Here is a 137,530-nt window from a genome sequence, read left to right as displayed (position 1 = left end):
CCTCCAAAAATTTTTAGAGGGGTGAATTCTCTCATACTCATTTCACAAGGCCAGCCTTATTATCTTGATAACAAAGCTGAATAAGGGCACTGCAAGAAAAGGAAACTATAGACTTATATCCGTGAAGAATATGGATATAGAGATTCTCAACAGGGGACGAACAATAGCACATTAAAGGATCATACACCATAATCAAGTGGGATTTATCCCTGGGATGAAGGATGGTTCAAAATATGTAAATCGAGAAATGTGATAAAAACACATTAATAGTAAAGGGTAGAATTACATGAGTATCTCCACACATGCAAAAAAAAAGCATTTGACAAAATTCAACATACTTTTATGTTAAAGTCTCCACAAATTTGGTATAGAAGGAATTTAAGTCAGCATAATACAGGGCATATGGGACAATCGCAGGTAACATCATAGTGGTGAAAGGCTGAGAGCTTTCCTGTTTTTTTTTTTTTTTTAAAGAAATTTTTATTTTGTTTTGATGGCTCAGCATGTGGGATCTGTTTCCCAACCAGGGATAGAACCTGCACCCTTCCGCCAACAGGGGACAAGCAGAGTCATAACCACTGGACTGCCAGGGAAGTCCCTCTTTTTAAGATCAGAAACAAGGGACTCATCCGCTGCCGCCTCCTTCTCCTGTTGTTGTCAATCTTTCCCAGAATCAGGGTCTTTCCTAATGAGTCAGCTCTTTGTATCAGATGGCCAGAGTATTGGAGCTTCAGCTTCAGCATCAGAGGGTGAGATGGTTGGAATAGCATCACTGACTCTATGGACATGAATTTGAGCAAACTGCAGGAGACAGTGAAGGACAGAAGAGCCTGGCGTGCTGCAGTCCGTGAGGATGCAAAGAGTCGGACACGACTTAGCGACATGATCCAGCAATCTCACTTCTGGGCAATAATCTAAAGGACATGAAATCACTATCTCAAACAGCTATATGCCCCCTTCAAGTTCACTGCAGCAGCATTCAAAATATCTAAGACAAAAAACAACCTAAGTATGGGTGAATAGAGGAAATGTAGTATATAATGAAGTGTATGAATATCATCATAAAAATGAGGAAATCCTGCCATTTATGACAGCATGAACTTACATTGAGGGTATCATGCTAAAGAAAAGTAAGCCAGACAGACGGACAAGTACTGTATGATCTCACTTATATGTGGAATCTAAAAAAATCAAACTCATAGAAACAAAGAGTGTATTGGTGGTTGGCAGAGGCTAGGGAGTGGGGGAAATGGGGAGATTTTGATCAAAATATAGAAACACATAGTTACAAGATGAATGCATCTGGGGTGTGTAATGTGCAGCACGCGGACTAGTTAACAATACTGTACTGCGTACCTGCAAGTTGCTAGGAGAGCAAATCATACATGTTCTCACCACATACACGTAACTAGGTGACCTGATGGGTGTGTTAGGCAACCTTATTGTGGTCATCATCTCACAGTATATACCTAAACACAGAGCAAACTATCACATCAAACACCTCAAACTTACTCAATATCATGTCATTTATCTCAATAAAACTCCACAAAATGATTTGCTAAACTTGAAAAAAACTTTGACCAAGAGGGATTTGAGGCTGCTTCAGTATTCAAGTCATTAATGTAATGTACTACATTAACAGAATGAGTAAAAATATCACACATGATCATCTCCATAGTCACATACACACCAAGCATTTGCTGAAATCCAACAACCTTTCATGATAAAAACACCCAACAAAACAGGAATAGAAGGGAACTTTCTCAACCTGATAAATGCAACTGCCCCTGCCCCGGCCCAGTTAACATCATACATACCCTGCGGTCAAAGACTGGATGCTTCTCTCCTAAGAGCAGAACAAGTCAAAGATACCTTGCTCTGCTACTTCTTAAAAATTTTATTTTGGGGGCTACACCATGTGGCATTTAGGATCATAGTTCCTGACCAGGGATTGGACCCAAGCTCCTTACGTTGGCAGACTGGAGTTTTAACCACTGGACCACCAGGGAAGTCCCTGCTCTGCTACTTCTATTTGATGTTGTGTTGGGAGGTTCTGGCCTGGGAATTAGGTGAGAAGAAATAAAAGGCATCCAGACTGAAAAGGAAGAAGTACAACTAACTCTATTCCCAGAGGTCCAGGACCTCATGTACAGAAAATCCTAATAAATCCTCCAAAAGGCCGTTATAACTAATCAGGTTGCAGGAAACAAAGTCAAGGTCAATGAAAATTCCCAGAGTCACCCTCTATCCCTGCTCTTTCTAGGAACTCACATCCCAGCCATCAGGGGGTGGTCTCCCTGCTTCCTTCCTTGTCCTTCCTACCACCTACTCTTCACCCAGCAACCAGAACGACCCCTCTAAGGGGTCAGTTACATCCTTCCCCCCCATGTTCAAAGTCCTTCCATGGACTCCCCAGGTGGCCCTAGTAGTAAAGAACATGGCTACCAATGCAGGAAACCTAAGAGACGGTCAAGCCCAGGGTCAAGAAGATCCCCTGGAGGAGGGCATGGCAACCCACTCGAGTCTTCTTGCCTGGAGAATCCTATGCAGAGAGGAGCCTGGCGGGCTACAGTCCATGGGGTTGCAGAGTGGGACACGACTGAGCACGCTTGGCTTCCCATCCCAGAGAACCGGGTCAAGGTTCTTCCCGTGCAGGGTCTGCACCACCCCTCCCCCACACCTCTTTCCTACCAGTGTCCCTGGATCCTGGGTTCAAACCTCCCCTTTTCTTTCATACCTGGCACTCCCGTCTCAGGCTCTCTGCACCTGCTGTCCCCCTGCCCAGACCCCAGCTGCCTCGGTACGCTCCTGCTTGCCCTTCAGTTCCTGCAGGTCTTTGCTCAAATGTCCCCTTGCAGCTTCCCTCGCCTGCCCACCCCCAGATCCGTCTACCCTTTCACCTCCTCCGTCCTATACATGCAGGCACCCTCTTTCAGCTCCCTGGGGGCTGAGAGTGGCAGGAATTTGTGTTTTGTCCCCTGCTGTGAGCCAGAGTGCGGCTTCTGCCTGCACAGGACTGTTTGTGGCTGGGCCCTGGAGCCTGAGTCACTTGACAACCTGGGTCTTCTCTGGCTTAGGACGCTGGGTGAAGTGGAGGCTGGGAGCCGTGGTCATCTTCCTCCTGGGGCCCCTTACTCATAGGAAACTGTCTCTTTTCTGCTGTCCTCCAGGCCTCGGGCTCCGGAAGGCTGGTGTCTGGCAGAGAAACCAGCAGCCCTTTCTTAGGGCTTTCTGAAGTGTTAGGTGGGGAGGTCCTCAGGTGAGCATCACACACACAGGGGGTCTGGCCATGTTATTAGCCCAACACAGGCCCTGTGGTGGTGACTTCGTCCGGACGGAGCCAGCCCCTTTTGGAAGACGTGCCTGAGGCCCGTCCCCAAGGACACACTCGTGGGTGAGAACCGTGCAGTTTGTCTCAGGTGTCCGGACGCCCACCCTCCCCGGACCGGGCTCTGGATTCCATGGCTAGTGCCCACGCGGGGCGCTCCAAGGCACGGATGGTCCCAGCAGGCTCCAGGAGCTGCAGAGGGAGGGGGTTTCCCTGGCTGCCAGGGCCGCGGGGTGGGGTTGGGGGGGGGGCGTGTATTCCAGAGGCGGCTCTCTCGGCTTGGGGTCCCCGGGCTCCCAGCACCCTGAGGTAGGAGGCGCCCTCAGGCTCTTTGGGTTACTTGACTGGGGGGTGGTTCTCTGGGTATCGAGGTCCGCTATGGGGGGAAGGCGGCTCCCAGTGCTGCGATCCCAGAGTGTGGGGTGGGGGGGGTAACCGCGGGGCTGCTCTCGGGCGCGGGGCCGCAGGCGCCGAGCGCTTCCCCAGGTCGCCGTTGGCCTCCACAGGAGCTCCGCCCGTGGGGCGGCGGCTGGGGTCCAGCGGTCCGGACGACCCAGCGCTGGGGAAAGGGGAGTCGCAGCCCAGACAAAGAGATGCTGAGGGACCCGCCGGGGCCTGTCCGCTAGCGCGCCCCGGGTGCGCGACCCCGCGCCCGCGCCCGCGAGAAAGGGCGGGGCCTCGGCGCGGCACCCACTGCGCCTGCGCAAAGGGGCGGGGCGAACGCGGGCAACCGCCGGCTGCGCCTGCGCAAAGGGGCGGGGAGCGCGCGGGCCGGCGGCCGCGCCCACTGCGCCTGCGCCGGCCTCGGCGGGGTGTGTGTGTCTGGTGTGCGCGCGCTCCCGCCGGTGGGCCGCCTCCTCAGCCGCCGCCACCGCCGCCCCCGGGTCCGCGCACGCGCCCCCCGCCCCGGCCCGAGGCCTCGGCCCGCGCCCCCCGCTCCCCGCCCCGGCCCCGCGGGCCCCGGCTCGGCCGCGCAGCATGCAGCAGCAGCACCCGCGGCGGCGGCGGCGGCGGCGGCTCTGAGGTGAGGCGGCGCGGGCGCGGGCCGGGGCGGCGAGCTGGGGGGCGCGGGGCGCGCGGGCGGCCGGTGACCGGCGGCCCCACGCGGGTCCCGGGCGCGGCGAGGGGCGCGGCGCCTTTGTCCCGCGCGGCCCGTCGCGGCCCGCTCTGCAGCGGCCCTTTTGTGTGCAGATGGTGGACGCGGGCGGCTGCCCGGCCGGGGAGGGCTGGAGGAGGATGGAGGCCGCGCCCGACGGCGCCGTGGACATCGTGCCGCTGGACCGCTACGACCCGGCGCGGGCCAAGATCGCCGCCAACCTGCAGTGGATCTGCGCCAAGGCCTACGGCCGAGGTGGGCCGGGCGCGGGGGAGGGGCCAGGCCGGCCTTTGTGCGGTGTCCCTGCGCGCGGGGTTGGGGGGCGCCGGTCCCGCAGGTGCGGCGATGGTCAGCGCGCCCCTGCACCCCGCGGCCGAACGCTGTTCTGTGCGGGCGGGAGTCCCGGGCCGAAACCCTTGTGACCCCTGCCCTTCTCCAGTCTGTCCGAATCCGCGGTGTGGGATACCCTAACGAGCATTCCTTTCGGATGGATCGGGCTTCATTCGAGTTGCTCCCTTTGGTTAATTCCAGTTTTGAAGAACTGGGTAACCTTGTTACTGGTTAGGCCTTAAATATGCTTAGTGGATTTAAGACGCTCCTATTCTTCCAGCTCTCGCGGTTTTACAGGCCCGAGTGATTCTCCTGATTATTGCTTGGCTCCGAGGGCTTTCTTTGATTAATTTCAGGTGCTTTGTTTCAGGTGCAAAATCGAGAGGGAGTTGTGTGTCATCTTTCTTTTCATTTGAAGCATTTGTTTGAAAATTGCCTTTGTTCTGGGGAACGGTTCTTGTTTGTGGAGTGAGACAGAAAAGGAGAGAGACTCTTTTCAAAAAAAGAAAGAAAAAAAAAAAAAACGTCTGGTTGACCGGTTTTGAAAACTTGCTGAACGGGGCGGTTCCCGGTGACAGGATCTCACCAGTTGGAGTGGCCTGTGCTGTGGATGGAGTCGATCAAGAGCACAGACACACCCTGCAAGTCCTGGGGATTAAAGGCAGGGCCTCCTTTTAAGTTGGTTTATATCTACAGAGAGAGCTTCTCTCCCCCCCCCCCCCCCCCTTATTTTGTAGTTTTCAGTGTTACAGTTTTTTTTATACTTCCCAAGTTTTATTCTGTTTCTGTGTAGTACGATGGGGAAACAGTGATTTTGGGGAAAATACGGAATTGGTAAAAAGCATGTATGAAGTTTTGGGGACTTCTCTGGCAGTCCAGTGGTTAAGACCCTGGACCTGTAACGTAGGCAGCACAAGTTCAGTTCCTGGTTGGGGAACTAAGATCTTGCATGCTTTGGAGCAGCCAGGGGGGGAAAAAGCCTGTATGAAGTTTTAGAGTACAGGGTAAGGATTGAGTCATCCTAGAGCGGCTACTCAGGTGTCCAGCGGTCAGTTTAAGGAAAAGGACGTGGCTGTTGAACTTTGCGGGGCAGTGTGTCCCCAGTCTGTGGCCTCCCCTTACACCTGCCTCTTGTCTTGGGTTGACTGCTGGTTTGCTTTTTTTTATGTGTACCGCATATTTTTACGTCACTGAACTCTTCTGGTTTAGTTCTGCGTGTTTTTGCGCCTGTCACAGCGACCGCTCTACCCGCATCAGGTTCTTGGACTCCTCCTCGGGTCCTCCGTGGCCGCCGCCTCGCTTTTCCAGTGCTGTGGAGTATCTCACAGGAAGCCTGTTCACTGTTGCCGGTCCTGGCTGGCCGGCCTCCAGTTCTGTGCTTTGGCACAGCGCGTTCTCCGGCATGGCTCTTGGGGCGCGTGTGCAGCGTCACTGCTGTGTGTATTTTTAAGATTTTTGCATGTGGAGGTGGCTAAGGTTTTGGGACTGAATGCTGTACAGGCACGAATGCTTCTAAAAAGCCCTCTCGTTGTTTGCTCTCCAATTTCTTAAGCTTAGTGAATGCATTTTTATCCTGTTGCATTTAGCTTTGGCATCCAGCGTGGGATTTGTCAGCTCTCTGGCAATAAATATGCATCTCTCTCACTGTCAGGATTGGATTAGTCTGGTTTTATTTCCAGGACCAAATCACCCTTTATTACTTGTTGGTGCTTCAGGTAATTAATTCAAGAGCCGATATGAAAACTGGTTCTAAAATTCTGAGATGACTGGGGGTGTGTATTTATAGAGCAGAGCATGAGCCGGGGCTGAAGGAGACTAGAGGCCATCTGAGATTCTGAGGCTGGGCTGCATGTTGCCCGTCCGCTGCCTTGGTGCATTCATCAAACACTAGATTTCGGGAGGTGTGCTTTCCATTCATTTTTGCAAAATGAGGATGCTTTTCCGGTCTGTACCTTGCCTTGGGGGGTCACAGCCTGGTGGGAGGCTTTCCCTGTGACTCAGCGTGGGGTCTTGTGTTTCAGGAGATAGTGTGAGGTGGGAATTTTGGTAGAGGACCGTATAGATCTTTCCCCCCAAACTCTCTTCTTCGTCCAAGGGCCTGTTCTCTGTTTCATCTTCTGGACACCTCTATGTGCCTCTCTAGCTTGGTTTTCAGTTAATTAGAAGTGATGGTGTCAGTATGCATGCTTTACTTGTCAGTCAGCTTTTGAGGGGGATGATGGTGAAAGTGACTTACATCTTTGCTTGTTACACAATTGTTCATTGAGTAGCTACACTGTTTGCATGGGAACTGAAAGCATGTGAACTCTCCAGGATGATGTGCTCTGAGGCCACCCTGTTGCGTGCATGCCTTTTGGGACTCGGGTCTCCCTGGGGCCCACCGTCTGCCATTGGCAGTAGTGGGGAGGCTCAGGCGAGCTCACCCTTGGCCAGGCCTGGAGGTGGCATGTGGTTGTGCAGAAAGGCCTCCTCCAGTTTTCCTCATCTGTGACACAGCTGAGAACTGTGGGCTGGCTTGTGCTTTTATTTTTAGATTCTTCTCTTTTTTGGGGGTGTAACTCTTGTTTCATTGACAGTGTCTTAATGATTTCTTCAGAAATAACGTATTGGACATGTTGAAAGGTATTCACCTAAAAGAGTCATTAGAGTAGAACCTGCTTAGCTGGAATGCTTTTGTGATGTCCTTTTGGGTGAAAGTCTTAGTTGGTCAAATTTAAAGGGGTGACTTGACGTTTATTTTACAGTACAGGGTGCGGGACTGGAGCTACTGCATTCCTGGCTTTTGATTTCGGGCCATGACCTTAGGAACCTTAAAGGTATTCAGGCCTGAGTCTCAGGGACAGTGGGGGAGTAACAGCTTCTGTTAGCACCTGAGGACGGTATTGAGAAAGTAACCCATGGAAAGCACTCGGCTCTTTGTAGGTGTGTTGCTGTGTGACCGAGGAGCCCTGGAAACCAAGTTGCAGCTCGCTATGAACAGAGCTGCCCTGAAGCAGGCGGCCCGGACCTAGAGGCCGCCAGGGTACCTCTTCCCTTTCTGTTGGCAGCTGGGGGGATTGGAGGGGCCGCCAGGCTCTCCAGAGCCCGCTGCTGGCGAGGGGCTGGCACTCCGGTCCCTCAGCACAGTCTCTTCGTTGACTGCTGACTTGGAAACCACGCTGTGGGATGGGAGACTGGGGCAGCCTTGAGCAGGGTCTTTGGAGCCGGACCGCTGGTTGAGTCGCGCCCCCAGGCCAGCTCGGTGCTTGATGTTAGGAGCCAAGCCCCTCCTTGTGTGCTCCGGGGGCCACCGCGTTCCCTTGTTGTCCCACATCTGGCTGAGAGGGAGCACGTGGTCAGCACTCCTCCAGGCCCCAGAGCTGTGGATGGAGTGGCTGCTGTGCCCGTCCCGGGGCCGGCCCTCATTCATGAGCATGTCGGCAGGTTTTTTGTTGTTGTTGACAAGTTTTTTTGATATGATGATTTGTTCAGATGATTGGTTTTTGAGTTTTTCAGAAATATTTTTTTAATGTATTTAGAAAACCAGAGGATAATTATTTTCCAGTGTTGTTCGTTTCTGCTGCACAACAACATGAATCAGCTGTATGTGCATATATATCCCTTCCCTCCTGAGGCTCCCTCCCTAGGTTTTGTATTTCCATAGTCTTTTGTTTTTAGCGTGGGATTTGGGTGCTGCTGAGATGGGAGGTGACAGGGCAGCCTCGGTGTGTCTCCTCAGTGGTACTAAGGACTAGGGGTCAGGGCGCTGGCTGACAGTGTGACCTGGCCTCCCCTTGGCCTGGGCGTGCTGAGAACTGCCCACGTCTGAGGTCAGAGTGGTTGTGGTGGTCCCATTCAGCGCCGTGTCCACAGGACAGGGTCTGTGCTCATGTGTTTGTCAGGTTGCTTAAAGAGTTGGAAATGCCTTAGAAGCAGGTGGGGTAGGAAGACATCTGTCTTGGTGGCTCTATGTGGCTGAATTTTTATTTCTAAAGATACAACTCTTTGTACATGTTCTCTTTCCTATCCTGATGCCACAAATTAAATACTAACCAAAGAATGTAAATCTGTCTTTAAATTCAGACTGTCCCCATCTTTTGAATCAAAAGCGTTGGCCACTGTTGTGCTTTAGACTGTTAAGTTTGTGTAAGTGTTCTTACAAAGAGCCCTGGTATTTCTTTCTATTCCATTTATCCTCCTAATTGCTCACAGGTGTCCAAGCTGATTTTCTGGTGGCTGTATCACTGTTGTATGTACCAGTCTCCTTTTTCACTTCCTACATTGAAAAATTCAGATGGCCGTCACTTTTCATCTAATGTAAAGGTGATCAGGATGGAGCCAGTATCATGTTCATTTAATCAGTAACAATCTCATAGCTATCACGGGCACGGTTGTGTTTTGCACTGTAGGAAGTACAAGGGGAGGAGTTATGTGATGTTCTTTCCTTATTTGCTGAAAATTCACATGAACTGTTGACATATACAAAGGAAAATGAAGTAATGCATGATGAAAAATGGCAGCATGTCCTTAGTTCAGGACCTGTCTCAAGGCAGAAGATGGAATTGTCAGATGTTCCCACGGGACCCGAGTGCCTGGGCTGCTGGGCGCCGTGGTCCCTGTGGGGGGGCTTCGTGGGGAGGTGGGCTTTGAAGGATGGCGGATATTTGGGTAGCTCCCCCGCCCCAGGAGTAGAGGGGAGGGCATCTGGTAGGTTCTGTGCAGAGGAGGAAGTGTTCGTAGGCCTGAGTCGATTAACCTTATTGTGACAAGAGGATTTGTGGACCGAAATAGTAGGTGATTAGTGTGGAAAATAGTGTGGGCCAGACTGTTCGTGGGGTTCCCAGCTGGCTAGGGATTTCTTTCCTGATGGGTGCCAGGGAAGGTCTTTGCGTAGGGGTGATGGGTTGAGAGCTAGCCTGGCAAGATTCTTCTGACAGGTTGGAGCGGGTAGGGGCTGTACCAGTGCAATGTCCAGGAGCCCTGTCTTAGGCCGTTCAGGCTGCTATAACAAGACATAGACCAGGTGGCTTAAGAACAACAATTTTTTCTCACAGTTCGGGAGGGTGGAAGTTCCTAATCAAGGTGCCGGTAGACTGGGTGTCTGGTGAGAGCCTGCTTCCTGGTTCGTAGACACCGTCTTCTCGCTGTGCCCTCGTGGCAGAGGGGTGAGGGAGCCTCACTGGATGGGCTCACACCCCACTCGTGGGGCTCCACCCTCATGACTTAATTGCCTCCCCAAAGCCCCGTCTCCTAACACCTTCGCCTTGCGGCGGTCAGGTTTCGTTACATGAGTTTTGGGGGACACGTATGTAAAGCCCACAGCAGAGCTGATGTCGCTTTGACTTGAAGTGCCAAGGTCTTGGCCAGTTTGTTTGCAGTGGGAATTAGGTAGGTTGAGCCAACAGATACTGAGAGGGCGGAGTCCCTGAGACCGGCTGGGTGATGAGGTGGGGGGCGGGAAGTGGGCAGACAATAGGCAGGGTCAGCTGGGTGGCCGCGGGAGCCTGCAGGACCCTTCAGGGGTGTTTATAGTCTTCACTGCCTAGAACCTCCCTGCCTTCATGGCTTTGTCGTCACATAGAGATGATCTTTGAGTTTATTTCTCTTTCTGATTTCTCTCTTGTGCCCTCACCTTGCCCTCTCTCTGACTGTTCATGCTAGCTGGTTCACTTAAGTCCCTCAGTCGCTATCCTCCAGGTACTTCAGACTCAGGCAAAATTAAACTTGAATCAGTTCAGCTGAGCCTTATGTTGTGACCTGTGGGTCCTTGGCATGCTTCTCACGGCTCACAGAGTGCCAGCCACGGGCCTCGCACACACATACCTGTAATGTGAGGCCAGGAGACGAGTGCCTGAGAGGAGCTGGTGCCCTGGCAGAAGCCGGAAGGGAGGGCGAGCAGCTCCCCTGAGGGAATCTGGAATGTTCCATTCAAGAAAGTGAAGCTGAGTGTGTGGCTCAGGTGGGTGAGAACCAGGATACAAACCAGGACTGGGCAGGGGGCGACGCCGCCTCTCCCGGGCTGAGGGACAGGCTGGGGTTCTGGTTGGGCTGGAATATGAGTTTAGCGCTTGTAAGATGAATGTGGGTTGGAGAGACCGCCTAGGGCCAGATCTTGGAATGCCTGACATAGCCGATAGTGGTTTTTTGTTCTTGTATGTGAGTCGGGGAACCATTGAAGCTTTCTTAGGAGGGAAGAGATATATATCAAACCTTAGTTTTTTAGAGAAATCTCTGTGGGGTGGGTTCCGGTTGAGTATACAGTGAAGAATCGTATCTTGGACCTTTGAGAAAACCAATTTCACATCCAGTGAAATGCACCCATTTGTGAGAGTATATAGTCTGATGAGTTTAAATGAATGTATTCACCCCATGCACAGGGCCACACGCAAGGTAAGCCATTCTCATCCCCTCGGGGTTCCTGTGAGCCCCTGCAGGCAGTGCTTTCCCAGCGGTCCCTGAATCTCGTTTCGTGTGCCTCGGGTCATACTGGAGGCGTTCTCGCCCGCCTTCCTTTACTCTCATAACGTTGCAGAGACTCGTCCGCGCGTGGATACCTTTCTGGCTCAGTGCTGCTGCTCGTCTTCATTGTTTGGCTCCCCGCATTTTGCTTATCAGTCACTTGTTGATGGACAGACACTTGGATTGCCTCCGGGTCTGTCCATCACGGACAAAGCTGCTGTGAAACGTTCATGAGTGTGCGCGAGTGTGGGGGCATGCGTCTCCGTTTGTCTTGGTGAACACCTGGGCGTGGAGTGCCTGGGTTATGTACGTGTGTGTAGCTGCTCGGCTGCGTCCCGCAGTGGCTGTGTCATCTTCCGTTCCCACCAGCGAGGCGTGGCGCGAGAGCTACAGCTGCTCTGTAGCCAACACGTGGCGCCGTGAGCCTTTCTGCTGGCTGGGTGGTGACTCCTCACTGCGCTTTAGGTGTGCATTTCCCTGCTGACTCATGATGATGAGTTGTCTTTTTTTTTTTTTTTAAGTGTGTTTATTGGTTAGTTGAATCTTTTTTCTGTGGAGATGCCTTTTCTGATCTTTGGCAAATTTTTTTTAAAAATTAAAGTTTTATCTTGAGAAAAGTGTATAGTAACTTGTAGTTGTAAGAGATCATACAGAGAGGTCCTGGTCACCTTTTACCAGATTTCCCCAGTGGTAACTTCTTACAAAACCATAATAAAATGTCACAGCTGGGATAGTGAGGTTGTGTACTTAGATGTTGAACATTGTGTTCCCACAAGGACCTCTTCTGTTACTGTTTCCCTTTTATTGCCATATCTACCTCCCTTCCTCACTGCTTGCTTGAGATTTGTTTTGCCCTATTTTTTTTTTTTCCTAATTTCTTGAGGTAAGGACTCAGACTGTTGATTTGAGATCTGTCCACTTTTCTAGCGTAAGCATTTAGTGCTTTGAATTTTCCACACAGTATTGCCTTAGGTGCATCCCACGTATGTTGATATGCTATGTTTTCATTCAGTTCTATGTATTTCTCTTTATTTCCTTTGATACTGCCTATTTGATTCATGAATTATTTAGAAGTGTGATTTCCAGTTGTTGAAATTTTCCTGTTCTGTGTTTTTGTTGCTATTTCTAGTCTGATTCCGTGTAGTAAGATAGCATACTCTGTGATTGCCATTCTTTTAAACTTGTTAAGATTTGTTTTATGGCCCAGGCCAAAGAATTGATGCTTTTGAACTGTGGTGTTGGAGAAGATTCTTGAGAGTCCCTTGGACTGAAAGGAGATCCAACCAGTCCATCTTAAAGAAAGTCAGTCCTGGGTGTTGCAAAGAGTTGGACACGACTGAGCAACTGAACTGAACTGAACTGATGGATTGCTTGACTGTTTTTTAGGATTCCGTCTTGATGTACTCTGTCTTGCATTTTGGGGTGCATCTGCATAGCTGCCTTAGTGGTTTCTCTGGGTATTACAGTGTGCATATGTGACCTCCCACAGTTGACAGGTATCATCTCACCGTTTTGAATGAGGCGTGGAAGCGTTTTCTCCATTTAGGTTCCTTTGCTCTCCCCACTTTTAAAAGTATTTAAAAGGTATCGTTGTCTTGAGCACCTAAAGGTGTGGATTTTGTCTCATCAGATGTAATTTAGAAAACTCACGAGGAGAAGGGTAGTCTATTGTATTTACTCATATTACCTGTTTCTTACATAATTTTTTCTTCCTGGTTCTCCAAGGTTCATTTATTTTAAATCATTTTCTTTCTATTTGGAGAATTTCCTTTAGCCAGTCTTTTAAGGTTTGCTAGAGGCATTTTTTCTGCCCCCTGAGTTTCTCTTGTCTGAGGGTGTCTTTACTTCTCCTGCAGTTCCTTGGGGGCAGTCTTGCCAGGCACGGATGTTCCTTTCCTCAAGCGTGTGTAAGGCCTGCTGCTTCCCCCGCCTCCGTGGCTCGGAGGAGAAACACTGCTCATTGAGTTGCGTTCTCTTTCTTTCCAGCTGCTCCAGAATATTTTGTCTTGAGTTTTCATAAGTCCGATTATGCAGTGTCTTGGTGTGGATATCTTTGGGTTTATTCTATTTGGAGTTCATTCAGTTTCTTGAAATCCGTGAGTTTATATTGTTTGCCATGTTTGGGAAGTTTTCAGCTATTGTTTCCTTACATACTGTGTCAGCCTGCTCACATTCTTTTCTGAGACTCCAGAGATGCAAATACTGGATCTCTTGTTATTCTTCCACAGGTCCCTGAGACTACTCATTTTGTTTTTCCTGTGTATTTTCTCTGTGACCCTATGCTCTGTTATCCAGTTAAACTGTTGACGCTGTTTGTGCTGTTCTTAGTCACCCAGTCGTGTCTGACTCTCTGTGACCCCGTGGCCCGCAGCCCGCCAGGCTCCTCTGTCCATGGGGATTCTTCAGGCAAGAATACTGGAGTGGGTTGCCATGCCCTCGTCCAGGTCGATCCTGACCCAGGGATCGAACCCAGGTCTCCCGCATTGCAGGCAGATTCTTTAACATCTGAGCCACCAGGGAAGCCCTGAGACTATTTAGTGAGTTTTAAAATTTGTTACTCTATTTTTCAGTTCCTTGTCTGGTTCTGTTTATAACTCCTATGTTGGAATTTTTTTCAATTTTCGTTTGTTTCAGGAGAACTTGTGGTTGCTCCTCGTCCTGTTTTTTCAGATGGTTGTTGTACGGTCCTTGGTCAGACAGCTCCAGCATCAGACTCACCTTGGTCTGGTGTCAGTGGGTTCTCCTTTCTCACTGAAGTCTTGATTTTCTTGGTTCTGGGTTTGATAGGCGATCTTTGGTCGTTTCCTGGTCATCTTGGCTGTTACGTCAGGGACTCTAGGTGCTATTGGTTTTTCTTTTATCGCAGTGGGCAGTCTCCCTGCTCAGGCCCAGCACGCAGGTCCCGGCCTGCCGTGTGGACTGTGGTCCCAGTGCCGGTTTATCTCCAGAGCCTTTCTGGCACCGTTCGTGGTGCGTCTGGGGTTCCCACTGCACCTGCTGATGCTGCTTTCGGAGGCGGAGGGCGGCGCCTGGGGCTGATTGCCTGATGCCTCTGGGCGAGGTGGGCTTCTCTCCCCAAGGATGAGGAGTGTCCAAGCCAGGTGCGTGTTGTGGCAGGCTACCCCACACCTCTGAGAGTGTTTCCCCGGCTGCTTGTTGTCGTGGGGGCCCACCGCTGGGCTCCCCTTGTGCAGGCTGACGAGGGGGTGTCTCCGGCCGGGTGGGGAGGGAGAGGCGCTTCCAGGTTGGGTGCCTGGTGGCGGTGGGTGTTCAGGCTGCCTGTCCGTGGGGCTCCCTTCCTACCCCTTGCTGGTTCTGCCAGGATGGCCTGGCCAGTAGGTGGGACTCCCCTGGCCTCCCCTGTGCTGCAAGGACGAGCCTGCTTGACTCGCCTTCTGTTTCCAGGCTGGGGGTCGGGGAGCCCCAGGCCTGGGTTGCCTTCGCTGGGTGGGAGGTGGTAAGACACGCCGTTGCTTGCCCGTCCAGTCTGGGGGTCATCGTCCACCTTCCCCAGCTCTCTGTGGGTTCTCCTTGGGGTGGGCAGCAAGGTTTGTGGTTGTGCCCAGCGGAGAGCAGCAGGGAGAGGCTGGTCCATGCCGTCTTGTCCCGGCCAGAGGGCCCCTTCTGGTCGCTTTACAAGATTCTCCTCCGTCTTGGGATTTTACCTGTATTACAGGGAAGTTCTTTGGTCTGTAGATTGCTGCTGCTTTGTTTAAGTCCTGCTGGGGGAGGCGTGGATTTTACAGGTGTTGGGAAATTCTCGCCCACTGCTGCTGAAGTCCTGTCTCTGCCCTTTGCTCTCTCCCCTCTCTTCCTGGGGCGCCGGCAGTGCTTCTCACTAGCCTTCTCTGCGGTCCTTTCTCTCCTCTGCGTATGAGGTGCTGTTCAGCCGTCCAGGGTGTCCGTTCAGTCACTGTATATTTCTGTTCTGGAATTTCTTCTTGGTTCTTTTCCTAATCTGCCAAGTTCTTTTCTCTCTCTCTCTAAAAATAATTTCCATTTTTCTGCCAGAATTCTTAATTCTGTCCTGTTTCCTTTCCTTAAGTGTAGCCGTCGGAGGTCTGGCTGATGCCTCCACTCAGGTCCCCCGGGCCCGATACTTCTTTGGCTTTCAGCAGTTTGATTAGGAAGTGTGTGGGCCTGGTTTTCTTCAAGTTGGTTCTGTTTGGGTTTGCTGGGCTTCCTGAGCCCGTAAATTGGTGTGTTATCAGACGTGGGGAGGTTCCGGGCACCATTTACTCAAATGTTTTTCCTGCCCCAGGCTCCCCTCGGTGGCAGCGGTCACTGGGTCTCTGCTTTTCAGTCCATCGTCTTTCTCTCTGCTCTGCAGATGGATTATTTCTGTGGATCTGTCTTCAGGTTCACTGATTGTTTTCTCTGTTTTGTTTGTATTTTTTAAATTTAACTTAATTTTTGATTTATTTTTATACAATTTTTAGAGGTTACTTTCCATTTATAGTTATTACAAAACATTGCCACATTCCCTGGGTTGTACAGGATGTCCTTGAGCCTGCTTTGTACCCAGTGTATTTTTGTTTGTAACCCCGCTCCCCCGCCTTTATGCTGCCCGCCCCCACCCTCCCACTGGTCGCCACTGGTTTCTTCTCCGTATCTGTGAGTGTGCTTCTGCTTTGTTCATCTTTTGAATCTGTCATTGAACTTCCTGTTGGTAACTAGATTTTGCAGTTCTGAAGGTTTGTTTTTTTTCTTTTTAAAGCTTTTAAAATGTGTTTGTACCTTTGTTCATGGCTGTGCTGGGTCTCTGTTGCTGTGCTCGGGTTTTCTCTCGCTACGGCGAGTGGGGGCTCCTCTTGGTTGCGGTGTGGGCTCTGGAGCACGTGGGCTTTTGTGCTTGTGACACATGGGTGCAGTTGCCCCACAGCGTGTGCTGTCTTCCTAGACCAGGGATCCAGCTCTCATCCCCTGCATTGGCGGGTGGATTCTTAACCACAGGCCCCCAGGGAAATCCTGAAGGTGGTTTTTTTAAAATAAGTTTTATTTCTCTGTTAGTGACTTCTGTTCTCTCCATCTGTTTCAGGAGGGCTTCATGGAGCCTTGTCATTATAGATGCTCTGAAGTCTTTGGTGATTCTCTCATCTGGGTCATCTCAGAGTCGGTGTCTGTTTCCCCCTGAGAATTGGTCACATTTTCCTGTCTTTTTATGTTGAGTAAATATGGATTGGGTCCTGGACAGTTTGAATAATGTGAGGCTGTTTTCTGGGTCCCGCTAAAATCCTCTGGAGGATGTTGGTGTTTCTGGGGGTTGCAGTAAACCCCATTAGGTTCCACAACAGACATCTGTTTGCTGTCTGTAGGCCGTGGGTTCCAAGGTCATTTCGGTTCTTCGGGTCTGTCCTGCTCGCACTTCACACAGGAGGGGCTTATCCGTGAACGAGGGTCCCCTTTGAGGCTCCCTCCTGTCCTGGGTTCTCCGCTCCTGCTGGCTTCCCCTCGGCTGGCAGGCCAGGGCCTCACTCCTGAACTGCCTGCGCCTGCAGGCAGGGAGCTGGTTCTGTCCCTGGGCCTTGTTTGGTGGGGCAGGGAGGGGCACTGGGTGCTGCCCCCGCTTTCTTTCTCTCCCGTCCGATGTCTCCAGTGAAGGGTGGGGCGCACGGGGGTCCAGAATGAGAAGACCTCTGAGTGCTTGTTGCCACAACCAGCGTGAAGAAGTGAGTGAGTTCTCGGTGGAGACTGTCAGCCACCTCCGGAGTCTCTGATGTAGCGATTCTCAGCGGAACAAATGCTGGTGCTGGCAGGGCATTCTGATCTGCTTGGTCTGGGGCGGGGCTGGACTCCGCGGTGTGTTTCAAGGCTCTCTGTCCTGCTGCGTCATGGGGGCCCGTAGCCTGCGTTTTCCTCCGCCTGGGTGGGCACCTCCTGGGGGTCTCGGCCCCCGCATGCTCCAGGTCTTCACTGCCCTACCCCAGGCTAGCGGGGCAGCCTCGGTTGACAGGACAGGCAGAGCGTGGCGCACGGCACCAGGAAGGCACTTCCTTGACTGTCTTTTTAGCCTGGTTGATAACAGGATTGATAACCTAAACTTGTGTGAATTTTGTGGAGCTCCAGGCTCTCAGCGCCGTGACTTACGCACGTGTTATGATTTAATCCTCACCCGACCCTAGGAGATCAGCCTTCATAGTGTCTGTGATTTGCACTCAAGGTGAGGTTCTGACTGGCCGTGAGCGGTGCGCCCAGCCAAGGCCAGGCCGCCATGCTCGGGTCCTGCTTTAGGCCCACACGTGGTCCAGCTTACACGAGGCCTTGAGCTCTGATCCTCCTTCTGCGTTGAGTGTGGCCCTGTGTTAACTACAGACTTGTCCAAATCTTCTCATTCTCTGTGGCCTTTCCTGCGGCCACTCCGGAGTCCTGAGCCTGGATCGCTGTGGTGTGGCAGCCCTGGCTCCCGACACTCCTGGTGAATGAAGGCTGTCCCTGCAGACCTCACCTTGCAGACGGCCGTCCCCACACCTGTGTCCCCAGCTCGGCGTCCTCAGGCCACCGTCCCACCAACAGCTCCAGGAGGCGGGAAGCGGCTGCGAGTGGCCGGTGCGGCTGCATTTGGGTGTAACGCCCACATGCGGGGGTCTCCTGTCGCTGCAGATGACATCCCCGAGGACCTCAGGGACCCCTTCTACATTGACCAGTACGAGCAGGAGCACATCAAGCCTCCGGTCATCAAGCTCCTGCTGTCCAGCGAACTGTACTGCCGCGTGTGCAGCCTCATCCTCAAAGGGGACCAGGTGGCCGCCCTGCAGGGACACCAGTCCGTCATCCAGGCTCTGTCCCGGAAAGGGATTTATGTGATGGAGAGTGACGACACCCCCGTGACGGAGCCCGACCTCAGCCATGCGCCCATCAAGATGGTGAGTGGCCTGGGCGGTGGGGGGCGGCCGCTGTGCCCTGCAGCGCGGCGGAGTTGCCCCGAAACTTCAGGCCTGAGACCACCTTCTCTCGACGGGATGTGGCTGGGCTGGAACAGGGTGGGGGCTGCTTTCCTGGCCTGTCCCCGGGGCAGCGCTGCCCCACCCGACCGTGGGAAACCGAGTTGCGTTTAGAGGTGGCGATATGGAGTTGCTGGGCCCACTCAGAGAGTGTTTCACATGTATCTTCTAAGAATTTTCTTGCCAAAATAAAGAAATAGACGCGCCTCTCCTCCCCTGAGCGTCCCCCTCCCCATCCTTCTCCACAGCCGTTCACCAGTCTGGCGTTTCCAGGCCAGGCTGCTCCAGGTCGAACCCACCTCCTGGCGCTTCCCACGTGCTTTAGCTCAGGCCATTCTCGGGTGTTCTGCATCTTCTGGTTTTTGGCCTGGCTGGGTGTGTCTTGGGTTGGGAGGATGTTCCCGGTTCCGGGAAGAAAGGGCTTCAAGGCCTGAGTTCAGCATGCGGACCCCTGAATGCCCGGGGCTGGCAGTAGTCACGCGGCCTCGGGCCTGTCTTGTGCCTTCTCCCATGGCTGAGCTCTCATGGAGTCCTTGGAGAGGAGGATGGGGGGCCAAGCTGAGGTGACCCCGAGGAGGGCTCCCGTGTGGGTGTGGGGAGGATTTCCACCTGACCCTGGGCTGCGGGGCAGGGGAGGGTGACCGACTGCTGCCTCTGCCCCCAGAGCGCCCACATGGCGATGGTGGACGCCCTCATGATGGCCTACACCGTGGAGATGATCAGCATTGAGAAGGTGGTGGCCAGCGTCAAGCGCTTCTCCACCTTCAGCGCCTCCAAAGAGCTCCCGTACGACCTTGAGGATGCCATGGTCTTCTGGGTCAACAAGGTGAGCCTGGGGGGCCCTGCCGAGGCGGGCGAGGCCTGAAGCTCCAGGGGTGCCCTGTGGGTGTAGGTCCCTTCTCCCCGAGAGCATCACCTTCCTGTGTGTCCCGCTGAAATGCGGCCCAGCCGGAGGCCCAGGAGACGGTCCGCTGTGGTTTGGACAGACGGGCTCCTCCTGCGTGTACAGACGGAAGGATGAGGGGGCTGTGAAGGGGCCATGTCGCACGGCCCTGCTTCATAAATTCTTGTTGTTTTTATCACAGGCACCCAGTGTGCATCCATGGAGATCTCAGTTTTAGAAGGCGTTTTGATTAAGAGAAAAGGGTGTCTTCTTGAATGCTGTTTTCTCCTTTGTCATTTAGAAGCTCACAGTGTGACCATCTGTAAGGTCCATGTGAAGAATGTTCTTTCTCTGTGGGGTGTGATGATGGTTCCCTTGGAGCCTGGGGTTATTAAGCCCCTCCCTGCAGAGAGGTGCTGCCTGCGGGGCTCTGCGCTCAGAGAGCAGAGGGGCCGAAGCCCAGCAGCCCGCTCGGGGCTGTGCTGTGTGCCGGAGCTCATGCATTCCTCACTGCACAGCTCGCACACGCGTCCTCTGCATGTAAGGGCTTTATCCGGGGTCAGCCGAGGAGCAGGGCAGAGACAGGCGGGGCCCGCGTGTCTCGGGGATGACGTTCTGCCAGGACGTCTGCTGAGACGGTCAGCCTGCTCCTGGTTCCTCCCCGTGCAGGGCCGGGCCTTGGGGGTCAGGGACGCCCAGTGAGGTGGGGGCTCTCCTCGGGCTCGCGGTGGACCTCTGGGCGTGGTCGGGACTCGCCGCCTGGCCAGTGCCTGTGAGATCGTCTTGTGGCGGAAGCAGCTGCCCTTACACGCCCGCTGGCTTCGCATGGGGGTGCGGGTGGGAAGCACCCCGCGGGAATCTGGAGGGCAGAGTGGGGCCTGGCTAGGGTGCGGGACGAGGGTCCTGGTGTCTACGCTCTGCCCATCCGTGGTGGTGTCAGTCTTTCTGTTCAGCCGTGAGTGGCTGTGTTATCTTACAGTGTTAGTTGGCATTTCCCTAACGACTAAAGGTGTTTCTGTGTATTTTGTTAGGTGTCCGTTCAGATAATTGGCCCAGGTTTAATGAGGTGGTTTGTCTTAATCAGTTTTGAGAGTATTTTATGTATATAAAGATCTAGGGATCTAACACTTTCTTCGGTGTATTTTCTTGTGTTTTTATTGTTTCAGCATCAGAATAATGGCCGGTGTCAAAAATATGAGTTGGGAAGTGTTCCCTCCTTTATCTTGTGAAACAATTTTTGTACGATTAGTATTATTTTGTCATGAAGTCTTTGATGGATTCACTGCTGAACCCATCTGGGCTTGGAGTTTTCTTAGTGGGAAGATTTTAATTATGAATTTAACTTCTTCAGTGTACATGTAAGGTATTTAGGATTTCTGTTTAATTTCATGTCAGTTTTGGCAACTTGTGACTTTCAAGGAATTTGTCAATTTTCTCTAAATTTTAACTTTATCATCACGTTCATATTTCTTTGTTGTCCTTTCGTGTATGTATGATCCATAGTGATGTCCCCTCTTGTTTCCCGCTCTTAGTAATGTCTGTCTGTTTTTCTTCCTTTTGTTGGTCTAGTTTATCAATTTTATTAATGTCCTAAAAAACCTGCTTTTGGTTTTTATTGATTTCTCCAATTATTTTCTATGTAACGTCTCTTCTTGCTTTTATTATTTTTTCTGTTTATTTTGAATTTAATTTTCTCTCCTTTCTAGATAAAGTAGAAGATTAGTTCTTTTACACTGTTGTTCATTTTAATATAAACATTTGGAGGACTTATTAACTAATAAGTCCTCTTTAAGTAGTACTTTAGCTGCACAGTGCACATCTTTATTACATGCTGTGGTCTTCTTCCTTCTCTTTAAGATATTTTGTTTCACTGGTGGATCCTTGTTCCATCAGTGGGTTGTCTGGAAGCTTATAGTTTAGTTCCCATGTTTGGTGGGGTGGTTCTGGGTATTTTTCAGAGCGCTGGTTTCTCGTTCCGGTGTGGTCGAGACCACGCTGTGTGGCTGCAGTCCTTCAAGGCTTATTGAGGCTTGTTCTGTGTCCACTGTGTGGTCTTGCCAGGTGTTCCCCATGCTCTCTGCTGTTCGCTCAGCGCGCTGCACGTGTCAGTTCAGGTTGCTGTGGGTGGGGTGCATCTTCGGGGGCTTCATGCCCCGTCAGGCAGTGACCGGAGAAGAGAGTTGGAATCTCCAGGCATGATTCTGTTTCGCCTTTTGTTCATGTCCGTCCTTGCTTTATGTGTTTATCACATGTTGTTACATTTGTGCACTTAGGATTTTTCTGTCCTTTTATGGTTGCAAAGAGTCCGTTTGTCACAGGTGACAGTCCTTGCCTCCAGCCTTCTCGCGACCAGCGCATGTCTTCCCTTCCTCATATTTTATTTTTTAATTATTTATTTGTTTTCGGTTGCGCTAGGTCTTCACTGCTGCACGTGGGCTTTCCCTAATTGAGGCGAGTGGGGGCTTCTCCTGTTGCAGACCATGGGCTCTAGGGTCCCCGGGCTTCAGTAGTTGTGACTTGAGGGCCTAGTTGCCCCTTGGCACTTGGAATCTTCCCTTACCAGAGATTGAGCCCATGTCCTCTGCGTTGGCAAGCAGATTCTTCACCACTGGATCTCCAGGGATTCCCCTTCCTGTTATGTTTAATTTCTCCTTGTCTTTCTGTTTAAAGTGGGTTTCTTACGGATCTCTTCTAAGCAATTGGAGTTTTAGACGAACTGCATTTAACCCAATGCTGGAGATGTCTGGGTTTGCATTTCATCTCAGCCACTGCTGAGTCTGTGTGCCACATGACTCCAGAAATCCGTGCGTGGTGACTCTGAAAGTCCGCACGCCACAACTGGTGAATCCATGTGCCCTGATGAAAGATCCCACATGACGTAACTAAGACCCCTGATGTAGGCAAATAAATAAGTATTAAAAAAGAGTTTATTCCCTGTCCTTGATTTGATTTGCATGAGTTCACGTATCTGTGTTCTTGTTTGACGATGAGACATTCAGTTCTGCGGCATCTCATCTGACTGTGGCTTCGGCCACGCGCCTTGTTCAGTGTTTTTCTCCATGGCATTGTTTTGTAATTTGCAGTTTTGATCTTAACTTTGAGGTAATAATTCCAGAAGAAGGTATTTTTATTTCTGAGCGGCTGTAGTAAGTGCTCCTGGTGTCCGGTGGTTGCTGGTGGTATCGTGGTGGGAATGTGTGGGCCCCTGTTGGGTGTCCGGGGTGGGTCTCAGCCAGGCCATGTTGTCAGCGGGGTTTGGTGATGGTGGCGGTGACCCCGTGCTGCCTGAGCCCCCAGGGTGCTCTGCGATGAGGCGGGGAGCAGCGCACAGGCACCAGGGCGCGCCAGGCCCTTCCTCCTTCTCTGTGTCAAGGGTCACGGGGTCAGAGTCACAGGTCACGGCATCTGTGTCACCTGCATCTGAGAGAGTTCACACAGCCGAGGTGGGGTCTGGGTCGTGGAGGAGGGACATACACCCCAGTGTTGGAAATCAGTCTCAATTGCCTTCCTAATGCATTTGATTTCTTCCGCTTTAGGTAAATCTTAAAATGAGAGAGATAACAGAGAAAGAAGTTAAGTTAAAGCAGCAGTTATTGGAAAGTCCAGCTCATCAGAAGGTAAAGGGCAGATCTCACTTCTCGGGAATGCTCTGTGGCTGTAGCTCCCGACTGTAGAGGATTGTGTCTGTGTGGGCTCCCTGCTTGTCCTTCCGTTTCACTCGCCAGGCAGGGGGTGGGTGCCCTGGGGCCCTGCCCTGGCGGCAGGGGCTCGCAGCCCGTTGTCCTTTCTTCCAGGCAGGGGTGGTCTAGTATTGAACTTGAACTTGGGAGGGTGGGGGAGCAGAGGGAGGGCGTAAGGGTCACCGAGGGTGCAGGGTCACCCGAGGGGAGTCCGCACAGGAGGGGATGTTCCTGGCAGCCAGAAGTCCCCTCGGGGCCCTCGTGGGCCATGCGTCCAGTGTGTTCAGGAGGGTAAGGGTCCTGTGTCCAGTGAAACGACACACCTCCATCCTGTTTGTCCCTGTTTTGGGGGGTGGGGTGGCCACGTGCGTGTGTGACTGAGTCCACGTTCCTCTGCGTGTGCACACCATGGCTGGCCGGGGCTGCAGGTCAAGGGAGCCTCCACTCGCTCCCTCCTGGGCCCCGGGGGTGCTGTCCGCAGGTCCCTCAGCCCAGCCAGGCCGCCGTGAGCCCCCTCAGACAGGTGCAGGCGGCTTGCCGAGGCCCTCTCTGAGTGGGCTTGGCGCGTATCCTCTGGGGGGCCCGGCCCGCTCGCCCCCAGAGGCTAGTGTCGCGGGGGTGCCTGTGGTCCCCTGGGTCCCCTGCTAGTGCAGAGCGCCCCGGGCCATGTGCGTTGGGCACAGCTCGCCTCGCGGAGGCGGCACACCTCCCGTGTGAGCGTGGCGTGTGGAGTGTGTCTCGTCCGTCCTCAGCGGACCTGCCTGCTGACTCCTCTCCTGCCTTCCTTCCCTCGCCTCCTGAGCAGTCTCCCTCCAAGTGGTACTGGAAGTTAGTGCCCGTAAGTGGACCCTGTGCGCAGACGGCCGTCCGCCGCCATCACCTGCTTCCATTTCAAGTCGCTCGTGACTGTGTCTCTGTTTGCGTGTCCTCCCTGGTGGTCTGCTGCACTTCCTGCGGGGCAGGGCTGGCCCAGTTCTGGGCAGGGTGGACCGGGACGGGCCCTCTCCGCTCCAGGGAGGCCTGCTATAGCCACCACCCAGAGCGCGTTGTGCCCGCTTTTTTAGGTGAACTTGACAGACAGCTTCATGTTTCTCCTTTGAAGAGGTAGTTTCATGCTTTCTGTGATGAACTTCAGGGTCAGCGACAGGATCCATTCCCTTATAGATTCTGGCAGGAATGGCCCGTGGCATGATTTGCCGAGTGACCCTTGGATTTGTTCTTCCTGGTGGCATGGTTCACCAGTGACTGTTCTGGAAATGGACCTGTTTTGTTACACCGTTTCCCACGGACAAATACTTGGTGCTCCAAGTGGTGCCCTTTGAAATGAAGTTCTGCAGAACAAATCTTTTTGAAGCTTCCTTATTTTTGCCTGTCCCTTTAGTTTAATTGTTTGGATCAAATGGTCCTTAGGATTCGACTATAAAGGCGATACGATAGATATAAACTGTCAGTGGGATCTGCATGAACAATGACAGAGTCCACTTTGTGGCTGATGGATAATTTTGCTTCTTTGAAATGTAATAATCACAAAGAAGGGAAAGGCCAAATTTTTTTTTTTGAGTGTTTGCATATCTCTTAACTTGCTGGAAACCAAAGGCCAGAGAGCGACCTGTGAAAGCAGATCCGAGGCGTAGTGAGGACAGTGAGGCATGGAGGTCCTCCGGAAGGAGGGTGTCAGACGAGACAAGGGCCTCACTGGGAGACATGGCCAGGAGCAGAGCCCTCGGGGTCTTCTCCCAGGTGGTCGGTCCCCTCGGCTGCCCGAGCGAGTGGGCCCGGGGCTGGGAGTGGGGCCCCCTCGAGGGGCGGTGCCGGCTCCCGGACCCAAGGGGTCAGCGCCTTCCCCAACGCAGACGCACACCATCCGTCCTGGGCGAGAAACCATCCGCTTTCCTGCATGCTGTGCTCTGCCGTGTGCTGTGTGTCTGTGTGTGTGTGTGCGCGTGTGGAGGCTGGTCGGGCGCATGCCTTGGGCTGCACGCGGGAGCCCCTGGGCCTGGCCCTGGGCGGGAGCCTGCACCAGGCCGAGAAACAAGTTAAAAGTCCCCGTGGAGACTGGTGGGAGTGGTGTGCATCGCACGGGCCCAGGTGGGGCATCTTCGGTGCACATGCCGCTGCTGACTGCCTGGTGTTGGCACTCCGGGGTTGCTGCTGGGGGTTTCCTTTGGGTTGATTGACTCTCCCATGTGGCTCCGGAAATCAGCACGGGCCTTGTTCCTCGAGCCGGCACTGTGCTCTCCGGTATACCCTGGGGAAAGCGTGGCCGCAAAAATGCCAGGCTTACCTACACCACAGGACGTGGTCACCCGGCGGCCTGTGTGTCCACGCTCTGAGTGAGGCCCAGGTACAGGGCGGCCCCTGCAGGCGGGGGAGGCTCCGCCCTGAGCACTTGTTTCCTGTCCATAAACACAGCGGCACAGAAACTTTGGAAGAAATGCCTTTTTTTATAGCACTTCACGTGCCTTCAGATTCCCCACGTGCCCGTGCGCTTATCTGAGGGGCTGGAGGATGGATCAGACGACTTTTTGTCTAAGCTGGTTTTGGAAGTTTCCCAAACTCCATGTGCATGCTGCCTTGTGTTTTTCATAATGCCGAGGTGTGTGCTGCTGGTTCTGAGAAAGACCAGTAATGTGGGTCTTCCCGGCGTAGGGCATTCACCACATAACTTGTTTCTCATCCGTGGACCGTGTGCAGCCCCTGGCAACGTAGACGTGTGTCCTGCCTCCTTCCTGGGGTGCCTGGCCCTCAGAGTGAGACGGCCCTGGCGTCCTGAGCAGCTCACCGCGGTCGCCCGCTGTGGCCAAGAAGCACAGTTCCCTGGGTCTGGACGCATGTTCCAGGCAGAGGGTATAACCCAGACCGCGAGGCTTTCCCGCGTGGCTGCTGTTGTTCTGGCCGTGGTCCGGCCAGCTGCCATGGATGCTGGCTGAGCGCCGGCGCCGCGCGGTGACCAGGTCCTCTCTCTCCCGCAGGTGCGCTACCGCCGAGAGCACCTGTCCGCACGGCAGCCGCCCCACTTCCCGCTGCTGGAGGACCTGATGCGGGATGGCAGCCACGGGGCGGCGCTCCTGGCCGTGGTCCACTACTACTGCCCAGAGCAGATGAAGCTGGACGGTGAGTGTGGCCTGCGCCTCTCGAGGGGACCCAGGGGGCTGGAGGGTGTGCAGATCTCTGGTGTAGATGATGAAGCAGGCGGGGGTAGCCCTGAGTCCTTGGCGCCCACTGGGGCAGCGCGTGGATGTGTAGATCTGGCGACAGCATGCCTGGGCTTGGCCTGCGTTGTACCTGGTTGGGGGGCGGGGGGTGGGACATATATGGTAGCGTGTTCCCTATCAGTGACCGGACTGACGTCTTGGGACGGCTAAGAGCCGATCAGCCGCACTCCAGTCGAGGTAAAGCGTCCTGAATGTGGTTTGGGAAAACAAGTGCAGAATCTAGCCTGTGGACACACCGGCCGGGGCGGGGGGGGGGGGCGGGGGGTGCCTGCAGGCCTGCCGTTGGCGGCGTCACTGGGCCGTGGGGAACGGCATAAGTGATGCCCCGAGCGGCACCGGCAGGAACGGGGTGCTGATGTGGGTTTGCCTTGAGCCCTCCTCTCTGATGTGGGGCGGGGCAGGGGCGTGAATTCCACAGATGCCCTGACCGCAGGCTGCACAGGGTGTGTCTGCCAGGCTCGTGGCTGGCAAAGGGCTGACTGTGGTCCCGCCCCGATCCAGGTGCAGATGTGCTGGGCTTGGTAGTTTCTAAAACACACAGGTGACTTTGAAATAGAGGGGGAGTCTCAGGTTCCGGGAGGGATCTCTGTCTTTAGTGAAAATCTCGGAATTGGCACCTGATTGCCCTGGGCCTCTAGGCCTCTGTGCTTGTGTGGCCCAGGCCGCCTGCCATGGGAGCTGTGACCAGTGCCCTGGGAGGACTGGGGAGCACCCCCTGCCAGCAGGACAAAACCAGGAGGCCTGTCGGATGCCCAGGCCCGGGACTGAGGGGGATCTTTCAGGGGGAAGTGGGCCCCCAGGCTGCATCCTGGGTGGGGAGGAGGCAGGTGTGCAGTGAGTTCACATGAGTTGGAGTCAGGACTCAGGAGACTTGTGGGTGTCACTTGGAGTGCTGCAGTGCAGGAGTGCGGCCACCGGCGGACCCCCGCCCCCACCCCCGCAGGAAGGCAGCAGGCCGCAGGCTGGTGGGCACAGCAGACAGACTTGTGCAGACGGACATCTGATGAAGCGCACAGTGTTCGCCATGAAGACTTCGGGGGAGAGACTGGAGTGGCACGCTCATGTGCGCGGGGGTCTCCCTGGCCCTCGGCACCTCCTGCAGCTGCCTCGTAGGAGTTCTGCCTCGCTGGTTCAGTAGTTCTGACTTTGGTTTTGTCCAGCCTGCTTCTCACCTCTCCACTGGGCTCTGGAGACACAAAGAGGTACTAGGAACGGAGAGTCTGTGGTGCGGATGAATCAAGCCCGTAGGAGGAGAGAGTCGAGGCTCACTGTGCCTGTAGCAGAACTTAAGAATGGGGTTTTAAAAGCGACACAGGGTGAGATGACCGGAGGCACACTTGTGACCTAACTTGTAAGACCGAGTGATGACGCAGATGGGGCCAGGAGGCTGGAGGGGACTCGAGCACACGGGCGCAGGCCGGGCCCAGGGCACCAGCTCACAGGGAACCTGCCCTCTTAGATGAGAATGGAATAAGGTGTTTACAAGTCCGGGCTTAAGGCCACAGGAGAAACCACGACAGATTTCGTCACAACACGGTAAAACGGGAAATCAGTAACAGAAACGTGCAGTGTCTTTCTCCAGACTGGAAATCTTGAATGTGTGGAAACCAAAGAACTTACTCTAAAACATTTCATGATCTAACTTGGAGTCACAGCGGGATTTCCTAGTGGGGGCTCACCGAGGGCAGGTGTCTTCATCCGTTCAGCTCACTAACACACCCCATTGGTGTCTGGGACAAACTGGTAGGTATTTGTGGGATAAATGAGTGACATACGTGCCTGAATGCATGGGCCGTGGCTCAGATGGCTTAAAGGGAGACTTGTTGCCTCAGCTCCAGTCCTTTGGCCACCTGATGTGAAGAGCTGATTCATTGGAAAAGACCCTGATGCTGGGAAAGATTGAGGGCAGGACGAGAAGGGGACGACAGAGGATGAGGTGGTTGGATGGCATCAGTGACTCGACGGACATGAGTCTGAGTAAACTCTGGGAGTTGATGATGAACAGGGAGGCCTGGCATGCTGCAGTCCATGGGGTTGCCAAGAGTCGGACACAATTGAGCGACTGAACTGTCGCCTCAGTGCATGTCCTGCAGAGCAAGGGGTTTAAAAATCAGTATGCCAGGTTGATCTAGTGCATTTGATAATAATAGAGAAATAAACCCAAAAAAGCTGAGGGAAAGAGAATGAAGAGTAGTAGCCTTCTGTCTCTGCTGGTCAGGAATCATTGAGCGTGGGGAGGAGCCAGGCTGAGCTGCAGGTTCCGCCCTGGGGGCCGTGCCCCCTGGTGTGGGAGGCTGAGCGAGAGCCCGGGGAGCCCCCGGGACTGACGCCCCCAGCACCAGGGGCAGGGCGTGAGAGGAGGGGTCCGGGCCTTCCCTCCCAGTGGGAGTCAGGGCCCAGTGTCGCCAGCCGCACTGCCTGGGGTGCTGTGTCCGGGACACGCCGCTGTCCCTGGGTGCCGGCCTTTCGCCTTTGACGCCGTTGCTCTTTGCTTTACGACTGACGGGTGACTGGGCTGCATGGACATCGGGCTCCTGGTCACGCTTTTAACCCCAGCGCGGTCGTCGGCTGGGAATTCCTGGCGAGCCGGCGTTGCAGTGCCGGGGGCCAGTCTCCTGTGTCGGGAGGGCTTCGTGGATTCTTGCTTCATTCGGCACACTGACCCATTCAGTATACTGTCGCTTTGATTGTCCCAGACTTCTCTGTTTCCCTTTGCCTCAGCTGAGCACGGGGAGCTGGGCAGAGGGGTGCAGGCCGATGCTCTATGGGAACCTGGCGCCTGGCGTGGCCCACAGCCTGTCGGGTTGGGGGGGTGGCCAGCACAGACTGGGGACGCACCCCCTGTGAGGGGTGAATGCAGTGGGACCCCACCCCACATGTGCCAGACACCATGCCTTGGACGGAAGACACAAGGGTAGAAAAGCAAAATTGAAAAACTTGGGTAATAAAATAGGAAAATATTGTTATAACATTGGTACTGGGATGGATTATTTAAATTACAGAATATCACAAGTAATAGAGAAGATTCCTACATTTAACTGTGTAAAATTTACTGTGGTGACAGAGGAACATCATAAAACTGAGTGATTAAAATATGTCCACAAAAAAATATTTGAAATAAATATAAATTGACAAGGGGTTGCCACACTGTTGTTTCTTAACCAGCATACACAAAGAATTCTGACAAATCATTAGGATTTGAAGAATCCGAGGGGAAGTAAGAGCAGGCTTTTTGAAGAAGAGGTGGTCCAGGCGAGCACACGGCCCAGTGCAGGGAGGGGCCAGAAGCCTCGAGCAGGCTGGGGTGTGGACAGGCCAGGGCCAGGTGTGAACAGCGTAGCTTGTGACCCCTTCTGGAAGGGTTCCCGATGAAGAAAGCATGCAAGTTTGGTTTTTCATAATAGCAGAAATTGTGGAATCCTAAGTGAATGTGAAGGATGCTCTCTCGTATCCGACTCTTTGCGACCCCATGAACTATACACAGTCTGTGGAATTCTCCAGGCCAGAATACTGGAGTGGGTAGCCTTTCCCTTCTCCAGGGGATCTTCCCAACCCAGGGATCGAACCCAGGTCTCCCGTGTTGCAGGCGGATTCTTTACCAGCTGAGCCACAAGGGAAACCCTGAATCCTCTATAGCCACTGGGAAATTGTGGAAACCTCTTAAAGAGATGGGAATACCATCGTGGGAAAAGACCCTGATAGTAGGAAAGATTGAAGACAAAAGAAGGAGGCGGTGGTAGAGGATGAGATGGTTAGATAGCATCACCGACCTAATGGACATGAGTTTGCGCAAACTCCAGGAGGTGGTGGAGAATTAGAGGAGCCTGGCAGGCCACAGTCCATGGGGTTGAAAAGAGTTGGACATGACTTAGTGGCTGAACAACAACAAGTACAGCTGTTGAAATGAATGACAAAATCTGCTCACATCCGCATAGAACTTTTGAGACATAATTCTGGGTCTGGGGGAAATAATAGGCTGCCACCTGCTAGGCATGGCTTGTCGTCGTGAGTGCTGTCTGTCTGCATTCAGCCAGGTTGCAGTGCACTGTGTCCATGATTCATCGGGCAGGCCTCACGTGATGCAGACGCTGCATGCGACAGGTCCCAGGGCTTAGAGGGTGCTGCCTTGGGGAAAGGTGGGTCCGCACTGGGTGCTTACTGAGAGAAAGTAAGATCTGAATAAGAGAGCGGACAATGTTAACATTTGTTCACTTGGTGGAGGGTAGCTGGGAGTCTGATATTTATATCTGTAATGTTACACAATCTGAGTTTTAGAGTAAACGGAACATTTCTTAGCAATATAATTGTGCACACTACTCAATGAAAGTTTTCTCTTGAGAATTCGCAGTGCTAGGGCATTGCCACGTAGGACAGAGTTCGAACATAAATCCCATTTGTGCATGAGACTTTACTACATCTTTGGAAATGACTTCTTAGGAGTAAAGTTACTTTAAAGTAAGTTTCTCAATCCTGTCTGTGTATTTGTTCACAGGCAGATTAAAGTTGTCAGTACCGCCACCTCTAGTTGAGCCTTGGGTGGTATCTGGGTGTTCCGGTTGCTCCGGGGGGTGGGCCCACGCCCCTCAGGAGTCTGTTCAGTGGCCCAGCAGGGGCGTCCGTGCTGGGATTTTCTGGCTGGTGGTCTGGCGTCCTGCGGAGCAGCATGCAATGGAAGAGTGGTCCTGCTCTGGGTGCAGGCAGCCAGCAGACAGAGACCGTGCTCTGCGGGGCTCCTGACTGCTGTGATTAGCAGTGTCCCGTACGTTTTCTCAGGACAAGGCTGACGTCTCCCGTTTTATGCTCCCCTCTCCCACCCATGGAGATGGTGTCATTGGAAGGACTTGGGGGAGAAGCTTGGTTAAATATGCACAGGTCTTTATAAACTGAAAGGAGATTGTCACAGTTCATGCTGGAAACCCTGTGTTAAGAGTTCAAGTCATTTCTGTATACTTTTTAGATATTAACAGTTAAAATTCAGGTCCTGGAGATTTTTCCTATCTTTTTCTATGTGTTTTCTTTCTATATTTAGCATTACTGATAACCACTTGTGATGTTTAATAATGCTTTTTATGTTTTTAAATGTCACCTCTATCTTCATTTAAAATTTTTTTCAATTGAAAGTTGTGTCTATATATGCTCACACGGATCTGTGTGCATGCACATCATAAAACAGCATATCTTTATAATAAATTGTAGTTTCCTTTTTATCTGTTAGATATATGCTTGAAGGAGGTGACGTCGATGGCTGACAGTTTGTATAACATTCGGCTTCTGAGAGAATTCTCCAATGAATATCTTAACAAATGCTTTTATCTCACCCTAGAAGATATGCTGTATGCTCCTTTAGTGTTGAAGGTAATACTCAGTTATCAAAAGCACATTTTTAAAACCAGGTGGAAATAAGCTATGTACTGTGTCCTTGATTTCTTTGGTTTTTTCTTGTAGCCAAATGTTATGGTTTTTATTGCCGAGCTCTTCTGGTGGTTTGAGAGCGTCAAGCCAGAGTTTGTGCAGCCCAGGGATGTTCAGGACCTGAAGGATGGTGAGTGGCGAACCTCCGGAAGTGAGTGCTCGGGTGTGCTCTCAGGCTCCCGCCTTTATGCAGCAGTGGGGTGTAACCAGGGCTTTCTCTCGGGAGTGCCAGGGAGCTCAACAGACTGTGCGCAGTCTGCTTCCAAAGTCGAGGTCTGGCCACCAGGACTGTCATTGTTGGACCCGTGTTCTGTGAGCAGGTTCAGGCTGGGCCTGACCTCCACCCTAAGCCCATGGGGGCTTGAAGTGCAGTGGCCACCGGAGGCGCTCGGTCACAGGCTGAGCCCCGCTGACCAGCTGCCTCCTGAGGGTTTGGCCGCAGGGTGTCCTGATTGGCTCTGTCCACGGGCCTAGGGAGGAGGCTGCGTGTTAGGGGTCCGTGCACCCTTCCCACACCAGTGCTTGCTGGCCTAGTCTGGCTTGGGTTTTTTGATTTTAGTACTTATTTGGGTAAAATATTTGTTTTATTCATTACAGAATATGCCTAATGACCTTGAAACCATTTTTTTTTTTTTTTGAGAAGTTTGGTTTCATGTAAGAGTTTTGTTTTTAGTACTTATAAAAATGGATTTTTTTTAAAAAAGATTCTTCTTGCTAGTGTTGTAAATAGCGGTAAATAACAAGACTATTCCTATAAAATTGTTTCTGCAGCTAAATCAGTGTCACACCCCAAAAGCAGCCGGCCCCCAGTTCCCATCTCCAACGCCACCAAGCGCAGCTTCCTGGGCGGCCCCGCGGCAGCGAGCCCAGCTGACCCGCAGCCCCCCGCCCCGCCACACCACCTGCAGCTCGGGGAGCCCGAGGCCCTGTAAGTCCGCCCCCCGCCCACTCCTGCCCATATGCTGTTCCCAGTGGGGTCACCTTTCCTCTGGGCGATGGGAAGCTGCAGGGAGTCAGTAGCGAGGACCTCCTCTGTGGGTGCCGCGCCCTGCCCAGGTGAGCAGGGTAGCCGCAACGCGAACTTGAATTTGCTGTGAAAACTTGAAGCCTCTTGTCTTACAGGCCATGACCAGAAGTCAGTGTGTCTCCGAACTGCAGTCTGGATATTTATCTGAGTTTGAGTTCTTGATGTTCTTGGTACTTTTGGGGTTCATGTTTACAGTGATCAGTTTTCCCAGGGAGTCGGTGAATCTTTTGCAGCTCCGTATGAATTCATGCTAGTCTGTTCTTGAACTTGAAGATCAGCAGCTGGTGATTTTTCTCTCCCATCCCCTCTGTTTAGGGGGAAGGGAGCCTCTGCTTTTAGCCCATCACACCCTTTACTGCCACTGAGACAGAAGCAGCAGAAGACGGTGCAGGGAGAGGACCCCCCAGGTAAGAAGCCCCGGCCCCGCCGCCTGCCGCCTGCTGCCCCGCCCCCGCCGCCCGCTGCCCCGCCGCCCGCTGCCCCGCCTCCCTCCGCCTGCCGCCCCCATCCCTCTCCATGGGGGTCATTAAACCATGGTTTCAAAGTAAGCTGATTCAACATGTTGTAGTGCTGTTGGTTAAGACTGGCAGAATGCTGTTTGCTTTTTATTGGTGTACCTTAGAATTTATAGTCTTTACAGTGACCATATTAAACCTAACGAATTACATAAAGCATGGCATCACATCATGTCAGAAACTTACACTTTGACATTCACTGGTTCTTTTAATTGACATTGACATCATTTATTGATAAAGTGAAAGTGAAAATCACTTAGTCCTGTCCAACTCTTTGTGACCCCATGGACTATATATAGTCCATGGAATTCTCCAGGCCAGAATACTGGAGTGGGTAACCGTTCCCTTCTCCAGGGGATCTTCCCAACCCAGGGATGGAACCCAGATCTCCCGCGTTGCAGTCGGATTCTTTACCAGCTGAGCCACCAGGGAAGCCCAAGAATACGGGAGTGGGTAGCCTATCCCTTCTCCAGCAGATCTTCCCAACCCAGGAATTGAACTGGGGTCTCCTGCATTGCAGGCAGATTCTTTCCCAGCTGAGCCACCAGGGAATCCCATTATTTATTGATATTGCCATGTAATTGACATTGTCATGATTTTGTGACCCAGACTGAGTTATACATTACCTATTATCGAAACTGGAAAATTGTATTGGGATTATTTGCTTTCCTAAGCAGTTTTGGTGTGCTGAGTTATAATGCATTTCCTTGAGAAGTGGTTATTATAATGAAGGAATTTCAAGTGATATAAAACTGGTTACTTAAAGCTGAGCTCATCACTGTCTTCTCCAAACCACAGACCAGCGACACCGATCCAGCTCCTTAACCCGAGCCGACAGTCAGCCCCGGGGAGCAGCCATAGCATGGACAGAGAAAAAGAGCAGGTGACCTGTCCATGTTTCAAACAGGTTTCTGCGGGAAATGTTGGTTAGTCTAACAGAGCGGTGCCCCAGGTGTGGTCCAGGGACCTCAGAATATGTCTGTAGCGATGCTGCTGCTTCCCCCATTCAGAGGCCCTGGGCGGTGTGGGGTCACAGCAGCTTGACTCGGTCAGATCCGAGAATCCAGCCGGGGACACAACTGAGGCTGCTCCTTATACTCTGCCCTGGCTTGTTTTAGAAAACATGGCCACAGCTCATGTAATGGATTTCTTACTGGCATTTTTAATCATTTTCAAAATGTCTCAGTGCAGATTCCTGGGGTGATACCTATGGACTCGTATTGACGAATCTGTGAGAGCTTGTTGGGATCCTCAGCGTGGTTATGGGGGGCTGGGCCAGAGTGTCTGAGGGTTGCTGAGCTGAAAGACCCCTGGTTTTCCTTTGCTCAGGAGAGAGTTGTTTCCGCGTCCTGAGTGTAAGAGTAGGATTCTCTCGTGACTCGTGTTCTCGTCACTCATGAGCCTCTCGCGGAGCCATGACATGTCCGATGGCCTCTCTCCCCACGTTGCAGGCCTGCGTCTCAGCCGGCGCCCTTCGCCCTCCACCACACTGCGAGCTGTGAGGACCCCGGCGGTGGTGACAGCGTCAGCCTGGCCCGCTCCATCAGCAAGGACAGCCTGGCCTCCAGCGTCATTCACCTGACACCACAAAACCAGCCCCAGCCCGCAGCCCTCAGGGCCGACGGGAGGAGCCTCCTGAGCAACGTTGACATCGAGGACGAAGACGAGGAGCTCCTGGCCATCGTGAGGACGGACGTGGCTCGCCCGGGCGGTGACCCTGGCCTGACGGCCGGTGCCAGGTCTCCCCAGAGGCTAGCGGACGCCTTTGAAAGTAAGCCCGACAGCTTCTTCCTGGAGCCGTTGATGCCGGCCGTGCTCAGGCCAGCCAAGGAGAAGCAGGTGGTCACCAAGGAGGACGAATGTGGAGAGGGGCGGCCCCGGGCCTTCACGTCCAGGAGGTCTGGCGATGGCCACCAGCCTCTGGGACGAAAGAAGGTGCCCAGTAGTCACGTCGCTCGGGACTTGAACAGGACTTTCACCCCCATCGCCTGTTCAGAGATTTCTGCAGGCTTTGACGCCGTGCCCGCTGAGGTGGGGCCCCAGGTGGCGGGGGACTCGCATGGCGGTCCTCTGGCTGGCAGCGGTTTTGACCCGTCATCTCAGGGACAGTCCGCCGACGGCTTCTTCCTTCACGTAGGCAGAGCCGACAAGGACGCGGAGGGCAGGCTCTACATGAGCTGCGCACGGAGCCCCGGCGCCCTCGGCCCAGACACCTGGGCTGTCTTGCGGCAGGACTCTGACTCGGACGTTGCAGACCTGGACGAGGCCGAGCAGGACTTTGCTGGCGAGGACCACCCCGCAGCGAGGGCCGGGTACGGCGGGGAGGAGGAGTCCGCGAAGCTGCAGGAGGACCTGAAGGTGAAGGAGCACGAGGACAAGGATGACGCCAGTGGCCGCTCCAGCCCATGCCTGAGCACTGTCTCCCAGATCAGCAGCGTGTCCATGGCCAGCGGTAGCGTGAAGATGACCAGCTTTGCCGAGAGGAAGCTCCAGCGGCTCAACAGCTGTGAGACCAAGTCGAGCACGAGCAGCTCCCAGAAGACCACGCCTGACGCCTCGGAGAGCGGCCCGGCCCCGCTGACCACGTGGAAACAAAAGCGGGAGCAGAGCCCGAGCCGGCCAGGCGGGGACCACGCCAGCCTGCTGGCCTCCGAGCTGGTGCAGCTGCACATGCAGCTGGAGGAGAAGCGCAGGGCCATCGAGGCGCAGAAGAAGAAGGTGGAGGCGCTGTCGGCGCGACAGCGGCTGCAGCTGGGCAAGGCGGCGTTCCTGCACGTGGTTAAGAAGGGCCGGGCCGATGCTGCCCCACAGCCACTGAAAGCGGGGCCCCTCGCGGGGGAGCATGCCCAGCACAACGGGGATGACTTCCTCGGCAAGGAGGAAGGCCGGGGAGCACTGTTGGGGTCTCCGGACGTGGACGGCGAGGGCTTGGCCCTCGTCCAGCCACATAAAACCCGGGACCCAACCGGCCTCACCGAGCTGGAGCGTGGCAAAGCGCTGTCAGCGGTGCTCCTGGAGGACGCTGAGGGCATGGACGTGGGCGAGTGCGACCTGTCCATTGAGAAGCTGAACGAGACCATCAGCACGCTGCAGCAGGCCATCCTCAGGATCTCTCAGCAGCAGGAGCAGCTGCTGCTTAAGTCCCCCACCGTGCCCTCACCTGGGCCCCGCAATGGCTCCCAGGACCCCAAGGCCAAGGCGGCCATCCACTTTGGGGAGCCGCCCTCTCCGACGGCCCTGACCAGTCACCGCAAGCCCCCTCGCCTCGGTCAGGGCCGGAACGCCCGGTCGGGGAGACCGGCTGAGCTGAAGGTGCCGAAGGAGCGGCAGCAGGGTTCCTCCCGGAGCAAGACTCCCACCCCTGGCCTCGAGACCGCCCCACACTTGCGGTCGTTCCCTCCCCGGACACCCCCTGAGCCGGGCTGGGACGGGCTTGGTGAGCCCGGGAGCGAGCCTGCGGAGAAGTGTGTCTTCGACAGCTACCGACTGCATGACGAGAGCAACCAGCGGATGCTCGCCCTGTCGTCCTCCCGAGACGCCAGCGTCCTTCCCGAGCAGGGGGGCTTCAGGGAGGGGCTGGAAGGCAGCGTGAAGGAGGCGGCGCTCAGCACGCTGACCGCGCCCGGGAAAGAGAACCTGCCGCTGGATGAGCCCCCGCGCAGCAAGGCCAGCCTCATCGAGGTGGACCTTTCTGACCTGAAGGCCCCCAACGAGGATGGGGAGACGGAAGGCCGGGACAGCTCCGTGGACCTCGGCAGCGAGGGGGACCAGAAGCCGGGGGTCGGCTTCTTCTTCAAGGTAAAGGTTGGCGGCATCCACGCCCCGTGGCGGGCGGGCCGTCACCCACCTGGTCTTGCGGAGCCGCTGCTGCAGAGGCTACGGTTGTGGGGGGGGGGGGCAGCGGAACGCGTGCGGCGGCCTGGCTGCCCAGCGTTCCCAGAGCAGCTGGCCACGCCCCAGCAGAGCTGAAGCAGGAGCTGTGTGTGGTTCTCGTGTGTCTCAGGGTGCTTTTCTCGTGACGGTTTTCGAACCAGGTAAGAAGGAAAGGTGCTCTTAGTTCGAAGGCTCCACAGAGCAGGTGGTATTTGGCCTTCGTGCTGAGGTTGGCTTCTCCCTGCTGCGGTCTGGGCAGGCGGAGAAGCTTCAGGAAACAGTTTGGAGCTTTTTCTTCAGGAGGAGAGGGCAGTGAGCTGTGAGACTTCTCCCTGTCTTGAGAGCATCTCCTTCTGTCCTGGCCCCCGGGGGCAGCTGACACCCATGGAGTGGTGAGGGCCGTCCTGTCACGAGATGCCGGCCCCTGCTTGGCGTTCATGTGCTTCAGTTGTAAACACACTTTAGCTCCTGTTGTGGAAACGTGTGTGTGGCTTTTCAGGCAAACAGAGTCTGTGTCGGTACACTGAATGCTTTTTGAACGGCACGGCTTGTTTCCCAGTTGTATTTTGGCGTGTCTAAAGGTGTGCTCCTTCTTCAGTTAAAAAGAGTAAGGGAGCGTCTGGACTGTACATTTCCTGTCCTCAGTGCATTAAGCTTGGGGCCAGGGTTGACGGTGCCAGGGGTCCCCTGAGGGTCGGTCCCAGCTGCTCATAGGTGACTGCAGGCGTACCATCTGTAGGTTCAGGGTGGGGCTGGGGCGTGACTGTGCCGGGGGTCCCGCGAGGGTCCGTCCGGCTGCTTATAGGTGACGTCTGTTTTGCAGGACGAGCAGAAGGCGGACGACGAGCTCGCCAAGAAGCGGGCGGCCTTCCTCCTGAAGCAGCAGCGCAAGGCCGAGGAGGCCCGCGTGCGGAGGCAGCAGCTGGAGGCAGAGGTCGAGCTCAAGAGAGACGAGGCGCGGTAGGTGACCAAGGCGCCTGCCCGCTGGGTCTGTCACACCCCCCCCCCACCCCCCGATGCTGGGCGCTGGCGTGAGCAGGACGCCCTGGCTGGTCCTTCCCACAGGCGTAAAGCGGAGGAAGACCGAATCCGCAAGGAGGAGGAGAAGGCGCGGCGGGAGCTGATCAAGCAGGAGTACCTGCGGCGGAAGCAGCAGCAGATCCTGGAGGAGCAGGGCCTGGGCAAGCCCAAGGCCAGGCCCAGGAAGCCGCGGCCCAAGTCCGTCCACCGGGAGGAGCCGGGCAGCGACCCAGGTCCTAAGAGCGCCTCCCCCCGTAAGCAGGGCCAGGGGTGGTGTGCAGGCCCTGCCCCCTCCGCTCCCCGCCACCCCTCCGGCTGTCTGCTCTCACTTCTCTTCTCCAAAGTTGGGGCCGAGCGCTGGCGTCCCCAGGTGCTGAGAGATGGCGGGCTGGCCCTTCCCACCCCCGCACAGACGGCTGGTGTGGGGGACGCGTGTCTCACGGAAGCGCGTCTCGTCTTGTCTCCAGCAGCTGATAACCTGAGCCGGGCCCAGTCGGGCTCCAGCCTGTCCTTGGCCTCCGCAGCGACCACAGAGCCTGAGAGTGTGCATTCGGGGGGCACGCCTTCACAGCGGTGAGCAGGCGGGGTGCCACGGGGGGTGCTGTGCAGTGTGGGCGGTGGGCCATCCGGCTGGCCCTGGGGCAGCTCAGAGCTGTGGCAGTGCTGTCACAGGAGCTAATCCCTGTCGCCCAGGCTCACCCACTGCTGAGACGGTCCTGTGTTTGTCTTTCTGTGTTCTCTCAGCCCTGGACAGGTGTTCGTTTCTGACCTTCTAAGAGTGGGTTGACGGTACCCTCTTTATCCTTAAACCCTTGAGAGCGCATGTCCTCTGAGCAGGGGTGTTGCCTCTCACCACCATGGTCATAGACCCGCACTGCCATTGGGTCCGCAGCCCACGCTCACCATGGCCGGTCATCAGTGTCCTTCCGTGAGCCCAGTCCAGTGCGGGACGCGGTCTCGCTGAGCCCATTTGCCCACTCCCCCTGGATGGGCCCTCGCCCTCCTGTGTCTTCCCGGGGCTAGACGCTCTGCCCGGTACGGGCCAGGTGCTTTGCTGCCCGCCCCTCAGCAGGTTTCCCCTGATCCGGCCAGTCAGTGTGTTTTTGGCAGGAGCGCCCCGGAGAGGGGCTTGTGCATTTTTCAGGGCAGCCTGTCGTGTCTGTCACCTTGACATGGGTTAAGGTGCTGTTCCTGCGGGCCTGGTGTTTCCCTTTGTGATTAAGGAGTGAATCAGGAGGAGGTGGTGCTGGGGAGCCTGTCTATGGCCCTGACCACCCACAGGCCTCAGCAGCCCCCGCAGATCTCTGTCCACGCTGCCTCCACACTGGCCTCCTGGCAGGCAGGTCCGCAGCTGTCCTGCCTGGCCACACCTCCGGGGGCGTCTTGACACCTCCCAGGGACCCTGGCCTCCGGTTAGAACTGCTCAGGCGGTCAGTTACCAGGGCTGAATTCAGGTTTTGCCCACACCTGCCTCCTTGCATGAGTGTGTCCTGCTCAGTGGAGGTGGCCTGAGGGCTGCGGCTGAGGCCGCTGGGGAGCCGAGAGGCCTGAGACCCCCTGGGACTTGGACTCTGCCCGCCAGGCCCTTCCTCCCCCAGGTCCATCCCTTGCTGGCAGTGGCACTGATGTCTGGGCCCTGCTCACCGGGCTCTCACAGCAGTGGGGCTGCGTGATGCCCTGCTCCCCGGCGCCGCCTGAAGGTGGCCCTCCCCTGCCCAGGTCCCTCGCTGCCCCGGGGGTGGGTTCGTGTCCTGTTGCCATGTTCTCCTGGGGCAGACTGGCCATGCTCCCCGCTGCTGCCTCCAGCCTCCTGCTGTGGCCGACAGCCCATCCTGTGGTGGTGGTGCAGCCTGGCCCGGTTCGGGCTGGGGTCCCACCAGCCTGTGCCTGTCGCGGGCGAGAGGAGAGGTGGTGTGCCTGCCACCCTCCCACCCCCGCCCCCTCCCCCCTCCCCAGCAGAGTCGAGTCCCTGGAAGCCTTGCCCATGCTGAGCCGCAACCCCAGCCGGAGCACCGACAGAGACTGGGAGACAGCGTCGGCCGCGTCCTCACTCGCCTCCGTGGCTGAGTACACAGGTGACAGCCTTGCGTTCTGGGGCACGGCGCCCAGCCGTGTCCTGCGGGGACGGCCTGGTGCGGGAGGGGCGTGCCTTTGCCTTGCACCCGTTCATGGCTCACTGTGTGTCCTGGGCACGTGGGAACCACAGGCTTTTAAAAGAAAGTTAAATTCCAGCCTTTGTGTTTTTTGTGTATCAGAGAAACCGAAATTAGAAAGGGAGTGAGTTATCACTTATTTTTAACTTTTCCTTAGTTTATTCAGAATCTTTAACTTAGAGTTCTCTCATAGATTTGAACTGGCTGTTACGCTTGTGTTTTCAGAAAGTTATGAACACTCCTAATTCAGCCTGCCTGCTGCTTGGTTTAATGAGATTGTTGCTTTTCGCGTGTGCACACGTGTGTGTGTGTGTGTGTGCGCGCGTGTGTGTGCACACGTGTGTGTGCACGCACGTGCCACAAATACTTACTTTGCACATCTTGGCCTGCTTCTCGTAGGTCCCAAGCTGTTTAAGGAGCCCAGCAGCAAATCCAACAAGCCAATCATTCACAACGCTATATCCCATTGCTGTCTAGCAGGAAAAGTGAACGAACCTCACAAAAATTCAATATTGGAGGCGAGTATCAAAGTTTCACACCTAAGTTTTCACGTAGAGGAAGGGTATTTATGAATGAAGGTTTTCCCTAGACGGGAGAATCCTGTGGCTGACAGAAGAGGCCGCTGTCTCACATGCGTGTGGTCAGGTGTGGGGCACACAGTCCTGTCTGCTCACGCCTCCAGGCATGCCCTGGCCCTCACTTTCAGCACGGCTCCACGAAAGAGCAGAACTCAGACCCGCAGGACGGAGGCTGCACTGGGGTCGGGCGGGGGCCTGGGGCAGGTGCCCTGGCAGGGAGCGGGAGGCGGCTGGGGCTTCTTGCAGGGACGCAGCAGACTTGGCATGGCGCTGAGCGGGGGTCTTCGAGCGTCACAGACCGTGTCGGGGTGGACAGGAGGGAGCCCGGCTCTGCACGGGGGCTGCTGGAGGAGCGGCAGTTTGGGGCGAGGCTGGCGTCTGTGTCCTGTTGCTGCTTCCCCGCCAGGGCCGCAGGCCTCGGTCACTCTCCATGGTGTGTGGCGGTGGCCTCAGCAGCTGCTCGGTCTGGACGGAAGGTTCAGCTTAGGACTGGGTGCGTGCCTGCAACCTCACGGAGGCTCTGGCTGGGAGCCCAGTTGGGGCGGGGCTCCTCTCCACCCCGGGTCACCAGCTCCTCAGCCGTCAGCGGGTCCGAGCTGGCCCCGTAGTGGGCACCCACGGGACGTGCTGCCGGCTCGGCTCTGACGTCACAGTGTGCAGACAGCCACAGGCCGGCCGGAGGGCGGCCTGGCCTCTAGAAGTCTGTCCACAAAAGCAGCTGGGCTGATTCTCACTGGGGCTGTAGGTCATACGGTGATGAATGGTCTGGAAAGAGTGGAGGGGACAGCATGGGGCCCAGGGCAGCTCTGGCAGGCTGGTCAGCCAGCAGGGTCTCACTGGATGGGGTCATTGAGCCGAGGCCTGGAGTCGGGAGGGGTGCCATGCAGGTTTGGAGGCTCCCCAGGCTCCAGGTGGGACTGATCCCCCAGTTTGGGCTGGAGCCAGGGAGCTCAGGGTCAGAGGTCATGGCTCGCTACCTCAGAGGTTGTAGGGTCGTAGGGCCTCTGCGGGGAGTGGCCGCATGGGCTGCCAGCCTGGGACAGACCACGTGAGGCTGGGGGCGCAGCAGGAGGACCTGGAGACTGCTCTGCCTCCAGTTCGGCTCGTGTTTAGACACAGCTTTTACATCGTTGAAATCGGTATGAAACTTGCACTTTGGGATTTTGTCTTTTACTGTTAATTTTGTAAATATGTGGACTTATTTAAAATAATAGGAAGCCCGTTAGATACTGAGAAGAATAGTGTCTGTTTGTGAAAAATGTTTTCTAAAAACAAAAATAGAGTGAGGAGGGGCACTGTTTTACATTACATGGATCTTCTTAGCTCCTGGCTTCCCCCGCCTGCACGTGCAGTCTGTCGCGGACCGCGGGTCCTGTGGCCGCTGGACAGCTCCAGTGAACAGGGCAGCTGGGGGCCCAGATAAGGTCTGAGAGGGATGGGGAGGCGTCCTCCCAGTAAGCGGAGACTCTCAGAGGGTGTCGGCACCCGGACCAGGCTCAGAGAGCTGCAGGGTAGGAAGCTGAGCATTCTTGAGTGTGAGGGGCGCCGGGCAGCTTCTTTGTGCAGCAGTGCTGTTCTAAGGCTGAGAGCGCGGTACGGCAGGCGCTGTAACAAGGAGCAGTCGTCACCCCTGCTCCAGCACCTTTCTGGGATGGCCTTGGCGAGGGACGCTTCTCCCAGCATGAAGCCCCCATAGCGGCTGTCAGGACTGCCCTCCCAGGGCTGCATTCAGCGCCAGTCCAACACCAGCACCACCCCCCAGAGGGACCCTGGACCGGGGCCGCTCCCCGGCCCCCGGCTCTGTGGTCCCCTCAGCGTTTGCCTCCCCCGGTGGCGTCACATGTAGGGGCTCATCCCAAGGTGGACCTTGGGCGGCGTCTCTCACTGGCAGGATGTCGTCAAGTCCATCCGAGGGGTAGCGACTGTGATGCTTTAGTCCTTTCTACGCCTGAAGAGCGTCCCGTTTCCATGCAGACCGGGGCTTGTCCGTCCACCTGCTGAGGGATGTCTGGGCGGTTTTAGCCTTTGATTATTGTGAATAATGCTGCTGGAAACGTCTGTGCACAAGCTTTACCTGGATGCGTGTTTTAATTTCTATGGATCACATCCCTGAGAAAAGAGCTGCTGAGTCACGTGGTAACTCGGTGTTCCAGCTTCTGAACAGCTGCCAACTCGTTTGCATGGCTGCCCTCCCCTCTGGCAGTGGGGAACAGGGCCCGTTCCCTCACACCCACTCCAGCACGTCTAGCCTGGCGGGTGTGCGGTGCTGCCCCGCCGTGGTTTCCGTCTGCCTTTCCCCGGGGGCTCGTGGTATGGAGCATCTTGCCATGGGATGTTTTCCCTGGAGACTTAGACTCCATAAGACCTGGGCAGGTGGTGGTGGACGACACCCCACCGAACAGATCCTCCCACCCCCGTGTCGTCGTGTTTCCTGGAGAGCTTGCCCCTGGAGAGCTTGCCCCCGGGGTGGCGGGTTAGTGGGCAGTGGGCGCGTGGTCCGACTGCGGGGGGCTCATGCTCCGTGTCTGCCCCGCCCGCAGGAGCTGGAGAAGTGTGATGCCAACCACTACATCATTCTGTTCCGGGATGCCGGCTGCCAGTTCCGGGCTCTCTACTGCTACTACCCCGACACCGAGGAGATCTGCAAACTGACGGGCACCGGCCCCAAGAGCATCGCCAAGAAGATGGTTGACAAGCTGTACAAGTACAGCTCGGACCGGAAGCAGTTCAGCCTCATCCCGGCCAAGACCATGTCGGTCAGCGTGGACGCGCTCACCATCCACAACCACCTGTGGCAGCCCAAGCGGCCCTCGGCGCCAAAGAAGACACAGACTCGCAAATGACCCCGGCACGGCGGAGTCTGCGGACGTGCCGGCTGGGTCGATATTTATTACTTTTTTCCTTTTGGGTACGAACTGTGCAGAATCACAGACCTTTTTCAAAGAGGCTTCTAGACGACAAGAGAAAACCCCTTCCTGAGCTCCTGGCACCGGGACGGCGGGTAGAGCCCGGGGCAGACCGGCCCTATCAGTCCCAGCGGTCGCCCTGGTCCCCGCTGCACGGAGGCTTCCGGCCAGGGCGTGTCCCAGAGCTGCCGGCAGCGGGGTCCTTTTACTTGAAGTTCTTCTTCAGTGTAAATTAAAGTGATCTTTGCTTCCTCGCCTCCCACCTCACCCCTTTTTGCACATGACCTGACCCCCCACTCTTGCTGGCTGGCTGTGATCTCACGGGATTACAGGACTGAGACTTGGTCTCGGGTCAGGGTGTTTGAATGTCTGTAGGAAAGGAGTTCATGGTGGGGAGTTGTTTTCATTGAGAAATTGTATAATATTTATTGATTGTGTCTACTGCCAACGTTTATATCCAATTCTAAGATTTCTGAAAGAAAAAAAGAAATTCTTGTTTCTTGCTGCTCAGAAAAAGTTTACTGAAAATAGCAGTTCACTAAAAGCACTGAAATCTGCAGTCTGTCTTCTGCTAGAATAACGTTTACAAGTGCGGAGGGTTCTCCCGCCACGCAGTCACGAGGGACGCACACGGTACTCTGTTGGCGTCTGCCGGCTGGAGGCAGGTGAGCCGAGCCAACAGCCCTCGCCCGGTACGTTGGGGGTAGCGTGCTCATGATTGTTCACTTTAATAAAGACAGATTTTTTGCTAAAGTAGAATATTTTTTACTCTGAGCATGTTTCTCTTAAAAAGGTGATGATGCACTTAAGCTGACAGTTCTTTCTAGTGTTTTTATCACGTCCTCACTCGTCCCGTCCCGATCCTGGCTTCTGGGCCCTCCGGGGAGCTTGCGGTTCTCCATGTAGACGGAGCGTTTGGTCACGTCGCCCACTCAAACACAAAGTGGTCATTGGCAGCTGTCCGGGAACCACAAGTCTGCGGGACGCTCCAGTCTTCCCCCCGCCCCACCCCGGCGGTGGGCCTGGGGGTCCTGCCAGCCCCGGTGCTTCTCGGGACCAGACCTTCCAGCCTGGCCTGCACACGCGCTGCCTGTGCGACTGACCCGCTGACCTGACCGCCGGGACATTCTGGAGTCACTTACTTAGTTTTGCACATATTTTTTTTTTCTTGGGAGTGTTACTTGAATCTATCTCAAAACTGCAGAAAGGAAAAAAAAAACACTAAAGCTCGACGGAGAGAAAAAGTTAAGACACGTAAACTGGTAATTTCCGATAAAGAGGGGAGTGACTGCGTCCACGAGGACGGAGGGGACGCGCGGCCTCGGCCTGCCCGGCTGGGTCGTCTGTAAATAGGTAGGCCTGTGCGGCTTCTCCAGTGCTGAGTGAACTTCCTGTTACATGCTGTTCACACGTGTGCTTTATTTCTCACTGTATGTTTGATAATTATATTATTATATTTATTTTAAGAAAGCACTAAAATGTAATAAAGTAATTAACTAATTTGCTTTTTATGACCACGTTTGTGTGAGGTTGTCGTGGCTGGTTATGTGGGTCAGTGTCCCCACTCCGCACTGTGGAGACGTTGCCAGTGGTTTCTGGCTAACTCCCCTCCTTCTATCAAGAGAAGACGCCCTTCCAGTCTCTTCCTTGATGAGGCTAGAACCCCCTGATGTTCTGAGCACCTTCACAGAGGTCCTGCTGGAGTCAGAGGAGGTGGAAGATTTTCAGGGAAGACCGAGAGGTGCTTCCAGCCCCCTGGCTGGATGTCGCACGCCTGCCAAACCTCTGGGCAAACCGTCTCCTGACACGGTCAGTTGGCTGCAGGGTGTCGTGGGGGTTGTTCCCATGCTGGGTGCCCTCCGCTGAGCTCAGCGAGGACCCGTGGCACCACGGCCCATGGGTGCTCAGCCTGGCCGGCGCTCGGGACGTGGGGCCGGGCGTGCCCCTCAGGCCCTCTGTACGTCGCAGCAAGGGTCAGACGTGTTTCCACGGCCGGGATTTTGGTCTCTCTTGGCTGTGGTGGTGAAGTCATCACTTCTGCCCCTAGAACTGGGCTGCACTCGCCCTGTAGATGTTCCGCCCTCCGGGGCAGCTGCACATTCGTCTTGTTCTTACCGTGGAGGACCGGGCATCCCTTCCTTGCCCTGCAGAGTTCTGACCCGCCACCCAGGTGAGGAGGTTTGCGTGTGAGTCCTTGGCTGTGACCTGGGATCCCTGCAGCTCAGGTGAAACGGGTGAGTGAGCCGCTTACTTTACAAATAACGTGCAGAGGCATTAATTTATCTGTACACACACTTGCACACGCCAGACGAAGGCTGTCTTCCCGTGTGACCCTTGACCTTGCGTGTCACTGCAGATCCATGTCTTATTGGGCTGTTTGGGTCCAAACTACATTCTCTGCTCTGGCACATGGAAAAGCAGCATAATTCCAAATTTACATCTGGGTTGCACGTTTTCTTTTTTTGGTGTTGTCTTTTGTTATTTTTGGCTGCACAGCTTGAGGGATCCTAGTTCTCCGACCGGCGGTTGAATTCACACCCCCTGCAGTGGAAGCACAGTTCCAACCCCTGGCCCGCCAGGGAAGTCCCTAGGTTGTATGTCTGTTCCTTAAAACTGGAGGTGTTACTTGGCGGGGAAAAAGTTACCTGAAATAAAATCTGCTCAAATGAACTCGGATAACCTTTGGTAATTGATGCCGACCTACTTGTGAAAGGCAGGTTGGCGTCTGAGAAGCGGGTGTGGGCGGCCTCGAAGCAGCTCCTCTCCCAGTTCGTGGCCTTAGTTTCCGGCAGAGGGGCAGATGGGCTGTGCTCTGCGTCAGGGTCACGGCCACGTCCATCAGTGCGGGTGGGGGGCCGGGCACCTCACGGTGGCATCCCGCCGGGCCGGGCCTCAGGTTGGGACTGTCCGAGGCTGCGCCCCACGGGCCTGGCCATGCCAGCAGAGTCATGTGGCACGCTCTCTCTTTCGCAGTCTCCGTGCCAAGGCCCGAGCTGCGGATCCCATTGAGATCGTGGGCTGGGAGGTCTCGGCCAGAACTTGCCCCGGGAAGAAGCTTGGCTCCTGGCTCCCTACCCCATCCTGTGCTCAGCCAGCAGACAAGTCTGTGTGGTGTTCTCTCTTCTTTAGAAAGAGCAAGTTACTGTTTTCCAAGGTACTTCCTAAATACCCAGGAAATGCCATTCCAGCAGAAATGAATGATAAAGTGTAGTAAGCCGTACAGTCTGATCTCCACGTCCTCACCCCAAGATGTAACTTGTGAGAGGTGGTTTCAGGGGAGCCCTTCTTGGCCATGAGAGTTTGGGGTTGCTCCTGATACCGAGAAATAGCAACACCATAAAACCCAACTTTCCCATGAAAGTGAAGCCTAGACTGGTGGTTACAAAGGTCGGAAGCTAACACACTTGGAAGCTTGTGTCTGGGCCTGTGTTTTCTTCTGGTGAGCGGGAACTCCAAGTACCTTCACCGCGGGTCTTGGCTGCACTCGGCCAGGCTGCGTGGGAACAGGTTTCAGCCCGAGCATCCTGCCTGGGGTTGGGGTGCTGAGACGTACTGTTGGGCATCTATCTGTACACACATTCCACGCTTACAGCTTGAAATGTTCTGTGATGTGACTGGTTAAATTGACAAGCATGCCACTCCAGGGACCAAGCTTTGAGATGAGGACTCGCATGCCCCAGACGATGCCTGTTCTTTGCTCATCCTGGTTGGGGGCCCATTGTGGAAGCTTGTGAGCATCCGGGAGGTGTCAGCAGCAGTGCCAGGCAGGCTGAAGCATTGGGGCTTTGATTGGTTTTTCCCCCTAATTCTCAACTTTTTTTCTTCTTTGTGCATTTTTTCTTTCAGCTGACAATTCATTTCTTTAGTTTTTAATTTTTATTTTTAATTACAGGATAATTTCCTTTACAATCTTGATTCCAGTTTGTGCTTCCTCCCAGCATTTCTCATGATGTACTCTGCATATAAGTTAAATAAGCAGGGTGACAATATACAGCCTTGATGTACTCCTTTTCCTATTTGGAACCAGTCTGTTGTTCCATGTCCAGTTCTAACTGTTGCTTCCTGACCTGCATACAGGTTTCTCAAGAGGCAGGTCAGGTGGTCTGGTATTCCCATCTCTTTCAGAATTTCCCACAGTTTATTGTGATCCACACAGTCAAAGGCTTTGGCACAGTCAATAAAGCAGAAATAGATGATTTTCTGGAACTCTCTTGCTTTTTTGATGATCCAGTGGATGTTGGCAATTTGATCTCCGGTTCCTCTGCCTTTTCTAAAACCAGCTTGAACATCTGGAAGTTCATGGTTCACCTATTGCTGAAGCCTGGCTTGGAGAATCTTAAGCATTACTTTACTAGCGTGTGGGATGAGTACAATTGTGTGGTAGTTTGAGCATTCTTTGGCATTGCCTTTTCTTTGGGATTGGAATGAAAACTGACCTTTTCCAGTCCTGTGGCCACTGCTGAGTTTTCCAAATTTGCTGGCATATTGAATGCAGCACTTTCACAGCATCATCTTTCAGGATTTGAAATAGCTCAACTGCAATTCCATCACCTCCACTAGCTTTGTTCATAGTATGCTTCCAAAGGCCCACTTGACTTCACATTCTAGGATGTCTGGCTCTAGGTGAGTGATCACACCATCGTGATTATCTGGGTCATGAAAATCTTTTTTGTACAGTTCTGTGTATTCTTGCCACCTCTTAATATCTTATGCTTCTGTTAGGTCCCTACCATTTCTGTCCTTTATTGAGCCCATCTTTGCATGAAATTTTCCCTTGGTATCTCTAATTTTCTTGAAGCAATCTCTAGTCTTTCCCATTCTATTGTTTTCCTCTATTTCTTTGCATTGATCTTGGTTCAAAAATCTTGACTGTTGGCTTAAAGCTCAAGAATCAGAAAACTAAGATCATGGCATCCGGTCCCATCACTTCATGGCAAATAGATGGGGAAACTGGAAACAGTGGCTGACTTTATTTTTCTGGGCTCCAAAATCACTGCAGATGGTGATTGCAGCCATGAAATTAAAAGACACTTGCTCCTTGGAAGGAAAGTTATGACCAACCTAGACAGCATATTAAAAAGTAGAGACGTTACTTTGTCAACAAAGGTCTGTCTAGTCAAGGCTATGGTTTTTCCAGTGGTCATGTATGGATGTGAGAGTTGGACTGTGAAGAGAGCTGAGCGCCAAAGAATCGCTGCTTTTGAACTGTGGTGTTGGAGGAGACTCTTGGGAGTCCCTTGGACTGCAAGGAGATCCAACCAGTCCATCCTAAAGGAGATCAGTTCTGGGTGTTCATTGGAAAGACAGGTTGAAGCTGAAACTCCAATACTTTGGCCACCTGATGCAAAGAGCTGACTCATTTGAAAAGACCCTGAATCTTCAAAGAAAGATTGAAGGTTGGAGGAGAAGAGGATGACAGAGAATGAGATGGTTGGATGACGTCACCGACTCGATGGACATGGGTTTGGGTGGACCCTGGGAGTTGGTGATGGACAGGGTGGCCTGGCATGCTGCGGTTCATGGGGTCGCAAAGAGTCGGACACGACTGAGCTACTGAACTGAACTGATGATTTCTGCCAGACATCAGCATGAACCAGCCATACCTTCCTTTTTTGTTTTTGCATACATTCCTTTTTAAAATTCATTTATTTTGTTTCACTTTGGCTGTGTGGTATGTGGGATCCCAGTTTTCCGACCAGGAATCAAACTCCCCTGCAGGGGAAGTGTGGAGTCCTAACCACTGGACCACCAGGGAAGTCCCAGGACTTGAATTTAAAGTGTTTTTTTTTCAACCATTTGTCTCCGATTGAACTGATAAATCTCTCGAGTCTCTTATTTTGTAAGAAATGATTTTTCATTTGCCTTTTTTTATTCCAGGTGTTAAATTTTCATTGTGTACAGTACTATTCTGGTACTTTTTAAAAAAATTGAAGTAGAACATACCTACAGAAAAGTAACGAATCGCATGCAAAGAACTTTGACAAAGTTTGACTGTTTATTCTCATTTTAAAATGAGTGGTTCTCAGCACTTGCCACCAAAGTCATCCCTAGAGGTTTAGCTTCTACATTGCATTGGTATTTGTTACTGGTATTTGGTCCAGTTTTATTAGTAGGAGTTGGTCGGCTGAAGCATGAGATGATGGAAGGGCAAAGCGGATGTTTGCTGGGTGGAAAGTACATCTTTATTTTCGTGTCTTTCTTCACAGCGGCCTGCGGTTCAGCTTGTGGGTGCTGAGATGCCTCATCCGGGGGGTGGTTGGTGTGCTGGCGGGGCAGTCCCCCCGGGGCGGGTTCCCCAAGTTTCCAGAGACAGGCGTCACTGGCCTCGGAGCTTAGGGCAACTCAGCTGCTGCAGGAGAGTGTGTGCTGGGCGTCCCCTGAGCGCCCTGTCCTGGAGCCTCTAGACCAGTGACTAGAACGACCCATGCTCGCTGGTCTCAGGCGTCCTGAAGTTTAAGACACACCGCTGTTTTGTGCCGCCAAGAGAAGCCCTGATGTGTAGACTGTCATGTCATTGTCGGGGAGACCCTGATCTCAGAGAGGCTCAGGTGTGTCCGGGGGAGGAGGCTTGGGGTGGGGTCCGTGTAAGGAGACCCAGTAGACTGATGAATAAAACTAGATTTCTCTGCATCAAAACCTGGCAAGAGGCCCAGGAACAGAAAATGACGGTCCAGTTCCTGCCACCGAGCATAATGTGTACAAACACTGGGATGAAACAGTCAAGGGAACCCAGATGAAGACATCATGCTCAACAGCATCTAAACGGGAATAAACATTCAACATGAGAGAACGTAGTGTAATTTACATGGACAGCCAAGAGGAAAACCAGGTGTAGTAACAGGTTGATAACACTCAGTATGTATTATTCAGGATGAAAAGTGCTGCAGTTAGAATTCTCATATTCTGAAAACACGCAGCAGAGATTTCCAGCAGACCCCACCTTAACGGGGAAGCGCTGGAAGTGTCCCCCGTTAGGTCAGGGTGGAGCCCAGGTCGCTGGAGGCCGGACTCAGTAGCCAAGGTTCTCCTGGATATCTGAGTTGTCATAATAAGGCATCAGGATTAAAGACAGGAAAATACATGCCCTAGAGGTCTTTATTAGCAGAGAGATGAAGGTCCTAGAAAAGCTGAGAACAGGTGGCGAGTGTTGGCACCACCGGCATGCAAGCCAGAGCATTGCCAGACCAGCAGGTGCATCGGGCAAGGGCGGTCACAGGAGGTTGGTCAGAGTGTCCCCAGAGGTGTGACAGCAGCGGGCTCAGTCTCCAGGGGTGAGGTGGACCGCCACCACACGCTAAGCCCCCAGGAGCCTTTCCAGGTGGTCTCATCCGCTGATTCAGGGCTGGGCGCTGGGGGCCCAGGACAGGGAGCCCTGAACACGGTGCCTGCTGTCGCCCTGTCTTCTGGGCTTGGAGGGACTGCGAGGCCCCAGCGGGTGAGCAGGGCCATGGGCCCCCGTGTAGACTGCAGCTCCCTTCCCGCTGGGGGGTGTGGCAGGGAGCCCTTCCCATGGGACTGAGCCCCCGAGTCCTTGGGGTCTCAGAGCAGATCGAGGTCGGGGGGAGGGTCTGCTCCTGCTTCCAGCTCAGGTCGGCACTTCCAGTCCTCGGAGGGCCCTCGGTGGGCACGCGGTGGGCTCACCCAGAACCCCGTGGCTGTCCTGTGTCACTGGGCATCCCGTGACGTGGAGGAGGGTGAGCAGGTTAGAGGTCGACAGCACACTTACGCTTCCTTTCTGGGAAATTCCTTGGGTTTCCTTTGCCCACTTTGAATTGGGCTGCTTTAACTGGGAGGCTTTCTTTCTTACTGATGCATAGAAACTTTTAAAATAATCTAGACAGGGCTTTGCTGGTGGCTCAGATAGTAAAGAGTCCGCCTGCAATGCAGGAGACCTGGGTTTGAACCCTGGGTTGGGAAGATCCCCTGGAGAAGCGAATGGCAACCCACTCCAGTATTCTCGCCTGGAGAATCCCATGGACAGAGGAGCCTGGCAGGCTACAGCCCATGGGGTCTCAAAGAGTTGGACATGACCGAGCGACTAAGCAGAGACAGGATTATTTCTTTATATGCAGAGCATATTTGCCAAGTCGTGGCTCTCTTTTTTTTTTTTCTTTTTGCCATGCCACCTGGCTTGCAGGATCTCAGTTCCCCAACCAGGAACTGAACTTGGGCCGTAGCAATGACAGAAAGTGAAGAGGAGCTAAAGAGCCTCTTGATGAGGTTGAAAGAGGAGAGTGAAAAGCTGGCTTCAAACTCAACATTCGAAAAATGTTGATCTTAATCATGGCATCAGTCCCATCATTTCATGGCAAGCTGAAGGGGGAAAAGTGGAAGCAGTGACAGATTTTATTTTGTTGGGCTCCAAAATCATCACACAGTGACTGCAGCCATGAAATTAAAACACGATTGTTCCTTGGAAGAAAAGCTGTGACAAACCTAGTGAAAAATAAAAGTGAAAGTGAAAGCCACTCAGTCGTGTCCGGTTCTTTGTGACCCCATGGAGTGTCCCTGGAATTCTCCAGGCCAGAGTACTGGAGTGGGTAGCCTTTCCCTTCTCCAGGGGATCTTCCCGACCCAGGAATCAAACCGGGGTCTCCATTGCAGGTGGATTCTCTACCAGCTAAGCTATCAGGGACAAACCTAGACAGTGTATCAAAAAGCAGAGGCATCACTTTTCCTGACAAAGGTCCATCTAGTCAAAGCTATGGTTTTTCCAGTAGTCACGTATGGATGTGAGAGTTGGACCATAAAGAAGGCTGAGCGCTGAAGAACTGATGCTTCCGAATTGTGCTGGAGAAGATTCTTGAGAGTCCCCTGGACTGCAAGGAGGTCAAACCAGTCAATCCTAAAGGAAAGCAACCCTGAATATTCATTGGAAGGACTGATGCTGAAGCTCCAGTACTTTGGCCACCTGATGTGAAGGGCTGACTCACTGGAAAAGACCCTGATGCTGGGAAAGATTGAAGATGAGAAGGGGACGACAGGATGGTTGGATGGCATCACCGACTCAATGGACATGAGTTTGAGCAAACTCCCGGGATGGTGAAGAACAGGGAGGCCTGTCGTGCTGCAGTCCATGGGGTCGCAAAGAGGGCGTGACTTAGCGACTGAACAGCAACAGCAATGAATGCCCGGAATCCTAACCGCTAGGCCACCAGGGAACTCTGGCTTTTTTTTTTTTAACTGTTACTCTTGGTATTTGGAATATAACCCCTTCTCTTGGTGTTTTTAATTGCTGTTTTCCTGGTTAGAGATGAATGCAGCATATTTCCATGTCTTTGTTGGTCATCTTATTTTTCTTTTGTGAAATGTCTCTTCAAGTGTTCTGCTTCTTTTCCTTTAAAAGATATATTCTGTATATTAGTTATCTTATGCCTCCAGAGCTTCTGCACTCTCTTGATGGAGCTGTGATGAGCAGAGGTTCTAGACTTCTTGACTCCCTGTCCACCTCAGCCCCTCTCACTGAGGACCCAGTCTCAGCACCAGCTCTTGGGGGAGGCCCCCCAACCCACCTGTGCAGCAGGATAGCCGGGAACCAGCCACAGGGTTTGCCTCAGCACCGAGGGGGCCGATGGGCTCCCTGTGGCCCCTCCATCCAGACTCCTGGGGCTGCTGGGCTGAAGTCCCGGGCCCCAAGCTGGGCTGGAGAGGGGCTATGAATGCTGAGAGCGAGTCTGCAGTCACTGCCTGGTGTCCCGGGGTCTGTGGCCTGGGTCCCCGGGACAGTCGGGGCAGCAGGAAGGTGCCCTGGGTAAGCTGTTCTCCCCCACAGAGCCCTGGAGAGACCCTGGAGGTAACGGGGGTCCCAGCCAGAGAAGGGATCTGCAGGGGCTGGGTGGTCTCCCTGGAGGAGCCCAGGGCTGGAATGGAGGTCCACTGTGAACCCACGTGTCACCTAGAACCTGGGGGGCTGGAGTGGAGCAGGCCTGGGTAAAGATTTTTGCTTGCTTTTTCTGGGCATCCCCAAGTCCTCCGAGAACACCCTGCTTGACACTCAAGCTTCCACTGACTTCACCGGGCCTGAACGTGGCCCTGGTCAGCCAGCTGCCCTGGGGAACTCCTCCCCTGGAGGCCCCAGCCAAGCCCTTCAAGCCCCAGGGGGGTGAGGCTGGTGGTAGGGCGGTGGGCTGAGGTCCTGGTCTGCATGTGCACCTGTGTGCACCCAGCCCAGCCAGCACGCCCGTCTGGCATCGGGAACACAGCCCTGCCCAGCCCACAGGAAGCCATAGCTCGCCAATCTCACAAGAAAATGCTGCGATTCCTGAGACGCCCACCCATCAGGGGGCTCAGCTGCCAAGGGTCCTGACCTGAACTTGAGCCCCCAGAGGGAAAAGGTACCTTTGAGACCGTTGGTCTGGACTGGGGTGAAGACGAGGTGGGAATGTTGTGGGGGTGCCTGCTTTGCGGTCGTGTGGACTCCTGCCTGGCGACCGAGCCCGTGTCCACGGCGAGTGGGCCGGCGTCCTCCTGAGGCTGGGCCTCCGAGGGGCTGTCTGCTGGCCGGGGGGCTGGGGGGCCAGGGGGCCGGGGGTGGGGTGGCCTCTGCCCTGCTCCTGCCTGTGCTGTGCACACCTTGTCCCTTTTCCTGCCTGCTCTGCTTTTAATAAGCGCTTGATATGATTCCATCTCCTTTCGTCTCCCAGCTCCTGAACGCACGTCTCTCTGAGCTTCTGGGTGGTTGCCCTGAGTCTGTTCACACCTGCTCCATGACCATCCATAAATGCTCAGCTCTAGGGGTAGGCAGACGGGCACCTCCGGGCCGGCGTCCCCAGGCCATGTCACGTCATGAGCCACAACAGCCTGCTTGTCACTGGTGCCGTGTTGTGACCAGCTTTCTACAGGAATTAAACAAAAAATCAGAGGTGTCTCTCTCTCATTTTATATGTCTGAAACCCTGTCAAAACATTGACAAATGTCTTCTGGATCCAGTCTCAGGCCTTTGCTGAAGCCTCTGCACGTGGCCACGGGTGTGAGAGTGTGTCTGGGTGTGACAGCATCTGGGTGTGAGAGTGCATCTGGGTGTGTGTCTGAGTGTGTCCAGGTGTGAGTGTGTCTGGGTGTGACAATACATCTGGGTGAGTGTGAGTGTGTCTGGGTGTGACAGTGTCTGGGTGTGAGAGTGCATCTGGGTGTGAGTACATCTGGGTGTGTGTGTGAGTGTGTCTGGGTGTGACAGCGTCTGGGTGTCAGTGAGTCTGGGTGTGAGTGTGTTTCTGGGTGTGAGTGTGAGTGCATCTGGGTGAGTGTGAGTGCATCTGGGTGAGTGTGAGTGTCTGGGTGTGAGTGTGTCTGAGTGTGAGTGTGTCCGGGTGTGAGAGAGTGTCTGGGTGTGACAGTGTCTGGGTGTGAGTGCATCTGGGTGAGTGTGAGTGTCTGGGTGTGTGTCTGAGTGTGAGTGTGTCCGGGTGTGAGAGTGTGTCTGGGTGTGACAGTGTCTGGGTGTGAGTGCATCTGGGTGAGTGTGAGTGTCTGGGTGTGAGTGTGTCTGAGTGTGAGTGTGTCCGGGTGTGAGAGTGTGTCTGGGTGTGACAGTGTCTGGGTGTGAGTGCATCTGGGTGAGTGTGAGTGGGTGTGAGTGTATCTGAGTGTGAGTGTGTCTGGGTGTGACAGCGTCTGGGTGTGAGTGCATCTGGCCCAGAGGAGACCCCATTCCTCACCGCCTGTCCTGTGCAGCCACACTCCAGCAGGCACCTCCAAGGATCCCAGTTGGATGTTGTCTTCCCAGTGGGGGGTTCGAGGGGCTGCAACCCCACCTGGATGGAGACCCCGCTCTAGCGGCCAAGAAGGGCCCCTCGGTCTCCACTCCTGCAGGGGCCTCCTCCCCTTGGGGAGCTGGCATGTGGGTGCCAGGAGAAGTGGCAGTTTGCAGAAGGGGACGTCACTGGCAGGACCCTGGGAGCTACTGACACCCTGCTGGGACGGGCCCTGTGGCCCAAAGGGCACCCAAGCCCACGTCAATGGCCTGTCACCCCATTGAGGGCCCCTCGAGTTTCCCCACCTTGATCAGACACCCTTCCTGACCCCCCACAGCCCACACTGTCCCAGCAGCTCCCCCAACCCTGGGCATGGAGACCCTCTCTGGGTGGGAGGGTCCCGGGCAGCCAGTGGGGGGTGAGCTGGACGTGCAGCCTTGACCTGGGAAGGGGAGGCCGCCCTGAGTCATGTCCTTCCCAGGGGGCAGGCCTCTCCAGCCGCTGAGTGGCCTGGAGCCACACCCACCCTGGGGGCTGGGTTGGTCCTTCCCCTGCCAGACTTGGGGGTACTCTGTAGGAGCAAGGGCCCCCAGCTGAGAACCAACAGGGGTGTCTTTGTGCTGGGGAGGCGCACAGACCTGTCCCGGGCTCGGCCGGGCTCCAGGGAGCCCTCCTGGAACCCCTGCCCCCAGCTGACTTGCTTCCTGCTTTTGGGGAGGACCGGGGCCAGCTGCATTTCCTTGGGCTGGGGCTTTCCTGTGGGGTCCCTGGGGTTGTTCCTAACCCTTGGGCAGCTGGGGCAGACCCAAGCCCAGAGCATGCAACCACGGAGAGAATGCCTCATGAGGGGACCTCCTGTCTGCAGAATGCATCCATTTAATGGAAGTTTCCAGCACTGAGCGTGCAAACCTGTCAGCAACAGTCACAAAGGAACCGAGGTGATGCCCAGAGTCCCTCCCTTGATAAGGAGAAGTCTCCGTCCTGGAGACGTGGGCCAGCAGCCCAGCGGCTGCATTGTGCTTCAGATTTCTCATTTTAAAGGGCGTCAGATGGTGCGGCTGCAAAAGTTCAGCATAAAATTGAGGAAAAGGCAGTCGTCCGAGTCTGTTCCACAAAGACACGGGCCACGGGATCCCCAGTGTGTGGCAGGGCCCCGCCCTGATGCTTCTTCAGAGCCCGCCCTGCTGCAGCCAGGGGCTTGGCTAAGCTGAAGACCCTCTTGTTTTCCATTTCCTTCTCAAATAAGCACACAGGGGAGCTGGGCGAGAAGGGCGGCCCTCCACCCCATGGCTTGGCTGAGAGCCACGGGCAAGACTGGTCCACGGCTGTGGAAACATGGCAAGTTCGGGCTGCAGCATCCCTCTCCTGTCGTGGTGCAAGCCCCGGCCCTGGCCCCTGCCCAATGCACCCCAGCCTCACCCTGCGGTCTAGCCCGGCTCCTGTCCCTCCGCCGTGGCCAGATCCGGTCACGAGTTGCGGTGCGTTTGTGCGAAGGATCAGGGTTGTATAGATTCCTAAAAACAGGTTAAAAAGGCTTCCTGCCGGCGTCCAGCAGTGCCCAGGGCAGCCCCAGCCCTCACCCGGCTAAGGTCCGCTCCCTCTGGCCCAGTCCTGGGAGCTTCTTGGGGTCGGGCGCCGGGCAGGGCCCTGCACTCATGCATCACGGGCTTGCGGACTCCGCAAGGCGGTCAGAGCTGCGTCTCGTCCCGCGTCTCAGGGTTGCAGGAGGCCAGCTTGTTGCTGCAGCTGCTCTTCCGGCTCTGGGAGCTGCTGGCCACGTGGGCCAGGGGGTCCGAGCGGATGAGATATCTGCGGGGGGAAGGAGGGCCCTGGGATCGCGCTCTGCCCGGAGGCCAGGCTGCACACCCGCGCGGGTGTGCGGTGCCCGTGCGCGTGGCGAAGGGCAGGTGTCTGCGCTTGCCTGGGGACGCGGCACTTACACGATGTCGTTGGGCTCCAGCCGCGTGTCGGGCGGGGGGTTGATGAGCACGTAGGAGAGCGTGTTCTGGTGGTCATTCATCTCGTCTGCGGAGGAGACAGGGCCCGGCGGGCGGTCACCCCTCAGCCCCTGCCCACCCCGAGGAGCTGGCAGCTCCAGTTAGCTGCAGAATCCTCCCGGCCGTCCCGCCCGAGCCCCGTCCTGGGGAACCCAGCCTGGCCGGTCCTCCCTGACCCACGTGGACCTCAGCCCAGCTCGGCACGGCAGGGGGCGGCCACCACTCCTGCCCGTCCCTGTAGCTTGTTCAGCTGAGTCACCAGCATCTTAGGAGGCAGTGACCCTGACTGGAGCACACCTGTGCACATCTCCCCATCTCCCCGTGTGCACACCCAGCACACACACCCAGCCCAGGCTCATTCTCCCCTCCCCCCAGCACCCCTGCCCCATACGGGCCACACCCAATCCCCTCCTCAACTGTCAACCCTGGACTTGCCCTCCGTTTCCCAAAACCTGTCCCGCAGCATCAGCCCAGAGTCCAACCGGCTCACCTTGCCGGAGGTCCCCTCAGGCACACACAGGGTCCGGCCACGGGTACAGCCAGCCCCGTGTCCGGACTGGGGGCGGCCCCGGGATGTGACCCGCAGGGGTGTGAACCGGTTCTAGAGAAACCCCGGTCACCGCACAGATGTCTCTCTGGCCAACTGTGGGGTCGGGCTGGCCGCTGTTCGGCAGTGGCCCCGTGTTCAGTGAGTGGCAGGAGGTGGGCAGCTGGTGGCCTCGGTTTACACATCTGGGGATGCCCAAAGGCACCTCCTGAGCCAGGAGGACTGGACACTGCAGGGGACCGCCCTGTGAGGGGGTGGGTAGGGCCCTGGGCGACCTCTGTCCCGGCTCCTCCCACCTCCTTCTCTCTGCACTGGCCGCTCCCATCCGGGGAGGGCTCCCTGGCCATGGGGTCAGGTACTCAGGGAAGGTGGGGCAGCAGTTCACTTCTCTGAACTGGCAAGTTCAGGGCCGAATCTGACTCTGGATTCGCGATCCCCATGGCATGCTTCAGGGGACAGCTGCGGGTGGGGGTGGGTGCAGGCCGAACAGGGGGCGGGGCCTACAGACATCACCTGGCCCAGGCTGGTGTACCTGCACGGAAGGGGACGGCCTGACCCCCGCCCCTCCCACCGCGCAGGGTCACGGCTTGGCTCACGGAGGCGGCGCATGTCCAGGGAGGGCAGCAAAGAGCGGAGCTGGGGCAGCGGAGGTGCGGGCGGGAGCGGGAGGCTTTGGGGGACCCTGCACCCCTGAGCACAGCCATCAAGAACAAGGAAAACAGAGAGGCTGGCATGGGATGGGGCCACCCGTCCATCTCACCCAGGGGCGGGGCCGCAGAGGGTGGGCATGGCCCCTGCCTCACTGGACCCTCCCCACCCAGCCTGGGCCCTGCCTCTGCCTGGGGCAGGTAGGCTACGGGCGTTACCAGCCCAAGCCGGGCCCAGCTTTGTGCTTCTGGGGGTGCTGGGCTGAGGGGTGGCTGGGGGAGGCACATGGGGTCCGGCTGTAGCGCCCGGGGACTGGGTGACCCACGAGGCCCTGACCCCGACTTCCCAGACGTGGCGGCCTCTCCGCGCCTGCTGTGCTCTGGGGAGGGCCTGGCCCATGACCAAGGGCAGAGCCCCCCGGCCTCCGCACCTGGCATTCAGCCTCCGTAGGGGCTCCTCCCTGGACCCGCAGACCGGACTCTCGCCAGCCCCTGGGGGTCCACACCGCTCCTCTGGAGCCCCTGCCCGAGAACTGTGAACTGGGGGCAGCTGGACCCGTCCCCCCAGGGGTGACCGTGCGGAAGGGGCTATGTCTACATGTCACGGCTGGGGGCGTCTCCTCCTCATCTGCCCGCACCTGGGGGGGCGCCTTGTGGGGGTGTCCCCCTGAGGACCGCCCTGCAGCCCCCTGGGACCAACCTCTCCTCTGGTTTTAGGTCCTGGCCCAGGCACCTGTCGACGTCCACACACCAGGGGGAGGGGCTCAGTAAACACCACCCAGTGACCCTGTGGGTGCGGCCACCCTGCCCGTGAGCCTTGGTGAGAAGTGGGGTGCAGCCGGTCACAGGGAGGTGATGACGCAGCCCTCCTGCTCGTGGCAGCCCCAGGCTCAGACTCGCGCTGGCCTAGTGGGGGCGCTGCTGTGAACGCAGTCGTGGGTGCAAGTGAGGAAAAACGCAGGGACCCGGGGCGGGGGGTGGGGTGTGGTCAGGGCTCTGCCTCCTGGGCAGCCCTGCAGCTCCTCCGCGGTGCACCCCAGAGCTTCTCAATCCTGAGTCTTGTCTGCACCGGCCGTCCTCAGAAACCAGCCCACCTGAGCTAACACCCACCTGGGCTCAGGAGGCCTGCACAGCTCTGAGCCTGGGGAGCCCCCAGGTAAAGGGGTCCCAGCAGTGAGGTCAGGGGGCTGGACTCTGCTCTGACCTCTGCTGGGGTCTTGGGGAGGGTCTGGGGCCTGCGGGGTGTCTTCTTGGAAGATACAGGGGCTCAAGCAGCACCTGAGTGCCTGGATGAGAACGTGGTATAGTCAGACTTTGTCTCAACTGAAGAGGCCCCCCTCGTGAAGCCCCAGCTGGGGAGTGGAGGTCAACCGTCCACCTGACTTGGGTGGCCCTTGAAGGCTCAGGGTGTGGCAGACCCCAAGGCCCCAGGCACCAGCTCAGGTCTCACTGTGCTCCACCACGCCGGGGGCGTGGGTACCCTGGCCTGGGTACCCTCCATCCCAGTGTTTCTCGAGAGCTGGGTGGGCTCCCAGGGGCCGGCCGATGGCTGCCTGCATGTCCAGGGCAGGGCTTATCTCAGACAACAAAATGGGCAGAAGGGCTGGGGTGCAGGGCGCCATCCTGAAGTCAGCAGTCGGTGGGGAGAAAGTTAGGGTCCCTGCAGTGGGGCAGCCTGGGAGCTCGTGGGGCCCTGCCTGCAGGGACCCTCTCTTGTGTCTTGCCCTGTCTGCCTGCCTGGCTGGGGCGGGCGGCCACCGGGTGGACCGTCGGGAAGGGTTGGCACGCCCCCTATGCCAGACTCCGGCCGCCGGAGCAGAATTACCTTGCAAATATCCCAGGTTTACCCGATTCATGACATCACTGGCTGTTAAATTTGCTACATCCTCTATGGAACACACAGGGAGAGGGACAGACAGAAACAGAGAGAGAGATTGAGGTCAGCAAGCAGCGTGGAGGAGGCGGCCAGCATAGCGGGGGGCGGGAGGTGCACGCAGGCTGCAGGCAGCCCGTCTGTCCCAGAAGAGAAGTCGGCTCTTTGGCTGCCAAGCTCTGGTGGGGGCGGGCGGGGCGGGGAGGCCCAGGGGAGCCCCCTGCTCTGGGGCTCAGCCAGGCTGGAGTGTCCGTCTGCCAGGGTGTGACATGGGGCCATGAAACAGGACCCCCACTGGGAGCCTGAGCAACCAGCACACACCCGGGACGGGGGTGACAGCACCTGCCCGGGGAGAGGGCAGAGTGGAGATGCACCGTGTGGCAGCGGTGTGGCCGGGAGGGGCTGGGCGCCTCTCCCGGGTGGCGATCTCCTTGGGCCCAGCGTACAGCCAGACCCAAGAGACCCTTGGGCAGCTCTGGGTGAAGCCCAAAGCCACTTGGTCCCACTTTGAGGGGCTTGAGGGCCCCTGACCCAGGAGGCGAGCAGCAGGTGGCGGGGTGGGGGGAGTGGGTGCCCAGGAAACTATAGCCAGGCCTGGGGTGGGTTTGGGGGCAGAGTCCCCCAGAGATGGAGCCTAGCAGAGGTCGAGCCTCCACCCATCCCGGGTTGAGGCCAGGCTACAGTGGGAGGGGCGGGGGGCTTGGGCCCCTTTCAGCCCCATCAACAGAGGCAGCACCTCTGGAGCGAGGGACAGGCAGGCTAGTCTCCTCTGGCCCAGCCGGGGACCCCAGCCCTGTTCACGGTCAGGGTCACAAACTTTTCCCCGAATCAAGCTACGGAGAAAATCTGCCGACGACGACAAACGCCCTGGCAGTGTCACCCTGAAGTCGCGGGAATGGGGTGGCCTTGCCCCAGGAGCAGTGGTGGAGTGTCCTGGTGCTGGGCTCCCTGACCTGACCCGCTCCTGCCTGGCGCGAGCTCCAGCTGCGGGGAGGGTCTGGGGAGGGGTGGCCAGGGCTCTGGGGTGTCCCCGCCACACCTTTGTTCCTATCCTCAGGGGAACGTGACGGGGTCCTGCATTCCTGATCCTGGCCACTGGCTGGACGTGGCCAATCCGCTCCGCGGCTGAGGCCGGTGCCTTTGGCTTTCAGGGAGCCTGGCCAGGCTGTCCCCACCCACAGCCACCTCCTTCAGGACGGCTGCCTCCTGGCTCAGGCAGTAGGCATCTTTTTTCTACAGATGTGGAAACTGAGGCCCCAGAGCAGGGGATGAATGAGCCCTTCCTTACAGGGCTTGGCGCTGGATCTAGGGGAGCCCCCCCGACACGGGCCAGGAGAGAAGACAGACACCCTGCCCCTTACCGTAGCCGCTGGTGGGCAGCCCCAGGTGCTTCATGCGGTTCTTGACCAGCTCTGACAGCTCCTGCCGCTCCGAGCGCCGGTACAGGCTGAGCCGCTGTTGACTGATCCACTCCGCTGCCGCCTTCCCCGCACGCCGGGAGCCCTTGCGGCTCAGCCTCCGCGCCCACGGGAGGCTCTTGCGCCGCAGGAGCGGGTGCTCGGCTGGGTCGCCGCCCGCCGTGTGCCGGCCGTGGGTGCTGCCGCCGCCCGTGCCCGCCCGCGCACCCCAGGGCTCCCGAGTGTCCTCACAGTCCTCCACGCTCACCGAGACCTGGGACTGGCAGGGAGGGGGAGTGAGGCCTGGGAGGGGAAGGGGGTCCGGGGACTGGGGGGGCTAGGGAAGGAGGAGGGGCGCTGGGCAGAGGACTGGGGGGACCCACGGAGCAGCTGGGGCGATGGAGAGGACAGTCACAGTTCCGGGGGGACCCCAGGCCCTTCCTCTCTCAGGTGGAAATCCCTTCCATTCCCCAAAGCCTGGCTCAGGCCCGTCCCTGACTTGCTGGTGAGAGGTGGGCCTCCCTCCACTTCTCTGGGGCTGCGTGCTCTGACTTTGCCACGGTGGGGTGGCGGGGGGGATCACCCCTTCTAGGAGACTCAGTTTCCTCACCTCGGGGGCAGGAGAGAGCAGGGGCAGCCCGATGGTGGGCTGTGACGCGCAGGGCCTTGCAAAGCTTGGTGGGTGACATGAGGGCCTGGGTGGGGTGGAAGTGGGGACGGACGGGGAGAGGAAGGAGTATCTGCCAGGATGGGGGCCCCGCCCTGAGGGGCAGACGGCCTGGGGGCAGGGGGAGCCCGGGCTTCCCACCCCAGCCTCAGTTTCCCCATCTGCACGGGAGAGGAGGGTGATGCTGAGTCCTCTCTGACCTGCACCTTGGCCAGCTCCACCTGGGGACTTGCTTCCTGACCACACCACCCCCAACCCAGCCCCAGGCTGGGCTCGGGCACTCCCATGGGCTTGAAGGGACCACTCACCTGGGCCCTGAGGTCGGGGGGCTGCAAAGGAAACCAGAGCCGCCTGGGTACCTGTGGGGCTCCTGCCCTGACCTGGGAGGCTGCCTGAGCCCCCATGGGCTCACAACTCGTGGGCAGGCCGCTGTCCGCGGTCCCGGCGGCGGCACGGGGGCCCCTCGGTGCTCTCCCCTCCCCCAAAGCCCCCCAAGGAACCACATGGGCGCCTGTGAACCTGACCCCAAAAGGGCCCGGATCCCCAGGTGCCCCGCCCCGCACCTCGGTGGAGAAGACGTGGCACTGGGTCCTGTAGATGCCGATGGGGATCTCGGCGCTGGAGGAGCACAGCTTCTGGAAGAGGCGGCCGTAGGTGCGGATCCACAGGTCGTCCTCCGAGATCTTCATCTGCAACGCAGAGCCTGGGCTGGGCCGGCCTCGGGCCGCAGAGCCAGCGCTCGACTCCCCTGCAGGGCTCGCCGGCCCGGCCCCGCCCTCCGCCGCAGGCCCCGCCCCTCTGTCCCGGCCCCGCCCCCGACCCAGTCCTCTCCGGCCCGGCCACAAGCCCCGCCCCCAGACGAGACCCCGCCCACCAACCCCGCCCCTCCGGTCCGCCCGCTCCCGCTCCCTAAGCCCCGCCGGCCCAGGCACTTACCGCACAGAGGTAGCCGGAGCCCGGCGTGGTGTCCAAGCCCAGCAGCAGCCTGGTGATGGGGATCATGTAGTCCTTCACGAAGGACTGGAGGAGAGGGGCCGCAGTAAGGCCGGCGTTGTAGGCAGTTCCACACCCCCGTGGCGGGACATGCCCGTTGGGCACCCACAGTGTCCCCTGCGCAGCGTGCCAGCAGACAGAGCCGCGTGGCCTTTCCTGGCCGTGGTAGCTCGTCTGTTCACGCACCTTAGGTCAGAAGGGATCAGAAACCCAAAGGCTGCCAGGAGTGACCCTAGGCCAGCACCCTCCTGGGAGTAAAGGATGGTGACACTCATGGGTGAACCCCTGTGGCTCCCAGGCAGGGACGGGACCCAGAGCCACTCAGTTCCACTGGTCTCCTGGGGACCCAGGGTGGACGTTGCTCAGGACCGGACGTCGGCCAGGCCCCAGGCTGACCTGATACAGCAGTGTGTCCAGCATGCTGATGCTGAAGACGCGGCCGGCGGCGAAGGGCAGGCGGAACATGAAGGCCAGGTTGGAGCCATTCTCACGCTCCCTCTGCAAGACAGGGGAGCTCAGACAGGCTGGTGCCTGTGGCCACAGCCGCATGGGGCAGGCAGCCCAGGGCATGTGTGAACAGGGTGTGTGTGCGTGTGCACACATGTGGGGTGAGTGTATGAACACAGGCCAGCAGATGCCCCCACACAGAGGCCAAGCACCCAGCTACATGTCCCCCAGACACAGGGGGCCAGAGCCAGGAGTAAGGACTCAGGGCTCTCCTGGTGAGAGCCAGGGGCCCGTGCTGGGGTTAATGCCTGGCCACTGCCACCCTGGGCCCTTGACACTCGTAGCAACTTGTCCTGGAGCTTGTGTGCTGTGAGATGGCGAGGACAGCAAGGCGTGCGTGTGAGCAGCAACGTGTGTATCACAGCTCCTGCCTCCCCTGTGAGCACGGCGTCGCGAGGCCCCACGTGGATTCCTTAGACCTGCAGCTCAGAACCACACGATTCCTCTCTCATGGTATCAGACTTCACAAGTCCAATCGGATATATGGGGCTAGAGTCAGGTGTCGCAGGGCTCCCGCCAGTGACCACCCCCTGCCCCCCAGGAGACTCCTTTCCTGTGCCTTTCCCATTTTCTAGAACCCACCCACGGCCCTGGTCCCTTCCTTCACCTCCAGGGCTAGCAGGCTGACCTCTGGCCTCCCTCTTGCAAGGACCCTGGTGATGGCATGGGGCCCCAGGGCGAACCAGGGCCTCCTCCCTCTCAGCATCCTTCACAGAATTCGTGTTCCCCACTCCGTGCTGGTTCTGGGACGCGGACTTTTTGGGCACGTGTCTCCACTGCATGAGGCCGGCCTACAGCTGAGGGATGGCTCTGAGCCCAGGAAGTCGTCTTTCCCTCTGGACCAGAACACGCTCCACACAGACAGAAGGTGGAATGCAGGAGCCCTCCCGGGGCCTTCTCCTGGGGCTGCTTCCTGCTGTGGCAGCTTCCTCATGCAAACTCGTCTGGCGGCCGGCGGGGCAGACAAACACTGGGGCAGCAGGCCTCACCTCTGTCCCTCCCCACCAGCAGGGAGCCTGAGGGAGCGCTGGCACGTGAGTGTCCAAGAGGGAAACAGTCTGTCAGTTCTGAGCAGCATTTTGCTTTCCTGGAAAGAATGAATCCTGGACAAGCCCTGGAATCTGACCCGCGTGGCCTGCTGACTCCAGGCTGCACGCTCCTGCTGCACGCTATGAGGACAAACGGGGAGATTCCCAAGATCGTTAAAGCGGTCGGTTTCCCTTCACCCAGAACAGTGAATGGTTTGAGAAGAAAAGACCGAGAGGGGGTCCAGGGAGACCGTGGACAAAAGAAGGCTTGATGTTTCAGTGGTTTCCTGTTCTGTGGTGGCCACGGAGGGACCGAAGGCTGTAGCCCAAGCTCTGAGGTCACAGGCCACACCGAGACATGGGAACACACATGGATGAGCCCTTCTGAAAACCACGTGGCTGCAGGGAGCAGGGGCAGGACTGAACGGGCAGGCTGGGCCCTGGCTGATGTCACTGTCACAGGTGCTGAGGCTATTGAAACGATGATGCCACCAGGAACCTGAGTCTGGGGACGGGGTGGGGAGTGGGGTGGGCAGTGACCCAGCCTCTAGGAGACCTTCCTGAGAGACACCAGGGAGATGCAACCGCTGCCCTCCACGCCTTCCTGAATCCCCCCCGCCCTAGCGCCACTTCAATCTTGGGGAAGCATGTTTATCTGAATGCCAGAAGTGTTTCTGATGTTCCTGCAGCTTCCGCTCACGAAACAGGACTTGCCTCATCCGGGTTGTGCGTACAGCGTGATGCCACATTCCCACCCCGTCCTCTGTGGAATCTGCTGTGTGCATAGGTGAGGGGGGGCACTGGCTCCGATCATCTCTCCAGAGGGGGGGGATCGCGTGGCCCTGTGCCCCTCTGTCCTCAGCCCCCAGGCACTGCGCACGCCTGGCCCTGCCCAGCGTATCCATCAGCACGGCCTTCAACCCTGGGCTGCAGCCTCCCGAGGCCACACGTGCTCACTTGCTGACTTCTCTCCCCGTCACGAAACCACAGGACGAGGTGGGGAGTGGGCCGCCCCTGCCCCTCCCCCTGGAGGTGATGCTGCAGGGGAAGGTGGAAGGTGTGGTCGACTGGTGATGCCTGCCACAGAAGGCGGGAGTAGGGGGTGGATTTGTGGTGTCCGCCGTGGAAGGGCAGTGTCTGCTGATGGACCTACTTCAGGACCACTTGCTGAACAGGTGGGAGTGCAAGGCCTGTGGGGAACTGGTGGCAAGTGAGGACCAGCACCAGGATGTCAGCCTTGACCCCAGTTCTGTGCTGGTCATCCTGCCTGAACTGGGTCAGACTGGCCCAGGACCTGGACACAGTCCCAGCCGGGGCCGCTTCCGACACCCACAGTCCCAGCTTTGAGCAGACGGAGGATCAACTCACGGGCTGCTAGGAAGTGGTTCTGAGTGGGCTCCAATGGGCTGTCATGTGGGGTGCAGGCCAAGCCTCCTCCAGGGGCAGGATGGCCAGAGTTCCCTGGCTGTTGACTGAGGCTTCTGGCTACCGACCAAGGGGCTCTGGGGCCACCATGGGCCTCCTGGCAAAGTGCACTTCCATTGTCCACCTGGGTTCTGGGCAGGTGGAGCTCCCGCACTGCCCCTCTCTGCTTTTGGGGCCAGGCCTGGTGTGGGGTCAGCCACGCAGATGCAAGCTGCCCCCCAACAAGGACCTCAGTCCAGGCTCGCAGGGAATGGTCACTGCCCCCGACTTCATTGGCTGGATCTCCTCGGTAGTGGTCCACCTGCTTCCTGGTCTCACACGGGTCCACCTGAGTGCAGCCTTGCCTCTCAGTGGAGGGCAGTGTTACACTGACCCAGACAGGGGGCTGGGGAGGGCCTGGGGTCCACAACATGCCAGGGTGGCACCACCAGACCATGGCGGGTCCCCATGCCCCCCGGGCCCACACCTGACCCTGCTGATCCCCTTCATGGAGCCGAGCAGAAAGCTGGTTCCAGCTCTTCCTCTGAGCCTCTGTGTGACCTGAGGCAAAGGCTCCCCTCTCTGATCTCACGCCCTCATCTGTACCGGGATGAACACATCCCTGCCTGTGGTTGATAGAACGGACACGGCTCAGATGTGGGTGTGCTGTCAGGGCTGGTGTCACCCGGGTGAGTAATTTCTGGTATAACAAGCAGCCTTGGCCACGCACAAGGCCGGACTGGACCTTGCCTTAGGAGGACGATCTCCCCTTTCGGCCGAGGACCCTAAAGTCTCTGGGCTGCACGCTCGAGAGCCTCACGATGGGGCTAGCACCCCGCTGGAGGAGGGCAGGCACCCACGCCCTCCAGGCCTGGTGCAGGCCCTCAGCTGGACAGAGTCAGAAGGGGCAGTTCACAGAGGGGCAGGTGGGGAAGGGGTGGTTCACGAGGGGCCACTCACCTTCTCCAGTTTGGAGAGAGCTAGAGAGTAGCTGTCCTTGGCGCGAAACTGCATGAAGCGCATGTTGGACGGGTGGGTGAGCTCGGTGGTAATGCTGAGACTGGGGAAGAGCCTGGGGGGGGGGTGGGCCTGGTCATGGACGTGGGGAGGGGGCTCGGGGCGGGGCCCCTGGACACCGGCGTGGGGGGAGCTCAGGGCGGCCCCCGAGTCTCACCGGAACATGGTCTGCACATTGACGATGGTCTTGGCGTCGGCCATGTAGTCCTCCTCGGCGCTCATGGTGCTCTCCTTGTCCACCACCACCAGGTTGTCCGCGTAGATGATGCCGCACTGCAGCAGGCTGTCCAGGCTGTGGGGAGACGCCCTTGGGTGCGGCCGCCCCCTGCTCGGCCCTGGGTACCCGCCCAGGGAGGTGGGGAGTGGGCAGCGGAGGTCCTCCTGCCAAGAGGCGCCTTACTTGTCCACGGAGCCCTCCATGTAGTAGACCATGGGAAAGCAGCAGATGGCCTCCAGGAAGTGGTGGTCGGGCCTGTGGGCACAGCAGGTCCTGCAGGCGTCCACCAGGCTCCGCCCCCAGCCCCATCCCCACACCGGCTCTGACCTGGGCAGAGCAGGGGCCCCAGGACCACGATGGCTTGGACCGGGGGGCCTTTAGAGGCCATCAGGGCTGCTCTTTATTGTCCCCGAGGGGAAGCCAAGTCCCCAGGAGGCAGGACAGCTGAGACCAGACCCTGTGGTCTGGGTCTGGCAGGCCTCTGCGGGTAGAGGTGCTCGGGGTGCGCCCTGGGGGAGGTTCATGGTCTTGGGGAGGACGAGGGAGCGGCACCAGAGTGTGGGAAGGGGCGGGCGGGGCGGGGCCGCTCCCCCCACCCGCCGAAGGTGGGGGCACCCGTGCCCTGCCCTCTGCCCCTCACTTGTTGTCCAGCAGCAGCACGATGGGGTTGAGCTCCCGGCGGGGCCGGTAGTAGGCGCGCAGCGGCACGATGAAGTTGTACAGCCCGTTGCCCGCCGTCTCCGCCGAGACGATGATCAGCTTGTTCTTGAAGCCGTAGGCCTTGGCGTCTTCGTAGCTGTTGTGCTTGCAGCCCTGGATGGGGAGAACGCTGGAATCAACCGTGGAGGGGAGGGAGGGTGTTCTAAGGAAGCCTGAGGCCAAATGGTACCTGGTATCACTGGGGCTACAGGCCAGCCACCCACCATACCCTGCAGGGCGTGAGCTGGGGCCCTGCGGGTGTGGAAGGGAGGTGTCTGTGTGAACTTGTGGCCTTAGCAGAAGCAGACACAGATGTGTCTGGGTGGACACATTTGTGTTTGTGCACATTTTGTCTTGTGTGTACACATTCTGTAGTGTGTGCGTGTGTGTGCACATTTCTTATGCATATAACATTCTCTCGTGTGTACACACATCTTGTATGTATACACATTCTCTCATGTGTGTGTATACACATTTTGTGTGTGCATGTTTTGTCACGTGTGTACATTTTGTAGTGTGTGCGTGTGTATACATGTGTATATATATACATTTTGTCATGTGTATACACATTCCATAGTGTGTGCATGTGCATACACATTTTGTGTGTACATGTTCTGCCATGTGTATAAATGTTCTGTAGTGTGTGCATGTGTACATGGTTTGTCATGTGTGTGCATTCTGTTGTGTGCATGTGTACATGTTTTGTGTGTGCACGTTTTGTCATATGTGTATACATTGTTGAGTGGTGTATACACATTTTATGTGTGTGCACGCATTTTGTCATGTGTGTACACATTCTGTCATGTGTGTGCCCACTTTCTAGCTCTCTGCGGAGAGGCCCAGATGCAGGACAGCAGTGAGCACCCCAAATCCCCATCTTGTTTCTAAATGTGGTCTCCACTAGCAGGAATCAGGTTTCTTGGAGCAGGAGCCAGTTCCAGGACTGGAATAGGAAGAAGAATGGGGAGCACCATTAGTTCGGAAGCAGACATCTTCAGAGACCAGGAGACGTGTCGGAAAGACCTGGAGGCCTCATCAGCAAAACCAGGAATATCTGAGTGTCAAAACCAGCAGGATCTGCACAGAAAGCCGGCGTTGCAGTAATGCACAGCGGGTTTACTCTCTGAGTGAAACAGTGAGTCCACACTGATGTACACAATGGCTAAGAAGGAGGAAGAACCTCCTCACGGGGAAAAGTGCACAAAAACATGGAAGGAACTAGAACCTGCGATCCATCAACTGCAGAGGAAACACATCAGGGGGTCGGTGACGAGCAGCTTATGTACCCGGTCCCCACATGTCTCCCCACAGTGATGTCCTGACTGCAAAGGTGAAGCTGTATTTCCTCCAGGGAGACCAGGTGTGGTCCCGAGCCACGTGCTCTAAGGCAGCATTGCAGCGAGGCCTCCCAGATGATGTGGCACCTCTGGGGGGACCAGCCCCCGCCCCGTGCAAAGGCTGAGTTGCCCCCCTTCAGGGACGCTCCACCAGATCGATGACTGCGCTCCCCAAATACGGGAGAGACCCATGGGAAGTCCCAGGGGCAAGGAGCCTTGAGATGGAGGGAGGCAGGCATGACGGGCACGCAGAGGTGGGTCAGGACTGCCTCCGGCCAGAAGGGCAGCTGGACTGGGGGCTGAGGGTCTGACACACACATCCTGGTCCTGGTAAGTGGACTGTGGTCAGGAGAGGCACACCCTCGCCTCAGACATGCATGCGGATGCAGGAGGGAGGGAACGCGCCCCCTCCAACAGAAATGGACATGGGGGAGTGCGACTTGAGTCAGGATGTCCTCAGGGTCCCTGCTGCCTCCCCATCTTTGCTGTGACCTACCTTGTCCAGCCGCAGGCAGCAGAAGGGGGCTTTCACGGGCAGGAGGTGGCACAGAGTGGGGGAGCTGCCGATGTAGGGTGAGTTGGGGGGGTAGCCCTTCACATACCTGGAGGGGTGGGAGGCAGAAGCCTCAGACACGTGCCCAGCACCCTGGGTGGCCACACGGGGGCGCCAGGCATTGCAGACCAGACTGGGCTGGGGCACTCAGCACCTCCCCACCGCTCCTCCCGCCCAGGAAGCCCAGGACCCCTATATTCAACCCCTAGGCAAGGAGGGCTGTGATCGGGACCCATGTCTGTTCCCTGGAGATTGGAGGAGATTCCATGCAATGCACACACACACATGAGCTCACACAGGCCTGGGAGCCACAGAAGAGCCTTAAGGGGTGCTCCTACCCTGGTGTTCCAAGTACCCCGACGCCGGGGCAGATGCTGGCCCTCGGTCCCTGTTCTACTGGCGGCCAGGCTGGGCAGGTTGCCCCACAGGCTACCCCCCACCTTCTGGCTGTCCCCTCAGTGCCCAGTGCGGACATGTGGGGTGGTAGGCAGCCAGGCTACCTGGAGGGGGGCTGGCCTTCTGCTTGGCCCCCAGTTGGCTTAAGGGAGGCAGCGTCAGAGGCCAGTCTGCCGCCTGCTCCAATTGTGCAAGAGCCCTGCAGAGCCCCCTTCATCTTGGAGCCAGTCCCCAGAAGCCTGTCTTTAAAGTGTGTTGACTCCACCCCAGGGTCAGAGGCAGGAGCAGAGAGTGGCCACAGCACGCTGACAGCCAGCTGGGAGGGACGGGCCGTGCAGGCCTGTGACTGGCCTTGGCCCTGGGGTCAGGTGTTGCCTATCTGTTTGGGATGAGGCCAAGAGACTGAGACTCCAGGACGCACTGGGGTCTTCTCCATCTCATAAGCTTAGAGGAAGATCTGGACTCAAACCCAGGGCAGCGTGACAGTTGAGCATGGGCCAGCAGTCTCCAGGCCTGCACGGCACCTCACCCAGGGCTCCGCAGACCGTGCTCAGATGCAGCCACCTCAGTCAAGTAGGCCGTGGTACTAAGGCCTGGCTGCCCGCCCAGAGTGCGAGGTTGAGGAGGATGAGGGGTGAGGGCCATACAGCACAGCCTTCCTGCCCAGGAGCTGGGTCCCCAGATTCCACTTGCCAAGCAAGGTCTCTGCGGAAGCTGTTTGGAAGCCTGGTTCAGAGCGTGGATCCAGGACCAGTGCTGGCTGGCCACTTCTTCCTGGGTACCAGGCGCTCACATGCTGTGTCTGCCCCTCTCCCGTGGAAAGCGTCTGTCCTCCCCCCACCCCGAGACACTCACTCCACCACGGACAGCCCCTCTTCATCCGACGGCGTCATCTCATCCTCTGACTGGTCGCTCAGCAGGTCGCAAGGCAGCAGGGTCGAGCTGTCAGCCACCTCCAGCACGGGCGCAATGCTGGGCCTCCGGCTGCCCGAGCCGTTCTCCGTGGGGAGCGCCAGCTTGCTGCCCCCACCGCCCCCGCTGCTCTGTGCAGGCCGGCATTCCGTGTTCTGGAGGTCCATGGCCACTGTCCCTGGAACAGAGCGGCTGGACTTGGCTGGCAGCCCCTCCCGGGACTGTCCTGGGGGTGGGGGTTCCCTCCCAGTGCTGACAGTGATGTCCTCACAGGAAGGCAGGGATGGGCCTGCCCGACCGATGTGCAGACTGAGGCCCAGAGAGAGGGGGCTTGCCCAGGGTTAGTGCAGGCCTGAGGACCGGGGTCTCCGGGTGGGGCCCCTGCCCGCCTGCCCAGCCGGGAGCAGGCGCCCGGCCTCACCCATGGAGGCGATGATGCTGTGCACGGGCAGGCGGGACGAGCCCCCGAGCAGCGCCTGCCCCGCGAAGCCCTTCCTCTTCTGCCTTTCCTCCTGCTTGAAGATGAAGGCCGAGTTCTCCTCCTTGGTGATGTTGATGTAGAAGCAGGTGTCGGAGGCCGCCAGGATGTGCCGCGGACCCGGGTTCAGCAGGATGCTCTTGTTGTCCTCGCGTTTCAAGCCCATGAGGCACACGCCGTACCTGGGTGGACGGACGGACGGGGGTGGAGGCCGGAGCTGCCCCTCTCGGGCTCCTCGTGGGGGTCGGGACCTCTTCCCGCTCGACCCGAAGACCCACCGAGGGTCGCCTCAGAGAGAGGTGCTGGGCGCGTCTCACGCTGAGTGGGCGCGGCATCCGGCCCGAGGCCCCGCCCACCCACAGACGCCGGGCGAGCCCCCGCCCACTTCCGCCTCGAGCCCCGCCCAGCGCCCCTCCCTCCCGGGCTCGGACAGGGTGCAAGGGGCCGTACTTCTTGTGGGCGTGGAAGGCGGCGTAGGTGAAGCTCTTGCCCTCGTACTCGCGGAAGAACTTGCTGTCGCCCATGCGCACGTGGTAGACCTCGTTGCCCGAGCAGCGTCCGTACATGCGCTGCCACTGCTCTGGAGAGTCCTGGCCTTCCCTGGGGTGTGGTCAGGACGTCACCCCCACCGTTGCCCCGCCTGGCCTGGTCGCTTCCAGGCTTCCAGGGTGGGTGGAAGCCGACGTGACCCCTGACCCCACCCCTCCCCGACTGTGGGAGACTAGACCCGGGTGTGGCCTGATGGGTGCCTCGGCCAGTTTCAAAGAGCTGTGAACATAATGGTCTGGCTTTTAGGGGGCGTCAAAAGGTTTCAGAGTCAAGACGCGTCTCTGTGGCCTGTGGGTCCTCCGACATCTGCTTGGTCCCTCCCCGAGGGCCACCCAGACCCCACAAGGAGCCAAGGCCACCTGTTGGGGTGTCTTGCTAGAGAGAAGATGGCACCCCACCTCTGTCCCAGGGCAGCCCCTCACCTCCCGCTCTACCTGGGACCCCAGCTCAGGTGCCGGACACCAACTCGCCTTCTCCCACAGGCCAAGCGTGTCCCCCCAACCACCCCCCACCCCCACCCCTATTGCTGTTTCTAGACCCGGTGGTTCTCCTGAGCCCCACCCCCAACTAGGCCCTCTGCTCCATGGAGGGCCCTGCCTGTGATTCCCTGCAGCCCCAAGGCCACCCCCAGCTCCCACTCCTCGAGCGACAAGGCACCTACTGCTTCCCAGCTGGGTCCTCCCAGGTCGCCACCCGCTCCCACCTCAGGCTTCTCACCCCCTCCCATCACAGGCTCCTCAACACGTCCCTTGCCCCCAGTGTCTGCTCCTCTCCCGGGCAGCACACTGCATGCCACGTGGTGGACCCAGGGCAGAACTCACTGGCCGCGGGACGTGTGCACCAGCAGGGTGATGAGGGTGGAGGTGGCCGGGCAGATGCAGTTGAGGGCCAGCATGGCGTACTTGCACTCCTCCTCGCATACCACATGCTCTGCGGGCAGGAGGGTCAGGGTCACTGCGTGGCTCTCACTGTCCCCCACAGTAGGCGTCCCCTTGCCTCCCTAGAAGGCTCCCTCCAGCCCCACCTTCCCGAGCCTAACTCTCCTGGCTCTTCTCCAGGGCTGGGGTTGGGGGAGGGAGCTGGCAACACCTTTTGTCCCCCAGGTGTCCAGCATAGATCTGCTCACCTTAGAGGTGCTCATCAGACGGTGTTCCTGACCCTCCCCTGCCCTTGGCTCCTGCCCTCACTGACCCCCAGGCTCCCAGGTGCAGCATCTGCATGGGCTCTGCCTCAACCCCACCCCCAGCCCCAGCACGCTCCCCTTGGAGCACATGGGTGCCCCCCTCCTGACCAAACATACCTGCAAACTTGACATGAAACTTGTTCTCAGGTTTGAGGATCTGGACATAGAGAGGGCAGTTTGGGGCGAAGTCCTTCACGGCCCAGGCACGCAGGATGGTCTGGTGGTCCTGAGCAGGGAGGCCACGGTCACTGCTGAGGGCAGCCAGAGGCTGGGGTAGGGGCTCTGCCCTCTGGCTGGTGGGCAGGTGGGGGGCTGGTGGCCGGGGAGCACTCACCGCCGCGGTGCGGTCCACCTCGTTCCGGCTGCTGAGAATAAAGCAGGCCTCCCCGTTGTCCATCCTGCAAAGCACCAGGTCTGAGCAGCGCAGGACCGGCTGTCCCTGTCTGGGCTGTCAGGACCCCGTCTCACTCTGACTAGCCCAGGATGGGCTGAGGATGGGCCCCCACACACCCAGAGTGGGGCTGGGGCGTGGAAGGGGGGCGCACTTGGTGGCAGAGATGCTGGACCCCGCCTGCTGTCCTGTCCCCTCCTGGGACAGGCTGCCTGAGATCTGGGGATGGCCAGGTCTGCTCCCCTCATGCCCCGCCCCCAACCCCTGGCTGCAGAAAGGCCGCCTGAGAAATGGTCCACCTTCCCCAGGGCAGGGAGGCCTGGCGCCTCCCACCCCATCACCCTGCACCCCTACTTGCCCTGTCGGGCCCTTGATTCCTGGGCTCAGGAGATGGGTGGATGGGGGCCCTGGCTACCCGGGCTCCTGCTGCCTTGGCCTCCATACAACCTACATTTCACCGTTTCACCACGAAGCTTACATCAGGCTCCATAATAAAATGGTGACGAATGGCGGGGGGGGGGGCCTCCTCCGGGAGTGGGGGGGCCCCCTCCCGGGTGTCTCAGAATGTGCTGCAGCAGATTCTGGAAAGTTCTGTTCACAACTCAGTCTCCTTACCTCAAGTCACCCTGTCACCTCATCTTGAGAAGAATATCCACCCACAGCCTCAGCTTCCCGCCCGAGGCACAGCTGTAGCAGCCCCCGCCTCGCCCCGAGACAAACAGCCAGGCAGGTGGGAGAGGAGCCGGTGGGCTTGCCCAGAAGGCTGTGCGGGGGTCAGTGAGGGGCCCGGCTGGCCTGGGCGGGCAGCAGGCACAAAGCTGGAGCTGCTGCCCGGCTGATGGCCCCTCCTGGCTGGCATAGTGCTCAGGGCCGCCGCTTAGGCTGGCCGGCGCAGGACCGCACCCTCCCCGCAGCCGGGCTCTCACTTGGCCCGCATGAGGTCCTGATCCTTGAGTGCGGAGCCCTGGAGGTAGATGACCCGCTGGGACCACAGGGGGATCTGCAGGACCCTGCGAACCTGGATGTCCATCTCCGTGGGGCACAGGATGACGACGTAATAGTCCTGCAGGTAGGGCACCGTTAGCCCCCTGGCAAGCTCGCCGGCGCCCTGCCCATCCTGCCTTCCTACTGTTTTCACCTCCGTATAGCCTCTCGGGACCCCCAGTCTTCTCTGTGACGGCAGGAAGGAAACGCAGGACAGCACAGACCCACCCCCTACAATGTGGGAGACCATCCAGACTCCACCCCATAGGCAGGAAAACAGAGGCCCAGAGAGCTCAGGGGGTTCTGGGTCCGGATGGGGCTGTGGGCGGGACCATGGGCGGGGCCACAGCGCAGTCGTGGGTGGGACCGTGGGCGGGGCCTCGCCTGCAGCGCGGTGGGCCATGGGCGGGGCCTCACCTGCAACCGTGGATGCGCGTAGAACTCGTTCAGAAAGTCCATGAGCAGGTCGATCTTGAGGGAGCTCACGCACAGGATCACATGCTTCTCCGTCTGGGCCCGGTGGCGGCTGTAGTTGCCCCCCGACTTCTGCCGCTCCATCCACAGGTAGACGAGTTCCTCAAACTGCAGATAAACTGTGTGAGCGCCAGGTGACCTGGGGCTCCAGGAACTGCGACAGCACAGGGCAAGGCAAGAAGGCTGATAACCAGCCCGTGCTGGGCACGAAGGGTGGAGACCAGAGCAGGCCAGAGGAGGCAGGGTGAGGATGGAGCCCCGTCCCGACCATGTCTCAGAAGGCCTTGGATGTTTGTGGCACAAGTAACCCAAGGGGCCAGGTAGGAGTACAGTGGACGGTCTGGCTCGTGTATGGGGTAGCAGATTTGCAGCAGGTCCAGCTCCCGGCCTCAGATGGCCAACTGACCGTTAGTGGATGCTAAAGCATGTACTCTGGACATCCAGGTAACTACATGACCTGACCTTTGGGTCTCTGTCCACACCTGAGACACATTTGGAGAAATTTGGATGCGTCTTAGGGAATTCTCAGCCACAGAATTAGGGACCCAGACTCCCCATGTGAAAGGAACACTTTGAGTACCGTGGTTCTAAGCCCAAGTCAAGGTCGTGGGTGATTCGAGGCAGCAGCCTGCATCTACCCTGACTCAAACCTCCTGACAATGAGCTTTGGGTGTTGGCAACCCTATTTAAAAACAGTACAATGACAGAGACATAAAAGTGGGCAGGGTGAGTGAGGGAGATGCCAGGGCCCAGTGGAACTGTCCGCGGTGCTGACCCACCCAGGGCCTCCCTCTGCGGTCTGATTACATGTCTGCAGGTGACAGCCAGGTCCCACGAAAGTCTCTGACTGTTTTCATCCCAAGCACTGAGCTCATTTATTTTTCCCACATGATTTAAAATCAGTGCCAGCAGCCATCCCCACTCATGCTCACCTGCTCTGGTCGATGTATTATATCTAGATTGAGATCATCTCACTGAATTTATTGAGTACCTATTAGGTTCTACTAACAAGACCCTGTGGCCTTGAAGCACAGAACTGGGTCCTGCTGGGAGGGGCCAGATACCCCAGGGTGATCCCTGAGACCTGTGCAGAGTTGGGGCTCCGACGGCAGACACTTGGGTTCCAGCCCCACGTGTCACAGGTGCACAGCTCATTTGCAAAATGGCCTGACAGTGCCTGCCTCTCAGGGCTGCAGTGAGGGGCAAAAGGCCTATTTGTAGAGGATCCAACAATGACCCCTGGAATCCTGTCCACCCAGAACCTCCGAATGTGACCTTATGTGGAAATAGGGTCTTTGCAGATGTAATGCATTAAGATGAGATCAAACAGAATTAGCGAAGTGAAAGTTGCTCAGTCACGTCTGACTCTTTGCGACCCCATTGACTATACAATCCATGGAATTCTCCAGGCCAGAATACTGGAGCAGGTAGCCTTTCCCTTCTCCCAACCCAGGATCTTTCCAACCCAGGAATTGAACTGGGGTCTCCTGCATTACAGGGGGAGTTTTGACCCTGAGGCACTGGAGAAGCCGGTAAGAGAGTAGATTCCTCTGGCTCAGGCCCCCGCCCTGCATGTGTGGGGTGCCTCGCTCCAACAGCCACAGGAAGCGCCACACGACAACTCAGCCCCGAGTGGGGAGGATGCTGTCGGCTGTTGTCACTGTTACTCTGGGAGGGACATTTACCGGTGGCCGTTTTCACTGTCATCATCTCTAAGGACACTAACTGGTGAACGTGGTTTAAGGGAGAATGAAGGACAGGGGCTTCCCTGGCAATCCAGTGGCTAAGACTCCAAGCTCCCAGTGCAGTGGGGCCTGGGTTTGATCCCTGGTCAGGGAATTAGATCGCGCATGCCACAACTAAAGATCCTGCATGTCACAGTGAAGATTGAAGAACCCACGTGTTGTAACTAAGACCCGGTGCCTCCAAATAAAGAAATAGTAAAAAAAGAAAAAAAAGAAGAATGCCGAATGGTAGCTGGGACCATCCTTTTCATCACTGATAGAGGGTGACACTGGCTTTCCTGGCCGGCATACTGTGCCCTGGATTGGGGGAAGTGGGGAACAGAGGGTGTCAGCTGGGGCTGGGGTTCTGACCTATAGAGTGGGGGTGGGAATGGGGGTGAGGAGTTGAGCTCAAGGTCAGCAGAGGACTCCCTGGGTGGACTGGGCCCCATTATAGCCACAGTTAGGTGCCTTCCCTGCCCCCATCCCTCCAACCCCCAAGTGTCCACCATGAGGTCTGGCACCCCACAGTCTGTCCTGATCCTTCCCTGGACCTTTTCCTGCCCCCTTAAAGGCTGCAGGGGGCAGTGCCTACAGCTGCCTGGCCCCGACTCTGGGCCTCTACCTTTTATCTAAACACAGCTGGAGTCCCGCACTGCCCCCACAATGCTCAGCTGGCAGATCGGCCTTGGTGACAGGTGACAGGAGACAGGAAGCGGCTGTGTGCCACGTGGTCCTCGCAGCTGCTGCTGCACCGGCTGAGGACTCCTGATTCCCAGCCTGCGGGAGACCCTGGCACCCCTCCTTCTCCACACTCGGCAAAGGTCCTGGGGAGCCGTCTAAGAGTGCCACTCCCCCCCCCCCCGCTGCCCTGTCCTGATGCAGCAGCCTCCCTAATTACAGAACCCCCCCAGGAAACCATATCCCCCACCCCCGTCGGCTCTGCTCCTGGGCGGAGCTTACCTGTAGCGGGAGCACCACCAGGGCCACGCAGATCATGATGACCACCAGCAGCTGGGACGGCCAGATCTTGGGCGTCACGTCCCCGTAGCCCACGGTGGAGAAGGTGACGATGCAGAAGTAGAAGGACGTCAGGAGGGACAGGTTGTCACCCGCACGCTCCAGATGCTGGATGCCGCAGGTCCTAGAGCCGGGGAGGGGCGGCGGTGGGGCTTCAGCCACCCAGCTCCCAGAGTGAGGCTCTCCCTGCCTGTGGCTCCTTGTCCGTCGTCACCAACACAGACCCCAGCCTGGGCCTGAGTCCAGCCGGCCGACAGAGCTGGCACACCCAGCACGTCCCTCCTACCCGACCTTCCTTTCTGGCCCCGAGGCTCCTTTGAGGCCCTTGGAAAACTGGCCGTGAGCGTGGACACAGCCCTGCGTGGGCTCAGTGTGAGCTTGAGGTCTGAGGGGGCGGATGTGGCCACCCAGGCTGTGAGCCCCACCTGCAGCCCACTCAGAGCCTCATCCTCACCCAGGGGTCAGACACATGGGGCACATGCAGCCCCCTGCCCTGCACAGAGCTGGACCGGCCTCCTTGCCACTCCCGTGGCCCCATGTTCTGTCCCCAGGTGGGGAGGCGCTGCTGGCAGGGCCTGGGGGCCCACAGTGCACACACGTGGCAGCACGCAGGGACCCTCCCCAGCGGACACGCTGGCTGAGGGGAGGGGGTGGGCTGAATCACCCTGGAGCTTCCCACCCTGCAGACACCCCAGCCTGCTCCACTCAGGTCTGTGTGTTTTTTTTGGCAGGGGGGAGGGAGGGTAGGAGGCACGTGGCCTTGGGGCCTGCCCTGTCCTGGCCTGGGGCAGGCATGCAGGGGGACGGGGTCTCCCCTCCAGGCCCCCCACCTCTCACTCTGGCGGCTCCCAGACCTTATTCTCAGCTAGGCCTTGAGCCCAGGGTCCCCACCTGGCCGAGAGCCGGTGCCCTCCCCACGCCGCGTCCTGGGCCCCGGAGGAGTCCCCTGGAGGAGCTGGACTTGGGCAGCTCTGGTCTGGAACGTGGGGTCCAAGCTGCCTCCTGGCCCTCCGTCCCGGTCGGGCTGCCTCCTGCCACCCTGAGGCCCGCCCGGCCTCTTGGATGCGAGGGCCCGGCCCTGCCTGGGACGGGTGGGCGGCCGCCTGCAGGGACTCACCCCGTGAAGACCAGGCACAGCAGGGTGCAGAAGAGGATGAGGACCTGGTTGAACATGGCCGACTGCGAGCGCAGGATGGCGCGGTGGAAGTCGTTCTGCGGGGTGGGACGCGGCGCTCAGCCTGGGCAGGACGGAGCCCAGGGCCCTTCCCGCCGCAGGTCCCGGACACACACAGGTGAGAGAGAAGGGGAAGAGCTCCATCCGGCCTCAGCTCTCTTGCTCCCGCCATGTATAGGCCAGAGGCCGTGACCTCAGCCCTGACCCCGCCCTTTGCAGCTGGGTTGGGGGGGGTGGTGAGACAAGGCCTGGGCTGGTAGGTGTGTGGCGAGGGGCTCCCTGGGAGGAAATGGTCCTTGCTCAGCACAGGGGCTGCCCGTGACCCTGGGTCTCAGGGCCCACCCAATCTCACGTGTATGTTCACCCTCTTCCTCCCCAGCCATGATTCCGGGGTCAGGGACAGGCCGGGGTGACTGTCCCCGGGGCATCAGGGATGGGGCTCCGGCCAGTCAGGAACAGGTGTGAGGGCATCTCGTGGTGACAGACACGTGTGTCCGCTGCTCACCCGGCCTCCTGGGCACCAAGGGAGCAGGCCAGCTCCCCCCAGGACCAGGGCATGGCAAGTGGTGCCCTGGGGTCCTGGGGAACCTCACAGAGGTGAGGCAGTGGTGGGGGCGGGGTGCAGGGGGTGGGGGCTTACAATCATGTTCTCCAGGGCGTGCTTGGCCAGCCAGCAGTTCAGAAACACGGGGATGAACAGGTTCCGCAGCGGCGGCCAGAATATCTGCGGAGGAGACGGGTCAGGGGGCGGGGGTCTCGGCAGCCCCCGCCTCGGCCGGCGGCTCACCCACCGTGATGATGAAGGGCAGCGTGTTGATCATCTCCAGGATGAAGGACACGCGGAAGATCTGCTCCCAGATGTTGCCCTGGGGAGCCAAGGGGGTGGGCTTCAGAGCGGATGGCAGGGAGGGGGCACTGGGGTGGGGCGGGGGCTGAGGAGAGAGACAAACTGAACCAGTAGGAGGCTGGGGGGTGAGACTGGGGGCTGGGGGAAACGGTGCAAGGGGCTGGGGGGGGGGGCCGGCGGAGGGTGTCAGTGGAGGGGGGCTCCGGGGTAGGGCCAGACCTGGGGGCACTCACTTTGTAGCTGAGGTAAATGAGAAGCATGGTTTCCAGGAAGCTGATGATGGCCACGATGACCTGGGGTAGGGCGGGAACGGAGCCTCTGAGTAGGGCCAGGGGGCAGCAGGGCCCACCCGGAGCCATGCCCCCGCCCCCCCCACCCTGTGCCCCACTCACCTGAACGGCCCACAGAGCCACCTTCCTCTCCACCCACAGGATGGGGGCCCTGGGGAGAGAGGGAGGTAAGCCCCAGGCTGGGAGTCCCCAGCCGTCCGGGCCTCCACCTATCCCAGGCTGCTCCTTGAGCTGGACAGTGGGCGGCAGCCTTGCCCTCCAGGGGCTGAGAGCAGGAGGGGAAGGGTGGTTCCTCCAGAAAGGAGGCCTCGGGGAGGGGCCTGTGAGACCAGGGCCTGAGCAGGCTGCTCTGGGGAGAGGCCTGGCGGCCCCAGGCAGCCACTGTTTCTCATCCAGGTTCCTGTGCCCTGCACGGGGGCTGTGCTGGTCGTCCATGCTCTCGGGTTTCCTGACCTCAGGTCCTTCCTTGACTATAACCCACGTGGCACCCTTGAGGGGACTGACATGGGGGAGAGGGCGTCCCTGCCCAGACGCAGCCTCTGGACAATGGTTGGGGTGAGACCAGCAGGAGGGGCCAGATGGCCGAGCTACGCGCTGACCCTGCCCACCCTCCCCAGGCACAGACGGCCAAGGCCTGACCCTCGGGGGCCCCAGCTGCAGTGACTTTCTCCACCAAAGGACAGACTGAAAGCCCCAGGCCTTCCTTTGGGCGGGAGTCGGGCTGGGCTCAGAAGCTGCCCTGCCCCCACTGGGCCAGAAAGGAAGGGCTTCCAGGGCCCGGTGTGAAGGGAGGACTGGCGTGTCCCTACGTGTCCCTGCGATCCTGATCCTCTTGCCTCCCAGGGACAGGTGACCAGGCTGGGAAGAGTGGCCGGGGCTTGGCAGATCCATCCTGCTGCTGTGGAGCGCCAGGACTGACCCGCAAGGCTGGGCCGGGGTGCCAGGGGAGGGGCGTGGGTGAGGGAGTAAGGCCGAGAGGGGGCTGTGGGTGTGGGGAGGCTGGAAGGGAGATGCCTCCATCAGGGAGGTGGCCAAGGCCCTGGAGCTCGTCCTAACCTTCGGCCCAGGCGCCCCCGCCGCTCTGGGGGCACCTCTCACTGCCTGACCGTGGCACCTGCTCTCTTTGGCCGAAGGCTCATGGATCGCAGAGGCCGCGGCCGACCCTCTGGCAGGTCCTGCCTGTCTGTCTCCTCTCACCCAGGGCCCCTGGGGCTGGAGGGCATCACAGAAGGGCGCTGGGCCAAGCCGGCTCCTGGTGACACCTGCTGTCAGCCTTAGGTTGCTCCCAGGGGCTCAGGGGCTGTACCCCGCGGGGCCGCCCCAGTGTTCTTACTGCTCGGCCAGGTCCCGGGGATCCCAGGAGGCTCTCTGGCTGTGACTGGGCATCTGTCCCGGGGGCCTGGGCAGCGTCACCCTCTGGCCACCCTGCCCTGCCCCGGACCTCTGAGCGGGAGCTGGGAGGCACACTCACCAGTTGATCTCGGAGGACGACTCATTGAAGGTGTAATTCTGCTTCGGGCAGCCCCAGCTGTGGAGAGACAGAGCTGGCCGCCGCAGCCCCTCCCGGCACCGCCCCCAAAGGGACCAGACCCTTCCAGGGTTGCGACGGGCTCAGGGCGTGTGGGGAGCACTCTCCCCAACCCAGGGCCAGGCCCCACATCTCAGATGGGCATCTGAATTCTAACACTAAGCCTGTTCCCAACCCGCAGAGGCTGTAGGAAAGGTCTCTGAGGAGAATCTCTGAGGAGGAGGGGCAGGGGAGGGGTCTCTGGGGAAGAGGGTCTCTGGGGAGGAGGGTATCTGAGGAGGAGGGTCTCTGAGGAGGGGGGCAGGGGATCAAGGCCATCCCCAAGGGAAAGAAATGCAAAAAGGCAAAATGGTTGTCTGAGGAGGCCTCATAAATAGCTAAGAAGAGATGTGAAAGGCAAAGGAGAAAAGGAAAGATATAGCCATTTGAACACAGAGTTCCAAAGAATAACAAGGAGAGATAAGAAAACCTTCCTCAGTGATCAATGCAAAGATATAGAGGAACACAATAGAATGGGAAAGATTAAAGAGCTCTTCAAGAAAATTAGAGATACCAAGGGAACATTTCATGCAAAGATGGGCTCAATAAAGGACAGAAATGGTCGGGACTTAACAGAAGCATAAGATATTAAGAAGAGGTGGCAAGAATACACAGAAGAACTGCACAAAAAAGATCTTCACGACCCAGATAATCACGATGGTGTGATCACTCACCTAGAGCCAGACATCCTGCAGTGAGAAGTCAAGTGGGCCTTAGAAAGCATCACTGCAAACAAAGCTAGTGGAGGTGATGGAATTCCAGCTGAGCTATTTCAAATCCTGAAAGATGATGCTGTGAAAGTGCTGCACTCAACATGCCAGCAAATTTGGAAAACTCAGCAGTGGCCACAGGGCTGGAAAAGGTCAGTTTTCATTCCAATCCCAAAGAAAGGCAATGCCGAAGAATGCTCAAACTACTGCACAATTGCACTCATCTCACACACTAGCTAAGTAATGCTCAAAATTATCCAAGCTTCAACAGTACATGAACTGTGAACTTCCAGATGTTCAAGCTGGATTTAGAAAAGGCAGAGGAACCAGAGATCAAGTTGCCAACATCCACTGGATCATCGAAAAAGCGAGAGAGTTCCAGAAAAACATCTACTTCTGCCTTATCGACTATGTCAAAGTCTTTAACTGTGTGGACCACAACAAACTGGAAAATTCTGAAAGAGATGGGAATACCTGACCACCTGACCTGCCTCTTGAGAAACCTGTATGCAGGTCAGGAAGCAACAGTTAGAACTGGACATGGGACAACAGACTGGTTCCAAATTGGGAAAGGAGTACGTCAAGGCTGTATACTGTCACCCTGCTTATTTAACTTATATGCAGAGTACATCATGAGAAACCCTGGGCTGGAAGAACAAGCTGGAATCAAGATCACTGGGAGAAACATCAATAACTTCAGATATGCAGATGACACCACCCTTACCTCAGAAAGTGAAGAACTGAAGAGTCTATTAATGAAAGAGGAGAGCGAAAAAGTTGCTTGAAATTCGACATTCAGAAAACTAAGATCATGGCATCTAGTCGCATCAGTTCATGGCAAATAGATGGGGAAACAGTGGAAACAGTGACAGACTTTATTTTGGGGGGTTCCAAAATCACTGCAGATGGTGACTGCAGCCATGAAATTAAAAGATGCTTGCTCCTTGGAAGAAAAGTTATGACCAAACTAGACAGTATGTTAAAAAGCAGAGACATTATTGTGCCAATGAAGGTCCATCTGGTCAAAGCTATGGTTTTTCCAGGAGTCATGTATGGATGTGAGAGTTGGACTATAAAGAAAGCTGAGCGCCTAAGAATTGATGCTATTTAACTGTGGTGTTGGAGAAGACTCTTGAGAGTCCCTTGAACTGCAAGGAGATCCAGTCAGTCCATCCTAAAGGCGATCAGTCCTGGGCGTTCATTGGAAGGACTGATGCTGATGCTGAAGCTCCAATACTTTGGCCACCTGATGTGAAGAACTGACTCATTGGAAAAGACCCTGATGCTGGGAAGGATTGAGGGCAGGAGGAGAACGGGGACGACAGAGGATGAGATGGTTGGATGGCATCACTGACTCAATGGACATGGGTTTGGGTGGACTCCGGAAGTTGGTGATGGACAGGGAGGCCTGGCATGCTGCAGTCCATGGGATCGTAGAGTCTGAGTGACTGGACTGAACTGAGGAGGAGGATCTCTGGGGAGGAGGGTCTCCGAGGGGGAGGGTCTCTGAGGGGGCGGGCCTCTGGAGAGGGGGAGGGGGGGGGCTCCACCTGGGCTGCCGGCAGGGGAAGGGATGTGCGCAGCCAGAGATGAGCCTGGAGCCCTCAGGGCCTCCCGGAGGCCAGAGCTGCCGAAACGAGGCTGGACAGCATGCATGTGACGGAGAGAAAGCCACGCGCCCGTCCCGTGTGCTGCCTCAAACAAGCACGTTCCCTAAGTCACTCCTGAGGAGGAGCTTCCCCAAGCCCCCCGGATGCCCACCCCTGGGAAGGTGGCAGGGGCCTGGCCGCTGTGCTAGTTCTGCCTCAGGTCATAACCAGGGGCAGGGTCGCCGAGCTATGGGACCTCACTCTCATGGCGTCCCACAGTGACAGGGGGCTCCCTCCCCCTTTTTTCTCAGTTGGCCCACTTCCTCCTGCACCTGAGCCTGTTGTTGCAAACTCAATACCTATAGGAGTCACGAGCCACCCTTCCATCCATCCACCACCCACCCACCCATCTATCCTATCCATCTGACCCATCCATCCATCTATCCACATCCAGTGTCCTTATATCACCCACCATCCACCCTTCTATCCACCCATCCATCCATCTGTCCACCCATCTAGCCTCTATCCATCCACCATCATCTGTCCACCCTCTACCCATCCATCCATCCGTCCATCTTCCATCCATTCACCCTCCACCATCCATCTATCCACCATCATCCATCCACACACTACCCATCCATCCACTCTACCCACGCCTCTACCAGCCCCCATCCGTCCATTTGCTCTCCCACCCACCCACCATGTGCCAGGTTCTGTGCAATGAATACAACAGACCCGGTCTCCCTGAGGATGTAAAGCCAGATGCCTCGATGTCTCTGGAGGTGGGAGAAGGTGAGATGAACCCAGAAAAGTGCTCTCAGAGTCAGTTAGAGCCCTTCTCAAACCACCATGGTGGGACCTGCCCTCCCACACTCAGGATGAAGACAACATCTGTTCTCAGGAGCAGGTGAAAGAGTCTGGCCTGGCGACCCCGCCCCACTGCACGTGTGGGTGGGGAAGATGCAATCTTGCACAGCGACCTTTCACCCCTGCCTCTTTCCCAACTCAGACAGCAGGAGCCCAGTGGCCAGGCCCTATCCTCCAGTGAGGAGGGGAAGGATCTGCTCTGAGGAGCTGGGGAGACAAGTGACGGACCACACCCTGAATGCAGGGCCCTCAGCCTCTGGACACCCACCGTTAGTGTTGGGACATTTGACATAGCGTGGCGGGACATTTGAGGAAGTCCCCTGACCGCAAGCCCAGAGACCAAGCAGAAGAGGAACATATAAGAAAGGAAAGCGTTTCAGACACACCCCAGAGATGCAGGACACCTGTAGCGGGGCTGACGCATGAAGACAAAGAGCTCTTGGAAATAACAAAACGCGGGAGCAGAAGTGAAAACCTCAGCTAGAGAGCTGGAGAGGAAGCCGAGGCAGCCCCAAGAGAAGGGAGAAACAGGAGAGAGGACCATTCCAGAGCCTTCTGGAACCCCGATCTGGGTATGAGGGAGTCAAGAGAGGCTCCCAGGGCAGATGCAGACCCAGTTGCAGACGAGCCCAGCCCTGCGTGCCCCCAGCTCAGTGTCCACCAGGACCAACGTGGTGCTGAGAAGGGATCACGCCAGGCGTCCCTGAGACGTGCCAGACGTGGGCACAGAGAGCCAGCCCCACCAGCTTCCAGGGCAGAAGACTGCTTCCCACCAGCAGCACGAGCAGGAGCACGCGGCCCTCTGGACAACACAAGGCGGGAAGCGCCTCGTCCAGTGGTGGGCTCTTGGGCATCGGGAGGCGCGGGCACTGTGCCCATGGCCCCACTGGGAAGCCCCCCGGCTGGTGTTCCATGTAAACGGGGAGGCCCCAGGGCCAGGAGGGGCAGGAGGAAGCAGGGAGCCCAGAGAAAGGGGCTCACCTCCTCTGAGGCCTGCTAACACCCCCCCCCACCCAGGAGGAGCCGGGGGAGCCAGAGCCCCTCGCCGAGACCCCCGGGCGCCACTGGGTGGGCAGGGAGGGGGCACCCCAGACCCTCTGGGAGAGCTCCGTCTGGGTGCAGCTGCAAGGGCAGCCGCCGTCCACGACAAGGACACCCAGTGTCAGCACCAGCCTCAGGGCTGTGTCCCGGCCACGGCTCTGGGGGGCGTGTCCCACACACAGACCCCCGTGCAAACCCCAGCAGCCTCTGTCATGGCACCAGGAAGGCCCGGCCCCTGGCCCACGGGTCACCCACCATCCGATCCCCAGGGCTGGGTCATCCAACAGGACGCGGACAATGTAGAGCAGGCAGGTCAGCAGCTTCAGGGAGAAGTTGAACAGCCGGATCCTCAGGCCTGTGGGTGGGGGTAGGTGGGGGAGGCAGCGGTCAGGGCTCCTGCAGTGGCTGGGACCCTGCACCTGGGCCGCTGTGCCTGGCTGTCCCGGCCAACGCTGACCAGGTGGCTCTGCGTTGGGGGGGCTCTGCCAGGCTGGCCTCCGAGAGGCTCTATGCCCTCCCACCTCAGGGACGAGGTGCAGAGTGTCCCTGAGCTGCTGGCCCTGGGGGTGGGCCTGGGGGTTGGGGGAGCAAGCTACAGATCGATGGGCCAGAATCCACAGGCACCACCTCTGCACCCCAGCCTGCGTCCCAGGTGGCCAGGCTCCTGCTGGGAAGGCAGGTGGAAGAGCCCCCAGAGCAAAGGGGAGGGCCACACGGTGGCGCCAGGGAGCCGCGTGCGCTGGGGGGCTGAGCCGCGGCTGGCCCTGCCTCCAGGGTCCCGGCATCTCCCACCCTGGAAGGTGGCAAGGAGCTGAGATAAGGAACACGCCCGTCGCCCCGCCCACTCCAACACAGCCCCTCTGCGCTGCCCCTCCACAGACCCCACTCACTGGATCTTTGGTTTTTGATGAAGAACAGCTTAAGCCTCTCCTTGAAGGTGTTCTCGTTGACGTAGAACTCCACCTGGACCCTGCGGGGCAGGCAGGCGTGGGCTTGGGGCCAGGGGCCTCAAGCCCAAAGCCCCACACCCCCACGTGCCCCAGCTGACCCTCCGGCCGGCTGCCTCCCTCCCCGCGCCCGGGGCCCTCCAGGCCCCGCAGATGCACACAGTCAAGGCCCCCAGCCTGGGCCGTCATGGCGGCTGCCAGGACCACAGGTGGCCTGAGTGGCCGGCCCTTGGCTCAAAACACACCATATGCTTTGTACAGAATGTTCCAGAAGCTGATGGCCGGGTGCTTTTCTGGGGGCCCCTGGTGGCTGTGCCTGGAGGCCCGCTGCAGCCCGTGGGATGGTCAGGGCTGGCAGTGGGGCCCCTCCAGCTGCAGCCATTGTCCTGGACAATCCTCAGATACCCTGAGCCCCTGGGTGGGCGCCCAGCCTCCGGGGAGCAGACCGCATGGACTGGCAGGAACAGCCTGTTGAATGGGGAGGCAGATGGGGAACGGCCATCTGGTCACCCAGAGTGAGGTGGGGCCTGGGAGGACGGTTGCTGCCCCCACCTTAGGCGCAGGCCCGCTGTGGCCAGCCAGGGCGTCTTGTTCCACCACAGTGAGAACTCTGGCGTTGACCGCAGGCAGGATGGCCACAGCCCTGCCGCCAGGTTCTTGCGCAGAAAGGGTCTAGCATTGCCTTCCTCCCGGAAGTGGGTCTGGGGCTGGGACTGTCTTGCTCTGGGCTGGCACCTGCTGGCCCCCCCACAGCCTCTATTCCAGGCTGCCTCAGCCGCAACAGAGGCTTGTCTCAGGACCCCAGAGCGGCCCGCGGGCATCATCGCCATTCCCTGCCCCCTGACCAGACAGAGGCACCGGCAGCCCGGGATTTGGGGCGAGGCTTTGGGCCGGGAGGGCCTGGTCCGAGATACCCAGATGTCAGGTGCAGGCGAGCCCCGCCACCCTCAGGGATGTTGTGGAGGTGGAACAAGGCTGTCCAGGTGAGGCAGCAGCTCACCCACGGCTCTGTGTGATGGTCATGACACACACACAGAGAGGAGGCAGGGAGACCCAGCACCCTGGAGGCAGAGTTGTGCTACCCAAGGAATCCTGGAGGGCTGCATGGAGGAGGTGGCAGTTGAGCCGCTGGGATGCAGGACAGTGGTCCACAGGCAGAGGTGAGGCGCACGCTGGCCCCAGCCCCTGCTCCCATTCAGAGCGGGGGCTCTGAACATCCTCCCCCTCTGACCAGGCTCCAGCTCAGAACAATGCAGAAATTAATGCCTCTGTCACCTTGAAAGTTTCATGACACTGCTCTGCCAGGGGCTGGCGACCCCATCATCTTTGAGAAGCGTTTAAAATATTCGTTGCTCCCCAAAGCCTGTTCGACCCAAAGCACGTGAAACAGACCTGACGTGCCGGCAGCAGCCGTCTGCACCTGCCCGGGTGGTGGACCCAAGGGAGGTGCCGTGGGCAGAGCCATCACCTTCCTGACCTCCGCAGGCTGGGGGGCCCCAGCCTGACCACAGCGGCCGCCCCTGGTCACAGGGCTCAGGAAGGGGGAGCGACGGCGGTGTGGGCCTCCCCACCCTCAGGTCTGGATGCAGCGTGGTCAGCGGGGCAGCAGGACAGGCCTCCCGCAGAGCAGGGTCCAAGCCCAGAGCACCCCTGCACGCCGTACACCCCGGCACATCTCTGCGAGCCCTCTGTGAGGGGGGATGGGCCCGTACCCCAGTGCGCCCGATGGTCACCCCACCCCGGCACCCTCCACTGCGCCCAGCACACCCCTGTGTACCCCACTGTCCGCTGTACCCAAGCACACACACCGTACATCACAGCCCAGCGTACTCCTCACGAACGTGAGTCACTCAGTCGTGTCCGACTCTTTCCAACCCCATGGACTGTAGCCTGCCTGGCTCCTCTGTCCAAGGGATTCTCCAGGCAAGAATGCTGGAGTGGGTTGCCATGCCCTCCTCCAGGGGATCGTCCTGACCCGGGGATCCAGCCTGGGTCTGCTGCATTGCCGGCAGAGTCTTCACCATCTGAGCCACCGGGGAAGCCCGCACGGCTCCCAGTATGCCCCTGAGCACACCACTGCACCCCAGTGTACCCCACTGGACCTGAACCCCAGCCCCTCTGTAGGTGCTGCCTGGGGCCAAGTCAGTGGAGCTCCCGAGGGCCCCTGGGGGAGCTGGTCAAATGCCTTCTCTGTGAAGGAGGGGCTCAGATAACACGAGCTGGGCCGGGGCCAGGTCAGGGGCAGACGCCCCGGAGTGGTGCCCACGTGTTCCGAGGGACCACATGCCCCTCACCCTCCTGCCTGCACAGCGAAGCCTCAAGGAGGGTCCCCACCCCTCGTGCCCTTCACCTGGGCACCCCTCCCCAGACCCAGGGGTCAGGATGGCTGGCCTGGGACCAGTTACTCCCAGTAACTAGTGGACTAGTAACTGCTCCTAGTAACTGATGTGGACGAGAAACCCACATCACCTGTCAGCCCCCTCGCCTGGGCAGCTATGGACACCCAGACAGGCCTGGCCTGGGAAGTTGAGCCTGGGTGCTGGGGAAATCCACAGAGCCGTCTCCACTTTTTGGTTTTTCGTTGTTTTGGGTTTTTTTGGCTGCACTGTGTGGCATGGGGGATCTTTCCTGAGCAGGGATCGAACCTGTGTCCTCTGCAATAGAAGCATGGCATCTTCACCACTGGACTGCCAGGGAAGTCTGTTGCTTCCATGAGCTGTGGCTGCCCACTTCTCCCACCACAGAATTCAGGTTGCAAGCTTTCCCTGTAACCTGAAGTTTAAGGTGGTGGCTGTAACTCAGCGGAGGTGTGCTCCTGGCTCAGCAAGGCTCCTGAAGGAAATGGCCACCGGGGACCATGGACCGTCTGGCCCTGCTCCTCACCTGCCTGGCTCCACCCATCTAAGCCTCAGCCACCTCACCTGGGGAACAGGCAGTGACAGGATCCGCCTGCCCCAGGCATCCTGAGGGTGCCTGGCAGGGCTGCTGCAACTGTGTAGAAATCAAAACTGTACCTCTGTACCTCGGGTTCTCCCCTGTAAAGTCTGGCTGTGCTGTGCTGAGTCGCTCAGTCATGTCTGACTCTTTGTGACCCCATGGACTGTAGCCTGCCAGGCTCCTCTGTCCATGGGATTCTCTAGGCAAGAATACTAGAGTGGGTTGCCATGCCCTCCTCCAGGGAATCTTCCCCACTCAAGGATTGAACCCAGGTCTCCTGCATTGCAGGTGGATTCTTTACCATCTGAGCCCCCAGGGAAGCCCCCAAACCCGGCTCAGCCTCGGTTTTCAGAGGATTAAGTGAGAGAGGACCCCCGCCCTTGGCCCTGCCTTCCTACCCTAACTCAGTGGTGCCAGCGATCAGGGCTGGTGTTGCTGAGTCCGACTCTGGCCGACACCCATCACTCATGTCACCCAGAGAAGATGGCCCTGTGCTGTAAGCCCACGTGTGTGGCTGCGGGTGGCACGTGGTGGGTGCCCACCAGCTGTGGCTCGAGGCCCCTTGGTGGCCCCGTGGTGGAGCTGGCGGCCAAGCCTGTGGGACACTGCTCTGAGGAGCAGGGGAGGGCTGGGTGGGGGCCAGGAGCTGGGACACCACCAAAAGCTCACATGGCGATGGCCCTGCTAACAAGCTCGTGAGCCCTGGGCAGGGGCAGACGAGGCATCCGCCCCCTACACACCCGCTCCTGTTCAGCCATTCATTCCTTCAGCGGGCGGCCGGCGGGGAGGGCTGGGCACAGTGGAGGGGCCATGGATGCTTAGCCCAGGGCACAGGAAGGTGTCAAGCCCTGGGCAGGCCTAGGGGCCCTGAGGCTCCCAGGACCCCGGCCTCAGAAGGACCCTGGGGTTAGGCCATGAGCCCCAGGACTGCTCAGGCCAAACCCACACCCCATCCCGGAACAGCCCTCAGCCCTGGTCTGTCTGTCCTGCTCAGAGTGAGCAGCTCTCTGACTGTGAGGACAGGGACTCAGCCTGGGCAGCTCAAGAGCCATGCCCCCAGCCCCTCACCGGGCCTCTCAGGGGGCTCCTGCCAGCCTTGTGCCTACACGCATGGAAATGGAGGCCCACCCAAGCTGGGTGGTGGCTCACATCACCCAGCAGGTTGAAAGAAATGGGCTTCTGGGCTCCCCCCGGAGGCCGGGGCTCCTGAGTTTCGGGTGCCAGCAGTCAGCTCTGGCCCATCCCCACGCAGCTTGCATTCGAGTGGCCCAGGCCCGCGGCTGGTGTGCAGCGTCTTGTCCACACTGGATGGACCGGAGGGGGCCCCCTTGTGCCAGCAAAGTGGCTCAAACCACACCCACCCCACCCCACACCCGGATGGGACCTGTCAGGCGTGGCAGGTGGAGGACGCTGCAGCCCCCACCGCCCGTTGACCGGCCGGCTGACCAGTAGGCTGACCAGCGGACTGGGGAGCGGCCTTCCAGGGATTCCTGGCAGGAGGTTCCGGCACAGATGGCCTGTGCTGGGAAGCTGCAAATGCAGGGCCAGGCGGCCGGCCCTGGTGGGAGGGTGGCCAGACACCAGGCAGACGGCCGCAGGCAGGCCCACCCGCTGGCTGTGACAGCCGCGCACTCACATGGGGCCGAGGTCCGGCGGCCTCCTTCCTGGGGGCCTGCTGCGGGCTGGTGGCTGTCCAGCAGGCGCCTGGGAGCTCCAGGCAGGAGGCTGAGGAGCCCAGGGGCAAGACAGAAGAGCAGAGTCTGGGCCCAAGCGCCAACTCGGAGGCCGGCTATTCTGAGACTGAGCAGAGCCTGTGACCCGCCCAGGAGCCTGGGCAGGACAGACACGTGGCCTGCTCTGCTCCAGGTCCCGGGCTGGACCGGCAAGGAGTCGGGCCTGTTCGGTTTGGGGGCGGGGCCCTTGGGCTGACGGTGGCACTGGGACCGCTCTGCCCCCACCACACCCAGCCCCATTGCAGATTCGCCGGTGGGGGCATTGGGGGGCGGTCACAGGACTCTGCTGTAGCCCCCCTGCCCCCCACTGCACAGGCTGGGGCACTGGCCAGCCTGCGGCCACAGGCCTCCTCTCTGCCAGTCGCCCCTCCCGGGGTCTGGGATGCCAAGGAAATTGAGGGCTCCAGGCTGCCGGGCAGGGTGGGCAGAGACCTCTCAAAGCAACAGACGGCGCTGTCCTCGGCCTCCCTGGTACTGGCCTGGCACCTTGGCTGGGTCAGGGCCCCGGTGAGCCTCCTTGGGCCTCCGAGGGCACAGGGACATTTGATCTGCTGGTGACCACGCAGCTCTGGGGCAGAGGACCACAGCCTCAGCCCCCTGGGTGGCTGCAACTGTCCACTCCCCCCCACCCCGCCAACAGCCTGGGACCCATCCCCCTCTCTGGTTACCCGCTGCACCGTGCCGGGGGACGGAGGCCCAGAGCTGGCCCGGGTAACGATGCCCGAGCCTCGGGCTGCAGGAGGCAGCGTGGAGAAGCCCCAGGTGAGTGCTGGTGGGCGCTGCCAACGGTGTTAATCAACGAAAGAATAATCAGGCCCCACGTGGTGGCCAATCTGGACGCCGTGGGCATGAGCAGGTGAGGGGCTCCTTCCCAGGAATGCGCCTGGCAGGGGTGCTGAGAGGCTTGGGTCCCCTGACCTCAAAATGCCCTCCGCAGCCCTAACTGAAGCCAGGAAAAGCCTGGAGGGGCAGCTGGGCCAGGCTCCTGGGGTCCTGGATCTGCACAGGTGGCCGCAGTGGGCTGAAGCCCAGGTCCCCAGTAGTCACCTGCCTGCCTGTCCCCACACCAGTACCACAGTGGGGCCCCCATCCCTTCCTAAGGGCTGTTGTCACTACTGTGGGGCTGTGGGATATCTGGCTCCGGACACCCCATTTCCCACTCACAGGCTCCTTCCCAGAGAGCCATGCCCCGTTCTGCCCCCAGCCTCAGCCCCACTCAAGGTCCAGCAGCCCCGGCCATGCCCCATTCTGGCCCGGCTGCAGGACAGATGGTGCTGGGTGCGGCAGACCCTCCCCCTGGACAGTCACAGCCGGAGCCCCTTCCCCAAGGGCCTGCTCGGGGCCAGGAGGACAACTGTGAACCAACACTTACTGAGACAGAGAGGAGTCCAGGCTGAACTCTTCCATGTGAAGCCTGGGGGTGGAATGGAGTGAACACATCAACGTGGACAGAGGACGGATGGACAGATGGGGGAGCCTGGGCTCCCAGACACAGAGAGAGGACTCAGGCAGGGGCCGAGGGGAGCAGGGGCGTGCCCATGTGCACACTCCCTGGCGGGGCCTGGCCCCCTGGACGCCCCAGAAGCAGCATGGCGCCCGCGGTAGTGCGGGCACATGCACCCCGTCCCCACCCCGGTGGGACGGGGTGACCCTCCCCGGGGACAGCACGCAGGACAGGCCTCTGCCTGCAGCCAAGCGAGCGGCTGGACAGCAGGTTTGGGAGCGCCCACCGCCCTGCTCTGCACTGAGACTGTCCCAGGCCCCGTGTGACCCCAGGGTCCAGGAAGGAGCAGGTCAGCCCCCCCCAACACCCAGGAAACTGATGGCAGCGAGGGGCGCCCCCCACACAGGGGCCACCCGCTGGACAGGACAGGCAGGCTCCTTGTCATCAAGCCTGCCCATCTCTCCTCGATGCCCCTGCCCTCTACAGGCCCTGGTGCCACCTCACTGCCCTGCCCCCTCGGCTTCCTGGGGACAAGGCAGTCTGATGCTTCTTAGGGACCCCCAGGGGCACCCTATCTCCTGGGCCAGCAACACACACCTGCTGCCCTTGAGGCCGCCTTGGCCGAGGGTTCTTCCAGACTGGCTGCAGCCAGAGGACACCAGGGTGGGCATGGCTGGCACTACCTGGAGACTGGGAGGGAGAAGCTGGTGGGAGCATCAGGGACTGGGGGGGGGGGGCAGGGCACAGAGGGTCTGCTGTTTGCTGCAGTCCCTCCCGTCTGGCCCAGCGTCTCCAGCTTCATGGGGCCTCTCCTTCAGTCCTTGAAGCGAACATCTTCCAGAAGAGGAAACCAAGGTTCAGAGAGGACTGCTGCCTTCCCAAGACCACAGGCAGGGAGGAGGGAGCCAGCCTGCTTTGCCTCTGGGTGGGGCCTCAGCCTACAGCTCCGGGTGCCCCGTGGGTGGGCGGGGTGCTGGCTGGGCCTGCAGAGAGCAGGGGTGCCTGGGCTTCACTGGGTCTGGGGTCTCTGGGAGCTTCTGGCAGGTTCTGCATGTTTATCTGGCTCAGATTCCCTCTGGCCCAGGCGCTGCCCGAGTGCTGAGTCGGGCGACAGCTGCACCCCTGGGGGTGGGAGCCTGGCAGGGCCACAGCCTGTCCCAGCGTCAGCTCAGGGCAGACCAGGAGCTTGCTGGGAGCAGGTCGGGGAGGGGGGACAGGAAAGAAGCTGGGTTTCTGGCCAGGGCAGTGGGGGACACATGAAGATGTGGATCTGCAGGGGAGGAGAGGGCCCCCATGTGAGGACTCCTGGGAAAAATCCCAGGCCAGGGGGGAGGGAGACTCGGGCGGGCGAGCGGGAGGCCGGCCACAGGCGAGGACAGCAGGAGAGCAGGGTGGAACCAAGCTCGGAGCACAAGGGGCAGGCAGGCTCGGCCCCCAGAGCAAAGTGCAGAGTCGGCCCTGGGCTGGCCAAGCCGCTATTTGCTGCAGCCCTCGCTCCCTTTGCCGGCCGCGGCCCCCACCGTCCACAGAAACCCCCAGGGACCCGCACGCAGAGGTGGGCCCGGAGCCCCTAGGCCTGTCCTTGGTGGGAGCCAGGCTCAGAGGGGCCGTCCTGAGCTCAGGGGACCCCAGGTGTACGGCTGCCCCCAGCGGCCACTCGCTGCAGCTGCCGCCCGGGTCTCGGGCTGATTCTGATCCCGCCCAAGCCCTGCACCACCTGCGCGGGCTCTGCCTGACTCCACCCCTGACTCCACCCCACGCCCCAAGACCCCGCCCCTCCTCCCTGCCTTCACGCAGAGACCCTGGGCTAGTTTCGCCTTTGTCTCCAACCCTTCCTGCTGCCCGGCTCAGAGCGGGCGCCTTCCTTGACTGCCCCTCCTGGTGAGGGTCCTGGGTTGGCGAGCCCTGCCCCGGAAACTACCCTGGGGGAGGCGCAGACGGCCCCAAGGTCCCGCTCACAGGCCTCCCCTGCTGGCGGCCCCTCACTCCTTGCCCAGGTCCTCCTGTGCACCCCCTGCCTTCCCCTCCCTGGACCCTCTTCCCCTCTTTCTGCCCTGGGGCTCCCTTGACCTTTGCGAGCAGCCTCCAGTGGGAGCTCAGAGCTCATCCTGGCCTCCGCTGCCCACTCCTCCCCTTGCCCGTGTTCCCCCCTCCACCGCGTCCAGGAGGACGGCAGGGTGGCAGGGGCAGGTGGTAGGGGGTGGTCCGGGCAGGGCGTTGGGAGCAGACCCCTCCCTGTGGCTCAGTCCCCTGGGGGCAGTGGAGACCCCTGCCTCTGCCATGCTACCTCCCCAGCAGTGGTGAGGCCTCCGGGAGGCTATGGGCTTCCCTGGGGAGGACCGAGGCCTGGCTGGCTCCAGACAGTGCACGCAGGTTGGGGCAGGAGCTACAGCCACGGGCTCCTCCGGCAGAGGGCACCCACCTGCCTGCTCTGGTCTTCCCAGAATTGAAACCCGGCAAGTCCTCATCTGCTCCAGAACCTGCCATGGCTCCCCACTGCTCCCGTCCAGAGCAAACTCCACAGTGTGCACCTAGCGCTTGCGGAGCCCCTGGTGCTGCTGGGCTGGCTGTGAGGCTGGTCTGAGGGCCCTTACCAAGCCAGGCTGCTCAATGAAGGGTAGGAGTGGGAGGAGGGCTTCCTGGAGGAGGTGTCCCTGCCACCACCACTCCCATGCTGCACTGCGGGTCCAGATGCAGCTTGGACAGGATCTGCCATCCCTGTGTCCCTGCAGGAACAGGGACAGCGGGAAGCCAATCATTTGCAGGGGCCAGGCTGCCGGTAACCACAGCCTCTGGACTCACTGCCCCCCACAGCCTCAAGGAAGGGAATGGAGAAGACAGGAATCTGGCCTCCAGGGCCTTGGCCAGCACTCACCTCCCTCCTGCCCAGGGGCTGCCCATTAACTGGGTGAGCCACCAGGAGTGCCCGTTAGAGCACTTAGTCTCCTGCCTTAGCAGTCTCCTCCGGCAAATGGGAATGACCACGGGGCAGCTGCCCCCTAGGGGCATGTCAAGGAGCAGGAGATGCGATGGGAGAGTGCGGAGGGCCCAGAGGGCCTGTGGCCAGTGGGGAGGGGCAGGGAGGCTCCCCAGGCACCCGTGGTCTACCATCTGCCAGGCTGAGTCTCTGCCAGTGCCTCACCCCAGCCCTGACATGGCACCACACCCCAGCCCCCCAGGCTTCGGCCTTGGCTGTCTCCTCTGCCCGGAAGCCCCTGCCCGTCTCCCGGTGCTCCACCTGCAGGGCCAGTGCCCCAGGAAGCCCTCCCTCTCCTTGTCCCAGCCCAGCCCGCACAGGTTTCTGTGCCCACGACGTGTGCCCACATTAGGGGGGGTCTGATTCATCTCAGTTTCCCCCGCAGCATCTAGAAGGGCTCCTGGCACAGGGAAGATGCTGGCTAAGAGTTGGTGCTGCAGACTGAGCCTCAGTGTCCTCATCAGTGAAATGGGGGTGTCATGTTGTGCCCGTGCTCAAGGAGCGGCCGGAGGGGTCAGCAGGACCCTGCCGGGCCGGGAGAACCAGCCTCCTGCACCTTTACTCCTATGGGCTCTAGACACCAGCCCCAAGAAGCCTGAGCCCCCAGCCTGCACCCCAGCTCCCTTCTGCTATGCGGCCGCCCTGGGCCTCCACTGCTTACCTCTGGAACGGGACACAGACGCTGGCCCCGCCTCACCCCAAGTGGCTGCCGGGGGCCAACATGAGTGTAGCCTCCAGCGGGACAGGGCTTGGGCAGGGGTCCCCAGGTCCCCACCTCCTTTCTCCCCTCCGATCTCACCTGCAGGCCCACTGTGCTCAGCCTCTCAGAGCAGGAGGGAGCAGGGGTCCCACAGGCGGACGGGAGACACAGCGGGCGGGGCGCTCGGGAGGGGGTCCCCGGGGAGACCCCGGCCTTCCCTCCCCTCCCCGAGACTGCAGGCAACGCGGCAGGTGTAGCGGAGCGGAGCCCGTGCGGGATGCGAGCGCAGAGAGCAAAGCCCCTCCCGGCGGCGCCCCGCGCCCCCGCCCCTACCTCTGGCCCACGTCGCTGCCCACGGAGCCCCCGCCGCGGGCCGGCAGCAGCGGGCTGAGCCCGTGCGGCTCCTCGGGGGCCGAGGCGCCGGCCGGGGCGCCCCCCGGGCCCGCCTTGCCCTCGGACGGCGAGCGCGGCAGCTTGGCCCGCGCCATCCTACTGGAGCGCGCGGCGGCGGCGGCGGCGGCGGGAGGCGGGGGCGGAGCGGGCGCTACCATCTCCGCGTACCGCCCCGCGCTCCCCGCGCCGCCGCCGCAGTGGAACGGCCGAGGGGTGGGGGGGGCCTGGGATTCTGGGGGGCGGCCAGGCTCCCTCCCGCCGCGACCGGGGGGGGTGCCCAGGCTTGGCCCCTTCCCCATCCCCGGAGCGCAGAGGGCGCCCCACGTGGGAGCGGGGGGTCTCGGCGCCCCTGGCTGCGAGGGGTCTGCCTTCCCACGGAAGGAGTAGTAATAGTCACGCTAGCCCGCACGGTGCCGGGGGGGGGGGGGGGGGGGGGGGGGGGGAGGAATAGTAGCGCGGTGGCAGCTGGTGGCTCTTGGCCCGTCACCTCCGCAGGCGGGGGCTGCTGGAGGCGGGGACCCCAGGCGGCCTGTGGGTCCTGGGGACCCGGAGCTACGCGCATCTCCTAACTCCCACCCCGGCCGCCCAGGTCGGGTGGGCCCAGCCGCACGGTCGGGGGTGGGGGGACGCCGCTGTCTGTCCTCCCTCCCGCAGGCACTCAGGGGCGGCCCCTGCCCCCCGCCTCCTCCCCCAAAGCATCCAGGGAGTCCATGGGGTCCTCCTTTACCTGTACCCGTACTCGAGACTCCATTCGGCGCGGGACATGAGATCCCCGACGCGGAGGAGCCAGCTCAGGGTCCCGGAGCCCGGTCTGCGCCTGACCCCCTCCCAGCCCGGTGAGCTGGGACTATCTCACGGGAATAGACAGCTTGAGGAAGTGTGCAGATTTCTGTCCGTTTGCAAAGGGGAGAAACCGAGGCGCTGAGGGAGGAAGTGGCTTCCGCGGGAGCCCAGACAGGAAGGCAGGGAGAGGCCTCCCAGCTGATGGAGCCTCTGCTCCCTGTTGCCACATTATGTGGCTTTTCTGCCCAATTCCTTCCATTTTTGCAGACGAGGGAGGCCCGGGACTAAGGGTAGAGGTGACCTGCCCAGGTGTTGGTGCTGGGAGGACCCAGGCTGTGGGCTGGCTGCCCTGGAGCCCAGCTGGGTGCAGGGCACTCAGAGGACAGCTGCGCAGGTTGCCCCGAGGGCTCCAGGCCCTCCCGTCTGGTCCAGAGGCTCCGACTTGGCCAGCTGGCCGGCCTCTATTGCTTCACCCCTCTGTGGCCCAGCAAACCACCAGGGCCCGGCACGGACAGAAGGTCTGTGAGAGGGAGGTGGGCCTCCGTACACCCAGCTCCTGGCCTGGCCTCTCCCCAAACAGTGCCGAGTCAGGATGAAGCCACTGGGTGGTCTCAGCAACACTCATACGTGCGCTTCCCCGACCACCCTCCACGTCCTGTCCCGTCCCCTTGTCCCGAACCTCCCCTGCCAACACAGGAGGCGGGCGGGGGATAAACTGATGTCAGCCACCCCTTACCCCTCCTGTGGAGGGGGTGACATGGGAGCGACTGCAAAGAGGGAGGGCCTGAAACACCTCCGGCCTGCTGGGGAGCGAGATGCCGCAGTGCCCATAAAACAGGGCCAGTGGGGCCGCGGGCACGGGCAGCACCCTCTCGGGGCCCCGCCGAGGCCTCTCTGCCTGTGTCCGCATGAGCCAGGCTGGGACCTGGGGCCCTTTGCTGCAGTGCCTGCACCTCGACACCCCTCTCCTTCAGCAACAAAACACAGACTAAAAGAGACTAAAAACAACCGCATGCGTGCTCAGGTGGGGCAAATTATGGACAAAAGATACAGAAAGACCAAAAACCCAACGGCCACATCTGAAGAGCTGAGAGCAAAACCAGGGCGTCAGGAGCAATGCCTCTGTCCTCTACACCACCAAACAGGGGTTGGGGGGCATCTAAACCATCCCCTCCGGCCCACGTCCTGGACACACGCCTACCCTCACCCCATGTAAGGATCCCCGGGGCGTGCCAAGTCGCGCCGGTCGTGTCCGACTCTGCAACCCCATGGACTGTAGGGTCCTGTCTGGCAGGGTTGTCTGTCCGTGGGATTCTCCAAGTAAGAATACTGGAGTGGGTTTGCCATTGCCTTCTCTAGGGGATCTTCCCAACTCAGGGATCTAACCCCAGTCTCTTAACATCTGCACTGGCAGGCGGGTTCTTTACCACTAGCGCCACCTGGCGAACCCAAATCAGAAGGGAAATGGCTCACCATGGAGTTACTGAGAGAGGGATGGCCCCGCTGGCAAAGAGGCCCACGCGGAGCAGAGGGTCCAGGAGCTGAGAGCTATGGGAGACGCACACCCGAAGAACTGCTCATGCCCCAGTAGGGGCCCCAGCCCGTTTGAAGTATTTAAAACAAATTTAGGAAATATTGAGAAATAGAATGATGAAAGGACCGCGCACGGAGTTCCAGAAAAATAAGGTATAGGTGCAGCGCACCCTTCAGTCGATCCCACTAATCTACTGGGCTTAAAGGATGAGCAAAGAATTCTCCAGGCCGTAAGAGAGACAAAGCAAATCAGGGAAGGGAAGGGCGCCCTGGCTTCAGGGGCTGGGGGAGGGGGTGGGGAGTGAGTTCAACGAGGATGCTTTCAGTTCGGGAAGATTAAAGCGGCTGCCCGTTAAGCATAGGCTTAGTGTATTTAAAAAACAAAGACTGGAATGAGAGGCAAAGAAGGGACACTGCACAATGATCCAGGGATCCCTGCAAGAAGACTATATAACAATTGTAAATGCATGTGCGCCCAATGTCTGTGCGGGATCAGTCGTGTCCATGACCCCATGGACTGTAGCCTGTCAGGCTCCTCTGTCCATGGGATTCTCCAGGCAAGAATACTGGAGTGGGCTGCCATTTCCTCCTCCAGGGGGATCTTCCCGACCCAGGGATCGAACCCGTGTCTCCTCCATTGGCAGGTGGATTCTTTACTGCTGGGTCACCAGGGGAATCCCTAAATTAACTATACTTTAATTAAAAAGTTTTTAAAAGAATATACTATCACAGAACTGTACACTCAAAAATGATTAAGGTGAAAAAAAGTGATTAAGGTGGTGAATTTTATATCATGCGTATTTTTTATTTATTTCTTTTCAGCTTGCTGGGTCTTCGTTGATGTGCACAGGCTTTCTCTGTACTCTCTAGTTGGCCTGCACAGGCTTCTCATTGCGACGGCTTCTCCTGTTGTGAAGCACATGTGTTTTACACAATTTTTTAAAAATTGTGAAAAAAGGAAGTACAAAATCCAGTTGTATTGGATGGGCTAGTGGGATGGGCTCCCACTGGCCCAAGAAGGGACAACTGACTATTAGACGGGACGAAGATGGGACTCCCCTGGCAGTCCATTGGAAAGACTTCACTTTCCAATGCCAAGGGTGTGGGTTCGATCCCTGGTTGAGGAGCTAGGATCCCACACGCCTCACAGCCAGAAAACCAAAACCAAGCCAAACCAGAAGGGAGGGAGACGAGCACTCGGTGTATGGGTCTCCTCTTGCTTCTGTAACAGGTACTACAAATGCAGTGGCTTAAAACTTATCGTCTTCAACAGTTCTGGAATTCTGGGTCCTAAAGTCTGCATGCGGGCAGGCCGGTCCCCTCTGGAGACTCTGGGGAGATGCTTCTGTGTCTTTTCCAACTTCTAGAGGCCCCCGCATCCCCGATCCAGGGCCCCGTCCTCACGTGGCTCTGGCCCCTGCCTCATCCTTCCTCTTTGACTCTGGCCTTCCACCTCCCTCTTCTGAAAAGCCCCGTGACCCCACGGGGTCCCCCACGTGACCCAGGATTACCGGCTCATCTCAAGATTCTTAACTTCGGACTTCCACGGGTTTGGAGTCCAGGGGTTGGGATTCTAACTGCCAATGCAGGGGACACGGGTTCAATCCCCGGTCCAGGGAGATTCCACACGCCGTGGAGCAACTAAGCCCGTGCACCCCAGGCACTGAGCCTGTGCTCGAGAGCAGCGAGAGGCCACCAGAATGAGAAGCCCCCGCCGCTGAACTCGAGAAAGCCCGTGTGCAGCAACCAAGACCCAGTGCAGCCAAAAGTAAATAAAACACATAAGTAATCATTAAAAAATGTTAATCTCTTTCTTCTAAGGTAAGTATTTTTTTTTTTTAAAGATCCTTAACTTCAGCATGTCTGCAAAGTCCTTCTTGTCACTTAAACTCAAAGGTCACATCCAGAAGCAGGAATCCAGAAAAAACACCCTCAGTTGTCATCCTGTGAAGCTGCTATAATACACTTTGAAAACTAGTAATTAAAGGGAAAGGATTGAGCGTGTTTTTCTGCTTTTTTCCAGCAGGAATTGTGTTTCAGGGCTTACAACCAGCTCCCATTGATGCAGGAAAACCACCAGTTAAAGAAGCATGTGGCTTATACTCAAGGAGGGTGGAGCAGAACGGGAAAGGAGCTTGGCCAAGCCTCCATGGAACGTGCGACTCAGGGAGGCTGTCCCGGGGGGCTGCCCCTCCTCAGCTGCAATGTAGAGGGGGAACACCTGGTCACACGGTGATGGATCACTGTGCCTAACTGCCCAGTGCAAGGGCTGGGCTCTCATCACTAGCCAGAGTGTCCACCTGGCCATCTCTAACGGAGGTCAACCAGGACACGGCAATGTCGGGACCACAGTGGGACTTAAAACCTTTTGCCTAAAACATCCGAGTTCCACCCACCAGGCCCTCAGAACCAACATCCGGTTTATGAGAAATACCGGGGGTGGAGCAACACGCTGAACAGCCCACCAAGAGGCAACCAGACACACAGACAGCAGAACCTTCTGCAGGACGAGAGGCCTGGCGTATCAGCCACCTGGGCTGTGTGACTAATCACCACTGACGTCGCAGCTTAAAGCAACACATTTATTCTCTCTCGCCGTCTATTAGAAGGCTGGGCATGGCTTAGCTTGGTGTCCTGCTTAGGGTTCCATGTGCCTGAAATCAGCATCACCAAGGCTGGACTTCCACCTGGAGTCCTGGGGAAAATCCACCTCCAGGCTCATCCAGTTGGTGGGATTAATTTCCTGGTGGTTGTAGGACTGAGTTTCCCTTTTCCTGTTGTCTGTTGGTGGCTTAGCTCCTAAAGGCTGCCCTCATCCCTTGGCCCCTCCATCTTTAAAGCTGGCAATCATGGGTCAGATAAGCTTGTGCCTCAAAACTTTTCTTCCACTTCTAGCCAGAGAAAACACCCTGCTTTCAAAGGCCCACTGTGCTTACTAAGGGCCCACCCTCCTGTTCATTACTTCAGTCAGCTGATCAGTAACCTTACTTACAATGCAAAATTGCTATGGGTATGAGCTTCCAGGAGAAATACCAACAACCTCAGATATGCAGATGATACCACTGTAATGGCAGAAGGTGAAGAGGAACTAAAGAGCCTCTTGATGAGGGTGAAAGAGGAGAGGGAAAAGGCTGGGTTAAAACTCAGCATTCAAAAAAATAAGATCATGGCATCCAGTCCCATCACTTCATGGCAAATAGATGGAGTGAAAGTAAAAACAGAGACAGATTTTATTTTTTTGGGCTCCAAAATCACTATGGACAGTGACTGCAGCCATGAAATTAAAAGACGCTTGCTCCTTGGAAGGAAAGCTATGACAAACATAGACAGTATATTAAAAAGCGGAGACATCACTTTGCTGACAGAGGTCTGTATAGTGAAGCTATGGTTTTTCCAGAAGTCACGTATGGATGTGTGAGTTGGACCATACAGAAGGCTCAGGGCCAAATAATTGATGCTTTCAAATTGTGGTGCTGGAGGAGACTCTTGAGAGTCCCTTGGACTGCAAGGATATCAAACTAATCCATCCTAAAGGAAATCAACCCTGAATATTCATTGGAAGGACTAATGGTGGAGCTCCAATACTCCGGCCACCTGATGCGAAGAGCTGACTCATTGGAAAAGACCGTGATGCTGGGGAAGATTGAAGGAGATGGAGAAGGGTGTGGCAGAGGATGAGGTGGTTGGATGGTATCACCAACTCAATGGACATGAATTTGAGCAAACTCTGGGACATAGTGAAGGACAGGGAAGCTAGTGCACTGCAGTCCCTGGGGTCACAGAGTCAGAGAGCAACTGAACTGCAACATGAGCTTCCTAGGGCTGAGCGGCACAGTCTGGATGTGGCGTGAACAACAGAAATTCGTTCTCTCCCAGTTCTGGAGGCCGAGATAAGGTGTCAGCAGGGCCTGCTTCTTCTGAGGCCACGAGGGAGGACCTTTCCAGGTCTGTCTCCAAATTTCCCTTTCTAAAAAGGACATCAGTGGGACCTTCCCTGGTGGTCCAGTGGCTAAGACTCTGAACTCCCAATGCAGGGGCCCTGGGTTCGATCCCTGGTCAGGGAATTAGACCCCACATGCTGCAAGGAAGACAGATCCTGTGTGCCACAACTAAGACCCAGCTCAGCCAAACAAACAAACACTAAAAAAGACACTAATCGTGTTGGGTTAGGGCCCACCCTAATGACCTCCTGCTCATGTAATTATCTGCAAAGATCCTACTTCCAAATAAGGAGACATCTCATCATCCTCAGGGGCTTGGGGATTAGGGCTGGGGACCTGGGTGGGCATACCTGGTAGAGCCATTCTGGATTAAAAGGAGTTAGCAAAAGCCCTAATAACCAGATGCAACACAATATTCCCGGATGGAGCAAATCAGCTGTGAAGGTCAGGTTGGACGCCAGGGCAGTGTCCTCCCCAAGCCAGGTATGTGCTGCCCCCTCCCTGGACTCTGCCGTGGCTGCAGATTCAGAGCTGGGAGCCGCCTCCCCTCCCCACAAGCCCTCTGATCAACCCACGGGTACCACTTGGGGGTCCCCGACTTCTCAGGGAAGATGCCTCCTCTCCTGCTGCCCCCTCTCCAGCCCAGACATGAGTCTCCGAAGTTAAAGTGAAGTGTTGGTTGTTCAGTCGTATCTGACTCTTGGTGACCCCATGGACTGTAGCCTACCAGGTTCCTCTGTCCACGGGACTCTCCAGGCAAGAATACTGGAATGGGTGGCCATTCCCTTCCCCAGAGTATCTTCCCAACCCAGGGCTTGAACCTGCATCTCCTGCATTGCAGGCAGATTCTTTACTGTCTGAGCCACCAGGTAAGCCCTGGTCTCGGGAGATGCCCCATAAATGCCACACGAGATCTATGCTTCCCAAAGGAGTGTCCCTTCCTAATAGTGGCCTGGGGACTGGCCTGGCCACTGGGCTGGCGGAGGGGGGGTGGGAAAGGCTTCCCCAGACTGCTCAGCAGGTGGTACTTTTCTGTCCGCAAGAAAAACGAGGTGACTTCTCTCTGACGTTCACTGTCCCCCAAATGACTGAGATTTCCTGGTGTGTGGGTATCCTGGGGCAGCTGGAACCAGGGACCACAAATGAGAGACTCAACACAGAAATTTGTTCTCACACCATCCTGGAGCCCAGAGGTCCAAAGTCAGCATCACTGGGCTGCAATCCAGTTGTCACAGGGCCCGGCTCCCTGCAGAGGCTCCGGGGGATGGCGCTTCCTGCCTCCTCCAGCTCCTGGAGGCCCCGGGTGGCTCTGGCTTGTGGCCATCTCCTGTCTCTGCTCTCCTCTCACGTAGATTCTCCTGTGTGTGTCTCTTCTTATAAGGACTCCAGTCAGTGGATGTAGGGCCCACCCTAAATCTGAGATCATCCCATCTCAAGATCTTTACCTTAATTACAGCCACAAAGATGCTATATCCAAATAAGGTCACATTCCCAGGTGCCAGTGGACATGAACTTGGGGGACACCGTTCAGAGCACTGTAGGCCCTCTCCTGAGATTCCTCCTCTCAGCTAGAGACTTCCAGCTGGCCTTCTTCCTGCAGCATCAGCCTCCACTCACCAGGGGCCTGCACCCCGTGGGTGTGGGGGAGGTGAGAGAAGCAGGCTTCCCTCCATGGATCCTTGGATGCCCAAGGGCTTAAGGAATTTGAGATCGAGGCATAGCTTAATCCCAAGAAAGGGTACTGGCCATCTCTTTCGTAGTGTCCACTCTGTTCCCCAAGCCTGCTGTGTATGGAATGTGTGTGTCCCCCCCCCCCCAAACTCACACTGAAGCCCCAACCCCCAGAGTGATGGCATTCAGAGGTGATGAGAGTTATTAATAGATGAGGTCTGAGGGTGGGGCCCCAAGATGGGGTTAGTGCCCTCATGAGAGAACTTGCTCACTCTCTGTCTCTCATGAGGACAGGCAGGAAGGTACCTGAACATCAGGAAGAGGCCCCATCTGGACACCACCCCCCCCACCTCCCCAGGTTGGCATCTGATCTCAGGCTTCCAGCTGCAGAACTGTGAGCAGTAACTGTCCACTAGTGAGGCCCCCGGGTGGGGGCGTCTGCCTCTCAGCTGGAGCTGCCTGAGCCGCAGCCTGGGCACTCTCACCTCCATTTCACTCTGAGTGCACAGCCTCGTCCGCGGCAGTGGCACATGGTGGGCAGCCTATCAGGAGTCTGATAAACTGCAGTTTGAAACCAAAACCGATCATGGTTTCCGAGACCCTGGAGGATGCTGGCTGTCTTCTCGTTGGGCATCTGTGTCCTGCTTTGCACTAATTGACAGGAATTTAATTTTGAGCCGTGCACACAAATTCCCAGGATGCAGGATTAGAGGCAAAGAGATGCTCTGGGATGTGCAAGGCCAGAGGGTGGGATGTGGACAAGTCTCCTGGGGACACTTGATTTGCCATCTCAAGAGTCTCTCTCCCCCAGGATCCCCCAGGGCGTGGGCAAGGGGAGGCCAGGCCCCACCCCACTGCAGAACTGCTGACACCTTCACTGATGTTCTCCTAATCCCAGATCACTGAGAGCGGGCCCGTCTTACAAGTGGAGACTCGGGTCCAGAAGCCCTGCTGAATGCCCTCAGCACCCATGGCTGGGTGAGATGACCACACTGCTGCTCACATGTATGTGTGTTCCCTGTCACCCTCCCGTGCTCCTTTCTCCTCCATCTCCTCACTGCCCGTCCTGCCCACTCCTGGCCTCCCAGGTCTGGGGGTGACTCAAGCTCCCCACCCCCACCTACAGGGAGGGACTCGGGGTAGGAGGGAAGCATGCCCTGCCCCTGGGAGCTCCGGCCGCCCCCCTGTCCACCTCCGAGGACCCTGATCCCTGGCGCAGACCACAGAATCAGACCTGACCCTAGTCCCCTGGTGGAGTGGGGGAGATGCAAGCAAATGAGCCCCAGACCTGGAAAACGCTGGAAAAATCAGGATACTGCCTTGGGACACAGCACACAGACTCAGTCAGGACCCGGCACCACCCGGGCCTGTCCTTGATCTAATCACGCAGAGGAAAAGTGAGTCCCAGAGAGACAGGGACATCGAGGGAGCAGCCTGGCGGCATCCAGGGTCAGCTCCCAGTGCCCATGAGCCCAGCGCCCTCGCCAGTGTTCCATTCACGGTTGAAGGACACTTGGCCTTGGGTGGGAAAGACCCGAGTGGGCACAGGCATTTCAGGCCTGGGCGTGGGGGGAAGTTGGGAGTGTTGGAGAGGCTGCCGTGAGGGTGGCAGCTGTCCCGGGAGCTGGAGCAGCGCCCCAGGGGTGACCAACTTAGGCAGGGAGTGGGTCAGGCCTTGGGCCTGAACACCCAGGGGCTGCTCTGGGCTGGGGAGGGGCTGTGGTGGGGAGGTGGGGGTTTTGGTTTTAGATCTACACCCTGGGGTGCTGGACGTGTCTCCACTAGCACCACCAGTCCTGTTCCGCGTGGAGCTGAAGGTGCCAGGGGACCCCCAACCTGCCTGGCCCCACCGGCCTGGGTCACAGCCATTTCCCAGGCCAGCTGTGTCCTCTGAGGGCTTTGGGTCTGCGATGAACACGAGGCCCTGGCGAGGGCAGGGCAAGGCCAGGGTGGGGCTGGGATCCCACTTCACTCCATCCTGATCACAGCTGAGCGGAAGGAGGGCTCAGGGAGTTTAACCCCAGGAGGCCGAGCTCAGCCCCCAGCGGGGAGAGCCCTGGGGCCCTGGGCGGCTGGCTGGCTGCTCCAGAGCCAGCCTGCTTCAGCCTGGCCAGCACGGGGGTGGTCACCCTGCGTGGTGACAGCACCCTCCTGGTGCAAGGCTCAGGCCCCGGGGGACTGTGGGCCCCAGGCCCTGGTCCTCACCCCGGGTCAGGCCCAGCCATGACTCCTCCTCCCCTTCCTCTCCATGACCCCTCCAGTCCTCCACCCCAGGGGCCAGAGGCTGCACAGGCAGGTCACGGGACGCTCAGAGGTCAACATCGTTCCCCGTGGCCCCCACCTCCCTAGCAGTGAGACCCTACAAGTGGGTCCTCGGGAAGGTCCTGGGCCCTGCAGGAGCCAGCGGAGAATGGTGTCCCTCCCCTCTGAATGGGCTTCCCCAGTGGCTCAGAGGGCAAGGAATCCACCTGCAACTCAGGAGACCCAGGTTCAATCCCTGGGTTGGGAAGATCCCCTGGAGAAGGGAATGGCAACCCACTCCAATATTCTCGCCTGGAGAATCCCCATGGACAGAGAAGCCTGGCGGGCTACAATCCCGGGGTCACAAAGAGTCGGATACAACTGAGCGACTAAGCACCGCACCCCCTCGATCCTGCTGCTCCCAGGCCACCCCCACCCCACCCTCTCCAGGGAGCCACTGGGGTGGGGGCCACACCTCCTCTCTGGACCTGCGTGCTCTCTTGGGACACCAAGTTGAATTAGCTCCAGGCGCTGGGCTGGTGGGTGACTGTGTGCCCAGCTGTGACTTTCTGGGCCTCACACCCCTGGCCTCCTGGGCAGAGTCCACCATCTGGTGTCCTAAACACAGGGCCTGTTCCTGAATCCTTGGACTGCCCTAGGCACCCACCCCCTGGAATGCCCCACCCAAAAAGGCTCCAGCTCTGACACAGGCCCGCTTGGAAGGCTCTTAGGGGTCTTCCAGGCTCAAGGACCCCCGGGACCCCAGGTGGACCTCGTGGGATATGGGGCGAGGGCAGAGACTGGGGCAGGCGGCCCTTGGCTTCGCCGGATCCCCTGTCAAAGCCCAGCCCTCACATCTCTCCTGAGGAACCTGGGGTCCGGTGGGGTCCTGTCCAGGCCCTCAAGGCAGGGGCTATCCCATGGTCCCCAGAGCAGCCCTGAAGGACAGATGGTGGTGCCCCAGCCCCTCCCAAAGCTGCCCGTGCAGAAATGAGCTCTGTGACTTCGGGGAGCCCGCGGCCGGCCAGCCCAGGCTCCCGGCTAACAGTCCTGGAGGGTCTCGGAGAGCCCAGGTGGGGCTGGGCCATCCTGGAGAAGCAGAGCACCTGGCAAAGCTCCCCCCAAGGAAAGCTGTGGGGGGGCGGGCTGTCCTCTCTGCAGGCTGGGGCTGAGTCGGAGCGGGGAAGCAGGCAGGATAGGGGAGGGGTGATGGGGGAGGGCCGATGGGGAGGTGGGAGTGGAGGACGGGACACACGTGGCCGTGACCAGGACACGGCGGGGGTGGGGGGTGGTGCAGGCAGACCCAGGCAGAGCCAAGTGGTGCAGGCGAAGGTGCCCGCCCTGCACTTCAGCACCTAAGGCTGCTTCTAAAGCTCCCCCGCCCCCACCCAGGTCCTGCCTGTTTCGCAGCAGCCTGCAGCCCCGCCGGAGACTGCTGTGAGGGCTCGAAGGGCGGGCTGCTCCTTGAGACCCCCGTCCGCACCTTGACTCCCCTGCATGGGGCTTCCCAGGTGGCGCTAGGGGTAAAGAACCCACCTGCCAATGCAGGAGACATTAAGAGATGCGGATTTGATTTCTGGGTTGGGAGAATGCCCTGGAGAAGGAAATGGCCACCCACTCCAGTATTCCAGCCTGGAGAATCCCATGGACAGAGGAGCCTGGTGGGCTACAGTTCATGGGATCGCAGAGAGTCAGACACGACTGAAGCAACTTAGCACATGGAGGCCTGGCAGGCCTTTCCTCTCCCTGAGGGGCCTGGCTTTGCCGCTCAGCACCCCCGGAGCCCGAGGCTGCGGGTCCACTTCTGCTCAGCTGAGGGGGAGGTGCGGAGGGGGCACACCTCCTGCAGAGACCCCAACTCTGAGCCCCGCCTGCCCCTCCCTGCAGCCAGCCTGGGGGCCACGGCTGCCCACGGTGGCCCCTGCAGGGCGGGGCGGGGGTCTGTCCAGGTCTCCCCCAGGCTCCCTGCAGGGCGGGCCTGTCTCTCGCGTGCCCCGGCTTGTTGTGTGAAACGATGGAGTGTTGCTCAACCTCACAGGGACGGTCAGGCTGTTGTTGGGGGAGCTTAGGGAAACAGGACGGGCTCTTCTGGGCAGTGCTCTGACCCCTTGAGGCCCGGCCTCCTCTCCTCCCTGCAGGAGGCCGGCATCTGCCCCGGGAGAGGTGCACATCTGCCCCGGCCGCCCCCCCACTAGATGTCTGGGAGCAAGGGGAGCGTGGACCCCGACAGAACTTCCCACGGCGGTGAGGGGTCCCTGCAGGCCAGGTCCCTGCTGGACAGGCAGCTGGCGACGGCACGTAGACCAGGTGCCCACCGGCCGCCCCTGCTCAGCTGTGACTCTGCCCACCCCAGCCCTTTGTGGATCCTGCCGCTTGTTGGAGATGAGCCCGCAGTGTGACCGCCCTGTTTCCTGCACTGCAGGGCGTAGAGGGGCCCCTGCCCCCCACAGGGCATCTCCCGGAGCTGGGGGAGGGCGCTGATGCCGTGCGTCTACGCTACAGATCAGGACGGGGAGGAACAAGGACAGTGACCAAAGCCCTGTCTGAAAGGCGCTTTTCCAGTCTGCTCCCTGCTGCCCCTTCCGGGCCAGGCTGCCGTTAGCCCTCTGAAGAGGAGGGACAGAGGTGGGGCTGGGCGGGCTGGGAAGGCTCACCACCTGGCCAGGCCTGCAGGCCCTGAGCCGCGCAGCAGGCCCTCAGACCCCCGAGTCCGTCCCCCAGGACCAGGTGCCCCAGGTGCTCTGGAGGGGCTGCTGCAGGTGGGGAGGGGCCCCCTGGAGCTGCCCCTTGGCTCCTGGGATGAAGGCGCAGTGAGCTGTCCCGGGACAGGGCAGGGAGCCCCAAGCCCCAGGCCTTGGAGAGTCCAGGTGTCCTTCTGTCCAGAGCCCTGCTCCCTAGGAGCCCCGAGATCTGGCTTAGAGGCCGTGAGGAGGGTCCCCTGGGAACCTAGCTGCCCCCAGAAGGCTCACCAGTCCTGGCTCTGCTCACCTCCTTGGTTGCCCCTCCCCACCAGGAGAGGCGGGGGTGGGGGGCCGCGGGGGTGCGGCCTCCTTCGCCCACGTGGGCCGAGCCCCTCCTCCTTGCCAAGGCCGCAGCATGTGAGGCCCTGGTGACTCACGGCTGTGGCTTTATTCCCCTGGAGAACAGGAAGCCCACAGCCCTGCCCGCCCACTCACAGCCTGCCAGGAGTTGGGCAGCAGCGCCCCCGCTCAGCCCGCAGAGGCCGCCCCGGGGCGAGTGAGCGGGGCCCGGAGAGGAGCCAGGCAGCAGGGACCCAGGTGCAAGCCGGGGGGGCAGGGAGCCCTGCACTGAGCCCCGCTGCGCCCTGCCCTGCGCCCCCACCCTGTGGTGCAAAGAGAGGGCACAGCTCACTCCCCCAGACCCACGACACTCCCCCCCCAGCAGTGCTGATTCACCTGCAGCCTTCACCCTCCTCCTGCAGCCCCAGGAGCCTGTGTCAGGCCCACCCCGTGCCCCTGGGGGCTGTTCCTGGGGCACATGGATGCCCGCCTGAGTCCCCCGACACCCGCTGAGTGCACCTGGCCCGGCTGAACAGACAGGCTGGCCTTCTTGGCCTCCAGCCTCTTGGACCCAGTGTCCGCTCCCTTCTCCCGCCCAGGACACACCTCATCGCCTCTCCACACACCTGCAGGGTGTGTGCAGGTGAGGTCCTCCACTCTGGGACCAGTGATGGGGTGGGGGCCACGGGCACCGAAGAGAGGGAGCTGAGGGAGGGGAGGGGTCTCCACATACGTGGTCTTCCCAACGGGGGGCTCAGGTGATCCCAGGACCCCCCCCCAGGAACCCCAAGCTGGTTTCCGGCACTGCCTGCCCCCATGAGACCTGTGACCACGAGGGGTTCATGAGAGGCAAGACCCATAGTCATCTTTAGGCAAAGGTTTGAGACAGAGAAGCTCCTCTGGGGGCGGTCCCTGAGCTGCCTGCTTGGAGGACTGGCCCCTTCCAGGCCCCCCACTGACTGATGCCCCTGCCCCTCAAGGTGGTATGTGGTGAGGACAGCACCACGCCCCCTCCAGCCCCCACGGAGAACAGGGGCAGAATCGCCTTGTGCAAAGCAGCAGCCCCTGCCGCACCTGTGGGCCCCTGGGCTGTTCCAAGGGCCAGCCAACTGCACCCAGGCCCTGTGCTCCTCTGTGGGGTGGGCAAGGGGCCCTTCCCCCAACAGCCTGGCAGAGGCCATGCTCCCCCTCTTTCTCGGTGACACCCCCCAGGGCCAGCCAGTCCTGCAGACACCAGTGCAAGGCCTCCATGCCCACCCGGGGACCGCGGGGGTCCTTCCTCGGCAGGACTCTCACACACACACACACACACACACACGTGCGTGTGCACACACACTGGGTCTCCAAACACCATATGCACACAAGCAGGAAGTTCCTGGGCCCAGCACACAGGAGGCTTTCACCCTGAACACAGGCCAAGGAGAACAGAGACTGGGGTTTTGCCAGGAGTCAGGGGGCAGGGCTGCTCACAGGAACCAGGTTTCCCCCTGGGGTGGGGTGATGGAACGCTCCAGAAGTACATAGTGGTGATGATGTTAAGTTACCAAACTTCACTCTATATTTTAGGTTTTGTGTATTTTATCACGATTAAAAAAAAAAAAAAAACCCAAGGTGTAGGGTCCAGAACACAGTGGGAGTTTCAGTGCCAGCCTTCCGGGTCCCAGGGGACAGGGACAGTTTCCTCCAGGCAGACACAAGCCACCCTCGGCTGAAGGCGAGGACCTGACATCCACTCCTGAAATCCGAGGGATGCGTCACTGCAATAACGTCAGCTGCAGTCACTGGCATTTCTGGAGCATTCGGAGGCCCCAGGCCCACTCAGGAGATGGATGCTGTTTCCTGCCCAACATGGAAAGAACCTCCGGGGCTGCTGTTTTAGAGAAATAACAGTCCCAGTGGAGCAGGCAGGGAGGGGCTGGTGCCGACTCAGGAAGGTGCTGAGCTCGCGTTCAGCTTAGGGAAGCCCCCAGCCCTGCCCTCCTCCGCCTCTGCCCACGCAGGGAGCTAAGTGAACTCTTTACCTGGGCGTCTGTTCTCTAGTGGATTTACCTATCACCTCTGCACTCAGTCTGACAAGACAAAACTACATGGCCTTAAGAAGCCCCTCTGCTGGGCTCGAATCCATTGGTCTAAGTGGGTGAAGTCTTTGGGTTCCAGCTCTCCTCCCAATTCTACCCAGGGAATGCAAGCGAATGCCATCTGAGGTCTGGAAGGATGTTCTGTTGCCAGCAGGCAGAGCAGATTTCAGACTCATTTTCCACAAGTCTCATGCACAGTCCTTACATCCCGGCCTCATTCACAAGCCTGATTTCTCTCCCAGCTGCAGTTTCAGCAGTGGATTATTCCGAAAGCCCCATCTTTGTCCTGACAATTTTCAACCTCATGGACTTTTGTGTGCTAACTTGAATCACTGCACCGCTGGGGGAACACTGCAGATTCACAAGCCCAGTTCAGGGCTGGGTGGGGAAAGAGACCCACAGATACCAGGCCACCGCCCCCAACACATTACAAGAGAAGCGGTTTCGTCCAAGTCCCTCAGGCTCCAGGGTGAGTCCCTGCAGGCATAGCACCACCTCCCTTGAGGCTGACAGAGCTAAAGTGCTGGGTGTTTACTGAGACAGCTATTTGGGGAAAAGGCAGAGAAAAGCAACATTTCTCCCAGCTTCCTGCCAGCCCCCTCAGCACATGAATTATTTCCAAGGGCTCATTTTGCTGGTCCTTTGCCGAAAGACTCAAGTTTATTTTGCTTTTTGCTAACCCCCCCCCCCCCCCCCCCCCCCCCCCGCCCCAGGAGAATCTGAGGCTAGGGTATGTTGTCAGCCTTAGTAAGTGACCACGGCATGAGCTTGAAGGACACATCCTCTGATTAATAGTAAATGACCAGAGCCAGCGTCTGGAGGACGCCAGTCCTCACCCGCCGCGGGGCTCCAACTCGGAGCGTTTCCGGCCCTGGCTTGTGCCCAAAGTCCGCAGAGCAGCTGGCGGGGCTGGGGGCCTGTGCGCAGACCCGGGGAGGGCAGCCTGAGAATCGGTCTCTGGGGCGACTGCCCAGCACAGAGCATCCCGTCCCACCCTCCAGGACCCTCCCGGGAAGATGCTTCCCACCCCCCACCCCCACCCCCCCAACCCAAACTTCTCCGATCCCGGAAGCCCGGGAAAGTTGAAGGGCGCGGGTCGCGGGCGCACCGGCGGCCTTCAGCACCGCGGACAGCTCCGCGCGCCGACCCCACCCCCCGCCCTCCCTACCTGTCGTCGTTCTGGAAGGGCTGGTCGCCCAGCAGCAGGTCCCGGAAGCGGTACCGCGGCGGCAAGGGCAGCACCTCCGAGTCCAGGTCGCTCATCTTGAGGCCGGCGGTGTCCAGGCGCGCGCCGTCCCCGCGGCCGCCGTCCCCGGCGCCGGGCTGCCTGCGGGCACACGCCAGCGCCCCCTCAGCCCGCGCCCGCGCCCGCCCGCGCCCAGCGCCCCCGGCCCTCCTGACCGGCACGGCCCCGCCTACCCCGGCCCGCCCTGCCCGCGCAGCGCCCCCCCCACCCCCCACGCGCCTGGCCGCGCAGCACAGCCGGCCACTGCACCCCTCACCCCTGCAGGAATGCGAAGCCCACTGCAAAGCACCTCCAGGGTGTGGGGGAGTTTTGCACTGCCCACAGCAGGGGCGGGCACTCACCCCACCCCTGGACCCCCACCAGGGCCATGGAGGCCCTCCCAGAAACCCCCACACAGGCTGCCTGCCCGGCCTTCCTCAGGGTCCCGGACACTCACCTCCCTGTCAAAGACCCCCACTTCCAGACCCCCAGGCTGCTGGGCTCAGGTGGGGACCGTGACAAAGAGGCTTAAGAAGAGGCCCTTGTCTGCAGCCTCCATGGGGCCAAGCAGCTCAGGTGGGATCAGAACCTGGGAGGGGGTGGCAGTGAGGATGGCAGGATCCCTCTGGGTCCCCAGCTGCCCTTTGCCCAGTATCACCAGGACTCTGGGACCAGAGGCCCCTGTCCCCTCCTGGCAGAGTAGAGCAGAGGAATGGGGTCAGACCAGGTAAACTGGGAGGGCCCTTGGTGGTCTGCAGTCTTCTGGGGCCCAAACGTTTGTCTCCTGGGGCACCTGCCCCTTTCCCGCCCCCACCCCGCATCCAGGTGAGTTCTGGCTGCGGTCACCCTCAAGCATGAAGGCTCCTGGTTCCTAGCCTCCTGGGGGGACAGCCTCATCAGGATCTCTCTGCCCGCCACGCAGAGCCTTGCTCGCCAGCCCCCACGCCCCGTCACCACCCAGTGGTGCTGGACACGGCAGGGCAGCTGCATGTCATTAACTGAACGCCCTGGGGAGCCTTACCTCCCCGGCACAGGCGGGCAGGGGGGGTGCAGCCACCAGCGCAGGTGGCAGGCTAGGGCAGACCCCCGGCTCCTGAACCTCCGGCCAGGTGAGCCCAGCCCCAGGCCAGCCCTCGGTGGTGCCCTCAGCCCGCGGTGGGGAGCTGAAATTCTCTCCCCGCAGCCTCCACCGCCTGGGCTGAGCTCTCACCTGGCTCTTCTAAAAGCCAAGACCCCGGGGTCGGGTGGAGGGGGGTGGTGGGCAGTATATCAGCTGGGACCCTTTGGTGGTGGACCCATGAATGGGCCTCCTGGGGCCTTCAGAGGCGCTCCAGCGACAGCAGACCAGCTGGAGGGCACGGAGTGGGGGGAGATGGAGTGAGGTGCAGGGCTCTGCTGACCACACTCATTCCCAAGCTGAAAACTCACGGACAGGCTGCGCGAGAGGCCGGGAGGACAGGCCACTCACCTGGAGCACGAGGTCCACGTGGGGGGTGGGGGGGCTGGGCAGCGGGCACTCTGGTCCCCTCCTCTCCCTCCTCAAGCCGGGAAGGGCAGGCGCATTCCCCAGGCCCCCACTGAGCGCCTAGCCCACTCCTCCCGACCCCCGGACAAGCGGCAGGCAGGTGTCAGCCCCTCATCCCACGGCGTAGGGAGCTGCTCGAGGACCGTCCCGGGCCAGGCTGCGAGTGGCCTTGTGGGCCCAACACGCCTGTGTGCTGTTCTCCGGGGTCACGGGGTCAACCCCGAGGATCTGGCAGTGTTTGTAAAACAACATTTTCCTAATCGCATCAGCGTGGCTGCATGTTTTTCCTTAGTCACAAGCTGGCGGGGCCGTGGGGGGCGCAGGCAGGCGGGGAAGCCACGTGGCAGGGGGTTGGGGCTGTGTTTTCTTGCTTTTGCCCCTCTCTGGCCAACCGCCTCTTTTGATGGCAGAACCCCAGAGCTCCCTGGGCATGGCTGCCTCTGACCCCGTCTTTGACCTGTTTGGGGTTTTCTCTCGTGTCCTGGCCTCGAGGCCTGGACACAGCAGGGTCTCTGCTTCGGGAGAACACGGTGAGGTGGAAGGCAGGGGGAAACTGCCAGGAATCAGAAGGCCAGGTCCCCGCCCCCGTCATGTAGCCTGTGGGGCGGGGGTGAGCGGGAATGTGGCCCCTCCTCCCTCGAGGTGCAGCGGGGACACCAGACCCTGGAGGGAGCTCTGAGCAGGGAGCAGACGCCCCGCAGGCCTCGCGGTGTCCTGCCTCGTTGCCCCAGCGGAGCCGAAAGCCCACATGAACCTGAGTGATTGTTGTGCTGGCCCAGAGCCAGGCCCCGGGGCTCCTGGAACGGTGCCCCTTGTAGGAGGGACATGGCTGGGCAGCTGCTCCCCGTGTCCAGGGGCCTGATCAAGGCCTTTCTCTGGGCCCGAAGGCTCGTGTCACTGAGAGCTTCCGGGCATGTGGGCCTTGGGGGTCCTGTCCCCGCCCATGCCTGCCCCCCTGCATAGCTGGGGTGGTCCAGGTGGAGCGGGAGCAGGCCACCTGTGCCTCCTCATCTCCCTTTCCCTCTCCTCGCAGAGTGACCCGAGGGACCAAGGCCCCGGGGAGGAAGTCCAGAATCCTCAAACCATGCCCAGTGTCTCTTCTGTCTGACAGCTGCACAGAAGAACGCAGGGCTTCCATGGCATAAAGGAGGAGTCCATCTCCCCGGCCCTCAATGGCCCTCAGGACAAGACATGCAAGTTCATCGTGGGACTCACTGCCTCCCCCCGGAGCCAGGGCAGAGCACCCCCCTCCCAGGCAAGGCTCTGGGGGACTCTCAAGGCCCCTCAACGTGAACCTGCCAGGCCCAGGAAGCTGCCCAGGGTCCTGATGACTGAGCAGGCCTCAGTCCTGCCCCAACAGTCCATGTTGAGTGGCCCCAGGGAAGTCACCTGACTCCTCTGAGCCTCAGTTTCTTCTTCTGAAGCCTTCCACCTTTAAGAGATGACTGTGGAGATGGAATGAGACAGCAAGTTTGAGGTGGTCAGTGTGTGGAATCCATGTCAGTTTTTAACTTGGGGCTGGTGAGCCAGATTGGCCAAGTTCCGGGGGACAAAGGCCCTGACCCCAAGCATCAGGTTTCTGGGACGGCCAGCTCCCCATCCCCATCTCCCCAGTTCAGCTGGAGGCCCCTTCCGGGGCCTTTTGGGATGCTGACCAGGGAGGCCAAGCGATAGGAAGCCCACTCCCAGCACACACAGAGCAGGAAGCCACCTCCCCGTTTGGGGCACATGAGCTCGGGCACCCTGAGCCTCTGGCCCCAGGGGACAGACAGCCCGGTCCACAGCAATGCACACAAGCCGCCTGCCGGGCTCTGTGACCGCACTGTCTAGCATGGAGTCCTCAGAATCCCGCCCGTGGCCAGGACTCCCCGTCCCTCCGCTAGGAGCTGAGGACACCTGGACTCACACAGCCTAGGAAGAGGCGAAGGCGGTGGGGGTGGGGAGGCCAGGAGCACCTGAGGCAGGGCCCTGCTGTTTACCACCAGGGCTCCCCAGGTGACGCTAGTGGTAAAGAACCCGCCCACCAATGCAGGAGATACAGGAGACGCGGGCTTGATCCCTGGGCTCGGAAGACCGCCTGGAGGATAGCGTGGTAACCCACTCCAGTGTTCTTGCCTGGAGAATCCCATGCACAGAGGAGCCTGGAGGGCTATAGTCCATGAGGTCACAAAGAGTCAGCCACAACTTAAGTGGCTTGGCATGCACATGCTGCCTACAGGTGGCCAAGGGGCATCCCTCGGAGGGGCATGACTTCCACTTCTCTCCCCCCACCAAAATCCGCCCCCCCCCCCCCCAGCAAAGCCGCCCCCGCTGCGGGCGGTCAAGGAGTTAAGCGCGACTGAGGAGGGTAAAGTGGTCAAAAAACTCCTCCCGCCAAAGGCACCAGGCCCTGGGGGGTGGTCGCATAAGTGTACCACCTCAGTCAAACCGTGCCAAAGCACAGAAACAGGAGTGACTGTTCATTTTCCTAAGCGGACCTAATCCCATCACCAGAGTCAGGTGCAGACAACACCAGGGTATTGATACATACGAGGAGACCTCCCTGGAGGATCTACGTGCTAAAATCCTAAGTAAACTATCAGTAAGTGGAATCCAGGAGTGCATTACACCACCACACCACCAGCATGCAGGAGGGTTTACCCGAGTGTGATGTCACAACACCAAGGAAGTAAAGGAGAAAATGTATACGATCTTGTGAGCAAATACAGAAAAAGGATCTGTTAAGACCCCAAATCCATTAGTAAAATTAAATACAGAGGGAAATGTTCTTAATTTGATTAGCAAAACCAATAGTGGAATCCTGGGGGCATTCCCGCTCCAGGGGGAACACAAGTCTGCCCACTGCAACGGGCCTCCTGGGCTCCCGCCGAGATGAAAGGAGGTGTGAGAGGAAGAAGACGGGGCTCTTTCTGTTGTCAGCAGCGGCATCCCCATTTGCTTCAAAACCCCAAGAGTCAACTGAAACCTATCAGAACAAATGAGAGCTTCTAATGAGGCCGCCAAATCAGAGAGGGTCGAATGTATGACGCGGGGCCAGGAGCAACGGGGCGGCCGCAGCATCACGAGAGGGAGTTCCTGCCCCACTCTCCCTGGGCCTACAGGGTCGCTCAGAGACACTGCCCACCACTCCCCAGCACCAGCTAACGGCGGGCGGAGGTCCTGCTCCCAGCCCTCGATACTCCCTTCCCCAGAGGAGGGGGCAAAGTCAATCAGCACACAGCCATTTTGAGTCTGACAAACCGTTTCCAAGATTTACACTGAAGAATAAATATGCGAGACCGGCCAGGACGGGTGTGAGAAAAAAACAGAGAAGGCATGGGCCTTGCCAGCTGTCAGGGCTAATTTATAGCCACAGCAGAGGGACCGGCTTGAGCTTGGCACGAGGGAGAACCCAGAGCAGGCAGGCGATCCCGGGAGGCAAGCGGAAACTCGGGGCTGGTGTTGGAACGAGGGCCACTCGTGGGATGCTCACAGAGTCCTGGGTGGTGGGGTCGGCGTCCCCTCATTTTTCTGATGGGAAAACGGAGACGCAGAGAAGGAACTCAGCTATCCAGGCGGGCCCAGCCCCGGAGCCCAGAGACCCTCAGTGGTGATGCCATCTGGCCAGCCATCAGCTAAAAGAAAAAAACCCATTTTTCAGCCCCAAACCGAGGAGGAGACCGGAAGAGGACACAGAGCAAAGATGTCTGTGGTGGAGAAGACCTATTGTTTAGAAGAAGAGACATAGAAATGCTTCCATGTGGGAACAAAACACTTCTGTCTAAAGAAACAACGGTGACAGGGAAGAGCAGTGAGAGAAATCAGGTCAGTGCGTGGATGCCCGGAAGTCACCCAGGACAGACAGACGGGCAAGAGGCGGCAAAGGACAGAGAGGTGGCCACTCAGAGGAGAGACACAGAAGCCAAACTCTACAGGCGCGATGGGCTTCCTGCCTTCCTGGTCATTAGGAGACGGATCAGTGAGTACCCTAACAGGGTGGGGGGTACTCTCCAACTCCGAGCCTCCGCCCAGGACCCTTCATCTACACTGGGGTCACTGGACACAGACCCCCGCCCCCGCCTCACAATGACACCCTGCACGGCCTGGATGTCCTCGACAGAGGACATATAGTCCTGGGAATGCTCAGGTCCCAGTGACCTGAGTGGACATGCCTCTACCAGTGAAGAACAAAGCTCTCAAATGATCCCATTTAGGTTAAAAACAACACAATCTGCTCCGAGAACCCTGGGAAGACGGCTCTGTCTCTGCAGGCCTGGCTCACACCAGGTGAGCAGGCCGTCCCCTACCGCATGGCGACGGTTCCAGGGAGCTGGGGGGGGGTGGGGATCAGGCCTGCACCTCATCCTTGGTGCTGCACCAGGAGACTCAAGTTATCGAACATGAGAAGAGCTAGGGACCACCTGCCTTCCCCACACGTCACTGGGCTGGAGCCGCAGCCCCGGGTGGGTCTCTGGGGAGGAGGTGCATACGACCTCCTGGGACAATGTCCAGCCCTCCCACCCAGGCTCTTCCAGGCAGGAGTCCAGATGGCTTGGAGTGCTCAAGTCGACCCACCGTGTGACTGATCGATGCCCCTTTGGCTCAAGGATGTGGTCCTTCCTCTAAGCTGCATCCTTCAACACTGGAGAGCCACGACCGACAGACGGATGACGGGTGTGTGCATGCAGGTGTGCAGGTGAACACACAATGTGCATGCGCGCACACAGGTGTGTGTAGCCGCACGTTCACACTGCCCAGCACCCAGGCGAGTCCTCAGACACTGCAGCACCACCGGGGGGTGGAGGGCAGTCGAGCGCCGGGCTCGGTGCCCAGGGAAGCAGAAAGCCGCCGCCACTCTGCTGACCACGACAGAAAAGCTAAGTGCTTCCTCTGTCCTGTAATTAAAAAGCCAGGGCTGCTCCAGCTGCCCAGCAGCCAGGGGTGGTTGTGGGGGGAGGGGGGCGGTTTCCGGGAAATATCCACCCTCTCACTAGGGGAGGGGGCTTCGGGTCAATGCTGAGGATGGCCGCTCACCACCCCCTCTGAGGGGCATCAGAATCTGAAGTGAAAGCTCAGTACACATCGTTGAGCCGAGCTCAAGCTCCAGAGGCACCAAAGAGACTCCTAGCAGCTTCTCCCACGCGCCAAGCAAGCCCAGGGGACAGGAGGAGGGGCCTGGCATCCCTGTGGACACGGGGCCTCGGCCGTGTCCATCACCTCCCCCCTCCCTGGCCTTCCCCAAGCCTTGGGCCCGCCCCCAGGACACGGGGGAGCAGAAGCCACGGGAACTGCAGCGCCCACCCCGCCTGGCCGCCCACCTGGACTGGGGCCTGCCTCTGGGGAGGGCCCTGTTGCAAGCACCCCCCGAGTGTTCACAGCATGCCCAGGCCCCTTGGTGCCAGGCAGTGTGCGCACATCCAGGTCGCAGGCCCAGCACTCACCGCCTGGCTGCCCTCCCCTGGCTGGACGTAGGGTGGCTGCTGGTGGGGGGGATGCCGGGGGGGCCACACAGAGGCCTGGGCTGAGCGGCGGGGGTCCACCTGGAGGTGGAAGGCTGCCCTGCGTGCCCTGTTCCCACGGCTGCAGGAGGCAGCACTGTGTTCCTGCTGAGTCCCAGGCCCCACGGCTGGCACGGCCTGCAGGGGCGCCCAGGCCTCGTCTGGGGGTTGGGCCCAAGTGGGATAGCCCGCCCACACGGGACACTTCATACCCTCTCCGTAGAGCTCCGGGTCCCTGAGAATCTGATCCCTGCTGGCTTCCTTGCGCCCCTCCTCAAACCTGCCAACATGTCAGGGCTCTCCCTCCCCACACCCTGGGGGCTCCCGTGTCTGCCAGATGGGGTTAAATTCTGCGTTCATCCGGCACCTGGGGCCTCTTCCTCTGGTTCGAGACTCTGTGCTCTTCCCAAGATCAGACACCTGCCAAGAGGCATCCAGCAGCGGCCTCTGGCCCGGAATCTGGGTCTCTGTGAAGGCGGCTGAAGGCCCAGGCGGGGCCTGTCCTGGGGCAGAGGCAGGAGGGGGGTTTCTGGTCACGTCATTGTCAACGTGTGGGCAGCATCCAGGCCCGCAAGGCTGGCAATGCAGGGTGGCTTCTGGGCCTCACTGGCCCACGAAGGACAAGCTGACCACAGCCAGGGAGACTACAGGAGACACCCCAGAACACGCCCCTCCGTGGGAAGTCCAAAGCACAGAGCAGACCTCCTGGGACAGGCCTTTCCAGGCACCGCAGCCCAGAGAGGGCCTTCTATCTCGTCTGAACTTGCCGGTACCTGGTACGGGCCCCGGCTTCGGGCCAGACCTCCCCACCCCCGGGCCCCGCAGGAGGAAGAGGTTCTGGCACACGTGGATGGCCCATCCGAGCACACAGCCTGGGAGAGTTCTCACGACTCCTTTAAGAACACCTGCGTCATCAGGTGCTCCTCCTGGGCGCCACTGTCTGCAGGCTCCACCCAGAGACTCCACGCACCCGGGAATGGCCGGCCTACGCGCTGCCTTGGAGATCGAACAAGAAACCTCAGGGGAGAGGTCACAGTTCAGTCACGAAACCCTCTGAGAAGAAGGCAAATTGTGCTAACAAGGCTGGACTCCTGCTGTGCAGGGTAACTCGGGGTTTGTCAGACTCTCAGACGGGCCTCCCTGCTAGCTCAGTTGGTAAAGAATCCGCCTGCAATGCGGGAGACCTGGGTTCAATTCCTGGGTCGGGAAGATGCCCTGGAGAAGGGAAAGGCTACCTACTCCAGTATTCTGGCCTGGAGAATTCCATGGAGTGTACAGTCCATGGGGTCGCAAAGTCAGACATGACTGACTTTCACTTTCAGATGGGCCTGGACACCACATGGACAGTGGTCAGAGCCAGGCGTGAGGACACCCTCAGACCCACACCTGGACACAAGCCAAGTCCATGCAGTACCCCCCCAATCCCCTTCTCACTCACCTGTGCCCTCCCGAGCTGCGGCCGTAGCCACTCCTGGCCAAAGGCAGACCCCCGAGTTCCCTCCAGCCCCTACACCAGGAAGCCGGCTCTCTGGCTGGACAGGGCTGGGTTGGACCTCAGGCCTTGTGAACCTTTTCCCACGGAATCTCGGCCACTTCCTGCTGTCCCGCAGGCACGGCTCCCTAATATGGGCCTGGAGGGCTGGCCCGAACCTCCAGCCAGACATGGACCCTGGCGGGATGCCAGCCGTGGATCTATGCCCTCTGCATGAGGGCCCCGAGGGTCCCACGCTGGCCCTGGGTGGGGGCGGGGGGTCAGTCACAAAACCCTCCAAGAGACGGGAGGTTGTGCTAATAAGGCTTGACCCCTGCCATGCCAGGGTAACGCGGGTTAGTCAGGCTCTCAGGCAGGCTGGGACACCCATACGGACGGCCGGCAGAGCTGGCGTAAGGGCACGGGTGACACACAGACCAGCAGCCAGACACAAGCAGCACCTTAAGGCCGCTGGGCAGGAGGCGGGCACCGGCCAGCTCGGGGGCAGCAGCAGACGCCCCAGCCACGCCCTCGCCCACCTGCAGGGCAGAGGCGGCAGGGCCTGGGGACACAGCAGGGCCGGGAGGACAGTGCCCAGTGACAACAGGTGACGGCTGGGGCAGCGGACCCCTGGGCACAGAGGGGAGGCCCCGGGGCAGACAGGGAACTAGGCACCAGGGCCAAGCCTCCTGCGGCCTGGAGTCCTCCTGGGGCCTCCCCGCACCGCCATGCCAGGCTTCACAGCCTGGGGGCAGCCCGGGGACCAGGCAGGGCTGGAGGTCAGACGGGGGCAGAACACCCCCCACTCCCCGCCTGCACCCTCCCCCACCTCCTTTCTCAGAGCTAAAGCCCGTTTCCTTGAGCTGCTGGCCTTGGCCACAGCGGCCCCACTGCAGCCCAGCCAGGTTTCCCCCCGACCCGGCCCACCTGACGTGCCCCTCGGCCCTGGCAGCCACCCCAGATGCCTGCAGCACGACTGGGAATCCTGCAGGGACAGAGGCCAGCTCCGGCCAGGGGGAGTGCACTGTCCGGGGGGAGATGGAGGCGTCCAGGGGACTGAGTCCACCCAGTCTAGACCTCAGGATACAGAGCCCCCGCCTCGTCTGGAGCAGGCCATCCAGTACAGCGGGAGAACCGGGACACAGATCACCAGGAAGATGGGTGACAGTCTTCCAAGCAGGGAGACAGGCAGAGGGGCAGTCAGACTGTGATGCTGCAATACCCCGTCTCAGGGTCACTTACTCTGCACCTGATGGATGTTACCTGGTTGACCCTCAGAGCCACCCAAGGGAGGTTGAGACTGTGCCTATTCATGTGGTTGATTTCAGTTCCCAAGGACACCACCAGGTGGCCTGATCTCAGAGCACTCGCCCCAAGCTATGCACCCAGGACCCCACAGGTGCCAGGCTGGTGCCGTCCCTGCCGAGGGGCCACCCTGACCCTGGACATGTGGCCGGAAGCCTCCCCTCCAGACCCTGGTCACTCAGCACACACGACCCTCCCTTGAAGGTCATCCATTCCATTCCTTACTTGACAAGCGGGGAAACTGAGTCCCCCAGGAAATGGCCACAGCGCTTGGCCTTGAACCAGGTGTCCACCCCTTCTCTGGCCTTAGGACAGCTGACCGAGTGGGACCCAGAGGCTGGGGTGCTGCTGAGCTGGGGAGGGTCGTGCCGGGCAGTGGCTGTGGTTGACCTGGAATCTGGCGCCTGGCCAAGGGTGAGGAGTATGTGTGTGCGCTGACCCTCCGGGGGCTGGTGGGGTCGGGGGAGGGTCCCAGGACAGGGCCCTGGGGCAAACCCTCTTGGGATGGTCACTGCTCTGCCCTTGCGGGGCTCCCACCAGCGTTGCGCCCTCGGTGCTGGTCACCGGGGGCCACGTGGCACCGTGTACACAGCACCGGGAAGGTCACCTCTCGGCCACCCGGAAGGCCCTGCTAGTCCACCCTCTCCTCAAGCACGTGGACAAACAGAGGAGCTACCGGCCGGCGAGCACCACAGGCCTAGACCCCAGCACCCCTGCCCTTTGCCTGACAGCCCGACTGCAGCCCCCACAGGGCTCTTCCCAGGAGGAACTGCCCCTGGAAACCGGGGGGAGCCTACTCCTGAGCCTTGCTGGGCCCAGCCAGGCCGGCCCACACTCGCCTCCCCCAGGCCCGACCAGAGAGGGGGCTGGGAAGCCGGCACAGCGCCCAGCCCCTCTGACACAGAGGGCACCCCAGCTTCCTGCCTGCAAGGTCTGTGCCTCCTGGTGCCTGGGAGATGTATGTAAGCCTGGCCACGCCGTGGCCCCTTCCACCAAGGGTGCAGAGGCAAACAGCGGCCTGGGCACCTGCTGGTGATCTGCGTGCAAGCGCCCAGAGTGCTGCCACCCGGCCCCGAGGGGCAGCCCTCTCGCCCACGCGCCCCAGGCTCAGTGGGGACCTGAGCTCACGCTGGTGGCGGGGGTGGGGGGAAGGGTGGGGATGTGGGGCAGGCGGCCTAGCGAAGTGGAGATTTTGAGGATGAGGGGTGCTGGGAGGGTGGCATGAAACCCATCCGGGGTCTCTCCGCCTGGGGGGGGGAGCCCGGCAGACCGTACCTGGGGGCGCACTGGCCGTCGTCGAACACGAAGGTCCGGTTGGTGTGGCCCCCGCCGCGCGCCGCCCTGCAAACATCCCCGGGACTGTGCACCCCGTCGGGAAGCGGCATTGGGCTGGCGGCGGCTGCGACTAGGAGGCAAGGGACACAGCGGGAGCGACAGCAGACTTCTCCTCCACCCCCCTCCCCGCGCTGTGCCCTGAAACACTTCTCTGATTTCGGTGGGGGTGGGAAAAAAAAAACTCCTGTTCCAGGGAAGGTTTCGACGCCGGTGCGGGCGCGCCCCCTGCCGGCCACGCCGGGAACCGCGCGAGGGAGGGGGCGGTGGTCCCTCCGCGTCCCACCTGCGGACCAGCCTCCGAGGTCCCGCGTAATCGTGAGACCCTGGGCACAGGCGCTTCAAAAGCTAAAAAAAAACCACATGTAAATCCATGGCTGATTCATGTCAATGCACGGCAAAAACCACTAAAATACTGTAAAGTAATTAGCCTCCAACAAATAAAAATAAATGAAAAAAAAGCTAAAAAAAAAACCCCAAAGACTACTCCCCCCGGGGGGGCAGGGTTACACAGTGGGAGGCACTCCGAGGGGGCTGGGGGCCTCTGCACGCTTCATGGGTGAGGGCGCCTGCGCGGCTGACCCTGCCCGGCTCTGGGGCAGGAGGGGCGGCCAGTCAGCGTCTGACCCGCCCCTCCGCCCCCCTGCCCCACGGCACAGTTCACTCCTGCAGACACCAGCACACAGACCCCGTGTGTCCATCCGCATCGGCCTCACCCCTGGGAGGCCCCTGGGCGTGAAGAGGGAAGTGAGGTGAGAGCGCGGGAGGCAGGAGTGAGTGCTCCCCCCACACCCCACCGGGGCCTCTGCCATGAGCCCCAGCCCCACGACCCAAGGGAAGGTGCCCAGGAAGCAGAGGGATTGACTGGTGACACCCGCCACAGGCTAACACGGACATCCTGGCTCAGGGCTCCCCCCCCACACCCCCCGCCCCCACGCAGAGTCCTGCAGGTAGAACCCCCGTCTGTCCCAACCCTCAGTGAAACGGAAGCACGGCGGAGAAGCAGAGAGAGAGAGACAGAGGGGCAAGAGAGCAGTCTCTGAAAAAAGGGTGAGGGGCTGGGGCGTCAGATGGGGCAGGGCCACTGAGCCAGCACCACCCAGGCAGCTCTTCTCAAGGCCCCGGGCACCAACCCGCCCCCGCCCTGGCGCGGTCAGGGCAGGGGCTCCCACCGCAGAGCTGGGCCCGCTGACTGGGAGGGCGCATGCAGGTACTCTGTGGTCCTGACGCCTGTCGCTCCTGAGGTCTCATCTCTGTTTACTCCCAGGAGACGGCAAGCTCAACACTGTGCTTTTCCCGGAGGGGGCACTCGGTGAAGGCATGGATCGCCCCAAAGTTCTCCGGAGGGCAGCGTGCACCCCAAGCGGCTCACCAGCAGTCTTGCACCCTGGGGCCTTCCCCTGCTCCCTCCTGAGTGGTCCCACCCCTGTCCCCCCCACCCCCAGTAGGACTCCGGCCAATGTGTCCGTCTTACAGACCCCCTGGAGGTGCCCTGCTGGTTGGTCAATGAGATGACTGACCTGCTGTGTCACTGATGGGAAACAGACAAGCCTGGGAACATTCCTGACATCGTCAAGGAAAACAAAACACGGCTTCTCTCTGCCATGGAGGAGCCAAGCCCCAGAACACCGGCCCGTCCATCCCTCCTTAGCCGGGAGCACGGAGCCCACCTGCCCCAACACCCCCCCCCCACCATGGGCGCCTGCACACTCACAGCCAACGTTCTCTGTGGGGTCTACTCCAGCACCGCCCTCCCTTGGGCACCGGGAACCCTCCCAGGGCACGGAGTCTGGCTTCTCCTCACACCTCCCGTAAACACTGGGCCCTAGGTGCTAGCAGAACCGACTGTCCCCAGCCTTTCTTGGGTTCAGCCCAGAAGCCGGGCTGTGGGCTGAGCGTGACCAGGCAGCGGGGGCCCCCCGAGCCCCTTCTTCTGTCGGGAGAGCTGGCCTGGTTCCCAGGCCTGGGTCTCCCTGCTCCCAGACTTGATCCCAGGTCCATCCACCCTCTTAGCATCGCCCTCGGCTGTGACTTCGGTCCCCTACCCAGTGCCCCCTTAATCCCAGGCCCCTCTGTCCAAAGTCCAACCCGAGGACGCCCTCTTGCAGCCCCCAGCCCCTCCTCAGTTGCAGACAGGTTTCTCGCTTTCCTGGGACAGAGGCTCTGCTCTGGCCCCTGGCCCGGTCCCAGGAGGAGCACCTGGGGTAGACTCCACCCACTGCAGGGACACCTGCCCCAGCTCCCTTCTGCTTCCCCTCCTGGGAGATGAGGTCTCCCCCAGCCCATGACCTCCCCCAGGAAGGGCCCCGCACACCCCCAGCAGCCCCCTTCAGCATGAGCTCTGACGTCCTCCCAACTGAAGTAAGGACGTAGTGCCCTCTTCTCCCGTTACAAGCCCACCTCCTTGAAAGAGGCAGCATCTCCACTTTCCCCTTCCTCCCTCCTTTCTTCCATCATTGCTCCACCAGACTTGGTGGGCTGTACGCCCAGCACTGGGCCGGCCCCCGGAGATCCAGCGACAGAAGCACAGGCCTAGAGACCCAGCCACTCACACTGGAGTGTCAGGAGTGGGCAAAGGGAGGTTTGCCCGCACCAACCTGCTAGAGATGGCGGCTCCCTGCAGCGAGGCCTGAGCTGGGGGCTGAAGAGCAGGAGCCAAGGCCCCTGTCAGGGCAGGAGGGCCGGAGGGCAGGTGGAGGCAGATGGAGGGCAGGCGGGTGGGCCACGGCCTGGGTGGAAGGGGCAGGAACGCCAGCCAGCCTTCCAGTAAGCCGGAAGCTAGGGAGGACACAGAGAAGGTGGGTGGGATCACAGGCACGCCTGGGAGGAGTGGGCATGCCCCCAGCTCCCAGGTCAGTGGTGGCACTGGCTTAGGCAGGACTCCCTGGAGACGGATGAGATCTGGGGTAGGGGCACACGTCAACCTTGGACCTGCAGGCCCTCAGAGGCCGGTGAAGGCTCTCTGCCCATCCTTAACCAGCCTAAGTCCTGGAGATCTCTGCTGACCAGTCTCCCGGCTCCTCTTGCGTGTAGCTCCCCCAGCCTCTCAACCCTGCCCCAGGGGGGCCCACAAGGATCCTAAAATCTTCCTCTGATCCCGCCGCCGGTCCTGTAGTTCCCTCCTGCGCTCTCACATAAGACCAACGCTTCCTGCCACAGAGGCAGGTCCTCCCTGCCCACCAGGCCCACGTGCCAGCCCAGGAACCCACCTGGGCTCCTTCCCTGGGAAGCTTTGCCCAGTTCGGTCCTTACCCTGATGGACCCCCGTCCGACCCCTCCCTCCACCCTGTTCTGGCCCCCCGCCGCCCCACCCTCAGTTGTGAGACCCTTCAAGTGAGCGCCCCAGCTCAGGACTGGCATCTCGGGGTGCCCGCGGAGGGCAGGTGCGAGGAGACCCCCGCTCCAGTGGGAAGCTGGGCTGCCCGGCCGGAAGGGTGGGAGACGACTGTCCACCTTGGGCACTAACCCAGGCGCGCCTTTCTGGCAATTTCTCCTACAGACGGACCTCACCGCAGGAAGGGGCGCAGAAGCGGGGCAGCTGGTGTGGGGGAGGGGGCGGGCACAGAGCACGCGTGTGGGGGCGGGGCAGGCTCCGTCCTGGCCGGAAGCACGTGGGGGGCGGGTAGAACGCACGTGAGGGGGCGGGGCTGGGAGGACGCGTGCGTGGGGCGGGGCGCACGTGGCAGGGTCCGGGGCCTTCCGCTTCTCTTCCGCGCGCACTCATGGCGTCCGGGGCTCGTGAGCCCCGCGCTGGGGTTCCGCGAGTTTCCCGGGGATGCAGGTGAGAATTGGGGAGCGGTTGCTGGAGGAGGTCAGCTGGGACGCCCTTGCCCAGGGATGCCCGGGGTGGGGTGGGGTGGGGGGCGGGCGGTGGTCCGGGCCAACTCTTTTCTAATTCAAACGAGACTGAGACCGAGCCACACCCAGCAGGGCCCGCTTGGGGCCCACCCCGACCCGCTGGTCCTTGGAGGTTGGGAGGGGAAGGAGGAGGGGTGCCAGAGGCAGGACCTACAGTGCCGTGTTCCAGGCCCCTGTCCTGCGCCCAGCCCCTCTTAAGACGTTCATCACCGCCTCTGGGTACTAGGGGCGTTTTCTGGGGTCACAACCCCGCGGTCTTGTCTTTTCTCGCGGCAGTGTCCCTTTCCCATCGAGCACCCGGTTCTGCTGCGAGGACCACCCCAGCCAGGGTTCAGGCCAGACCAGGGGGCCTCCGGTGGCGGAGGGTCCCGGCTCCCGCCTGCCACGAAACGTGCTCAGCGAGAGGGAGCGCAGGTGGGGGCCGTCGTGGGGACCACGCGGTGGGGGCGGGGGTCCGAGGAGGAGGGCAGGCCTGCGCCCACCGCCTCGTTTCAGACAGCTGTTTGGTAAGGGGACGCTGTATCGTGTTTTCAAGATAAATACAGCCCACGTGCTGGGGGAGAGCTCCCAGGGGCCACCAGTGCAGCCCTTTCTTTGACGTGAAGTTCAGAACAACTCGAGGCTGTATATTTGGGACCGGCCCCTGCTCCAGGCAGTGGTGGTCGTCTAGGCTTGGTGGTGGCCCGTGGCAGATGCCCTGCTAAGCCTGCGGATGGGGTCCAGGCTCCCCAGGGGCCAGTGCAGTGCTCTGACCTGATTCCTGAAGGGCTCACGGCTTCCTGGGGCTGCTGTCTCTTCTCCTGGCCAAGCCAGACAGCCCTACAGTCGGGGGTCCCTTCTCTCCGAGCAGGAAGCGGATCTCCTTGAGCTGTGAGCGCTTGCGGGCTCTGCTGCCCTGGTTTGATGGCCGGCGGGAGGACATGGCCTCGGTCTTGGAGATGGCAGTGCAGTTCCTCCAGCTGGCAGGCACCCTGGTGCCCGGCTGGGAGCAGCAGGCTGTGAGTCATCCTGTGACCGCTGGGTCAGCCCTCTGCGGAGGAGCCATGGGTATCTCCCTGCTCCCAGTCCCCCTCTATCCCCCAGCAGCTCCGACCACCGGTCAGCCTGGCTTCCCTGTGTCCCCGCCCCGCACGCTTAGCTCTGCTGTTTCCAGTAGACACTCCTCCATTTGCTTATCACACCTCCTTTGGGAGCCCTGGGGATGAGCTGCAGTCTCCACTTATGTCCCTCGCCCATGGTGCCAAAGCTGGCATCAGTAAAAGTCCACCCCCCCTACTCCAGGGTGGGGCACCAACTCCAGCCTCCCTCCTCCCAGTCCGGAGGACAGGGGTCTGAGCTCAGGGTGGCTCTCTGCGACCCCAGGCGGGGTGGCCAGGGACCGACCACAGCCTGCCTTTCGTGTGGGTTTTCCGGTTGACGGTCTCGGCGGCGTTTCTCCTGTTTGTCTCTGCTTCAGGTTCTCGCTTCCTCCAAGGAGCCGTGGCTCGCGTGGCAGACGGATGTCCTGCAGCTGGCCCTGGCGAGTCAGGCCCCGGCAGGCGCCCCGGACGCCAGCGCGGGAACGTCCAGTGTGATGTCAGTGTCCCCGTGGGGCCGGGGGCCGTGGGGGGGTGTATGCAGACCACTCAGAGGCTTTCCTTTTGTCTTTGCACACCGTGCAGGCATCAGACCCCCCCGAGCTGCTCGGCCACGAGTGTGGACGAAGATGAGGCCCAGTCAGGGGTGGCCGACGTGCCGGACAGGCCACTGGCCCCACCTGGTGAGCATGAGTGGGTCCCATCCTCCCTGTGTGCCGTCCCCAGCCAGGCCCACGAGGCTGCCACGATGACCGTGTCCCCCTCATGCTGGACGACCGGCTGTGGGTGGCTCCCCGGACCGTGATTGCTGGTCCCTGAGTGCCGCGTGAGGCGAGAACTGTGTGTGCCCACCCAGGCGGGGGGGATCCTGCTGTCGGCAGGGCCGGCAGGAGAGCTGGTGTTGGTTTAGCCGCTGAGTCGTGTCCGACTCTCGTGACCCCCTGGACTGTAGCCCTCCAGGCTCATTTGTCTGTAGGATTCTCCAGGTGAGAACACTGGAGTGGGTTGCCGTTTCCTTCTCCAAGCAGAGCTATGCCTCCGGGGAAAGTCCAGAGCCGCACGAGGGGCGTGGAGGTGGAGGGGTCACACGGCAGGGTGGATGGGAACATGGAGATAGAGAAGGTGGTGGGGCGTGAGGGTCCCAGGGTCTGAGCCCACCTGTTTGATCAGAGGCTGAGCGGCCACATCCTGCAGGTGGCCTGCCTGGCCCCAGGTGTCGGGTGCTTCACCTCTGGACTCTTAAAGTCTCCTGGTTGCCTGTTGGCATCTTGTTCCCGAGCCTCAAGCGTTCCCCGTGCAGGATGCAGTGGGCAGGGGCGGTGGTCTTTGTGGGGGTTCACTCTCCCTGACCCACTCCTTGCTTCCCTCGTAGAGTCGCCCGGCCTCGTCCCCCGGTCCCCAGGCCCGAGACCCCCTAAGGTCCTGAGGCCATCCCCTCTGTGGCCAGTTCGCTCGCAGCAGCCCCCCTCCCCGCTGGTGAGTGAGGAGCCTCGGAGCTGCCTGGGCCAGGCTGGGCCCCCCGCTCAGGGGGCCGACAAGGCCCTGATGCTGGACTCCAGGTGGGTGCCCAGCCGCGTGTGCACAAGCTGCCAAGGCCTCCTCCCAGCCGCGGACCCGCTGTCCAGGAGGTGTCTGCCCATCCCGTCCTCGCTGTCTGCCCGAATGGCCAGACTCTGCCATGTGGCTTTGTGGTGTGTGTGTGTGTGTCGGGAAACACTCCTGTCTCCCTAATTGTCGTCTGTTTTGGCTGATGGTAAATGAGTTTGTGTTTTCTGAGCTCCACCAGCTGGGGCGTGGGCCGAGAGCTCTCGGGGGGCTGGAGAGGAACTGGCAGCGGGCTGGGCTCGGCTGGGCTGGGCTAGGCTGGGTGGGTGGGAGGGTGGGTTCAGGGTCCGGCGGGACAGAGCAGCCCATCAGTAAGCTGCCTCTCGGGGCTCATGGCCTTCTCGAGGTGCAAGGCCCAGGCTCTACCTGGGACGATCGGGGTGGGGCTTCTTGTCCCGTCCAGGTCTGTGTCAGGATGTGATGTGGCAGATGGCGTGTCCTTTCTGCTGACCCCTGGTCCCGACTGGTGGCTGGGTGAGTGGGGACGCTTGGCCTGGGCCACCTTCCCCCGACCTGGGTTGGTCCTCAGGCAGGGTTGGGGACAGGCGGCTGGGACTGTGGGTAGATGGGCTCCAGCTTGCCAAGTGATGCGAGTTCCAGCGTCTGTGTCTGAGTTCTCATTCCCTTCTCTGCCTGTGTTTTGGGGGACCACTGCGGGGGGGGGGGTATTGGCAGGTGAGGTGCGTGCTTGTCGACGGGTGGGTGTCTGCGGGTGAGAGTGTGCGAGTGCTGGGTGTCGGTGGCTGCGAGTCGGCTTCGGAGCTTTCCCCCGAGAACTTGTGCCCACAGAGGCACGTGGGTGCGGGGTGAGTCGAGCGTGTGCAGAATCTTGGCCTGAAGGGGGCGCATCTCTCTAGTTCTGGCGCTTCTGGGGGTCGGGGCCGCAGGAGCCCACCTGGTCAGGGGCCCTTCTCAAGATGAGTTCAGGGGGCTTCCTGGTGGGGTGGGATAGATGGGCGAGGGGGAGGGGGCTCATCTCCTGTACGCTGACCCTACCCTGCCTGCCCTGCTGACATGTCTCGTCTGCTTCCAGGGTCCCTGGAGGGCAGAGGCAGTGGCACCCCTTCTCGGGCGGCCGCCAGGAGCAGCCCGCTGGACAGGCCTGAGCCAGGCTTCCTGGGAGACCCCGAGTCTGGCCCCAAGGAGGAGCCCCTGGATGGGACCCTGGAGCCGTGGGGCTCGGATGTGAGCTGCCCTAGCCCGGTCCTGCGGGACGAGGTGGACAGCATCTTTCCTGACTTCTTCGCCTGCTGAGACCGGGGGCCCGGGGCCTTTTCAGCAGCGCGTGCCACACACTTGGGTGTTTTATTCTGGGTTTGGGCTGCAGCTGTGGTCTAATTCCAGCAAAGGCTGCTAGGACCGCGGGGAGCGGAGGCTGAGTATTAAAAGAGGAGAGCAATTTTCCTGGAGGAAGCAAAGCTTGTGTAGCTTTTGTGCAATTAACGCGATTCGCTGGGCAGATGGCACTACTTCCGTTCATAGCGCAGGCGCGCCTGCCTGGGTTTTGTTTCTGTGAGGTTCCTGGCCTGTGGGATCTCTAAATAACACGGTCCTGGGGCTGGCGGTGGGGGCAGGGAGCCTGTGGACTAAGACTCCTGGGTCCTGGGCCTGTTCCCCGATCGGTGGGTGTGGGACTCCCTGCCCCTGTGATGCTGGTCCCAGGAGCTCCAGAGACGTCCGTGGGGGAGGCCTCTCTCTGGGCCAGGAGGTGCCAGGGCAGGAGGTCCTCTGTCTTCGAGGTGGGGGCCTTGTTGGTCCCCTCACAGGGCCTGTTGGGGGCCCAGGGCAGAGCCTGCCTGGCTTTAACGTCTGGACTCCTGGCTGTTCCTGTCCACCCCAGCATCTGGGCAGCAATGGGTTCCTGGGAAGAGTGGTCCGACCCCCCTGACCCCTAGAATGGCGGGGTGACCCTGTCCGAGTCCCACTCCCTTTTGGCCACCGTGAAGGTGGTGCCAGCCTCTGAGCCAGGCTGGCCAGGGGTCACTCCTCCCTGGCCCCTGCGTGTCCCTTTCCAGAGACATGGGGTTCTGGGCCCGTCTGGAGGAACCCCACCTGAGCCCTGGGCAGCCTTAACCTAGCACCCCAGGAGGGAGGCAGGGGGATGGGGCGGGGGCTCAGCTCTTTCAGAAGCCTGACTGAGGCCCCAGGGGGACAGGTAGAGCCACCCTGACGCTTAGACATCCTACTTAGACGCTTAGAAGGTGAGGGGTAGGACCCGCCCCAAGTGGCAGGCAGGGCTCACCGGTACTGCCTCAATCCCAGGGCTGGGGGCAGGGGGCTCCAGTGGACCCGGTGCCAGGAATGGTCCTGGGTCAGGCTTGACAGCGGTGCCCACGCTGTTGTGGGAGGAGCGTGGCAGGAAGGGCAGCCGTCAGACCCACGCCTGCCCTGGGCCCCGGGGCCCGTTCTGTGGGCCCTGGGGCCGCACACACAGCTGCTGCATTGAACACTTAAGACGAGCTCTCACCCCACCCCGGGCTGGTGGCTGGGGCCTGGCCTCCCTCGCCGCGGTTGCCTGAGGGGAGTGGAGAGAGAGCCCCCCAGCTATGGTGGGGAGAACCCAGGCCGTCGCCTGGCCTGGTCAAGACTGCAGCACCCGAGGAGCTGGGGTCCATGAAACGGCTCGCATTCCGGCCCCTCCGTTCCTCTGGCCCTCACTGAACCAAATCACAGCTCTTGTTGGCTGCAGTTGTGTGTCTGGGGGTGAGTTTAGAAAACCAGCATGCCAGTGATTCCTGGCTAATTCTGGGAGTTGGGGAGGCCTCAGCACAAACCCCCCCACACCTCTCAAGGTGACTTGCTCTCTGTCCCCCCACGCCAGGGGGTCCTGCTTGTCTGGCCCCAGGACACAGCAGGTTCTGCCAGGCCCAGCGGGACCCCAGCACCCTGGGGCTGCACCATTTCCCAGGTCCACCCGCCTCTCAGCTCGGGCCAGTGTGGCCAGGCTTCGGTGGCAGGCAGCTGGCTGTCCTAGGAGCTGACCAGCCGCTGGCCAGCACGCTTGGTCTACCCTCCCCTGAGCCTGGCTAGCCTCCCCCGCCCCTCTGTGCTGCCCACCCTGCCCACTGAACTTGGTGGCCGCCGCGGATCCGCACTCACTGCTGTCGTGGTCGAGGTGCCTGGTGCCACCTGGGACTCCCTGGCCGTCTCTGGTCACAGGTCCTGCCCTGGAGCCTGGCCTGCCTGGGGCCTCCCCGCAGAGCTAGGAGGGGGCAGCTCTGCTGCCCCTCCGGAGGCTGGAAGGCCCCATTGTTGGGGAGGGACTGTGGGCCCAGGGTCCCTCGCCCACCGCCAGGCTCTGACCTCCTCCTGGCAAGGACACACCCATCCGTGAGGAGGGACCCCTCAAACTCACGCTCCAGTGAACACAGGGAGCCCAGCAGCCCTCCTGATGGGGCGCGCTCTTAGGTGGGGACCAGCGTGGGTGAGGGAGGCTCAAAGAGGTCTCTGATGGGGGAAGCTGGGAGCGGTCAATGACTGTCCTGGGAGTCCGAGTCGTGGTCCACGTGTGGGGCGTCGGGGCTGAGCCCGCTCGGGCCTGCGGAGTGCGGTCCCGTGAGGGGGGCCCGAGCCAGCAGCCGTGGAGGGGCGGGAGTGCCGTGTGCTGGGCTCACTGCGTCCCTGCCTGTTTTCCCAGACGTGGGGTGAGGCTTGGCAGGTCATGCAAGGTCGTGCCCGGAGTGCTGGTGGTGGGTTGGGTCCCAGTCCCCTCCTGCGGCACTGCCCTCCCTGTCTTCCCCAACCCCCAGGGTGCTCTCCACAGGTGGCCAGGGCTCCGCTGGCTGCCTCTGCTCCTGTTTCCAGTCCAGGTGGGTCTCCTAACAAGGCCACTGTGCTTCCAGATGTCATTTCCTGACGGCTCCACGTCACAGCATCATACTTAGGACACGGCTGACTTCCAGACCTGGGGTTTTACACCTGATCGCCCGGGTCTGTGCTTGGCAGCATCCTCCATGGGGGCCCCATGGTGAGAGCACCCCCACCCCCACCCCCAGAAGAGGTCCCTCCTAACCAGGAGCTCCACAACAATCACATTGCCCAGGGCCCTGGGCAGGCCCCTTGACTCGAGCTTCCCGAGATGCGAATTTTCTGCAGGATCGAAAGCTCTTCCAGGGGCTGGAAGGGCCGCCTCCTGAAACACATCTGTCTGAGGCCCCTGCAGCCCTGTGTCCTTGCCCACATGGCAGACAGCTTCATCTTTGTCCCGGAGCCACAGTGACCTCAGCCACATGCGAGCATTCATGTCAAGAGTGCCCAACTTGCTCGGCTGCCACAGAGACGGCAGAAGCCAGGGCAGCGCTGAAGATGCCAGCCCGCGGGCGGCTGTGTAATAGCGCAGCCAGATCTGCGGCAGCACGGAGCCGCGCCGGGGCGGGTGGTCAGAAGGAGGCCAGCCGGTCGGGGGCTGGCCGCGGGCCTTCCCCGGGTGTTGGTCCAAGTGGCCCCGCAGGCCCCCCAGCCCGGCGCCCCTCAGGTCCATCCCTGGGGCTCCCTCAGCCCTCCACCTTGCAGGTTGGCGGGGTGGAGACGCAGGTGTCCCGCGTGCGTCTCATCTGGCCCTGCCTGCTGACCGCAGGCTGCCCGCCCTCACCCCCGGCCTGTGCGTGAGGCCGGTCTTGTATCTGCAGGTGGCTCCCCCTCTAGTGGGTGGTTTCCGGAGGGGCTGGTCTGCCCGCGTTGCTCTCGTCCTCCCAGAAAGAAGCCTTTGGTTGGCTCGGACCTTGCTCTCTCCTCCAGCGGTGTGTGTGTGAGCGTGGCAGGCCTGCAGGTGGCCGAGCCACTGACCCGGTGGACCTTAGACCAGAACATGAAGAGCTGGCTTCTGCATAGAGACACCTGCCACCAACATGCATACGGCTTCCCGGGGTCCCCAGCACGGCTGTTGAAATGGCTGTCACACGTGGTGGAGTCTCATACTTTCATTTTAGATGTATTTGAAATTCACAAAAGCAGTATCACAGGGCATATCTTTTTGTGTCTAGTTATTCTGTGTGGAATGTTGTGTTTGTGAGATTCATCCACATTATTTTTAAATTAATTTTTATTATGATATGACATACCTAACATACAGTTTACCATCTCAACCACTTTTTACATATGTATATGTATTTTTAAATTGGAGGATAATTGCTTTACAATGAAAGTTGCAGTTCTAGGCTATTAAGCACACTCACATCATTGTATAACCATCATCACATCTGTCTCCCATCTTTCTCATCTCCCCAGACTGACCCTCTGTCCCCACCAAAACCTGTCTCTTCTCTCTTCGCCCAGCCGCTGGTCCCTGCCATCTACACTCTGTCTCTATGGATTTGACTCCTCTAGGGACCTCTTGGCCTGCAAGGAATTCCAGCCAGTCCATCTGAAAGGAAGTCAGTCTTGAATGTTCATTGGAAGGATTGATGCTGAAGCTGAAACTCCAATACTTTGGCCACCTGATGCAAAGAACTGACTCGTTTGAAAGGACGCTGATGCTAGGAAAGATTAAAGGCGGAGGAGAAGAGGGTGACAGAGGAGGAGGTAGTTGGATAGCATTACGACTCGATGGACATGAGTTTGGGTAAACTCTGGGAGTTGGTGATGGACAGGGAAGCCTGGCATGCTGCAGTCCATGGGGTTGCAGAGAGTCGGACACGCCTGAGCGACTGAACTGGACTGAGGGACCTCTTACAGGCCCTGGTGGCTCAGACGGTAAAGAAGCCTGTGTCAGAATTTCTCACTTGTTATGTCTGAATGATATTCCATTGTGAATATTTTATGAACGAATATTGTTATATGCAACATTGGTTCACCTGTTTATCTGTCTATGGACATCTGAGTTGTTTCAACCTTTTGGTTGTCGTGACTAGTGCTGCTGTGAACCTGGGTGTGCAAATATCTTTTTGGGTTCCTGCTTTCCATTATTTTGGGTGTGTACTCAGATGTGTAATAACGGGATCAAATAAAAACTCCGTTTAATTTTTGTGAAACTGCCATACTGCATCCTGCAGTGGCCGCACTGTTCTTCATTCCCACTGATGAGTGCGGGTTCTAGTTTTCTCCACGTTGTCATCGACACTTGTGTTTGTTTTTTTAATAGCCGCCCTAGAGA

The 137,530-nt window shown here is 59.3% G+C and overlaps 3 protein-coding genes across 25 annotated transcripts; 2 read left to right on the top strand and 1 right to left on the bottom strand.

The window, feature by feature from the left end:
- The first annotated feature begins 4,120 nt into the window (after positions 1–4,120).
- On the top strand, positions 4,121–44,895 carry CAMSAP1 (calmodulin regulated spectrin associated protein 1). Of its 9 annotated transcripts, none has more exons than XM_070455241.1 (19): positions 4,121–4,352; positions 4,520–4,679; positions 17,793–18,055; positions 18,798–18,959; positions 22,553–22,633; positions 23,502–23,534; positions 25,669–25,810; positions 31,127–31,266; positions 31,357–31,453; positions 32,095–32,251; positions 32,666–32,757; positions 33,664–33,748; positions 34,317–36,663; positions 37,562–37,698; positions 37,804–37,991; positions 38,229–38,331; positions 39,715–39,833; positions 40,311–40,429; positions 43,030–44,895. In XM_070455241.1, the coding sequence occupies exons 2-19, from the start codon at positions 4,520–4,522 to the stop codon at positions 43,330–43,332; spliced, it is 4,728 nt and encodes a 1,575-aa protein (XP_070311342.1). In that variant the 5' UTR covers positions 4,121–4,352; the 3' UTR covers positions 43,333–44,895. The 9 variants fall into 9 exon arrangements, with proteins under 9 accessions (XP_070311342.1, XP_070311339.1, XP_070311333.1 ...); XM_070455238.1 differs by having other exon boundaries at positions 38,226–38,331; XM_070455232.1 differs by having other exon boundaries at positions 37,804–38,012.
- Positions 44,896–55,944: 11,049 nt separating this feature from the next.
- Positions 55,945–125,039, bottom strand: KCNT1 (potassium sodium-activated channel subfamily T member 1). 15 transcript variants are annotated; one of them, XR_011483511.1, is made up of 34 exons: positions 97,239–97,469; positions 93,826–93,918; positions 93,157–93,198; positions 87,058–87,137; positions 86,423–86,522; positions 81,865–81,921; positions 80,496–80,544; positions 80,337–80,396; positions 80,048–80,122; positions 79,897–79,980; positions 79,200–79,294; positions 78,026–78,206; positions 75,282–75,446; positions 74,807–74,943; positions 73,824–73,887; positions 73,607–73,715; positions 73,128–73,236; positions 72,208–72,357; positions 71,701–71,939; positions 71,223–71,457; positions 69,915–70,020; positions 68,023–68,195; positions 67,566–67,637; positions 67,323–67,457; positions 67,109–67,220; positions 63,606–63,707; positions 63,153–63,236; positions 62,780–62,905; positions 62,525–62,545; positions 61,514–61,829; positions 60,105–60,167; positions 57,029–57,113; positions 56,508–56,897; positions 55,945–56,413 (listed from the first exon to the last, which is right to left on the bottom strand). XR_011483511.1 is itself a non-coding variant. In XM_070455191.1 (33 exons), exons 1-33 carry the CDS (start codon positions 97,454–97,456, stop codon positions 56,777–56,779), a joined length of 3,858 nt encoding a protein of 1,285 aa, XP_070311292.1. In that variant the 5' UTR covers positions 97,457–97,469; the 3' UTR covers positions 55,945–56,776. The 15 variants fall into 15 exon arrangements, 14 of the variants coding, with proteins under 14 accessions (XP_070311292.1, XP_070311293.1, XP_070311300.1 ...); XM_070455191.1 differs by having other exon boundaries at positions 55,945–56,897; XM_070455192.1 differs by having other exon boundaries at positions 55,945–56,897; positions 71,223–71,451.
- A 3,557-nt stretch (positions 125,040–128,596) lies between these two features.
- Positions 128,597–132,846, top strand: SOHLH1 (spermatogenesis and oogenesis specific basic helix-loop-helix 1). Its single transcript, XM_020888507.2, has 8 exons — positions 128,597–128,681; positions 129,035–129,172; positions 129,609–129,756; positions 130,215–130,333; positions 130,420–130,616; positions 131,114–131,393; positions 131,843–131,913; positions 132,473–132,846. The coding sequence occupies exons 1-8, from the start codon at positions 128,623–128,625 to the stop codon at positions 132,691–132,693; spliced, it is 1,233 nt and encodes a 410-aa protein (XP_020744166.1). The 5' UTR covers positions 128,597–128,622; the 3' UTR covers positions 132,694–132,846.
- Positions 132,847–137,530: the final 4,684 nt, after the last annotated feature.

This window comes from Odocoileus virginianus, chromosome 2 (genome assembly GCF_023699985.2).
Source record: "Odocoileus virginianus isolate 20LAN1187 ecotype Illinois chromosome 2, Ovbor_1.2, whole genome shotgun sequence".
NCBI lineage: Eukaryota > Metazoa > Chordata > Mammalia > Artiodactyla > Cervidae > Odocoileus > Odocoileus virginianus.
This window is presented reverse-complemented; position numbering and strand designations above follow the sequence as displayed.

What these genes read in the sequence shown, in the direction of transcription:
- CAMSAP1 (XM_070455227.1), top strand. Translation starts at nt 4,520, where the DNA reads ATGGTGGACGCGGGCGGCTGCCCGGCCGGGGAGGGCTGGAGGAGGATG. An exon ending in GCAGGGAGAGGACCCCCCAG is followed by an intron (nt 32,758 to 33,663) that starts GTAAGAAGCCCC and finishes TCCAAACCACAG; the next exon opens with ACCAGCGACACCGATCCAGC. An exon ending in CTCAAGAGAGACGAGGCGCG is followed by an intron (nt 37,699 to 37,803) that starts GTAGGTGACCAA and finishes TCCTTCCCACAG; the next exon opens with GCGTAAAGCGGAGGAAGACC.
- KCNT1 (XM_070455191.1), bottom strand. Translation starts at nt 97,456, where the DNA reads ATGGTAGCGCCCGCTCCGCCCCCGCCTCCCGCCGCCGCCGCCGCCGCC. An exon ending in CAGGACCTCATGCGGGCCAA is followed by an intron (nt 73,888 to 74,806) that starts GTGAGAGCCCGG and finishes GGTGCTTTGCAG; the next exon opens with GATGGACAACGGGGAGGCCT. An exon ending in GCCACGTCTTCTCCACCGAG is followed by an intron (nt 62,546 to 62,779) that starts GTGCGGGGCGGG and finishes TTTCCTTTGCAG; the next exon opens with CCCCCCGACCTCAGGGCCCA.
- SOHLH1 (XM_020888507.2), top strand. Translation starts at nt 128,623, where the DNA reads ATGGCGTCCGGGGCTCGTGAGCCCCGCGCTGGGGTTCCGCGAGTTTCC. An exon ending in CGAGTTTCCCGGGGATGCAG is followed by an intron (nt 128,682 to 129,034) that starts GTGAGAATTGGG and finishes TTCTCGCGGCAG; the next exon opens with TGTCCCTTTCCCATCGAGCA. An exon ending in CCGGCTGGGAGCAGCAGGCT is followed by an intron (nt 129,757 to 130,214) that starts GTGAGTCATCCT and finishes TCTCTGCTTCAG; the next exon opens with GTTCTCGCTTCCTCCAAGGA.